The 141,664-nt window shown below is 39.5% G+C and overlaps 1 protein-coding gene across 3 annotated transcripts; it reads right to left on the bottom strand.

Annotated features, from left to right (window-relative positions):
- Positions 1-22,868: 22,868 nt before the first annotated feature.
- On the bottom strand, positions 22,869-136,420 carry GNG2 (G protein subunit gamma 2). Of its 3 annotated transcripts, none has more exons than XM_025442899.3 (4): positions 136,200-136,420; positions 119,617-119,658; positions 49,475-49,590; positions 22,869-26,107 (listed from the first exon to the last, which is right to left on the bottom strand). In XM_025442899.3, exons 3-4 carry the CDS (start codon positions 49,559-49,561, stop codon positions 25,979-25,981), a joined length of 216 nt encoding a protein of 71 aa, XP_025298684.1. In that variant the 5' UTR covers positions 49,562-49,590; positions 119,617-119,658; positions 136,200-136,420; the 3' UTR covers positions 22,869-25,978. The 3 variants fall into 3 exon arrangements, with proteins under 3 accessions (XP_025298684.1, XP_025298682.1, XP_025298685.1); XM_025442897.3 differs by lacking the exon at positions 136,200-136,420 and adding an exon at positions 135,763-136,036; XM_025442900.3 differs by lacking the exon at positions 136,200-136,420 and adding an exon at positions 135,167-135,251.
- Positions 136,421-141,664: the final 5,244 nt, after the last annotated feature.

Raw genomic sequence — 141,664 nt, 5'->3', positions numbered from 1 at the left:
GTGATGTGTGCTGTACGCATAAATACAGGCATATCTTGAAGATATTGCAGGTTCAATTCCAGACTACCTCAATAAAGCAAATACAAAATAAAGTGAATATTACAATAAGGTGAGTCAAATGAATTTTTTATTTCCAGTGCATGTAAAATTTTGTTTATACTGTAGTCTATTGAGTATGCAATAGCATTATGTCTAAAGAATGTATAATCTTAATTTAAAAATACCTTATTCGAAACCACCAACTGAGTTTTCATCAAATCACACTTTTTTTGGGGGGGGGTTTGTTTGTTTGGTTTGGTTTGGTTTTGCACTGATGGAGGGTCTTGCTTCAGCATTAATGGCTGCTGACTGATCAGGGTGCTGGTTGCTAAAGGTTGGGGTGGCTGTGGCAATTTCTTAAAATAAGACAGGTTGAAGTTTGCTGCATTGACTAACTCTTCTTTCACGAATGATTTTCTCTGTAACATGCTTGCTGTTTGATAGCACTTTATCCACATTAGAACCCCTTTCAAAATTGGAGAGTCATCTCAAACCCTGCTGCTGCTTTATCAACAAAGTCTATGTCGGATTCTAAATCCTTTGTTATCATTTCAACAATCTTCACAACTTTTTCACCAGAAGTAGATTACAGTCAACATCTGCAAGGTTCAAACATTTCTTCTGTAGCTTCCTCACCTCTCTCAGCCTTCACAGAAGTGAAGAGAGTCAGGGCCTTGCTCTGGATTAGGCTTTGGTTTAGGGAAATGCTGTGGCTGATTTGATCTTCTCTCCAGGTCACTAAAACTTTCTCCATATCGGCAACAAAGCTGTTTGGCTTTCTTATCGTTTGTGTGTTCACTGGAGAGGCCCTTTTATTTATTTTTTACTTAATTTTTTAAAAAGATTTTATTTATTCATGAGAGACACCCAGAGAGAGGCAGAGACACAGGCAGAGGGAGAAGCAGGCTCCATGCAAGGAACCCAATGTGGGACTCAATCCCGGGACTCCAGGATCACACCCTGGGCCAAAGGCAGGTGCTAAACTGCTGAACCACCCAGGGATCCCCTGGAGAGGGAGTTTTAATTTCCTTTCAAGAACTATTGCTTCGCATTTGCAACCTAGGTAACTGGTGCCAGAGGCCTAGCTTTCGGCCCAGCTCTGCTTTCCACATGCCTTCCTTACTAAGCTTAACCATTTTTAGCTTTTGGTTTAAAGTGAGAGACATGCAACTCTTCCTTTCACTTGAGCACTTAGGGGGCATTGTGGGGTGATTATTGGTCTAATTTCAATATTGTTATTTCTCAGGGAATAGGGAGACCTGAGGAGGAATATCAATGATCACGGACCACAGATCACAATAACAAATATAGTAATAAATAAGCTTGAAATAATGTGAGAATGACCAAACTGTGGCACAGAGACCTGAGGTGAGCAAATGCAGTTGGAAAAATGGTGCTGATAGACTTACTTGATGCAGGGTTGCCACAAATCTTCACTTTGTAAAAACAAAACAACACAGTATCTGCAAAGTGCAATAACGTGAAGCTCAATAACACAAGGTAGTCCTGTGAACTGTTTTTCACTTGTTAATCTTTTTGTTACCAGGGTCTCAGCCAAGAACTCGGAGGGTAGAGGGAACACATAGATCTTCTCTCATACACCCATAAACACTCCTCAGACTCAGGACTGAGCTTGAGTGAGTGGTCCAACTAGAGAGGTCAGTGGGGGAACCATCCACATCAAATTGTGGTTGAAATTACTAGGATGAACTCCCTGAGAAGCCACATGGAAAGAAAAGAGGGGCAATGACTGCATCTCAGGAAAACCCAATATTCCCATCTGAATGGGTAGAAGAGTCATGGAAAAGTTTTCATGAGAAAGCAGTTGGAAGGATAAATGATACAAGAAATACATGGAATCCCAAAAAGCAGAGAGGAGAGGGTTTGGAGAGACAGGGCAGGGACTAAGGGAGAGATTATGATCTCATATATTAACTAACATTCAGTCAAATTTAGATCATCTGTTTCATAGACTCTCATTGATACTCCTCATTCCTCTCTCCATCACCCCAGTGAGCCCTCATGTAGATTGACTAATTCTCAGAAGTAGCCACAAAGGCTCTTTTTTTTTTTTTTTTTTTTTAATTTCTGAGAACTGCTCTTTCTCCAGGATGCTGGGAGTTGCCCCGAGGCTAACTACTGCAGGGATCCTGCTAGTGCTAGAAAGTCAGGTTTCTTGGAGGATCATGAACTTGTAAAAGGCACTGTCCTATTGAGTAGACTCTGAATTCAGGCTTCACTTTGGGACCAGACTTCTCAAGTACCTCCCTGCAAACTGCAGCACTGGAGCTCAGCCTGCAAACTGTAAAGAAGGCGGGGGATGGTGAACGCCTCCAGATCTGCCCTGATCTCACACTGGCTCTCAGATATGAGGACATTTTAGGTAAAATTCTATTTTGATGCAGGAACACAAGATTCTCTCCTTTTTGCTTCAACATGTCAGAATTATTCTGTGCTCAAAAGATATTCAGATACATAAGCCAATACATTCCCTTTGGTGCCTACGCCAGGTTGGGTTGGATTTTGTTAAATTAGGGCAATTTAGGAGGAAGTCAGACCTGAGAGAGGGTTGAGAACATTCATTCATTCTTTCAGCAGATATTTATTGAATACCTGTTAAGTACTATGCTAGACATTTAAGATATAATGATGAAGACAAACCTGATCTGCACTTTCATGGTGTCTACAGTCCAACAGGGAGACAGAAAACAATAGGTACAGGCAAAAGAGATGGAGATGGACATAATGAGACCTACTTTAGATAGGGTAGTCAGAGGAGACCTCTTGTAAGAGGTGTCATTTAGGCTAAGACATAAGATATAAGCTATAATTAGATATAAAAACGAGCAGAAAAAAACAGAAACCAGTGTGAGCACAAAGGCCATTTAGTAGGAAGGGTGTGACACTGTGGAATTGAAGGTATGTATGTCAGAGTAGTAGGGGAGGCAAGGAGCAAGGTGGGTAGGTGGCCCGGTGTTCAGAGAGGAGGGAGTGATGACAGAGGAAGGGCAAATGGCAAAGACCCTCTCTGTGGCCAAACTCTAACCAGGGTCCTCCAAGCCCACTTCTTGACTAGCCTTCAACCTTGGTCTAGGGACGCCTGGATGGCTCAGCAGTTGAGCATCTGCCTTCGGCTAAGGACGTGATCCTGAGGTTCCAGGATCGAGTCCCTCATTGGGCTCCCTGCAAGGAGCCTGCTTCTCCCTCTGCCTATGTCTCTGCCTCTCTCTCAGTGTCTCTCATGAATAAATAAATAAAATCTTTAACAACAACAGCAACAACAACAACAAAACCTTGGTCTATAAAGACAAATAAACACTAACCTAGCTTCTAACAGCTCACAGCCACATCCCCAGGATGATTCCAGGACCCCACCCCCTGCCTTTAAGATCTTCCTACCTTAAAGTACCTGCCTGAGAAAACTCAAGATTGTCAAAAACCTTTACTATTTACTGTTTGGTCTGGAGCCATCATCTGGAGATAGGGCCCTGCCTCTTAGTTCCATGAGAGGATACAATCCAAACCTGGCTAGTTGCCAGCTAGCAGACATAGCTGGCCTAACTGCATTGATACTGACTAGCTCTTTGTAATTTTTCATTTCCTGCACTGTATTACGACCCGACCCGTTAGCCCCCTCTCCCTCCTCTCTCATTGACCCATTCACCTCTACAAATGGGGGTTGAGTTCAGTTCAAGATGGACTCCTTTTTCCTATTGAAGTAGTTATTACAGATTAAAATCTGTCCTTACCAATTTAACTAGTGTTCATCTCTGTTTATCTTTGACTCAGGCCAGCAGGGCCTTGGAGGCCATGGTGAAGAATCTGGGTTTTATTTTAAGTGCAACAGAAAGCCATTGAAGGTTTTAAACAGGGGTGATGAGCTGTGACTTGGGTTTTAAGATCCCTCTGGCTGCTGCGTGCAGAACAGAATGTAGCTGGGAAAGAATAAGAGTCAGAGGCCAGTTAGGAGGTCGCTCCCATGGTTGGGTGAATATCCATGCTATGCACAGTATCCAGTACATCATAATCTATCAAGAGAGGATTAGCTGTTGCAAATTACCCTTTACTCTCTTTCAGCCATCACTGTGATTGAGTGAGAGTCATTCCCATGAACTGTTCACCTCCATGCCTCCCATTTGTTACTCAGCATTGCTGGAAGAGCCAGATAGCCATTTGGGTAATTTTTCAAATGTAGAAGAATAAATTCTAAGGCTGAGAGAAAGAGAATATTAGAAAGAAAGGGAGAAATATAGCTGTGATCAGTCAGGGCACACACTCCCCAGCTCTCCCACTGTGACTCTTAATTCAAACAGATTTTCCTATTTTCTAGTGAGATGCTGGTCCCAATTCCTCTCCTAGGCTTAGGAAGAGCACAGTGATTTCTGTATATGTTTTTCCTTTTACAAAGTCCCTGGAAAATATTGCAAACGTGTTACGACATTGAATATCAAGAGCAAATTTTTTCCTCTAACACGTGAACATGGTATTTCCTTATTTTTCATGTTTGCTGGGTCATTTCTGCTTTAGTTTTGGCAAATGAGAACAGCAAGCAGCCTCCTGGGAAGTTAGCATTCAGTACCTAATATTCCATGCTGGGCATCGGTGCTAGCAAGTATAGGGGAAAGGTAGTCTCTCCCATCCTCTCCTCTCCAGCTGAAATCAGGCAGGCTCTTGGATGACACGGCTGGAACCTGAGACCTGACCTCAATGGTCCCACTAATGACTACAGAGGAATAAATAATTGAGACTATTAATGAGATTTTGAGTTATTTCCCCAATGAGCCCAACTTTCTGGCAGCTGCTGTCATTTTCACACCCTTGTTTCAGAGTCAGGAAATATTTGCAATTTGTTTTTTGGTTTTGTTTTGTTTTGATATGGGCCTCTTTGAGAGTGCCACTAGGAGACAAAGTAGGTCCCAGCCTGTCCACTCCAGGCATCGCTGGAGAAAGTGAAATAAAAACAGTCCACAAATGTGAACCTATTTCCTGCTTTGAACCTCCTTTCTATACATGGTAAAAGCTAAGTCCCAAGTGTGATCTCTTTCTCTATGGGTTGCACCTAAATTTGGGGGGAACTTCTCTAAGGCCAAGGAGTGAGTGGCAGGAGTTAGATGGGTTCAGTGTCCTCATTGACCTCTGCTGGGATGTTCTCATTTTGTCCAGTCTTGGTTGGTTGGTGTACAAGTCCCTGCTATGCCTGGCTTATGGCCACTATTGGGTCTCTAGATTCTCCTCTGCGTTGTGTTACCTTCAGTTGTTCTGGAACATCTCATGGCTCCTGTACCATTTAAGTGACAGGAACTCCATTTCCATGGCCTCTGGGACCCTGGGATTACAGAATTGATCCTCTGCCACAGCCTATGAAACAAAGCAACCCAGCCCTGTCTGCCCACATTGAAGATCCCAACTGGTAGCCCACATGTGGCCATCAGATATGTTTTGTTTGACATGTACTAATTGATGAAAAAAATTAAAAATTATAGCCATCACATAAATCAGAAGATTACACATATTTCAGATCCTGCTCTTACCTTTTTCTGTCACTTTGCTTTCTCTGAACCCACAAATAGACTTATATCACCTTAAAAAAAATCATTGCCCACAACATGCCTCAATCAACCATTTCAAGCTTTTGTTTCCAGTTCTGTTTTATGTGTAACACTGTATGGTGCTAAAGACTTGACTTTCCCGAGACCTCGTGTTTCTCAAACTCTTTGTGGCAAAGGACCAATTTTCAAATTTCCAGTCTATCACAGATCAATACTTTTATAAAAAAAAAAAAGAAAGAAAATAAAAAAAGAAATGTAACACCAGAAAAATGAAATTAAAGAGATACACACAAATACAAGCTCAATTTATTATTATTCTTAGTTTGAACCAAAGTAAAATTACTCTATAAAATTGCTGTATAAGCTTTTTAAATGCTTACTCACAGTTTCTGTACTTTCCTGACTGTGGATCAATAATAGTTGTAAGCTTGTCCTAAACAATTCCCAGACTTCTCTGCTTTTGTGGCTTAGCTTATGCTGTTCCCTCTCACAGGATGCTGTGCATGCTATCCACCTTCCCTTACTTCTCTCCCCCTCAATGTGCTCACCTTCCAAAGACCTCCTGATCCTTCAAGACCCTTTCAAATGCAACCTCTGGTAGGAGACATCTTATCTGCTCTGTAAGCCCCCATGGGGCACAGATTGACTGTCATCCCCTTGACATCGCATAATGATCATTGTATGTGATGTCATCATACCCCTACTTGATGTTAAACTTCCTTAACTCAAGCACTTTCTCATGGTACTAACCCAGAGCCTAGTATATGGTAAGCTTTCAACACACAGTGGCTGGGTTGAAATACTGCAATTAAGAAAAAAAAAAAAAAAAAAAAAAGCAAGGATGCCATTGGATTGGTCATAGTGTTACAGGCAAAGTGGGAACAAAATTCAGTGCTTTGGGCTTTTAGTTAATTACCATGAGTTCTCACAGATTTAGCCTTAAAAGTGAGGTAAGTCAGAAAAAGAAAGACAAATACTGTATGACATCACTTACACGTGGAATCTAAAAAAACTCCTATGTATGGAAATTAGAATGGTAGTTACTAGAGATTGGGGTGGGGAAATCAGGAAGATGTTGTTTAAAGGTACAAACTTGCAGCTAATGGATAAATTAGTTCTGGAGATCTAATTCACAGAATAGTGAACACAATCAATAATACTGTATCATAAACTCCAAAGTTGCTAAGAGACTAGATCTTATTTGTTCTCACCACAAAAAAGAAGTGATAGTTATGTGACATGATAGAGGTGTTAACTAATCATATTGCAACATATAAATGCACCAAACCAATATGTCCTGTACACCTGAAGCTGGTGTCCATCTTGCCCCTTCAGATGGAAGAATGAACACTAGATGTCATGTCATCCCCAGGCACAGCCCAACTGACCAAGGAACCTATATGAATTGCAACCCCACTAGCTTATAAGTAGTTAACTAGCACCACTTTAGAGATGTAACCACAAAGTATACCGATTGAATTCTCTAACAAAGAATAAAGAAATCTTTTCAGATTCCAAGTCTCTTGAGATGGAAAAGATCTTGAGGGACTAGAAAAAGCAATACCAGATTGCTAGCATGATATCATGGGCATCCAGTCAGCAGCATCCATCTTCTCAAAAGGCACCCGCCCAAATTTTGCCCTTGAAATCCCTCAATTTGTAAGCCATCAGGGATTTCAGGACTTTGAGCATTAGCTCCCTGTTCTTCTGGGTGATCTCACACCAGCAAATAGGCTCTCTTTCTTCTCTGCAAAAGCTTGGTATCAGTTTTTATGGCTTGCTGCACATCAGGTAGACAAACTCTCATTTGGTTCAGCTATATACTTTAAACCTATACGATGTTTTCTTTCATATTTCAATTTTAGAAGCAAAAATAAAAACAAAAACCCTTGAGCTTTCTATTAAAGAGAATCACAGAAAAATCTGATTAAAGAAAGAAAACCACAGCTCTATTTATTGTTGCCAAGTGAAATTTGGCAGTCTGAGTATCTTACCTGAATTATAATGAAGGCTCAGACATCTTGAAGAAGTTCATGTGAAAGCCCCAGAATTAGAATTTGCATGCTTTGACCTTGGTACATTTTCACCCAAGAATTGAAATTCCCTCTTGTTTTTCAGTATTAATAAAGGGAGTGGGGAGAGGAACTCAAGAGAATCAAGAGATCCAAAAGGGGTATTACTCAGGTGGGTGCTAGAGGGAGATCACCCAGCCTCGAGGAGACTGTTCTAAGAAAGGATCACCTGTCAGGGCTGCAGCAGTGAAGGAACCAGCCAGCTAGGGAGGGATACTGAGGACACCTGTAAAATCCTGACTTCCCATTCAGGGCCTCCCTGAGGTTGAAGGAGGTCAGACCATTTCTGATTTTTGAGGTTTTAGGTTTATTTTGAAAATTAAGGAACTCAAAGCCTTGTCAAAATTGTGGTATAAATTAAGTGTTTATTACATACCAAATTAATACTTCTCTCCTTCCCCCACTCTCTCTCTCTCACACACACAGTGCATACATGGAAATTAAAAGCCTGTCTGTGAGGCTGTTTGGGATTCAGCCAAGATATTGGGGGTTCAGGTTACTTGTGGCTGATGTTCCATTCTTTCTGCCCCCCAAATTTTGAATATTTGCCTCTGAGTCTGTCTTGGGAACCATTTGCAGCCATTACTCCCTGCATAGTCAAACATTCCCCAACATTCTTATCCATTCCTCTGGTTTTAATTGCCATACACGTCTGCTTATTCTCAAGCCATATCCTCAGGTCTGGAGAAATTATTAAACATTCTATGCCTCAGTTTCCAGATCTGTAAAATGAGAATAATAATGGTGCTTATCTGGTAGGTTTATGAAGGTTAAAACTTTAATTAATATGGGCACCAATGTATATTATACATATATCACACACATACATGTACATATATGTACACATAGCACACATGAACTTGTATGCAGTTACATACCATAGACATGTTTTATGTATATGTATACATATGTATAGGTTTACCTCTATGTTAATTCACATGTGTATACATGAATACATGTATACATGAATATACAAGGAATGTGTGTTTATGTGGATATAAAGTACTTGCAACATAGTACACATTGTATTATTCTGCTCAGTGCTAGAATCACACTGAATTAACAGTGGTTTCCTCTGTTCTCTGCTCCTTTGCACCTGCTCCTCTCTTAGCCCAGAATAGCCTCCTATCTTCCCTCTGTTTGGCTGTCTTTCTGACTTAGATCAGGTCATGACCTTCAGGAGGCCTTAGATCACCTTCTCTCCAGTTATGTGTGCTTTCCACATGTGCAGCTTCCCTCAGCATATCACCACTCTATGTAATTATTTCTTATCTGTCTCCATCACTGGACCATGAACTCCTTGAGGTTACCATTTGTGTCTTACTGCTTTTGTATCCTCATTGTCTAGCACAGTGCCTGGGCACAGACAGGGTTCACAAAATACTTGTTGAACAAGTGCTCAGATATACACATATAAGTGTGGGTCAGTGACACCTGCGGGGAACCTAGGGGATCTACAGGAGAGGAAGGAGGCCCAGCATATGTACAATGGGAGAAGCCTCTCTATTTCCTGGTGGTGGAGGAAGGGGACAGCGTTAGCAGGAACATGGCAGCTTTCCAGGTGAATGCCCTGGGAATATTTTGCTGTTCTTATCCCTGTAATTCCGTAAATTCTAGTCATAGCTTTGCCCCTAATTTGTGATCTTGGAAAACAACTTCTTGTAACTTCAGCTTCCTAATCCCCAATTAAGTAAGTGACCTGGGCTGACATATAGCTGGACAGACCTCTGCAGCAGAGCCTATTTGTTGACTTCCAACATCCACACTTGCCCCTAGCTACATGCTAGGTATAAATGTAAAGTTGCTTTCTTTTTACTCTCCTATTTAGTAAACAGTAGTCATTTGCATACCACTTTCTGATTTTTCCTATATTCACATTTTTACCTACACTACTTTTTTGCTTAACAATTTTATTTAAATTCATCACTTTTTAATTATGACCACTTCAGCCTTGTTCCAAACAAAAATATTCTTAAATTCATGAATTTGATATGCAAGTGACACTTTTGAAGACGCGGGAAAACATACATATAACTGTCACAACGTATAACATTCATCTGTGTGCTTTCTAAAATCATCTTGGGTGATGGCAGGCCCATTAGCATTTGAGGAATCTCATACACTGTGCTTCTCAAAGGGGGAATCCCTGGGTTAACAGCATTAACATCACCTGGGAACTTGTTAAGAATGCAACTCTCCAGCCCCACCCCAGAGTTACTGACTCTGAGACGAGGGCGGGGGGCAACAACCTGTGTTCTAACCAGCACTCTCCCCCGCCCCCCACCCCAGGTGATGCACTCAAGATTAAGAACAGCTGTCAGAGAAGTTGGTGCACTCTGGTGAGTTGACCTCCTTTACCCAGGAGTTTCTAGCTCAGATCCTTTCCCCAGCTTTGGCTCAGCCCTGCCTCCCTTCAGGACCATTCATCATTCTGTTTCAACCACTGAGACCTAAGCAACAGCACAGAGGCACCTGCTTTTCCTACAGCTGGCACAGCCTTCATTTGAACAATTTCCTTCCCACTTTATTGTTTCCCAATCTTTCAGGCATTGAGTTGATTAAATTCAGAGGAAGAAATAGGTCAAATCCTCTGTTCCATAAAAACTAATTACCTTCTCTGTCCTCCTCATTCTGACCTGTGAGGTGGGGTTGTCTTTTTCCTTCCTTTTTCTCAGCACAGTTTTCTATGTTGTCAAGGCCCTCTCCATAGGGCAGGGTGGCACAAGGCCCTCAGGTGTGTGTAGGTGTTCTAACAGGCATCTCTGGTCCTCTGAGAAGAACCACTATCCCTGAAAGGAGGAGCATAGGAGCTTGTAAGCCATCTTGTTTTGCTCAGCCATTGATACAGCAGCATACATACGGATGCCAGCAGTACAAGTTCAAGGACCCAGAGGAGTGGTCCCATAGAACCAGCCAAGAGGGTCCTTGGCTTCGTGCAGTATGCAAATCAAATGTGAGTCAGCAGGAGGTGAAAGCAGAGTTTACTGAAGAGATATGCAGAGAAAGATATAGACAGAGCATCTGGGACACTTGAAGAGGAAAAGAGGGAGTCTCATCTTTGCTTGGGTTCTGGGGTTTTTATTGATGATTATCTGGTGCACTTGTCCTCTGAGGCATCCAGAAACCTGTCAGAATGAAGACAAGGTCCGGGTGTCCATCATAAGTCACTTATTCCCTGAAGCCAGAGGTCTTGGAGTCAAGATGTCTAGCACCAGTGGTCTGGAATAATGCATGATAACTTCCTTCCTCTGGTCTTTTTCAGCTCAGCTAGTCCTTCCTTAGATGTTATCTATTCAAGAGAAATCATCAACCCCTTGTCCCTTAAAAGGAGGATATATGCTTATCGGCATTACAAGGCATGTGTAGAGTGGGGTGGGGGGTTGGGGGGTGCAGATCCTGGCAAGAAGAGAAGCCAGAAAGGAAGCAAAGGGGAAAAAAACCAGTTTTTTCTCTCCTAGGGTCCCTTCAGTTTCTCTGTCTCGGTATCACTGTTTCCTGCAGGGGACTTCTTCATCTCTTTTCTGCCTATGCTGTCAATGATGCTGATTTCAGCTATTTCATGCTTCAGCTTCCCACCTGCCAGGGAAGCCTATGTACCTATCTATTCCACCCCCATCTCTCAGAGAAGCTCTACTGTTGTATTTCCTGGGCTAGCCCCATCCTCTGAAACTCCCAGCCAGCAGGCTCAAAGCTGAACATATCATCTTTGAGAGGAGGAGAAAAACAATTTCCCCTCTACCCTTCTAAATTCTTGGCTGGAGCCCCTGTTACAAAAGACAGGTTGGGATCCCTGGGTGGCACAGCTGTTTGGCGCCTGCCTTTGGCCCAGGGTGCGATCCTGGAGACCCGGGATCGAATCCCACGTCAGGCTCCCGGTGCATGAAGCCTGCTTCTCCCTCTGCCTATGTCTCTGCCTCTCTCTCTCTCTCTCTCTCTGTGTGACTATCATAAATAATAATAATAAAAAAACAGCTTTAAAAACAACAACAACAACAACAAAAAAAGACAGGTTAACAAACAAGTTTATTAGCACATATATCTCATGTATATATGGGACACACCCAGGGAAATGTGAGAAACTCTCCAAGAGGTGGCTTAGAATTCAGGCGGAAATGCCATCTTCAGCTAGAAGCAACAAAAGGTAAGGGGAAGGCCAGTTGTAAGGGGATAACCAGGGGGAGTTTGGTCAATCAGAATTTTAAGTCGGTGGTTTCTCCATTGATGAGAGTTTCTTAAAATTCACTCATCTCTCTCTTTGAGGTATAGAAAGGAGAAACCCTCACAAATGCAGATTTCTTTTATAAATATAACTTTCCCTTGTGAAAGGGTAACTTCTCCTCTGTCTGCTGTTTCTTAAAATAATCAACTCAAAATAATCTTTGTGCCAACAGGGCATATATGCGGATAGCAAATTCTCACCTTTCACCATAAGCCACCTGTTTTCTTGCACCCTGGAAGCCATGTTCTTAGCCAAGGCCCTCAGTCTGCTGCGACAACAGCTCCCAGGCTGGTCCGTCCTTTCTACACCTGCCCAGTACTCACCAGCTGAAGCAGATTTTACTTTTATTTATTTATTTTTAGATTATTTATTCATGAGAGACACAGAGAGAGAGGCAGAGACACAGGCAGAGGGAGAAGCAGGCTCCATGCAGGGAGCCCGACGAGGGACTCGATCCCAGGTCTCCAGGATCACATCCTGGGCTGAAGGCAGTGCTACACCGCTGAACCACCCGGGTTGCCCTGAAGCAGATTTTATTTTATTTATTTTTATTTTTTATTGTTTTTGTCTTTCATGTTCTGTTACCCTCTCTGATATTTCCCACTCATTTTCTCTCCTTTCCCCTTTATTCCCTTTCACTATTCTTATATTCCTGAATGAATGAGACCATATAATGTTTGTCCTTCTCGGACTGACTTACTTCACTCAGCATAATACCCTCCAGTTCCATCCACATTGAAGCAAATGGTGGGTATTTGTCATTTCTAATGGCTGAGTAATATTCCATTGTATACATAGACCACAGCTTCTTTATCCATTCATCTTTCGATGGACACCGAGGCTCCTTTCACAGTTTGCTATTGCTGTTGAGGGAGAGAGAGAATTTCAAGCAGACTCCCTGCTGAGTGAGGAGCCAACGCAGGCCTCAATCTCTCAACCCTGAGCCAAAATCAAGAGTCGGAGGCTTAGCCAACTGAGCCACCCAGGTGCCCTCAAAATAACTTTTATGTCAAAGAGACGTATTTTTGGGTGACATATTCTGGTTTCCTTCATGGGCTATCTCATAGCCAGTCCCATATCTAAACATGAAGAGCTGTAAACACAGTTCCAACTCCTAACCAATCTGGAAGCCTGGAGCAGGCCAAACATTTTGCCTCAAGTCATCAGGGCACTGGCTATGCTGATATCCCATCCACACTGGGTTTCTCAGACAACATTCACCATCTTAAGAAGCTGAGAACCCAAACCATCCATCCCAAACCCCACAGCCTACTGTCTACCTTTATGCATCCTCACTGTTCTATCACCTTCATTAGCATCACTTTACTAGTCCAGAGACTCTGGGAAAAGCAAAGTTGCAAAACTTTTATCATTGTAGAAATTCTGGAAAGCCTTCTCAAATCATCAGCAGATAGTTTGCATTCCTAGATTTGCCTTACTTTGCTGTGTCCTCCAGTCATAGACTCTTATACCATAATCCTTACCCAATCCTGACCAAACCTTCTCCCTACATCAAAAGATCTACCGTAGGGACACGTGGCTGGCTCAGTCAGTAGATAATGTCACTCTTGATCTCGGAGGTCATAAGTTCCAGCCCCACATTGGGTGTAGAGATTACTTAAACACATCAAAATCTTAAAGAAAAAAAAAAAAACCTACCTTAAACCATACCTCAAAGTCTTAATTAGACCTTCCCCTTTTCCTATCAACACACTATCAGACTTGCTTATGGTGATTAGCAATAAACTCAGCTTTGCCTTATTAACAGGTTGTTTGGGAACAGTTAACAGTTCCCAAACAGTTGTTAGCAGTTAACAAGGCTTTGTGTTCTCCAGGCTTCTACCTACGTAGGAGATCGCTAGATTGTATTCAAAGGGAGTTTTGTTCTCTCACCAAGTTTGACAATGAAATTCCCTACCTTTAGGTGTTCATGCCCATGTGCTGTGAAAAACCAGACCATGACACTGAGACAATGCTTCTAGTCTCTAGACTAAAATCTGCCCTTGGCTTCTGCCTGGCCACAAAACCCACCTACAGATGAAAACGCGATGACGGTGCCTTCTGAGAATTTACCAGCAGAGGGTGCTCTTGAAAAAGAATTATTTGGAAGCTTCTTTTCAGGGACTGAAAATTCCCACACAGGAGGCACCACTTAATTTTAACTATTGTAATTAATGGTAAATGCAAGTGGAGCTTCCACAGGACATAAACCAGAACAGGCATAGAGTGATAGAGGTGCCAATGGCGGGAAACCCAGTGGAGAACCTTCCCAAAGTGTTGCTCAGATGAGGATATAAAGCCTCTAGTGGGGGTTGCCTCCTTACCAAGACTCCTGCAAGAACAGAATTTCCCCCTAAGTAATTCTGAAACCTGTCACGTTTAGCTCCTGCCGCGTTGCAGTCAGAACTACTTACTTTGGGGTTCCTGAGAAATTATTCCCAACATTCATGCAGAAAGTCACTCGAAGCCAGGAGTTGGCAAACTTCTGGTAATAATAGGTATTTCCACTTTTGCAGGCATGCAGTTTCTGTCATAACTTCCCAAATCTGTTATTGTAGCTCCAAAGCAGGCACAAAAAATACACAATGAATGGGTGTGGCTGTTTTCTAATGGAACTTAATTTACGGACCCTGAAATTTTGAATTTTGTATAATTTTCACAGGTCACACATCTCATTCTTCTTTTGGTTTCTTCCAACCATTTTAAAATAGAAAAGTGTGTTTAATTTGTAGGCCATACAAAGACTAGATTTGGCTCATAGCCTGTGGTTTGCCAAACTCTTGCTTACCTAAGCCATCCCATCAGCCCAAACTTTCAACTCCATCTGTAAATGCTACACCTCTCTGAGAGAATATCTTTGTAAATGTTTCTCCCTGAGACCAACTAGAAACATCCTCCAAAAATGATGAAGGAAACAAAACATTTAAGATCCTACTATTAGTGAGCAGAGAGTTGTTGAAAATTTTGCACTGGGTTAAGGGGTTAATAAAAACATATGATATTCCAGGGTCAAACAACTAACCGCTTTTTCTGGTGTGATTATTTACTGCCAAATGCACGTTTTGCCAGGGAGGCTCTGCTGGATCAGCACTGAACTAGCAGAGAGAGTGCAAGTGAAGCCAGATACACATAGTCTTACTGATCAAGGTCTCAGACATGTATGTGACTGAACTTCTTTAGTTGCTCTTTCCTAATCTATAAAATGACAGGACAATATTCTTTATCTGAAAGGTCTTTAAGGGGGATGTCAAGAACCTGAAACACAGTAGGTGCTAAACGGATGACAGCTTTTATTACCTAGAAGATAGAAATGAACCCTAAGAAATACTACATCAGTGTATGAGAACCAACATATGCTCCAACATTAGTAGTGGCTTATATAGTATCTTAGTCCATCTGGGCTGCTATGATCACAGAATATAGTAGTCCACGGGGGCTGGATACCATAGACAGAGTAGATTATTAACAACAGAAATTTATTGCTCACCGTTCTACAGGCTGGGAAGTCCAAAACGGAGGTGCTGGGAGATTCAGTGTCTGGTGAGGACTTGCTTCCTGGTTCAGACAGTTGTCTTTTCTCTGTGTCCTCACATGGTGGCAGGAAGGAGGGATTGCTCTGGAGTCTCTTTTCTAAGGGCACTAATCCCATTCGTGAGGAGTACCCTCATGACTTAATCACCTTTTATATTTAGTTAAAAAATTTTTTTAGATTTTTATTTATTTATTCATGAGAGACTGAGAAAGAGGCAGAGACATAGTCCTGCAGGGATCCTGATACAGAACTTGATCCCAGGACCCTGGGATCATGGCCTGAGCTGAAGGCAAACACTCAACCACTGAGCCACCCAGATACCTGCTCCCCCCAGTCACCATTTAAAGCCCCCCCCTCCAAATACCATCCCCTTGGGAGGTTAAGATTTCAACATATGAATCCTAGAGGACACATTCACATTCAGGGTATAGAATATGGTAATACGAATGGATTGTAAGATCCTTGAGAGCAGGGCACACACAAAGTTTCTCTTTTTCTGACTTATTCAGTCAGTACCTGGCACCTGAAGAGGGCCTCAGTTGTTGGGAAACACCACTGGGGGTGAATGGGTGACGGGCACTGAGGGGGGTACTTGATGGGATGAGCACTGGGTGTTATTCTGTATGTTGGCAAATTGAACATCAATAAAAATAAATTTATTATTAAAAAAAAAACACTACTGCCTTGATGGCTTGATGGAAAGCTTGCGTGGCTCAGAGCACGCTCTTCTCAGAGATCTGGTTCTGAGGTCAAGGGGGCTCTGCACCTTTTCTTGCTATTTTATAACTTTGTGAGTTACAGACAACTGATAGGCATGTGAAATGTATCTCACTTTAGATATGCAACTAAATTCTGTCCAGGGGAAGTTCAAGTGATTTCTCTCTTCTTTTGTACAAGAAGATAGTTTTGTACCACTTGCAAATTCACTTCAGGATTCCTGATCTGTGTCTCTGCTTTTTGACTTTTGCTTTGAACCAGTTGTAACCTCTACCTGTGTCCTTATCAATAATGAGATCAATAAAATCTTTGGTGTATTTATTTTACATCTGTGTGAAAGTCATGATTTTTTAACTTTTCTGTGAAAAATTATCTCCTAATACACTGTTTAATTGTGAAACTGAATTCAGGAATGTCTTTTTAGAAAACACTTGAACAGCCTCCTAGGGGACAACCTGACACATTTCTGGCTTGTCCTTTTGAGTCATCTTCTTTTACGTTCTCCTCAGGACTCTGACACTAAATAGCTATAAGACTTTGAATAAAACATTTCCCCATCTGCAAAATAGGGGTTGAAGGAGAAACTGTTCATGAAGTGGCAGTTTTCAAACTTTATGGTCTAAGGACCCCTTTCCTCTTTTAAAATTATTGAGAACACCCTCAAATTATTAAGGATTTGGCTTATGTGGGTTATATCTATTGACATTTATCACATTGGAAATTAAAACTGAGAATTTTTTAAAAGATTTTATTTATTTATTCATGAGAGACACAGAGAAAGAGAGGCAGAGACACAGGAAGAGGGAGAAGCAGCCTCCATGCAGGGAGCCGGACGTGGGATCCCAGGGCTGGGATCATGCCCTGAGCCAAAGGCAGATGCTCAACTACTGAGCCACCCAGGCACCCCCAAACTGAGAAATTTTTATTTTATTATTTTTTTATTTTTTTTCACAAACTGAGAAATTTTTAAATGCACTTATTAATTCATTGAAGTAGCAATAACAAACCCATTACATGTTAATATAAATAACATATTTTTATGAAATATAACTGTTCTAAAACAAAAAATACAGCAAGACAAATGGCATTCTTTTACATTTTTGCAAATCCTTTTATTGCTTGGCTTAATAAAAGAGTCTTGGATTCTCACATGTGCATTTACTATTCACTTACTATGAACTACATACATAGAACTTACTGACGTCAATTTTACATATGCTCTAGAAGCTCCATAATACTTATAAGAAAATGCGAATAGAAAAGGTAAATAATATCATATCATTATAATTTTGAGCTATCAGAACCTCAGAAAGGATCTTAGGATCCTCCAGAGTTCTGGAATATTTTTTGAGACCTGCTGTTGTAAAGTAAGCCAAGATGTCGCACAGGTGGAAGCGGTAATTTTTTGCTGATGGGATGTACCAGAGCATCATGCTGACCCCTTTCTTAAAGCGACAGTTTTCTTTTGCAAACAGTCTGGAACAGCAAGCTTTTCATCATGTGTGTGCTTATGCAAATACAGGAGCATCTGTTGCTCTGTGCTGGGATCCTGTGTGACAAGCTCCTGTGGGATATTGCATATTCCTGGAGCAGGGACAGGAAATGGGGTGACGGTGGGGAGAGGAAAGGGAATGAGCACTATTCTTATCTCTTTCCAAGAGGCTCTGGGTGAATTCTTGAAGCTGCATTTGCAAGGGCCCCTGTCCTGTGTTCTTCCTCTTCTCAAATCAGGGCTTTTGGAGGGAAGCCTCCCCCCCCCCCCCCCCCCCCCCCCCGGCCAAGCCTCCACTGCCACCCAGACCCTGCTTCTGACCCTTGGAGGGTCACTGGGCTCTGAGATTACAGGGAAGCAGTTGTTAGAACAGCAGTTGGAAAGGGAAGGGATTTTCTCCTCCTGAAAGTCCTGGAAAAAAAAAAAAAAAGACAGACGGACTTCGGACCTTCGCTGTGAGGCTCCTCTTTCATGGTTTTCCATACACAGGCTCCTCCATACCAGGAAATACTTCTTGTGCAAGTGACCCTTTCTAGGTACCAAATGACCACAGTGGAGAAAAGGTAAGTATCAACATGAAAGAGTTCCCTGATTTCTTCCTTCCTGAAAAACAATCTGGAAAAAAGGTTGGACGTTTACAAACAATCTACTTATTCTACAAATGAGAACAGATTCAGAACTTTCTAATAACCTACTTCTCAAGTACTTGCATTACAATTTCCATGATAAGATAGTAGTTAAGGGTTAAGTATTTGGAATCAAGACAGGTAGAGGTTCTTCTTGATCTCTACTCAACAGCAATGGGAACTTGGGAGAAACGTCGACCTTTCAGATCTCAGATTCCTCAGGTGTAAAACGGAGGGGAATTAGTTTGAGTGTCCCCTGAAACAGAGCCTGGATCTAGACGTAGGGGGTGAACATAATTTAATGGTGGTGAGGGTAAGCTCAGAAAAGAGAAATGTAGGAAGAAAAAAAAAATGAGATAAGATGGAAAAAGTAGGGTGTGTTCCTGGGCTGGGTACTATTCTGGACAATTGAGCCTCCTTCCTGCTGGTGACCCTCTGAGAAACCATATGAAATCTATCCCAGAATTATCCTCTGAAGGGTGGGTGCCTGAGACATTAATCTCATCCCTCATTGGTTGAAGATTGCCCTGGTGGGGAGTGAACTTCCCCCGGGGAAAAATGAATCTCCACAGCAACTGTGGCTGAAATCAAAGTGGGTCACCAGATGTGACATGAGGCACCTAAGATATTTACTATAGGAGAAAGATGATATTCATGTCCATAGAGTCACTGTGAGCATGAAACACAATGGTGTCTTAACATATTGAGCATTGTGCCTAACACATGGCCAAGTGCTTAACAAGCATTCACTTGATTGTTGCCACTGCTGTTCTGGCGGTTATCATCATGACCATGATCATTGCCTTTTCTTGAATGAGAGACATGGGGGTAACTTCATGGCTTGGAGACTCTGGGAATGATACATAACTCACAATATATCTCTTCTGTACCAAGCCTGTATGATTTACTGTGACATATGGCCAATTGTTGTGATTATCACAGTACTTTTATTTTCTCCTTGTGTGTGTGTGTGTGTGTGTGTGTGTGTGTGTGTGTGTGTGTTGCCAAAATTTGGGCACAAAGACAAGGCACATTCTGTCAGTTGTATGAGGTAGAAAAAAGGCTGCCAACCATTGCTCTGGAGCAACGCTAATAGTACTTCCTGCAACAATGGAAATGTTCTAGATCTCTGCTATCCCAAACAGTAGCTACTAGCTGCACATGGCTCTTGGACACTTAAAATATGGCTAGTGTGACTGAGTCACTGAATTTTTAATTATATTCAATTCTAGTTCATTTATGTCTCAGTTTAGACACAGGTAGACACAGTGGAGAGCGCTTGAAGAGAGTGTTCCCAGGGCATAGTGGAAATGACCCCACCACTCGGGCTAGAATTAAGGCAGTACAGCCAGTGGTGCAATTCATCTGGCCCTTGGGCCCCCCAGTGCCCACGAGACCTCACTTCTGGCCTGGAGAGTGGTGGTATCTTGGGGACCAAAGGGCTGCTGACTGAAGAGAATGAAGTCACAGGAACACTGGCTGGCTCTGGTTGGGAGAAGAGAGGCCGTAAGCCTAGTGCAGTGTGGTTCACTGTTGCGAGCACAGAGCCAATTGCTGACCATCACGGGGCAGGGAGCTGAATTCTTAGTTGTCTCTGGCAAGCTCTCAAGACCAGCTTTTACAGTTGTGCCTCTGTGTGGCTCCATTTCTCTCTGCAGGCATGTGGGCTGTGCTGAATCCATTAACAATCATTGCTGAGTACTTACTATGTTCTCAAGTGTTGTGCTAGACCAAGGCCTGTTCACTCGGTGTTTTCTACTCCCAAGGAAATTATAGGTTACCCAGAAAGACAAGATATTCATATAATAAGCCAAGGGTTTAGGCATCACTTCCTCTTTCCTCATCCCTACAGTGTTTTGTACTTTACAACTTCTCATTCAGATTGGTAATTGACTATTTTCTGGTCTCCTTCTTCCACTAAACCACAAAGTCCATGAAGGCAGAGAGGTAGTGTCTATCCCAGCACAATGTCTCAAATGCAGTGAAATGCTAAATTATTTGAGACTGATGACAAGAGCAATAGGAGTTGAGAGGAAAGAGATAAGTATTCCTGAAGTCATTCACTGTCAATATGGAATTCAGACTAGGTTTGAAAAATGAGCAAGATATACTTGTTTGAGGAGTAATGGATTCCAGGGCAGTAATATCCTAAACAAAGACATGGAGGTAGGATTGAAAATATTACATTTATGGGAGACAGGATCAACCACAAGAAAGTTTAGGAAACAAGGTGAAATTAGTAGGGTGGGGCTTGACTCCCCAGGCGCCAGAGTGTGGCTCTACTGGGTTGGTAAGAGCACAAGGCAGTGCACCCTGCGTGTCTGAGTATGCTGAAACTGGAGGATGCCTCTGTGAGTCTGGCAAGATGGGATTGGCATCAGTTGTTTTTGCCTTTAACCTTCAATCTCTCTTCCTTGAGTGGCAGTACTTCAATTTCCTTAGATTCGCTGTTCTGTCCCTGGGGTACAGTGACCCCACCTCCATGCCCAGGTTCAGGGATGGCTGGGATCTCAAACCAGATCCAGCCGAGGAGAGTCTCAGGAAGTGTTGCAGGGATACAGCCGGGGACTTGTGCTGGAGCTGTTATTATCTTTCTTCTGTGATTACTAAACTGGTGAGAGGAAGTCTGCAACTGCTGACACTATACTGATGCTGCTGGGGAGAGTCTGTCTGAGTCTTAAACCAGTGTAGGGGAAAGCAGGACCAAAGAACATGAAAGACATCTGATGACATCATCTCAGCATCTGGATCCAGCTGAGCCTGAAGTGGGACATATTTCTGAGCTCTTCAGTTCTTAGCCAGTTTCATTTAGGTTCCTGCCACTTGCAACCAAAGACATCCTGCTTAATGAATATCCAGGGTAAGCGGGATGGCTCAAAATGGGAGATGAGCTGGAGTGGTCACACCAGTAGACACGGCAGGGATTGAGATGTGTGGTACCGAGGGTCTGAACTGGCGGGGGCGAGGGGGGAGGGATGTGAGGGCCAAGAGGACAGGAGGTAGGTCAAGCAATGAGAAAAGGCACTATCTAGATTTTTCTTCCCTTCAAAAGTTGTGCAAGCAGTGTCTAATGATTCTTTATCACCTCTTCCTTCATGATGCCTCTGTACCTTCTCTTTCATTTGGTTTTGAAAACTTAGTGAAGCAAATGAAGCAGGTATTCTTGTCCCCATTTTATAGCGTTGGAGAAGTTCAAGGACTTGCCCGAGGTCATGTGGGAACTCTGGGGGCTGGTTCTGATTCTCTAGCGCACACTAGATGGCCTCTTGCATGGGTCCTGTGTGAAGCCACCAGGCACACCGTCTTTCAGTCACCTTAGGACGGAGGTGCATCCCCACCCCCAGGACATGGAGAAACAGTAGGAGCTCTTACCGAGGAAAGGCCCGGGAGCCCATGACCCTTTCATTAAAAATAAATCCTGCCTGAGTCTCCTGGTTCTAAATAGAAGAAAATGTAGATTTGGGGCAGAACCGAAGGGAAAGGGATTTCCCTTGGCAAATTATTTGCAATTTGTGGATTGGAGCTGACCCAGCTCCAATTCCCACGTCATTGTGAGTACTGTCTAAAATGTGACCAGCTTATTAAAGAACCAGAGCTGGAGGCAATCCTTTCACATGGGCTCAAAGAAAACAGGAGCAGAGTTAGAGCCCACCAGCTTCCTACTCACCGTGTCTCATGTGTAGGATCCATCTAGATTTTCACCCACAGGTTATAGGTCTACTCCTGGTCAGGCACTTCCCATGGCTGTGGGAATAAGAGTGAGCATACACACGATTGGTCTTAGGCGGTATGAAAAGCTACCTGTCATAAGTAAGCGGTCAGCGGTCCTCAGACTATCGCATGCAGTGGAGTGCCTGTATTTAAGTGCCACTGCCAGAAATTCTGAGTTGGTTGGGACCCCTTATCTGCCTTTTTAATAGGTGATTCTGAAGCAGATGGTTGAGGAACCATTGTCTGAGAAACAGTGCTCTTAAGTGTACAAGCGCACCAACTCCTAGTGGCCCCTTTATCAGGGGCTGTCACTGCTGTGATGCTGCTGTCACTGACACAACCCTGGGAGAGACAGCACTTTCTTGACTAACAGAGTCTAGTCCTCACTGGCATAATTTGCGGGACATAAAGGTTTTGTTGACTAAGGATACCTCTGAGGAGCTGCTGAATCCAGAATTCTAAGCATTTCATCTTCTCCAGTACTCCTTTTCAATCGTGAACAACTTATGGAGAACAGCATTCTCTGTGTTCTTTTAATTAATTAATTAATTAATTAAATTTTGGTGAAGGAAAAATCCTAGTGTGGCACACTCACAGCATGTTCGAGCATGATCAGAGCTCATCTGTCCTCATCGTCCAGTCTGCTGGAGCCCTGGGCTCTTCCCCCTCACCTTTCTCTGTCCTCAGGCATGGGTCTCTGAGATGTAGAGCCCCAGGGAGAAAGGCTTTTAAAGTTTCCTGTGAGTCTTTCCTTCCTTAGGGCACTTCTATTAACAAAATTCTAAGGAAAATCAATGGGTTCCTATTTCCCCACCCATCCTGTTATGTCATCATCCTTCTCATGTTAACCATGAAATCAATGGGTGACGTGCCCCTATAGGCCCTTGCAATGAAATTGACTGCATATGAAATGAATTTGAAAATTCCATTTATTAAAACAAATACATTGTATGGGATGAAAATGTGCACATCACATTCAGCTTTTCCCGCTTTCACATTTCTGTATTTTCCTCTCTTTGAAAGACACACTCCATAGATATTGTATAGGAAAAATGTGAACAATCCTTGGGTTGGGAAAACATTAATGATACGTAATAATTTACCATTGCCAGAAGCAGCTTGAAGCAAATATTAAAAAAAAAAACTACAAAAATCTAAGACAACATGCTTAATTTCCCCAAATCCCATTTGTGAATAGGAGCATGTGGAGAAATGGTTTTTAATTTTTTCCTTGGTAAGCAATCTCTTTCAAATATTATTATCAAAATTAGTCTCAGGTCATAGTACTATTTTGCAATTTCTAATTTAAATGAAATAATACTTGATTTGAAACTGAAAAAAAAAAAGAAAAAAGAAATCAGAGTTAATATTGCAGATGTGCAAGATTTTTTTTCCTAACATGAGGGTTATTGTTATAGTTTAACTGCATGGCAGATTTTCATTACTATCCAATACATTATACACAGAAATTAGGGCCTTGAATAATTAAGTTAAAATTTTCTATTAGATAAAGTTATGCTGGTGGAAATGATTGTTGGATTTCTAACAGCTCTTTCTATACAGAATTAAAGCTCTTTAGAGGTATAAGTCATCAAAAGATTTCTTTCCCCCTTAACAAGTAAAAATACCAATAAGCAAAAACTCATATAGACACTCTGGAATTATAATACCATACTACAGGACATGAATATGAAAAAGCTGAAACATTTTCCTTAAACTTAAATTCAGAGGGGCTGTGTATTTTCTGCTTTTTCTCTTCTTTTGTAAACAAGGTCACATGCAGTTTGGAACTTCCTTAACTTTTAATTACCAGAGCCATATTATTACGGTGCTTCCTTCAAGTTTTAATTCCATTTTAATTGCTCCAAAGATCTAGATTTACATAAAGATATAAAACATCCCTCTAAGGAAAATAAATGGTGTGGATTATGAAAATCCGTACAATGACGCCTTAATCACCATCAAAAGGTGCTTTATTCAAGGTTTGGTTTTTTTTTTTTTATGTGACCACATATTCAATTCATGTTTTGGCTAATTTTAAAAATGTGATACAGTTTTAGCTGATTCCACAGTATTACTAAGCTAATGGTACAATACGGCATATAGTTTAATAAATACTCTGCCAAGGTCTTCCTACTAAATCTTCATTAGTGTCTCACCGACTATTACAACATCCCAAGGTTTGAACAGAAGTATCTGGTTATAGAAGTACATTCATACATTTTGCAAGCATCTCAGCATTCCTTTGTTCCCTGCCCTAGGTGTGAGCTTTAATTGGATGTATTTATTCTTTTACCATCATGCCCATAAAAGGAGCTAACGAAAATATTTACTAACCCCTTCAAAAATCTGTCCTTGGCATATTAAGCTTTTATATCTTCTCTTTTTCTTCCTTTCCATCTTTTTTTTTTTTAAACAGAAGAGAATGAAAAGAAAATAGAATTTGGAAAAATAGAATTTGGAAATGGTCTTTTGCAATTTTAAAGTTAACAGTGAGTTGTAAGAGCAGTCCTCTTTTGCCTAAGAATGGCACAGAAAAAAGTGACACAGGTTTCCAGGACCTTCCATTACTGAAGAAGGCTAGAGCTGTAATGAAAAATCACTTTCAATATTATCTCTTGGGGAGAGAGAGCTCTAGCTGCAAGCAAGTTATAAATAAAGACTGAGAGACTCTAACAAACAAGATGGAGAACAAAACTAGAAATGGTTCTATTGAAAAATTTTGTGAGTGAAAAGCGAAGACCATCTCAGAGGCAAAAAGAGCCAGAACCCCTTCTGGTGTTGCTGGCTTTGGGGTGAAAGGGGGTCATATCTGCCCCTCTCCCTGGCAGGTGAACAGCCAGGATTCTGAGAATGGGTCTTCTCTGGAGCCATTGATTTATTTCTCCAGGTACTTGAACAAATAGAACGTGTTCTTTCAATCTAGAATTTCCACGATTCAGGGAAAGATGAGATTTGCTCTTACACTATGACAAGAATGCCTCCCAACTGATGGTGAATTCTTCCCTTCTCCTGCTTGCTGTTTCTGGGACTGCTCTGGATCCTAGATACAACCAAAATGCTTCAGATTCTGGAAAATGCATGGAAGAGGTGTCTACGTCACTGTGAACTCAGAGGTATTCTGGGCATGGCTAAGGCTCTGAGGTAATCTCAGTTTTCAAGACACTGAGTTTTTTTTCTTTTTTAGCTTCTTTTCTCTCTCATTTTGGTTCCAAACTTTAGTTAAAACCACAAACCTTCTGAATGGATGTAACATAGGGACATTTTCATGCAGTATTACTCAAAAATTGTCACAAATATATGAAAGCACCAGTCACAACACATGATTTACTTTTACTTGCAGAATCAAAGCTATCATGTACAAATGTTAAGAAGTGTGATAGGAGAACACAGACAACTGGCATTTTTTTGTTATTACCATGAGGGTCAACCACGGGGAACATCTCCCTAAATATTTGGGTGCTCATCCTTGGAGTTCAGTCTTATAGACAAATCCAGTCTTATCTCTGTACTACTCTAATGGGAAGGGGTGGAAGGAGAGGGATGAGAGAAGAACAAAAGAAAAAGGCACAAAGACTAAACATCAATGCCATTAAACCAAACTGCGGCTACACTGGACAATTCAGCTTATCAAAGGGTATTCTAAAGGCAATATTCATTCCAAGAAGGTCATACATATCTGAGCTCAGTACAGCTGTCTGTTTTATTTTTATTTTTTAAATATGAAGCAGAAACATAAGGTTTGGGGAGGGATAGCAGAAAAGAAATGAGGCGGATTTTATCTTTACATATTCCCCTCCTCCAGGCGGTTCTGCAGTGATCAGATCTCTTAACTCGGGATGTGGTTTGGCTTTCATTGTCATCAAGGGGACCAGTTCTTTAAACATGCATAGCCTGGAGTTTCCAGGATGGTTCTCCTCCCTCTCTTTAAATGCTGTGGACTAGAAAGGCGCCCACTTTGCTAAAAACTCGACATCAGTGTCCCAGGAGCCCTGAGGCTCTTCAGGCTCCTCGTGAAGACTTAAAGGATGGCGCAGAAGAACTTCTTCTCCCTAAATGGGTTTTCTGAGGCCGGGACGGGGGTCAGCAGGGGGTCTTCCTTGGCATGTGCCTCGCAGTAGGCCATCAAGTCTGCAGCCGCCTTGGATACCTGGAGAGGAGGACAAGAACAACGGGACCTTTAGAGGAGCATTTGGGGAAGCATCCACGCAGGTGCATGCAGCCAGGGCCCGGACTTCCAAGTCTACCTACACGCCCCCCTCCCCCAGGACTTCGGCTCAACTCCCAGGGGCACGCATCACTAGCTCACGGGAAAATGAGGCTGCGCCCTCAACCTCCTTAGGGCCCCCATTTGCTCGTCTGCAAAGAAGGAGTTTGGTGATCTCGATCTCATGGGGTTGTCTCCAGCAGGTCCGGGACTTGGGCGAGGTGAGTGAGGCACAAACAGAATGGAGTGCTGCTCACTGTTCGGGTCTTGTGAGGATCAACCTGGCATTGGTATAGCCCTGGTAAGGGGGGGGGGGGGTTTCTACTTAAATTTTGTGCCTCCTTACTCACCTCATTCTAGTTACTCCCAGCCCTGGCTGCAAGGGTTAAATGAGATCATCCAGGCAAATGGCTTAGTGCCTGGCACATAGTAGGCTTTCCACATGGCCTAGCCATGATTACTATTCCATAGTTGTACCTCCTTGCTTCTGGAATTGTTAGGATGCATGAAGCCATGTTGGTTAACTTTTTATTTTTATTTATTAAAAGATTTTATTTATCTATCTATGAGAGAGAGAGAGAGAGAAAGAAAGAGAGAGAGAGCACACGAGAGCGCGCACACAAGCAGGAAAATAGGGAGAGGGAGAAGCAGACTCCTGCTGAGTAGGGAGCTCCATGTGGGGCTTAATCCCAGGACTCTGGGATCACCACCTGAGCTGAAGGCAGACACTTAACACCCTGGAGCCACCAGGTGCCCCTGATTTCCTTTTTAAACCAACACGTTAGAATATATATGTGTTATATATAAAACAAAAAACGCACATATATAAAATACATAACTTCATGTATTTTCATATATTACAATATATACATATATATCATTATATATAATTTATTATACATCTGATAAATATATTACTTCAATCCAATACTGTATCCCTTAGGGAATCCCATTGTGAGGTTGGTCAGTGATTTCACTAATGCAGTTTCTCACATTTCTGTAGCTTCTTCTTGAGAATTGTCTGGAATACCTTCTTTCAACCAGCCTTGACAATGGCAAATTTTTACTACTTGAGGGTGGACTTAATTTGGGAAAATAAACTAAAGGTCAATTATGACCACATCTGGGAACTAGGTGGGTGATCTACCTGAGGAATGTCATTTGGGCTCAAAAACCCTAAATGGAGTTTAGGAGTCTGTTTCTTACCTGACATAATATACTTGCACTGGAGATCATTCCAAAAGATTTTTTAACATCACTGTACTACTATGATAGTCTTTTAAAGTGACCACTGAAAGGATAATCCTCTGTGAGAGCAGGATTGATTATATTATTGCTAAAAAAAATTCACTGCCCCACCCTACAGGTGGATTATACATACCCACACAATGACATCAGAGTTGCTCTGGCCAATGAGGTATGAGAGAAATGATATGGGTCACTTTGGGGCAGAAGTATCAAGAACCAATACATAGTTTGCCATGCTCTTCTCTCTGCCAATTTTTCCAGCTGAAATTATTTGCTGAGAATCACCTTAATTGATTCAGAGGTTTTAACAAAAGGCACAGTGGCTATATCCTTGATTTGTGCCTTGCCTTATGGCTGAGTTGATTACAGCTTTGTCACTTAAAGGCCTTTCAATTTTATAGTTTACTGCTTTCATCTTCTAATCCCATAAGTCTTTGAATTTTTGGACTCTCTGTTCCTTTCATCACAGGCCAGACAGAGGCAATATTCTGAATAGAGGCTGCTGCATCTGCCAGGGTCCATGATCAAAGTGACATGGTGTGGTGTGGCAGCTGATCTGTAAAGGACATGTGGTGGGAATAAGAAGTATATCTTTGTTGTTGTAAGCCCCTAAGAATGGGACGAGAGGACCTTTTGTTACTACGACAAAACCTCATCTACCCTGATTGATACAAAGAGATATAGGTATTATTAGATGTGTATTGGTTTCTTCAGTCTGCCTTAACAAATTGCCACAAACTGGTGACTTAAAACAACAGAAATTTATTTCCTGTCAGTGCTAGAGACTGGAAGTTCAGAATCAAGGTTCCCACTGGAGGCCTAAGGAGAATCTGCTCCATGCTTCTTAGCTAGTGCCTGGTGGTTTCCAGCAATCCTTGGTGTCCCTTGGCTTATAAATGCATCACTCCAATCTCTGCCCGTATCCTCACATAGCCTTCTGTTCTGTATGTCTCTGTCCTCACGTGGCATTCTCTTCTTTGTCTATCTTCAAATTTCCTACCTACCAATCATTGGATTAGGGCCCACCCTAATTCAGTATGAGCTCGATGACTCATACTTGATGACATCTACAAATATTCTACTTCCAAATAAGATCACATTCTCAGGTTCCAGGTAGGTTTAGGGGCACTATTCAAGGCAGTACAATATAGTTACGTAAAAGTCAGTCTCACCTTTTTTTTTTTGCATTTAAAATGACCTCTTATTTACCTTTTTTCCAGCTTTGAGATATAATTGATATATAATAGTGTGTGTGACTTTAAGGTGTACATTGTAATGATTTGATACACTACTATATAGTGAAATGATAACTACAGTAGGTTAATTAACAGCTCTCATAATTACCTTTCTTTTGTATGTATGTGGTGAGAACATTTAAGATCTGCTCTTTTAGCAACTTTCAAATGTATAATACAGTATTGTTAACTGTGGTCATCATGTTGTCCATTCTATCCCCAGAATTTACTCATCTTATAACTGGAAGTTTATAGCCTTTGACTAACATCTCCCCACTTTCCTCACCATCCAGCCCCTGGCAACCACTATTCTACTCTGTTTCTGTGAGTCAGATTTTTTAGATTTCACATGTGAGTGTCTTTCTCTGTTTTATCTCACTTAGCATAGTGCTGTCAAGGTCCATCATATATCACAAATGGCCACGTTTCCTTTTTCATGGTGGAATAATATTCCATTAGTATGTATATAATACAGCTTCTTAATCCATTCACCCAAAGATGGACACCTAGGTTGTTTCCATATCTTGACTATTGTGAATAAAGCTGCAATGAATATGAGGGCACAGATATCTCTTTGAAATCCTGATTTCATTTCCCTTGAATATATATCCAGAACTGGAACTGCTGGATCATATGGTAATTCCACTTTTGATTTTTTGAGGACCCTCCATAGTGTTTTCCATACTGACTACACCATTATACATTCCCACCAACAGCAGATAAGGGTTCCCTTTTCTCTGCATCTTCACCAACACTTGTTATCACTTGTCTTTTTTGGTAATAACCGTTCTAACAGGTGTGAAGTGATACCTCATTGTGTTTTTGATTTGCATTCCCCTAATTGGTGATATTGAACAGCTTTTCACATACATGTTGGCCATTTATGTGACTTCTTGGAAAAATGTCTACTCAGTTCCTCTGCCCATTTTTAATCAGATTTTTTTCCTTGTGTGAATTCTTTATATATTTTAAATATTAATCCATTACCATATATATGGTTTGCAAGTATTTTCTCCTTTTCCATAGGTTGCCTTTTCATTTTGTTGTCTTTTGTTGTGTAGAACCTTTTTAGTCTCACGTAGACCTTCTTAATTAGTTTTGCTTTTGTTGCATGTACTTTTGGTGTCATATTCAAGAAATCATGGCGAAGACCAATGTCAAGGAGCTTATCCCCTATGTCTTCTTCTAGGAGTGAAGTTTCAGGTCTCACATTTAAGCCTTTGATCCATTCTGAGTTAATTTTTGTGGTGGTGTAAGATATGGATCCAGTTTCATCCTTTTGCATATGATTATCCAATTTTTCCAATACCATTTATTGAAGAGATGATCTTTTCCTATTAAGTATTCTTGTCAAATATTAATTGATGGTATATACTAGGGTTTATTTCTTGGCTCTTTATTTTTTTTCTATTGGTTTTTGTGTCTATTTTTTATGCCATACTATTTTGATTACTATAGCTTTGTAATAGAGTTTGAAATCAGGAGTGTGATGCTTCCACTTTTGTGCTTCTCAGGACTGCTTTGGCTATTCAGGTTCTTTTGTGGTTCCATACGAATTTTATTATTATTTTTCTATTTCTGTGAAAGATGCCATTGGAACTTTAATATGGATTGCACTGAATCTATAGACGGTTTTGGGTAGTATGGACATCTTAACAATACTAATTCTTCTAATCTATGAACACAGACTATTTTTTCCTTTTGTGTCTTCAATTTCTTTCATTAAAGTCCTAGTTTTCAGTGTACAGCCCTTTCACATTCTTGGGTAAATTTATTAATAAGTATTTTATTGTTTTGGTGCTATTATGATTGAGAGTTTATTTCTTTTTCTATTTAATTCTTTTTATTTAAAAACATAATGGATGTCTGATGCTGATTTTGTATCCTGCTACTTTACTGCTTAGCTTACTTTGTTGATTAGTTCTAAGTTATTTTGTGTGTGGGATCTTTAGAATTTTCTATATATAAGATCATGTCATCTTCCAACAGAGACAATTTTACTTCTTCCTTTCTAATTTGGACGCCTCTTATTTCTATTTCTTACCTGACTTCTCTGGCTAGAGCTTTCAGTACTATGTTGGATAGGAGTGGTGAAAGTAGGAGCCTTTGTCTTGTTCCTGATCTTAAAAGAAAAGCTTTCAATTTTTCATCATTGAAGATAATGTTAGCTGTGGGCTTGCCATATATGGCCTTATTATGTTGAGGCACATTACTTCTATGCCCAATTTATTGAGTTATCATGAAAGAATGTTGTATTTTGTTAAATGCTTGTTCCGCCTCTATTGAGATGATCATATGATTTTTATCTTTCATTCTATTAATGTGATATGTCACATTTTGTTGATTTGTTGCACCATCTTTGCCTCCCAGGGATAAATCCCACTTAACTGTAGTGTATGATACTTTAAATGAACTGTTGAATTTGGCTTGCCAATATTTTGTGGAGATTTTTTGCATCTATTCACTAGGGATATTGGCCTATAGTTTTCTTATCTTGTAGCATCTTTATCTGGCTTTGATATCAGGGTAATTCTGGCGTTTTATAATTCCTTTGGGAGTATTCCCTCCTCTTCAATTTTGGAAGAGTTTAAGAAGGATTAGCATACATTCTTTTTAAAATATCTGGTAGATTTCACCAGGGAAACCATCTGGTCTTGGGCTTTTCCTTGTTTGGAGGTTTTGATTACTGATTCAATCCCTTAACTTTTTATTGGTCTGTTCAGATTTTCTATGTCTTTATGACCTAGTCTTGGAAGGTGTTATGCTTCTAGGAATTTATCCATTTCTTCTAGGTTGTTATCCAATTTATTGGCATATCATTTTTCACAGTAGTCTCATGATCCTTTGTGCTTCTGTGGTATCAACTGTAATGTCTTTTTCATTTTTTATTTTGAGTTTTCTTTTTTTCCCCTCAGCCTAGCTAAAGATTTGTCAGTTTTGTTCATCTTTTCAAAAATCAGCTCTTAGTTTCATTGATCTATTCTATTATTTTTCTGATATCTATTTCATTTATTTCTGCTCTTATCTTTATTTCTTTATGTAACTGCTAACTTCAGGCTCAATTTTCTTCCTTCCTTCCTTCCTTCCTTCCTTCCTTCCTTCCTTCCTTCCTTCCTTCCTTCCTTCCTTTCATAGTTTATTTATTTATTCATGAAGGACACAGAGAGAGAGAGGCAGAGACACAGGTAGAGACACAGGCAGAAGGAGAAGCAGTCTCCATGCAGGGAGCCTGACATGGGACTTGATCCCGGGACTCCAGGATCACGCCCCGGGCCAAAGGCAGATGCTCAAACACTGAGCCACCCAGGTGTTCCAATTTGTTCTTTTTTAAGTTCCTGAGGTTTAAAGTTAGGTTATTTAGGATCTTTAATTATTTATTTTTTAATGCTGGTGACTATTGCTATAAACTTCCCTCTTGGAACTGCTTTTGCTGTTTCTCATAAGTTTAGGGATGTTGTGTTTCCACTTTTTTGTCTCCAGGTATTTTTTTATTTGCCTTCTAATTTCCTCTTGATCTATTGGTTTGCTGTTCAGGAATGTGCTGTTTAATTTCCATATATGTGTGAATTATCCAATTTTCCTCCTGTTATTGATTTGTAGTTTCATACCACTGTGGTTGGAAAAGATTCTTGGTAAAATTTCAGTCTTCTTAAATTAGTGAAGACTTATTTTGTGGCCTATTATTTGTCCTACCCGGAGAACTTAATGTGTATATTTGAGAAAAATGTGTATTCTGCTGCTATTGGATGGAATGGTCTGTATATGTCTTTTAGATCCATTTGTTTTAATATATGTTCAAGTACAATGTTTCCTTATAAATATTCTGTCTGGGTGATCTATCCATTGTTAAAAGTGGGCTATTCCCTACCATTATTTCATTGCTGTCTATTTCTCTTGTCAGGTCTGGTGATATTTGCTTAATATATTTAGGTATTTTTGTGTTCATGTATATTTATTTATGATGGCTATATCCTCTTGATGAACTGACCCCTTTAACATTATATAATGACTTTGTCTGTTGCTACAGCTTTTGGCTTAAAGTGTTGCTCTTTAATTGACATTATATTGCTTGTAAAAATATTTTTATTTTGCTCCTATTATGTTTCAGACATTGAGTTTTCTCTTTTGATCTACACAATAATCCTGAGGTTGGAATTGTTAAATTCCTTTCATAGGTGAAAATTAAGGCTCAACAGATTGCTTGAATTGTTGAATGTCATACAGCAAAGTACATGGCAGGAAAAAAAAACTGAACCCTAATGTTTTGCCAGTAAGCCACAGTTATCTACATATGAGCTACTCAAATGCAGGGCTAGTTCTAAAGGTTGAATTTGAAATTCTTTGTGCATCTTTATGAAATGCTACTATGATAGAATGAAAGGAAACAGCCTGTTCTTGTCTTAGCTCCTCCAAATGAAAGCAAAGGACAGACTTTCAGACTGAATCTCAATTACTTTTTTTTTTTTTATGTGTGTGCCTTTTACTTGTTTGAGCCATAGTCATTATTATCCCAAACAGGAGCTCAGCTGTAAGCAGCAAAGACCAGGCAACAGTAATATCTAAAATTCACTTATTAAGCAGAAATCCAGCACCATCCCTACTCTTCTGCAATGCTCACACAAACACAGCCCTACCTTAGAAATATTGCAGGTTCAGTTCCAGACCACTGCATTAAAGTGAATACCACAATAAAATGAGTCAAATGAATTTTTTGGTTCCCCAGGGCATATACAAGTTATGTTTACACTATACTGTAGTCTATTAAGTGTACGATAGCATTATACCTAAGAAAACAATGTATATGCTTTAATTAAAAAATACTTCATAATTTAAAAATGCTAACCATCATCTAAGCTTTCAGCAAGTCACAATCACTAGTCACAGATCACCAAAACAAATAATGAAAAAGTGTAAAATATTGCAAGGATTACCAAAATGTGACATAGGGTCACCAAGTGAGGAAATGCTATGGGAAAAATGACACAAATAGACTTGCTCAATGCAGGGTTGCCAAAAACCCTTCAATTTGTAGAAACCGCAGTAGCTAAGAAATGCAATAAAGCAAAGCAAAATAAAACAAGGTATGCCTGTATGTGGCAGAAATGTTCAAAATCTTTTTATGATACAGTAAGTGCTATATTGGGCAAAATTAATAGCTTAAGAGTTGCTTATATCTTATATTTGAACACTTGATTCTGAATGGTTTCTTTCTCAAAATATTGTATGACTTTTATCTTGTTTCCTTAACTAGATTGCAATTCTGTGTGAGAGTCCAACACATTGTCAGAATCCTAGCAGTAATGAGAATAATTACTAATATTTATCTGCCCTTGCCACATGTCAGAACTGTGCTAACCACTGTACATACAGTATCTTATTTAATCCTTACAACAATATTATGGGTCACAAGCTATTATTCTCATCTTAAATATGTGAATTTGAGGCTTCATTAGGAAGGTGTTTACCATAGGTCTCATAGCTCACAAGTGGCTGAGCAGTGAGTCTTAGTGTTCCTGACTTAATCCTATGGCTACTCTTCCTTTCTAACCCATAGTGTCATCCTTGTCCCCTACCTTAAACGAGTCAAGCAGTAGTCTGCCTGGCAAGTCTCTTTCTGACTATCTCTACTATAACATTTTGCACACAGTGCCTTTTACATTATATAGCCCTAGGCCTACTTCCATTAAGGTTTCCCCAGTAACTCTAGGCAATCTCTCTCTTTTATGTCCTGTTGATTATTCCTCCAAAAATATCTCAAATTTGTCTCCTTATTGTCATGGCTGTTGTGACTACCCAAGTTTAAGCCTCCATCTTCTTGCTCCATGTTTACAGAAATAACTCATTAAATAAAAAGTGATTAATTTGGGTTTCCAAAGGAGTCTGCTAAAAAATTAATGTCTGTGCCCTCCAAAATGTATATGTTGAAACTTAAGTCCCAATGTGATGGAATTTGGAGTTTCTCATGAATGGAATTAGTGCCATAAGAGAGTATAAGAGAGATCACAGAGCTCCCTCGCCCCTTCTGCCATGTGAGAACATAGTATGAAGTCAGCCATCTACTAATCAGGAAGCATACTCTCATTACACATGGAATCTGCCAGTGCCTTGATTGTGGACTTCTCAGTCTCCAGAACTGTGAGAAAAAATGTCTGTAGTTTAAAAAGCACCCAGTCTATGGTATTCTGTTATAGCAGCTCAAATGGACTAACACAGAGTCAACAGATAGAATTCAAGGGGGTGGTTTATGAACATTGATGATAAAAATTACATCTCTATCTTCACTAACGTCAAGCATCTCTGTCCATTACATTCCCAGATGTAGACAATACACAACACTAACATTAGCAGTCCCTCTGACTTGATTAGCTATAGAAATCAGATATTTCCCATCACATTAAAAGTTATTACAAATATCTCAACATTTCATTTATGTTCACCTACTTTATAATTACAGACCCACTATAAGATCTTATACAGTTAATAAAGGAGTACATATATAACTCTATCACAAATGTTTTTCTAAAAAATATTCTGATAAATTGTATTCCCATATGATTAGTTTCCTTTATAATCAAAAACATTACTCTGAGAAGGAGACCATATGCTTCAGTAGGCTGCCAAACAGGTCTAGGGCAGAAAAAAAGTTTAAGAATCTCAGTTGTAAACGAATTCCCTGCTTTGACTACCGTGCCAAGAGTAGTATTTTCCATATTGCAGCTAGAAAGTTAATTTAAAAATATAAATTGGCTCATACCACTCTCTTACTCAAAACCTCTAATAGTTTCCCATTGTACTTCATAGAGAACCAAAACATCTTAAAACAGCCCGTGGGTCTTGCACGCTTTGGGCCTGCCTATCTTTCCAATTTCATGTGTGGCATTCTTCCCTCCTCACACACGCCTCCGCTAATGTTATAGAAGCTCCAAACTCTTTTCTGTCTCAGAGCTTCACACATACAATTCCCTGGAACATTCTTTTCCCTATTTTCTCAACAGCCTGACTCCTTCTTCTCTTCCTTTAGGAGTCAGCTGAAATACTGCCTCTTTGCAGAGTCTTTAATGACCACTTCATCCAATAATGACTTTCCTCATTATGTTCTTTCATCCCATTCTTTTCCTTTATAGGAAAGCATTTCTCACAATTTATAATGACAACCATTGTTTATTTGCTGTTTGATATTTGTCTTTCACTTTAGGCAGTATAGTCTATGAAGGCAGAAACTATATCTGCTTTATCTACCACTGTATGATCAATGCCAGACATGTGATAGATAACCGCTGAAGAAGTTCTCAAAGATAATCTTATTCAACAAATATTCTGTTCAACTAATATTTACTGAGTACCTAATAAGCCAGGCATAGGTCTGGATACTTGGAATAATAAAGGAACAAAATACCCAAAGATTTCTGTTCTTGTGGAACTTATGTAATTTTCTAGACTTTTAAATTCAGACTATAATGAAAAAAATACACCAATTACACTGGGAAAATATAGGAACAAGTAGTTTTTAAAGGTTAGGCAACAGGCAGCACAAGACAGTGATCAGTGAGAGAAGGGAGATAACATAAGCCGCATGATTGTCCCAGCTTACTGTATAAAAAGGGTTTTTAGGCCATGGCACAGGGAGGGATCACCAAAACAGAATTAAGGAAACTCTTTGAGTTGAGGGGAGAGTAAATAGAGAAGAAAGAGCTACACAGACACAAAAAGAGAGGAAGAGAGAAAGAACGTGTGAGCTCTGGAGGCCTCCGAAGGATTTCTTTTGAGTCTTTAGCTGAATACTGATTAGCACCATATGTGAGAGAACCTGCTTGAGGCTTTGCAAAAAAAAAAAAAAAAAAAAATCAGAAAGGATCAAATAAAACAATCTCTGGCGATCACACAGGGCTAGAATAGTTTGTACCTGCCTTGATGAAGTAAAAACATCTCATAACACTGAGGGGTTGAGTAGAGTCCTAGAAAGGGTAGTGCTTTAAGTGTAGTATCAAACTGGCCTAGCTTAAAGGCTGATATGGATTACCAATGTTTAGTAGTAAGCCTTGATTAGATCAAATGTTTCCAAGTAACTTAACTGTACCATAAAACAAAACCCCAGAATATTAAAAGGAACACAAAAAATTTCAGTATGCCACAATGTCTAGAATCCAATAAAAAAATCAGGCATATAATTAAGTAGGAAAAAATCTCTCCCATATAAGGAGAAAAATTAATACAAAGAAGACCCAGAAGTGACACAGGATAATAAAATTGATAAGGGTATTGTTAAGATAGCTTTTGTAAAATACATACATACATACATACATACATACGATAGCTTTTGTAAACAGTGCCCATAACATCAAAAAGGTAAAAAAAAAAAAAAAAAAAAAAAAGCAAAACATGATAAAAAGAGGAAAGAAAAAAGGAAAGATATTTAAAAGACTCAAATCAAATCTCCAGAGATAGGGGGATCCCTGGGTGGCGCAGCGGTTTGGCGCCTGCCTTTGGCCCAGGGCACGATCCTGGAGACCCGGGATCGAGTCCCACGTCAGGCTCCCGGTGCATGGAGCCTGCTTCTCCCTCTGCCTATGTCTCTACTTCTCTCTCTCTCTCTGACTATCATAAATAAAAAAAAAAAAAAAAATCTCCGGAGATAAATAATACATTGGATAGAATTAGCAGCAGACTTAGACACTGCAGAAGAAAAGATGAGTGAACTTGACGACAATAATAGGAACTCTCCAAAATGAAGTATAGAGAAAATAGACAGAAAAAATATGAACAGAGCACCTAGCTAGAAGATAACATAAGGACCTGAATACACATATAATTGGGGTCTCTGAAGGACAGAAAGAAAATTATACACATATAACTGTGGGTGCAGAAGGAACAATATCTGAAGACAGTGGCTGAAAAAGACATAATAGTTGATGCAAACAAACCTAGAGATTCAAGTAACTCAGCAAACCCCAAATGAAGAAACATGAATCAAACTATATCAATGTACAGTATAATCAAATTGCCTATATAGTATTTAAATGGGAGAATGGAGAGAACAGAAAAGAAAGCATAATTGTTAGAGAATGTTAGAAGTTAGTAAGTTTTAATTAATTAGTAAATTCAGAGAGGAAGAGAGGGGGTGGGAGGGGCAGAGAGGGAGAGAGAATCTCAAACAGGCTCCACGCCCAGCAAGGAGCTCAACACAGGGCTCAATCTCACAATTCTGAGATCATGACCTGAGTGGAGATCAAGAGTCAGATATTAACCGACTGAGCCACCCAGGTGCCCCAAAAGGTAGTAAGTTTTATAAGGAAATGAAAAGTAGACCAGGGTAAAAGGGATTAAGAATGTGTATGTGTAGGGGGCGTGGGGAACAGATTGCAATAGTTGGGATTAATTGAGAAGATATTTAATCTTTTGATAAAAACCTACAGAATGAAGGGAAGGCACTGCCTTGCATTGTAAAGGAGCACTCTAAATGCTGTGTGGAAAACAGTGAGTACTTTGTGGGAATCAAGCGTCAAAGTAGAGACTGCCCTGGAGACTATTGCTGTAATTTAAGAGAGAGGTGGCAGTAGTTCAGAGGTGGTGTGAAATGGTATAATTCAGGATAAACAGTATTTGAATATAGAATCACCAGGAATTTATGATGTACTAGAGAAAGGGTATGAATACAAAAGAACTATTAAGGATAACTCTTATCAAAGTTTTTGGATTGAGCAAATGGATGAAACTGTTCTCATTTCAGCTGGTGAAAGCTGCAGGGAAGAATTTTGGGGTGAGATCAGGAATATAATTTTGTTTGAAATTAAAATATCTGTTAGTGAGATATACAATGCTGGAGTTTGAGAGAGATACTGACTAGATCTATAAATTTGGGAATCAAGGCCATATAGAAGGTACGTAAAGCCTTGGGAATGAACAAGATCCTCAAGAGAGTAAGTACATTTAGGTAGGAAAGAGAGGGACAAATACTGAACCCTGGAACACTTCAATGTAAGAAGCTGGGGAGCCTAAGGGGAGCCAGATAAGGAAATTTAGACACAGTAGCCTGTGAGAATGGGGACAGAGGAGAGCCAAATGCTGGGGGAAATGCTTCAGGAAATAAGGAATCATCAACCATGACAAATGCTGCCAGTAGGTCAAGTACGATGAAACTGAGAATTAACTGTTAGGTTTAGCCATCTGCAGTCATCAGCAACCTTGGTGAGAGAAGGTTCAAGAGAATGGTGGGAGTGAAAATCTCACATGGTTTACAAACAAATGGGGCATCCTCCTCCTCCTTCTTCATGAATAATTCAGCCTATAAGGGATTGGGTGGGACTAAGCTAAAAGGACTCCATAGGTTAGGAGGTTAGGAACCCATGGTGGGATGTCAGAGCTTGAGGAGGGTGAGGAGAGCATCTATACAGAAAATAGCCAGGTGAAGAGTATAGGAGCCTGAGGGGGATGTGAATGCATCCACGTTGGGAGGAGATGTTGTGGAATGGGACCTCAGTTCCCTACAGGATTGTTGTCCAAATAAAGACAAGGGGATCAAGGATCCTCATGGTCAGTGAAGGGAGTTATAAATATGGGAAGTAGAAAGACAGAATATACTCTGTGGTGTAGGGCAGGACCTGAGAGTGTTGGTATGAACTCATGGTTATGTATACACAGATACAAAGATAAAGAAATAAATGCAGATGTAAAAGTGTGTGTATATAGTATTCCCTAACTCTGTCCACTGAGAGGAACCTGGAAGAGCAACACTTCAAAACACTTCAGGAATGAGAACATCTAGCATCCAGATTTTCATTTCTAAATAAAAATATCAAAGGAACTAGTACTCTTGGAGAAAAGGGTGATTCCAGGGTTGGGGCAGGGAAATAACAAGAGGACCCTACATCATCTTTTTTGTGCCAGACACTAAGGAAGCACTCATAGAATGATGGAGTCATGTCAAAAGCACACGGTACCTAGTTTTTTAGTCTGTGCCAATTAAAACATCAAAATATATGATTGTAAATCATGGAATAAAAGAGGAAACCATGTGTCCATATCAATATAATTAAATAAACTTTAAAAAACAGAATGTTTAATGAGGAGTGGGATAGTTAATACAGCCTCAAGGTCTCTCTCCAAAAATCTAAATATTTATTAACTATGAAAAACAAACGAACAACTTTACATGAAGAAACTGGAAGTTAACACCTTAATTAAGTAGTCAAAGTTAACATCACCAGTAAGTGACAATTTGAAATCATATGCCAATGATAAAATGTAATGAGACAAATAACCCCATCAATTCTGTATTACTGTCCCAGTTTTGTTACCTGAATTTAATCATAAGGAAATATCAGACAAATCCAAATTGAGTGCTATTCAACAAAATGGATAGCCCATAATCTTCAAAAGTGTCAAGGTCACAAAAGCCAAGGAAGTCTATGGTCAGAACAACTAAATGTAACATATCATGCTGAGTTGGGTCCTTTAGCTAAAAGGGATACTACGAGGGTGATTTGCATGACTTAAATGGGCTCTGAGGATTAGAAATCAGTAACATATCAATGTTAACCTCCCAATTCTGATGACTATATTATGATTATGTAGAAGAATGTTTTTATTTATAGGTACCACACACTAAAGTATTTGGTAGTGATAGGGTAACTGTTGGCAAATTCTTTTCTTTTCTTTCTTTTTTTTTTTTTTTTAAAGATTTTATTTATTTACTCATGAGAAACAGAGAGAGAGGCAGAGACACAGGCAAAGGGAGAAGCAGGCTCCATGCAGGGAGCCCGATGTGGGACTCGATCCTGGGTCTCCAGGATCAGGCCCTGGGCTGAAGGTGGTGCTAAACCGCTGAGCCACCCGGGCTGCCAGGCAACTTATTTTCAAATGGTTCAGGGGAAGATAAAAACCTTTATTTTTTAAAAAAGATTTTATTTATTTATTTGAGAGATTGAGAGCACAAGCTGGCGAGAGAGGCAGAGGGAGAAGCAGACTCCCCACTGAGCAGGGAGCCAGACACAGCCTGATGCCGGGACCCTGGGCTCATGACCTGAACTGAAGGCAGACACCCAATGGGTTGAGCCACCCAGCTGCCCGGAAGACAAAGTTCTTGGTACTGCATTTGCAATCCTATTGTACCTTTGAGATTATTTCCAGAGTAAAAATAATTTTTCAAAAGAAAGGGAAAAGAGAAATTAGAGATAGTGAATATAGATAACTTTTTCAGGAAGTTCTACAAAGCATAGCAAACAAATGAGGCAGTTGCTGGAAGAGGAAGTGGGTGATTCAGAGAAAAAAATTAAAATTTTATTTAAGATGGAGAAATAATACTGTGTTTGTACACTGATGGAAATGATGAAATAGAGAACCAAAACTGATGATTCAGGATGGACAGGTGGTGGAGCATGACCTTGGTTAGAGTGATGAGATCTGATGTACAAGTGAAAGAATTACATTTGATAAGAGTATGGGTCTCTTCAGATTGACCATTACTGAAACCCAGTTCTCCAGCAACCTCTCTAAATTACACTGGAAGTAAAGAAATGATGATCCTAGACAGTCCCAATGAAGGCCACCAAACTATGATTTTGCATCTGAAAATGTAGGAGCCCACTCTAGGAAGTCATCCTGACGTCTCTGAGAAGCAGCTGTTGGTAAGGATAAAAATCAAACCTAAGAATTTACAGCATGTAGGATATAGTTCTGTCTTCATTACATTCTGAAATTAAGACACATTTTAAAATTGATGTTGCAGAATGCTTTTCTCATCAGGCAAAGAAGTAAGCACTGACAGGTGGTCACTGCCTATATGTGGAAAGTCACATGTGTGTTAAGGAAATCAATTATTCAGCCAAGTCCTTCAGTTGAGTTGCCTGCATTAAAGGCACCACCCAGGGTTGACTTAACTTTAATTTGTTGCTTCAAAGGACCTCAAAGACTGTGCTGCAATGGAGGCCTGAAATGGGAAGTTTATCATTGTCATAGACCTGGCAATATACCTTAAGCCAAAAGAAACTGCCAAACCTCTGGGAAGAGATAGAATTTCCAAAGTAGGGGCACCTGGCTGGGTCAATGGTTGAGTGTCTGCCTTTGGTTCAGGTTGTGATCCCAGAGTTGTCCTGGGATTGAGTCCCACGTGAGGCTCCCTATGGGGAGCCTGATTCTCCCCCTGCCTATGTCTCTGCCTCTCTCTCAGTGTCTCTCATGACTAAATAGATAAAACCTTTTCTTTTCTTTTTTTTTTTTTAATAATTTTCAAACTAGGAGAGATTGGTCTGACATTTGTCTAGAAAGATCTTTTGCTCAGGTCAAAAGCAACTGGCCACTTTAAAGTCTTCATTTTTCTTTGAATCATTAATACATAATTTAAGTAAGAAAAAATTAAAATATTCAACTTAAACACTGGTGAATGCAGAGGAAACCTTAGTATTCTTTGACATGCTTTGGAACTATACTGAAAATATGAGAGGCATTGTGGGCAGTAAGATTATTAAAGTCAGGAATGAAAGGCAGCAAGTCACCTATCATCTCACATCATCATCATGCCTGCATCACTGCTGGTGGCCAAAATGGAGTCTAAAGGGTCTTTCTTGGGTGTGAAGAGCACCTAGGCTCAAACTTTGATTGTTATACTAGAGGAAGTAAAATTGCATGGAGAGATATTGACTATTTTTTATTTATAAAATAATGAGTGAATATTCTAAGTAGTCCTCCCCTCCCTCTCCTCCATGGGGGTATTAAACTAATGGTACTAAGGATTTTTTTGAAAAAAAAAGAAATAGAATAATATTTTTGAAATTAATAACTTCAAAAGAATTATCAAAAAAGTACATTATACTTCATTTACTCTATTTAATAATAAAAAAAAGATATTCAAAGTGTCATCCAAAATAGTTAGATTTTTAAGAAAAGAGACTTCAGCTTGCCTGAAAACTGGGCTATTCAGAAAAATTCATTTCTTACAAATTTCAAATTATCAAGGTTTAACAGTACTACTGTAGCTCCTAGACACAATGCATAAGGCTAAGCATGTACATGATGCTTAATAAATTATCTATTGAATTTTTAAAAGTTATTTCAACTCTCATCAAAATGAAATGTCAAGCTCAATTATTAACATATGTGTGAATTCAATTTTAAAGTTTTTGCTTCATTTTTAGCAAATTGAATGAGTTAGGATTGGCCAAGTATGAACACACAACCCTTTCCTCTTTAAGTCCTTTGACATATTATACTGATTTTATTATCTCTGAAAATACTATCAACTGGCCTATGAGGAAGATAGTATCTCATTCTCCCTAATAAATCCAATGCAAGCATTTAAAAAAAAATATTGATTGATTTATGATATATAAATAAATAAATAAATATATATATATATATATATAGAGAGAGAGAGAGAGAGAGAGAGAGAGAGAAAGGAGCAGAGAGAGAACCTTCAAGCAGCCTCCCCACTGAGGACAGAGCTGGATGCAGGGCTCCTATGAGATCATGACCTGAGCTGAAACCAAGAGTCAGACACTAAACTGACTGAGCCACCCAGGTGCTCCTCAAATGCAAGCATTTTAGGGGAGTAGTGTTAAAACTTTCATTTCAAATGCTAGAAAAAGATTTCAAAAGTCCCAAACCTAGGATATATGTCTCCTCTTTACTACCAAGCATAATGTTTTAACTGGTCCATTTCTCAGTACCATTTTCTGTGAAGTTCAATTCTAATCTTTTACGAGTGAATATCAGAAAGATGATTTAATCATTATAAAATTTGGTTTAATAATTTATACATATTTGTCAGTTATGAAAATCAGTCTATTTTTATGTTGACCTGTTTTAAAGAGAAGATATATGATAAATTCTGGCTACTTATAATCAAACACAAGACATGAAGCTCTTCACCTGTCTTCTCTTCATTTTTGTATTTCTTTTTTTTTTTTAAATTTTTTAAATTTATTTATGATAGTCACAGAGAGAGGGAGAGAAAGAGAGACAGGCAGAGGGAGAAGCAGGCTCCATGCACCGGGAGCCCGATGTGGGATTCGATCCCGGGTCTCCAGGATCGCGCCCTGGGCCAAAGGCAGGCGCCAAACCGCTGCGCCACCCAGGGATCCCCATTTTTGTATTTCAATGAATTTTCCCCTATGACTATAGGTTTCTTTTTTAAAGATTTATTTATTTCATGGGGGGAGAGAGAGACAGACAGACAGACAGAAAGCGCAAGTGAGCACAAATAGGAAGGGCAGGGGGAGAGGAAGAGACAATCCTCAAGCAGACACAGGGCTCAGTCCCAGGACCCTGAGATCATGACCTGAGCCAAAATCAAGAGTTGGACACTTAACTGATTGAGTCACCCAGGTGCCCCTATGACCACAGCTTTATTTGGCCAATTATACTCATGCTTGCAATTTCCTAAACCATAAATGTCACTGGAAATGTCATGTGAATTACAGCTCCTGATGTCCTGTTATATGACATTCTTAGTACATGAACTTAAAGCTATTCACTAAAAAAAAAAGTTTCTTGAATCCCTGTAGCCCAGCACCCTGAAGAATACAGAGAAGTAAATGACATAGTCTTTGTCTTTGAGGACTGTGGTCTAATTAGAAAATTTTATTTGATGAAAATGAAACCAATTAATAAATATAGGCAGAATGGCAAGAGATTCATGGACAAATGGGGACTGGAGCTGACCCCTAATGGGAAAGTAAGATTTAGACAGGGTCTTAGTGGGTTCAAATTCCTGTAACAAAATATTGTAGAATGGATGGATTATAAACTACAGAAATTCACTTCTCACAGTTCTGGAGACTGAAAGTCTGAGATCAAGGTGCTGTCAGATTGAGAGTCTACTTTCTGGTTCACAGATGTCTTCTTACTATTACCTCGCATGGTAGAAGGGTGAGGGATCCCCCTGGGGTCTCTTTTATAAAAGGGGCGCTAACCCTATTCATGAGGGCTAACCATCTTCCAAAGGCCCCACCTCCAAATATTATGATACTGGGGGCTGGGATTTCAACATATGAATTTTTTGGAGGGGGGGTTACAAACATTCATTCTGTAGTGGATAGGAAAAGAATGAGGGAAAGGGCATTCTCATTGAGGGACCCAGAGTAACCAGAGAGATGGGACTTTACATAGTATATTCTTGAGATAATAGAGCAAGTTGGAAAGCTCTATTAGGAATATTTGGGAGAAAAAAGAAATAAATGACATTCTTATATGGGGTCAATTGATGGAATATACAAGTAGTTAAGAAGCAATCATTTCACACACGCTCCTAGCCTTGGCTTTCTTTTCTTACATCTATGTCATTTTTCATGATGCTGATGATGCCCACTGTCAAGGAGCATCTTTCCAGCTTACAGTGATTCTCACTCCTCCTTAACTATCTAACCCTTTCCCATTCATATGGGTGGGTTAGCTCCTAGGAGCAATGTTTGTGCAATGTGGTTTGATTCTAATGTCTGTTATTGGGGCTGTAGATGGTTCACTCTTGCTAGAACAGACATGCCATTCCAGGAATATGCACTTGAGACTAAAAGGAATTGAATCAACCAATCTCTTTCTTCATGGAGCTGGAAGAGACATGGGATCCTGGGAGCAGTGAGCAGCCATCATATCTGCCACATGGAATAGGCAGCTGAGAAATCTATTCTTCCCAGGAAAAGAAAGAGGCAGACACACAGAGGCAGAGACATGTAACAGAGCTCTCCAGTTTCCAGCTCTTATTCCTACTGCTTACCCAGCTATATTTCTGCTCTTGGAATCTGAGACACACTGTATCTTTTATTATCAATCCCCTCTTCCTGCTTAAGTGAACTTGGGCTAGGTTTCTATTATTAGAAACCCAATGAGCCCTAATACAGTGGCGAACAAATAGATTTACTGAAGTCCTGCTGTCCTTTACTTTTGGACATGCTTCCTCAACTTGTGCTCTAAGGACAAGCTTCCTTTTATCCATCTTCACTCGACATCAGTGTGACTATATTGCTGTCTCATACATCTGAGTGTCACAGTCTCTATGCCCCTCTCTCTCCTTGTCCCCAGATCCCTTCCCAGCAGCTTCCTTTGATTCTCTTTACTTTCTGTCCTTGAATGAAATGCTAACAAAGAAACACAGAAAGGCTGGGAGTGTAATTTATATATGCCTGAGGCTTATGAACAGATAATGGGTTCATTAGCTCAATTCTCTCGGGATGTGTGATGCAAAGGGATAGGACACAAGAAGGTTTAAAAATGAATATGCTATGCAGATCCTCCTACAGTACAGCTTCTCTCTGCAGCCGCCCCTGCTGATGGGACTCTCAAAGCTCTAATGCCAGCTGTGTTCCCTGCCCCCTGCTCCTCATGGCCTCAGCCACAGTGGGCTCCGCCGGATGTACATAACACACTGCTGCCCAAGCTTGAAGAGGTCACTATCTGACTGCAGAATCACAGACGTAGGATCTTGAGAGAGAAGCCCTTTCTTGCTGACAGGATCACGCAGGCAAAGTAGGTGGAGAAGCCCAAGGGCTCAGAAGCCTTTGAAGGGATTCCTAAAGGCAGAATAACCAAGCCCTAAACCAGCTAGCTGACAACTCTGTCAACAGTCGCAGTTTAGCCAACGGCCGAACTAAAAATAATCTGACACTTTGCCACAGCATGCCTGCCTCGCTCTGATGTGCAGGAGAAGTGCTGAAACACTAGCTGCTGCTGTATCTCCAACAACGCGAGGTCTAATGATGTAGCAAGGGTCCAGAGGTTTGGATGTGAAGATGGCCTAGGAAGATCAGCACCTAGCGCTCAGTTTGTTAGATGAACACTTCTTCTCTCTTATAGTGGCGATTCCTTTGGTGTCTTCAGTAGTAGTATATGAAGGGAGTCAGGGTGTGGTGCTGGCTTCTTCCTGTTGATATTTGATGATTATGCTTTTTGGATATCTTATTTCTATCAGTGATAGGTCTCATTCATATTTTTTTTGTAACTTCCTCCTAGACTAGGAGATCTTTGAGGGCAAGAGCCATGTCTTCGTCTTTCTCCATCTCTATATCTCTAGGATCTAACAAGGTTTGGCCATTTAAAAAGCTATCAATAAAATATTTATTAGACAAAAGAATAAAAGAACAACTGAAAATCAGTAAAATTCCAATCTTATGATGAGATGAGGGTCTGGGAAACCTTCACAAAGGATGTCATGACTGGTCTGAGTCTTCACGGAGTTGCCAGAGTTAATAAAGGATAGAAAGGAGAGTGAATGTTCCAGGCATTTGAAATTTCCATCAAGAGCACCAGAAGTGGCTCAGTAAGGCAGGTGGGCAAAAAGAGGGGATGAAGCTGAGAAGAGCAGAGGCCAGAAGGACCTTGCATACTCTGCTAAAGAGTTTGAATTTTATTTTACAGGTGATGGGAAGCACAAAAAGATTTTCTGTAGGAGAGGAATGTAATACGATTTTCTTAGAGAAAATGGTCTTTGGCAGCAATGTGGAGGGTAATTGATGGCAGGCGTGGAAACAGGGCTGAGATGGGATTTCAGGGATCAACTAGGAGCCCCTGCAGTCAGTAATTCGAGTGAGGGATGAAGGAGGTCTGACTTATGGCTGAACAGACCTATTTCTGTCCTCTTTCTCCCACTGCCAGCTTTTCATCACCTCTAATACCATCACCTCCTCCTTCAGGAGATAAATCTGAGGATGCTGAGGAGTAACAGAAAAAGCCAACCACAATGATGCTTCACAACTACTTTTATCTTAGTTGGGCCACCCTAAAAGGCAAAGTGACATTTTCCAGAAGGTCCATGGGCAAAAGACTCCTCTCTCCCCACCATTCCCAAGGAAGGACTAAATGATACTTTTGGATGCCATGGTCCTTGAGCCACCTTACTTCCTGCAGCACATTCTGTGCCCACCTTCCACACTGTACTTTTTTCAGCAAGGGAATGAAAAAGAAGAGGCAAAGGGAAAAGAGAAAGGTGGTAAAGGAGCAAGGCAGATAGTGAGGACCTCTCACTTATCTCATTCATGAATAATAAGAGTTAGAGCTGCTGAGAGAAGAGAAGCTGTTTATATGGCCCCATTATCAGAACTCAAAAAAGAAGATTAGGACAGATGCCCATGGTTATTTACTCAGCTTATTTCTGAAGGAAGATCATCTTTCTCTTCACTTTCTAAACGATAGCTGATGGGAGTTAGAAGGAGCAAACCCTGGGTGACTGGCTGACTCATTTAGTAGAGTATATGACTCGTGATTTCAGGATCATGAATTCAAGCCTTACATCAGGTGTAAAGCCTACACCTGATTTTATTTTAAGATTTCATTTATTTATTTGAGAGAGAGAGAGAGAGAGAAAGTGTGAGTAGGGGGGAAGGCAAGAGGGAGAAGCAGATTTCCTGCTGAGCAGAGGGCCTGATGCAGGAATTGATTCCAGGGTCTTGGGATTATGACCTGAGCCAAAGACAGACAGTTAACTCATTGAGCCACTCAGGGACCCCTTCCCTAGGTTCTTAACCTTGGCTATACATTGAAACTAACTTATAATTAAAAACAAAATGCAAAAATAAATAAATAAATAAACAAACAAACAAACAAACTAAGCCTGATGCCTGAATCATACCCCAAGAGATTCTAATTTAATTGGTATAGAGGGTGGTCTTGGAATTGGTCTTTCCACAGAGTTTCTGGGGTAATCTGAATGTATACAGGTGGGCTGAGAATCATTGTTCTAGAGCAGGGGTCAACAAAGTTTTCTGTAAAAGGCCAGAGAGAAATATTTTGTTTTATGGGCTACATGGTTTCTCCTGTAACTACCCTGCTCTGCTGTTATAGTGGGAAAGTATCCATAGACAATGTGTAAATGAATGGCTATGTTCTAATAAAACCTTATTTATAAAAACAGGCAATGGGCTGGATCTGGCTCATGAGCCTTAGTTTATTGACCTTTGCTCTAGAAGCATACTCCAAAGGTTGGGTGGGTTGTTCAGGTTGCTAACTCTGGCATGGAGAAAATAGGAGAAATGTTCTAGTTTTAAAAAAGAATTTTGGGGCAGCCCCGGTGGCACAGCGGTTTAGTGCTGCCTGCAGCCCAGGGCATGATCCTGGAGTCCTGGGATTGAATCCCACGTCAGGCTCCCTGCATGGAGCCTGTTTCTCCCTCTGCCTGTGTCTCTGCCTCTCTGTCTCTCTCTCTCTCTCTGTGTCTCTATGAATAAATAAATAAAAATATTTTTTAAAAAATAAATAAATAAACAAGAATTTGGCATTTGGAAGAATGTTCTAGCTTTATTTTAATAAAATGAGATATGTTTCTGAGTTCCATTTGATAAAATACTTTCATTAACCCACTACACTGTTTGACTTCTTAGGGAGACCATGTGTGATTTTTGTGTTTTGAAGAAAAAAAAATCCAATGAGATATTAAAAAGAAGATAATTACAACCCGAAGTGGTGACTAGAAAGATTAACCATGTCAGAGAGACACTTAACTGAGAACCTAAACCAAGACAGAAAATCTAAAATCCAAATGAAAAAACAGTCAGTACAGAGTCAGGGAGGTCAGCTGGTGACCTGGTAAGTTTTGCGTGTTCTCCAAGTTCCTTGGCTAGAACTCAACCAAGAGCCTGTTTCTCATTTGTTTGTTTTGCTGTTATTGTTTTGCTTTGAATTCTATGTGGAGAACCTGTTTTAATTTATGCTGTTTTTTTATTTTGGAGAAATCTGGAGAAGGCAAAGACACATTGGAAAATTAACTTTTACCCAATTATTAAGTTTCTCTCATGCTCTCACTGCTTTTTATCACTCTTTTTAGAAGGGGTGTCAAGTGATAGATGGCTGCAAATCATGTTACTTATAGTCAAGGCTCTAAGATCCATGTGGGTTATGTGGTCCTCACCTTTATCCTATCAATGTTGGCTTCCATCTTCAGCTGTTCTACCAGCTTCCTGGCTTGTGCTATGCTGGCGGTGTTGTTGCTGGCCATTGGAATGCTGGGTGGGTTTTTCGGATACACTAGGAAAGAAAACAGGAAGAAAGAATGCATCAGGGAATTCAGGAGCTGCCAAAAGAGCAGGTTCATCATGATGGGGGAAATTTAAAAGAGTGGCTGTGGTCAGGCCTGGCTCTCCCAGCTCTCTACATCACCAATCCAGGACCAAGCCTGATTACAGCAGACCAGGAGATGAGGTGTGGTTTTCCAAACACCCCACGCACAGCCCCAACACACACACACACACACACACACACACACACACACACACCTCTGTACTTCCATCCCTTCTTCAGGGAAAAACAATGAAGCATCAGTTAGAAAAAGACATGCTGCTGAATTAAGAAAGCAAGTCATTAAAACTATCTTAATTTGTGAAATGAGTTTGAAATGGGAAGGGTGGCAGGATGCATTATTACTGTTGCTATTTTTCAGGTACTACTATTGTCAGATACTTTGTTTAAGTGCCCTCAGAGGATGAAGAATGAAAGGCAAGCAGAAAGGAATGGTAAATTATATAATCCTTTAGGACTAAAAACACCAAGTTTACAATGTTCTCCTGATGTGTTCCAATACCAGCTTTCTAGTTAACTGTAACCACTTCAGTCTATTATACTGCAGAGACCCTGCAAAGGATGTGTGGCTTTTCAGTGTTGTTTATCCAGCATTTAAAAAAATAGTCTTTTCTCTCTATTCTATTTGAAATATGGCTAGACACAACTATTTACTTAACTCACAATTCTTCATCTGTAATGTCAAAGGGGGAAGGACTGCCATGTCTAAATTGTTAATTGCATCAATGAGTTCACCAGCAGAATTCTGTATTTAGTATAATGGACTTACTACTCTTATAAATATGGAAATGGAACACAAATGTTTAGAGAGTGGAATTCATACTTACGTAAATTATGAGATGGTTTCTTTGCCTCTGGCTTTGCCAGATCACCTCCCCATCCTTTCTTCCACCTGCTTCAAGTTCTATCCCAATTTCATTCCTCTTCTAATTCTTTCTTGACCCACCATCTCAATTTATTTTTGTTGTTCATCTTGGAAAGTACCCTATTTTATTTTTGGTGCCCATTTCCTCCACATTCTGATCAGGTCTCGCTCTATGTCAAGGTGTCATATGCTATTTCAGGACTGTCTGTGTAAATGTGCCCTTTGAGGTCACTGGCACCCCACAGTGAAGCAATGTCTGAGAGCAGCAATTTAGCTAGAGTGCATGACCCAAGAAATGAGAGGCATTAAAGCCTTACTTCAGTCAACAGTCGAATCTTGTTCTGAAGACATATTAAATAAAACCATGACTTATAGCTTTGGGGGAATATTTTTATCCAGGGATAAAGTAAAAAATCAGGCTACTATCTCAGAAAGGAAAGAAGATACATAGAAAACCCAGGGAAGGAGGTATAACCCACAGTAAGTTCAATACAAGACTGTTACTTATTCAGGAAAAAAAAATTGTTAATTACCAAAAAAAGCATAAATATGGAAATTATCTTTTTTGGTTCTTATATCTCAATATCTTGTTCTTCGAGGCAATAGAAGAAATTACATATAACACTGTAAACAAAGAGGTCCCTTCATAGTGAGTGTTATTTTATAAAGAATACTGCAAAATCAGCCACCCCAACAGCATTTACAGTATAATTGGAAGATAATTAACTATTCCCTCAAAAAAAAAAAAAACCTATTCCCTTAACTTATTTTCAAAGGCATCAGAGAATAAAATGGAAAGGAAGACTGAAGGGATTCTGAAGCCACAAAGATCTCTGAACTGTATTCATATCCTTGAAGAACAAGAGGAGGGATCTTTATGTAAGAACAAAAAAAACAGAAAGAGACTTTAACAACTCTGATTTGGGACCCCATCATTTCAAGCAGACTTCGTGTCGAGCACAGAGCCAGACACAGGGCTCAACCCTAGGACCCTAAGATCATGACCTGAGCCAAAACCAAGAGTGGAATGCCCAACTGACTATGCCACCCAGACGCCCTAAACTTTTAGAATTACTTTGGGCATTGTCTTATTTTTCACATCCAGCTGCTTTCCTACAAAATTCTCCTCCTGAAGACTGAAAGCACTATAGAATCCTAAGCCAGTGTTCCAAAGAAATATGCGTTTTCCTAAAAAGTATCTATGGTAAATAAGAAAAGTTAGTCTGTCTCCTAAGCTTGAGGTATTTGGACAATGCATCACACACACAGACACACACATGCACACACTAAGAACCCTTTTCATCTTATAAAACTGAAACTCTGTACCCAATAACTGTAAGTCCCATTCTTTCCTCCCCTCAGCACTAGAAATCACCTTCTACTTTTTTGTTTCTATGATTTTGGCTACTCTGGGAACCTTGTAGAAGTGGAATCATACAGCATTTATCTTTTTTTGACTGGCTTATTTCATGAGCATAATGTCCTCAAGATTCATCTGTATTGTAGCGTGTGTCAGAATCTCTTTCCTTTTTAAGGCTGAATAATATTCCACTGCGTGTATATACATTTTGCTTATCCATTCATCTGATGAGAGACACTTTCATTGTTTCCAGGTTTTAGCTACTGTGAATAATACTGCTATGAACATGGGTGGACAAATATCTCTTCAAGCCCCTACTTTTAGTTCTTTTGGGTATATACCCAGAAGTAGAATTGCTGGATCATATGGTAAATCTATTTTTAATTTTTTGCAGAACAGCCACACTGATTTCCATAGCAGATATACCATTTTACATTCCCACCAAAAGTGCATAAGGAATCCAATTTCTCATCTTCCCAGCACTCATTATTTTCCATTTTTGTTTTTCTGTTGTTTATTTGGTCGTAGTCACTTTAATGGATGTGAGGTGGTATCTCATTGTGGTTTTGATTTACATTCCCTGATGATTAGTGACATTGAGCATCTTTTCACATACTTGTTGACCATCTGCATATCTCCTTTGGAGAAATATCTATTCAAGTCCTTTGCCCTTTTTTAAAAAATGTTTTATTATTTTTAAGTAATCTCTACACCCAATGTGGGTCTCAAATCCACAACTCTGAGATCAAGAGTTGTACACTCCACTGACCAGGACATCCAGGTCCCCCAACTTTGCCTTTTTTTGAACCAAGTTTTTTGTTGTTGAGTTTTAGGAGTTCTGTACATATTCTGTATGTTAATCTATTCTCAGATATATGGGGTTTGCAGACATTTTCTCTCATTCCATAAATGGCCTTTACACTCTGCTAATAGTGCGCTTTGATGCACAAGAGTTTTTAATTTTCATAAAATGCAATTTTCTTTTGTTGCCCATTCATCTGGTGTAATGTTCAAGGAATCATTGCCAAATCCAATGCTGTGAAGTTTCTGCCCTATGTTTTCTTCTGAGAGTTTCATAGTTTTAGCTTTTATGTTTAGGTCTTTGATGTACTTTGAGTTAATTTTTGTAAATGGTGTTGGGTAAGGGTTCAACTCCATTCTTTTGCATGTGGATATCCAGTTTTCCCAGCACCACTTGTTGAAAGGATTTCCTTTTCCAAATTGAATGGTCTTGTCACCCTTATTGAAAGTCATTTAACCACATAGGTGAGGATTTATTTCTGGGCTCTCTGTTCCTAAGTTAATTCTAAGTCCCTATATATTTTATTATTTTTGACATTATTGTCAAATGGAATTGTTTCCTTAATATCCTTCCCATATTGTTCATTGTTGGTGTATAAGTGCTACATCATAGATTTCCAACGGGGAAGACAAAAACTTTTGTCTTTTGTCCCTACCTAAGTTGACAGCAATTGCATGCAATGGGAAATGTTGTTGAGAAAAGGGTGTTGCATCTTGCGAGCATATCAGGCCAAGAGAAAGTGTTGACAGAGTCCTGTTAGGTGCTTAGCAGAAGCATAGATGCATATCAGATATCCTTTGCTAATGTTCCTGTTTCACTTTACATCTGACAGAGATTGGGCAGATATTATTTTAAGAGGGAAGGAAATGGTTTGACTATACCAACCACTGAAATAGCTAAAAGAAAAAAAATTCTGCTGAAAAGATCACGTACACAAAGCTTTAACACACATACACACACACACACCCCCAAAAAAACCCTTTAGTTAAAAAGAGAGGGTGATTAATTTCTATACACCACTCCCCCCTCACCTCATCAGCTAGTTTTTGGATTGCCTTGTGATGCACCATATTTTACCTTTGCAGGGGCCCAGCGTGGCCCTGGAACCAGAGGCCCACCTCAAAGATGCACCTAGCTGTAGACCCTAACTCTTCTAGAAATCAGTGGGGCAGAGGGAAATAGAGTCAGAGTCTGGCTGTCATGGGGAGATTCTAGATTCCAGAGCTTGCTTCCAGAATCGCAAAACATGTCTGGGAATCAACTGGGGGTAATGATCAAATGCTGGTAGTGCTGGAGTGACACACTCTTCAGCCCAGCAATCAGTAGCCCACCCTTCTCAAGTACTGAAATGGGTGGTTACACATCTCTGAATTTGAATCAGAGAATATAATACTGCAGATTAATTCTTTCAGAATTCTACAGCCAAGATCTCTTTTCAAGATTCTAACAATCAATCCTCTGGAAATTCCAAGTGGGATTTAACTTATTCTCTAAGCCTCACTGACAATGGTTCTCAATGAGAGGAAGTGCCACCCTTTGAAGTATTTGGAAATATATGGGAGTGACCTGGGTTATGACAGTATTGAGGGGTATTGCACTTAGAGAGCAGAGGCAGAAATTCTAATGTCCTGTAGAGTGCCAGGCAACAATGAATTGGACTGCTCCTGGTCCCTCAGTGAGAAGGGACACTGGAAAAAAAAATAGCCATAGATCCATGCATGAGGAATCTGCTCAAAGAAAGTAACTCCACAAGGAAAGATTCAACTAAATTGCTTTTATATTATGTCTTAGGATCCCTATTACCTTCCCAGGGATGAATAAGTATTAAGTGCTCATAATTCTCATTAGCATTATTATGCTTTATGGATATTTAGTCCCTGCTTATTTAAAAGAGAGCACAATCTCTTGCAATGTGCTGGTGGAATGAGATCATGCTGGGTCATATCTGCCAGTGAACAAAAAGAATACAAACAACCAAAGCTCCTAGAACAATTATAGAGCTTATGTGAGAGCGATTGGTAGGACTCTGGGAGAATGTCCTAATTATCCCACCTGAATTCCAAACCCAAGAATAATACAGAAGGCATTTTATTCTTTTCACTGATGAGAGGAGCATCCCTCCCCCTGAACATGAGATATAGGCTTGTTATAGAATAATAAGCATTAGATGAGTTTTCTTTTTCTAAAAATACATCCAGTATTTTAATTTCTTTCAGGAGGAACTTTTCTGTTAAGAAACCATACATTTTCTTGTCATTTAGGCTGGAGAGTAAACACACAACTCTTTATTTCTGTGGCACAAAGATAAATAAATGTTTTGATAATGAGATCTTTGCCTTAGAGAGTATAGGTTAATTGTGGAGGCTCCCATTCTTTTCAGGTTCTAGTGGTGCTTTTTAAGCATGGCATTCAGGCACGCTTTCTTATGGTCTTTGATTTTAATTACCACTGTGTGTTTCTCAGAAAACACTGTATGTTTCGATATTTGCAGTTGGTGCAAAGAGGGTTGATTTACTTGTTTTATATATTTACAAGTTAGGATGATATGGGCAATAAAACAAACAATTCTGGTCTACAAAACAAATCAGAGGTTTACAGTCTCTGGTCTCCCAGTCACTTGATATCTTTATTATTCTCATTTGTCAGTAAGCCATATCATTGGTGAGTTGTTGTTAGCTGCTTTTGAATGAGAGGACCAATTTCTAACAATTTCAATTTATAGTTCTTTAGAGCCCCTATAATTAGTCACCTGGGTACATGTCTTTGTTAATTGCTCATACCTCTACACAAGTTTAGCTTGGTCATTTTGCCAAACTCATTCTTTGTTGTTGTTTTTGTTTTTTGGATCCCTACTCTATATGATTCTGTAGCAAGTAAGAACCCCATCATCAAATTGATTAGAGTATATATCCAAAGAGTCCAGGGAAGGGCTTTCACAGTCAGAACACAAGTGAATTTCTGAGTTGTTGCTGCAATGTGAATAAAACAATAATTGTAGAAACAGCCTGCCAGGTTTCAGGGTACTTTTTCTGTGAGAGATCTCTTCCTATTACCAGTTGGCTACTTTGATCTGAAAACCCCCAAATAGCACATCTCAGTCTCTACTAATCAGCAAACACTAATTTCTTTTTGGTTATCCCACCACTAGGAATATTTTAAATCAATAGAGGATTTATTTGTGAAACTTCTTACTTCCCCCTCAACACTTTCAAGCCCCAGGGTGTCAGGGCTGGAATCCACCTCACATGTTCACTCTTTCCCAATCATGTGTTTCAACAACTGGAGCTGACACAAAGATATCTTCTGGGTGTCATAATGTCCTGGTTTCCTCACTTGCCTTTGCTCATTTTTGAGCAGCAGTGTGGAGGTTGGAGGTGGCAAATGAAAAAGATGAGAATGGGAAGGGGGGTGTCAGGGAGCGGGTAGAATAAAGTATGTCCGCACAGACTTTGGCATGGGGATAGAAGGTATGAAATGATACCGGACACCAGAGGATGCTAGTTGGTATCTGAATAGGGGAGGAGAGCCTGGGGGAGGGAGAAAAGGCACAGAAAGATAACTTCCCCTGTGAAGACCCAGGTTGTTCATGAGCACCCAGAATGTAGAGAGCTAGACCCCACAGTGCTGGCTAAGGATGGCTTTGTAAATAAAACAAAACAGTAATCTTCTAAGTACCTTCCCCCACTTCCTCTCTCCCCTCCCCATGTTTCAGTGCTTCTCATTTCCGGGAATTTGATTTTACAGGCCAAAAGCTCTGTTCTTTTACCAGAGGACCAGGAACTCATACTAAAAATGAGTATTAGCTTATAAACCAAGGGCTTGCCTCGTGACAGGCCCTGGGCCAAGTTCCTGTTTGATCCTTACATCTCCGGGGAAGTAAGCACTGCATCCCTAGCTGGAGGAAACAAAGGCATGGATTCAGTCAGAACGTTAGAGAGAGGGGTGTTTCTAAAGCAAGCCCCCACCAGGGAAAGATGTTCTTTCAGCCCTTCTCAATTCACATTTTTAGATGCTACAGACTGATCCTAATCTGGGGACTGTGGTATATGTTTGGCCATTTCACAAACATAATAGAAATTTTTACAGTCTTTGTAGTTACAGAGAGAACTAATGAGAATGAGATGTGGTACAGAAGTTGTACCAAACAAAAATGCTACAGGGCCAATGGGGAAGAACATGAACCAAGGGAGCAACATATCAACTTAAACTCTACTCTGGACTATTTCCATGTGGTTTTGTTGGGACGTTGCCACTTACCAAATGGGAGAAAGACAACATTGCATCTAATTTCGCTCTACTCAGCATGGGAGCCGTTGATGCTGTGTAGGTGGAGAGTAAGACACAACACAGCTTCCCTGACTTACTTGGGTGCCAGAAACCATTATTTGAAATGACAGCGCTCTGCTTTCCAGTAAACTGCTGTTTTTGAAACAACATCTCTGTGAGATGTAGCCTTCTGCTTGGAAAGAGCATCACTGGTTAGCTGCTTTTAATGACTTTGACAAAAACACAGTCCTTGAAAAATGCTGGCTTAAAGTCATGAATTTCACAGATTTTATAAAATGAAACAGCAATGAATAGACCATGTTGCAACTTAAAAATTACATGTGAGTTTTAGTTTTTACCTGAGCCTTGGATAATGCAAATGGCTATATCCACAAATGGGAGCTGGCATTCTTAAATGTTAGATGGGCTTTGTTCACTCAGAGGCAAAAAGACTCATATTTTGTATGGTATATGTTGGGTTTTCTTTAGGGAAAAAAAAAAGGAAGCCTCTACCATGAACCAGTAGGGTTCCAACAAAAGAGAAATAACGAGCTTGTTTCCATAGAAATGGCTCTGTTAACCTACTGATGTCTAATGCTCTACAACAGCAGGCAAGGGATATCTGACAGGCAGTGGCCTTCTGCCTCTTTGTAGGAAATTATTTATTGGTTAATTAATTTCTCTAAAAAAACAAAACAAAACACTGCTTCAATTCTAAATCCTCAGTGGATCTCAGACCTTAGGCAACCCCTGGAGTTCAGAGAGACTAGGCTGCCTGAGTTACCTTGCCTCTGCTCAAATAGACCTTGGGCTCCCAAAATGGTAACACTCAAAGTCCTTTGGTCAAGATCCTCAATGCAGTTCCCCCAGTAATAACTGGACCCCATCCATTCAAGTCTGTTATCACCGTATTGTCTAGGAATATTCTCTGTAATGTAACTGACAGGTGGTACAAGAGTAGAAAAACAGGTACTAGGCACTAGAAGACACTAGACCTGAATCCTGTCCATTCTGATATTCCTAGCTGTTTGTTAAGTGGGAAAATCATTTAATCTTTCTGGGCCTCAGTAGCTCAGCTGGGTTGCAGGATCGCACAAGTGTGCCTAATGTTTGTGACAACACATTATAAAGTACGGAGTGCTATAGAAGGAACAGGCTCGAACAGGAAATGACCACCACCATTTATTGAGCAACTACTGAGCCCTGTAACCTAGAAGTATTACATACATGATCCCCAGTCCTCACAAGGAACATGGAAAAGGAATCAGAGACTATGAAAGACAAAGGGAAAAGTCTAGGATTATGACCAACTGTGCCTCTATTAACTGGGAACTTATGGGGAGGAAAGTGGGTAAATCACATCCAATTTTGAAATTTCTAATTTGCACTGATGGCTTCTTAAGGAGGCAATAATTATTTGAAAATCAATTGTGATTTAAAATTCATGATCAAGGATTTATTAAATGTTTAATGTGTGTGACTCAGAAGCATGTGCATGTGTTAGAAAGTTTCTACGGAAACCAGCCACTAAGTGGATGTGAGAACCCTACAGGCTCCTTCAATAATTCTAAGAAGGCGCTGCTCTTTCACTGGTATCTTCTGGAGGGAAAGGTTCACGTCCACCTATAGCATTTGTAAGGGTTTCCTGTGTGCACAGAATAAACTTGCAAGCCAACCACCTGAGGCTAATTGTCTCCTGTTTCCTCCTCGGGTCTATTTCCTGTATGTAATGGCCGGCAGAGTGTCTGAGCACACATAGCAGCTTTTCCATCAAAATCTACAGTGCCTGCCTCTGCCGCACATCATTAGCTCTAACTTCTAGCCAAAAAAAGCCTGTTCTCTGTTCTCCCAATACAGCAGATGCCCAAGGCAGCCATGATTTCATCATACCACGTATTCCCTCACATGCACCTATATCTTGCAGCCAGGACCTAGCCTCTCTTCCTCGGAGAACCCTTCTTAGCAACTACCTACCACAGTGACCTCCTCACTCCCTCAAACTCACACCAACCCAGGAGCCTATGATAGTAGAAACCAAGCCATTTCCCTGGCCTTTTTAAAAATTGTATGCTGAGTGCTATAATTAATTATTAGTATTTTGTGCAGACTTTCTCCCATAAATATTTATTAAACCTACCTTTCTATCTCCAAAGTTGCCCTGTTTGTCTGTCTTCACTGATTGAACAGGCCAAGCCAGGTTTCACCTCAGGACCCTTGTACTTGCTATTTCCCCTGTCTGCTGAGCTGTATTGCTCTGGCTGGTACTTTCCATGGCTGCTGCTTTCTTTGAGCCTGTGTTCAAATGCCAGGTCTCCTGATGACACTATCTAATGAAGTGCCCCATCTAGCCTGTCATTCTTCCAGCATAGCACCCTGTTTATTTTTTTTCCCAATGCATTATAATAATCTGAAGCTACTGAATTAAGTTTTATAGCATCCATCTTTCTCCTCTTCCAAATGTAAACTAAGAGCAAATTCTGTTCACAGTAGATGCTCAATAAACATTTGTTAAATAAATGAAAGTCCCCCAGCTGGCACCCCCAGCACCCAGCCTTATGGATATTAGATGCATCAGTAAATGTTTGCTACTTGTGAAGATGGGGACCTGGAGCACAGAATCATCCATGCTCCTCATTGCAGCCCCACCAAACATTGATCCTCAAGATGGGCTGCTAATGGCAGCTTTTGTTTGGTAGCAAATGGGCTTATAAAGCATATTCCCAGAAAGGACACCTCTCAGACTATTATCTCATCAGATCTTTAAGTGTCCTCACATAGTTGGGGCAAAAGATAACCTTGGACTCGTGTCTTCTTCCCTCTCACCATTTCTTGGCTACGGCCAAGAAAGGGACAGATCCTCAGGTAACCACATGCAATCTGGGTTGTTCTTGGCAACATATAAATCACCTATAATTTTCCCCAGTTGCAAAGTTACACAAACACACTGTTTGAAAGGGTAAATCTGATGCTGAAAGCTCCTTTGTAGCGTTGGCCTCACATCCCCCACCTCCACCCCTCGGTGGCCACTGACTCAGGCAGAAACCCAGTGTGAGGCCACAGCCCTGGAAACGGCAGCACAGAGGACTTGGCTCCTTTTTATTAGTTTAGTGTCAGGGACAGCAAGGAGCACATTTGTCTCAAACTGACTTTTTAAAAATATTGTTAAAATATTAAAAATGAATATTAAAAATTTTTTAACTTTAAAACTATTTAAATATTTTTAAAAATACACACCCATTATTGAGAAACTGAAAAACACAGAGATTCAGAAAGCAAAAAACTCCCTACAATCTACCATCAAGAGACAACCAAATGGAACCTTGAGAGTCATTTCTCAAGTGCCTTTCCTCAACTTGGAATGCTTATTTTTGGGGGTCTGTAGTATCATATTTAGAAGATAATATTAACTAATATACATAATCATTTTCTGGGCCTTGCATCAATGCTGATCTTCTGAGATGTTTTCGCATTGTGCACACTGTAAGATTTATCCATCCCTCTCCTCCGCTCCCGACATCCGTAAGAGAATGAAGTTATTTTAATGTTTCCCCATTACTCAACTGTCACATTTTATATCCTCTTTTAAATCTATTAAACATCTCTGACATGGAGTCCAGAGCCATTTTTTATTCTTCTAAACAATATTGTTTTTACAATGACTTCTCTAAGTGCATAAAATAAATTGCCCTGACAATATCCTTTGATTATAAGGACTGAGTAGAGAAAAAATGTAAGAAGTTAAAGACGAACGGATAGGTAACTCACTTTTTTTCTTTCTTTCTTTCTTTCTTTCTTTCTTTCTTTCTTTCTTTCTTTCTTTCTTTCTGATATTATTTATTCATGAGAGGCACAGAGGCAGAGGCAGAGACAGAGGCAGAAACATAGGCAGAGGGAGAAGCAGGTTCCCCACAAGGAGCCTGATGTGGGACTAGAACCCAGGACCTCAGGATCACAACCTGAGCCAAAGGCAGACGCTCAACCACTGAGTTACCCAGGTAACCGTTTCTTTTACGTTATCACTAAGTAAGGACACAGACAATTCTTGCCCACGCTGATTACCCTGCAAGTACCCTTGATTGGAGGGGAGGAGAACGAAGAAGCAAGAAAGGGACCCTTCTCCACAGCACAGCTGTTTACTTGCCATCTTCAAAAGGTAAAGGGATTTTGTCTGAAATGTTGACCTGGGGACCAGGAGACCATCTTACAGATACTTTTTTTTTTTTTTAAAGATTTTATTTACTTATTCATGAGAGACATGGGGCGGGGCAGAGACACATGCAGAGGGAGAAGCAGGCTCCAAGCCTGGCACGGGACTCGATCCCAGGTCTCCAGGATCATGCCCTGGGCTGAAGGCGGCGCTAAACCACTGAGCCACCCGGGCTGCCCCAGATACTTTTTTTTAAAGGCAGGTTTATCAGGATATAATTCATATACATTAAAACTCACCTGTTTTTAGCATGCCAATGAAGGGGTTTGATAACTGTATATGTGTAGTCTTGAAACCACCTCAAAACTGCACATACTATTTTCAGGATCTTCTTAACCATTTTGTCTGCTCTCTTTCCTCCGTTCTTAGTCTGGCCTCACAGAAGGCACACCTGAGAGATCAGTCCCCAGGTACCAAGAACAGTTCCAAGAAAGCAGAGGCTGTGAAACTGACTGACCTTCCTCGACACGGAGTATGAAATCTCAGAGCTTAGCAGGACCCAGAAGTTATCTTGCAGGGCCATTTATCCAAAACAAATATTTTTTATAATCACTGATTTAATGCACTTTAATCACTTGTGATACAGGTTTCAAAAATATCTGAATGTATGGAGCCTGCGGTGGCACTGTGTTTTATTTAACAAGTTTGGTTCTGTTTTGGTATTCCCCCGGGGCTCATGGCAGGAAGGCCTCTCCAAGGTGAGGGGTGAGGATTTTTCTAGGAATGAGCAAGTTAAAAAAATGGCTCCAAGATGGCTCCTGTGCAAATATATGCCACTAACCCATAAAGAAAGGCTAAATACGAGGCATTTGAAACTCACTGAAACAAGATCTTACTTCACAACAACAACAAAATTTAAAGGCCACAGTGATAAAATGAACTGCCTTCAAAACATATCTATAACCTAGTGTGAGAACCAGGGACTGGTTCCTAAGTATGTCTAATATCAGAAGCATTATTAAGGCTCAAATTTTTTTTAAGCTTTTATTTGTTTATTCATGAGAGAAACATAGAGAGAGTACAGACATAGGCAGAGGGAGAAGCAGGCTCCCTGTGGGGAGTTTTCCAAATCCAATGACCACTTCTCAGTCCTCACCTTACTTGATCTCTGTCTCAGTCCAGAAAGAACTGTGGCTGTGAAACCAACTACCACAAACTCGACGGCTTAAAGCAACAATTTATTTTTTCACAGTTCTGGAAGATAGCAATTCAAAATCAGTTCCATTGAGGGGAGATCAAGGTGCCAGCAGGGCCATGATCCCTCCTGGACTCTGGAAGGAAGAATCTATTTCTAGCCTCTTCTAGCTTCTCATGGCTGCTTGAGATCCCTGACTTGTGGCACCATTGCTTGGGCTCTGCCTCTGTGGTCACATTGCCTTCTTCTCTTCTATGTGTCATCTCCCTCTGCCTCTCTCTTGTAAGGATACTTCTCATTGGATTTGGAGCTCACCAAGATAATCTAGGATATAGATTTCACGTTAAGGACTTAATCACATCTGCAAGGACTCTTTACCCATATAAGTTATATTTAAGTTTCCACGGATTAAGACCTGAGATCTTTGGTGGCCATTATTCAGATATGACCACCTTCTGGCATTTAATACAATGGACTGCTCCCTTCTCCTTATATACCTTCTTCACTTGACTCCAGGGATGCTGCTTTTTCTTGACTGACTGACTGACTGACTGCTTGATTCATTCATTCATAATTGTGGTAAAAGACACATAAAATTTATTATCTTAACCATCTTTTTAAGTGTACAGTACAGTAGTGTTAACTATATTCTCATTGCTGTACAGATCTCCAGAACTTTTTCATCTTGCAAAACTGAAACTCTATGCCCACTGAACATCTCCTTTCCCTGTCCCCAGCCCCTGGCAACCACAATTTTATTTTCTGTTTCTATGAGTTTGACTACTTCAGACACCTCATGTAAGTGAAATTACACAGTACTTGTCTTTTTGCAACTGATTTATTTTATCTACACTATAATATGTGACAGGATTTCCTTCTTTTTTTTAAGGCTAGTATTCCATCAAATATGTATACATATACATATATATATGCCACATTTTATTTATCTCTTTATCCACTGAAGGACACTGGGTTGTTTCCACCCCCTTGGCTTTTGGAAATGATGATGCTATGAACATGGATGGACAAGATCCTACTTCCAATTCTGCCAGATATACAGCCAGAAGTAAGATTGCTAGATCATAGGGTAGTTCTGTTTTTAATTTTTTGAGGAAACCCCATACCATTTTTCATAATAGTTGCATCATTTTATAGTCCCACCAACAGTGAAGTGCGCAAGGGTTTCAATTTCTCCACCTCCTTACAACACTTGTTATTTTCTTGATTCTTGTCTTACTTTCCTGTCAGGTCCTTCTCAGTCTACCTTCTTGGTTTTATTCATCTTCTCAATCCCCAGATCTCAGTGAGTTTGCACTTTTCTATATTTACCCTCAAACCAGGTGATCTCATTCAGGCCCATGGCTGAATTACCAGCCGTTGGCTTACATCTATTAAACTTCTATCTCCATTACTAGTCTTGCCTTTGAACTCTAGACTCAACTCCCTATTTAACCTCTCCATAAGAGTGGGCATCTCAGACTCGATATATCCTAAACCAAATATTTAATTTTCTCCCCTAAACCTGCTCTTCCTACAGTCTTCCTAATGGCAGTCAATGGCAGCTCCATTATTCTGGGTGCTCAGATTAAAAACTTGAGGACATTCTTGCTTCTTTGTCTCATAGCTCATCTCCAATCTCCCAGCAACTTTCTGAATACTTCCTTCAAAATATACCCAGAATCCAACCCCTTTTCCTCCCTTCCACTGATAATAGTCTGAACTTTACCACTTTTATTTCCTGCTTGAACATTTCAATATCACCCTGTCTTCCCTGATTTTGCCATTTCCCCTTTCAGTGTGTTCTTCATATAGCAACTAGAGGGTGCATTAATAAAGTGTATGTCAGAATGATGTCAGTCCTCTGTTTATAACTCTCTAATGGCTTCCCACCTCACTCAGAGTAAAAGCTCAGGCTTTTACATGGTCTGCAAGAGCTGAATGATAAAGTCCATAGGTATCTCTCTAATTTCATCTTCCACCAGTGTCTTGTTCACTCTAATAGAGCGATAGTGTTTCCTTGCTGTTGTTTGAACATGGCAGGCATATGCCTGTCCAGTGCCTTTGCATCTCCTGATCCCCCTGTTTGGAATGTACTTCTTATATTCCCCCTCACTATATTTATTCAGGTGTCTGTTCAAACATCAACTTATCAGAGCCTTTCCCTGGCTTCCCCTCTCTAAAAATGTACCTCCTCTTCTTATAATGCTCATGCTCCTTACCCAACTCTATGTTCTTTTTTGGTACTTGGAACCACCTGACATATTTTATCTTTATTTATTTTTATTTTTATTGCCTGTATTGCCTGCATTTATTTAGTATAGCTTACTAAAATATAAGCTCCATGAGCATAGCAAATTAGTCTGTTTTGATCACTGTTGAATTACTAGTGCCTAAAACAGGGTCTGGTTCATGGTAGGCTTTCAGTAACTATTTATAGAATGAATGAGGTGCCTAATGTCTTGTCAAAAGAGTCATTTCCCAGAAGGAGGTTTGCTTCTATTGATTATTTGTAGTTGGGCCTTGAGAGCATAGGCACTTTGGAACTTTTAAAAAGGCCTTACAGGAAGTTAGCTTTAAAACAAATTTCCTCTAAACATTGCCTTTACCTGTAGGGGATTTGATGCTAACTTGTCAGAGATATTCCTAAGGCTTATTTTGTTCTATTTAATTTTAGGCCATCAATATAAAGTATAATAGTGGAAGGTTACTTTCAAGAACTTGTATTGTATTTTCCACTGTTTGGGGGAAATACCTCTGAGACAAACTTGCAGATGAAGAAACAATAGCAAGATCAGGTGACCTGACCAAGGTCACAGATGGTGAATATAAAAGTCAATTCTTTTGTCTCTGACAACTAATACTTTCACTTACCCTAGAAAATAGAATCAATTCCTTATGAGGTCTTTCCTGTGAAAATGACTAGTCTCCTGCATAAAGTAGGGTTAAGGACAAAACTGACATCCAGAATCACTTTGCTTATGGTAGTAATGGATTAGTCAGCCTCATGACTACTATGTCCCCTATCACCAAGGGACATGACAGGGTAGGATTTAAAGAGCACTTCTGTGGTCTTGCAACAAAACAAAGCTGACCCTGCTGAAGAGGAATGAGAGTGTTCCAACCATATTTGTACAGTGTGCTAACAAAGGAAGGACACATACAAGTCAGAAGAGCAACTCGTGCCTGGTTGGATCATTATTTGGATGGGGGTTCTTCAGAGTCTATAGGTTGAGACTAGGATGAATGGGATACTTCACAGACAGGGGTGGTGATTAGTCATCTGCATAGAAACATATTGTGGAATCTCTAGAGATAGATGCTTTCATTACTGGTGAGTTTAAAAGTAGGATGATACATTTTCTTTTGGCTGATGAGGACAGATAATATCATCCTGGCAAATAGTTTTCCAGAGGCACTGAACTGTCTATAAAAATGTTCATTTACCTGCCAAACTGGCATCAGAATAACCTCTATCTTCTCTTCTTTCAATGCCAGTTCCCCAGCTTTCTTATGTTTCCTGCCCTACCAAGCACAGAAGAATCAAGGGAGTCCCTGTGGCCAGTAGATTCTATCTTTTCTCATCCTAAAGAATATTTCCATGAAAATCAAAAGAATAATGAGTAGGAAAGAGAGGTGGACAGACTTTTAGTTTCAACACTCGGATATTCATTAACCTCACCCACACCCAATTCCTTTGGGTCTAGGCACATAAAGCTTATATTCATAACTAATACCTTGTATTCTTTCTTTATGTTTTGTCTCTCTTGGAGAAGCAAATTCTGCTGGAACTGCTAGAAAACTCTGTGGTTTATGGATACTCGTTTTCAGAAATGCTGTATGTCTTGAAAGGCTGCTTCATGAGTGACTGGATTCCCAGCACCCTTGCAGCTGTCCCCATCTTCAGCTAATGTTAGATGGGTCATGCAGATAGGAACTGCAACCACCACTGGGGGTAGGTAGGAATGGGATGAACAGAAACAGTTGTCCCTTTACGGCAGCTATGTAAAATAGCTGGAAAGAGAAACAACCCACAACCCAGTATCTAAGCCAGCTTACTCGCTAGGTCTGTCATTCAGGTGACTCCTGATTAAGAAAATAAGCCCAATTCATTTTAAAGAGATCTAATTAATACTCTGACATTACTGAGTCATTTGAAGTTCCTAGGATTTGGTCCTAAAACCCCTAATGTCAGTAGTCCCACTTGCTTGTGAAATGCTTCTATTCCTAAGAGCTTCACATATATACAAATGACAGAACAGGATATTTAATAGAAGTCTTTTAAAATTACTAAAGCTATGATTTGATGAGAACAAAGAATACATGATTTATATGAGTCAATGGTTCAGTTCATACCAGCTACTGTGATAGTACAAGGTTGAAAGAAGGCAAACACCCAACAGGGGCTTCAGAAAAGACTTGGTTTCCATGAAGTATTGTGGTGTCATGGCAAACACTTAGGATTCTACTGACACAAAGGGATCAGTTCATCTTTCTTACTATCATTTGCAAAGAACACTGGAATACTTGGTTTCAAAAACTTTCAGTTTTCCTTTACATAACAGATCATTCTTCCTTAACATCTGGGTGGCCTTATTTAATCTAACTGAGCTATTTAACAGAAATCTTGCCAGCCCTCTGGCACTACTTTTCTATCAAATATCAATGCAGTCTAGAGACTTGTGTGCCAGGCAGTGCTGGAGGCCAGGGAACTAGACATGAGCTCAGTGTTCAAGGAGCTTATTCTCTAAAGGTAAAGACTGACCCATAAATAGGCAATTGCAACATGGTGTCTTATGTGTTAAAATAGGAGAAAGCTCATGGTATGATGGAAGCTCCTAGGAGGGGCATCTAAACCATTTTTTTTTCCAGAAAAAGAAAAAAAATAGTTTATAGTACTTCTGTGAAATATAGTGATCAATTAGGTTAAATAAGATATTTCTCTATAAGTAGAATGGTGGTTGCCAGGGGCTGGGGTAAGGGAAGTAGGGAGATGTTGGTCAAAGGGTACAGCATTCAGTTATAAGATGAATATGTTCTGGAGATCTAACGTACAGCATGGTAACTATAGTTAACGATACTGTATTATGCACTTGAAAGTTGCTGAGATGTATTATGAGCCACTAAATGCCAACAAATTAGGCAATCTGGAAGAAATGGATGCATTCCTGGAAACCTATAAATTACGAAAACTGAAACAGAAAGAAATAAAAAACCTGAACAGATGAATAACCAGCAAGGAAATAGAAGCAGTCATCAAAAACCTCCCAAAAAAATAGAGTCCAGGGCCAGATGGCTTCCCAGGGGAATTCTACCAAATATTTAAAGAAGAAATAATACCTATTCTACTGAAGCTGTTTCAAAAGATAGAAATGGAAAGAAAACTTTCAAACTCATTCTAAGAGGACAGCATTACCTTGCTCCCCAAACCAAAGACCTCATCAAAAAGGAGAATTACAGACCAATATCCCTGATGAACATGCATGTTAAAAATACTTACCAAGATACTAGTCAATAGGATCCAACAGTATGTTAAAATGATTATTCACCACAACCAAGTGGGATTTATTCCAGGATGCAAGGGTGGTTCAATGTTCATAAACCAATCAATGCAATAGATCATATAATAAAGAAAAAACCATATGATTCTTTCAATGGGATGCAGAAAAAACATTTGACAAAATATGGAATCCTTTCTTGATTAAAACTCTTCAAAGTATAGGGATAGAGGGAACATATCTCAATATCATAAAAGCCATCTACAGAAAGCCCACAGAGAATATCATTCTCAATGGGGAAAAACTGAGAGCTTTTCCCCTAAAGTCAAGAACACAACAGGGATGTCCACTCTCACCACTGTTGTTCTACATAGTACTAGAAGTCCTAGTCTCACAATCAGACAACAAAAAGAAATAAAAGGCATTCAATCTAGCAAAGAAGAAGTCAAACTCTCACTGTTCACAGATGACATGATATTGTGTATGGAGAACCCAAAAGGATCCACCTCCAAATTGCTAGAAGTCATATAGCAATTCAACGATGTGGCAAGATACAAAATCAATGCATAGAAATCAGTTGCATTTCTATATACTAACAATGAGCTGATGAAAGAAATTAAGGAATCAATCCCATTTATAATTGCACCAAAAACCATAAGATACCTAGGAATAAACCTATCCAAAGAGGTAAAGGATCTGTACTCTAAAAACTACACAACCCTGATGAAAGAAACTGAGGAAGACACAAAGAGATGGGAAAACATCCCATGCTCATGGACTGGAAGAATAAATATTGGGAAAATGTGCTACACAGAGCAATTTACACATTCTATGCAATCTCTACCAAATTACCATGGACTTTCTTGACAGCATTGGAACAAATAATCTTAAGATTTGTATGGAACCAGAAAAGACTCCAAATAGCCAGAGAAATGCTGAAAAAGAAAACTAAAGCTGAGGGCACCATAATGCCTGACTTCAAGCTGTATTATAAAGCTGTGGTCATCAAGACAGCATGGTACTGGCACAAAAGAAGAATAGAGAACCCAGAAATGTACCCTCAACTCTATGTTCAACTCATCTTTGACAAATCAGGAAAGAATAGCCAATGGAAAAAAGACAGTCTCTTCAACAATTAGTGTTGGGAAAATTGACAGCCAAATGCAGAAGAATTAAACTGGCACCATTCTCTTACACCATACACAAAGATAAACTCAAAAGGGATGAAAGATCTAAATGTGAGACAGGAATCCATCAAAATCCTAGAGGAGAATGCAGGCAGCAACCTTTCTGAATTTGGCCACAGCAACTTCTTACAAGATACATCTATAAAGCCAAGGGAAATAAAAGCAATAATGAACTATTGGGACTTCATCAAGATAAAAATCTTCTGCACAGCAAAGGAAACAGTCAACAAAACTCAAAGGCAACCTACAGAATGGAAGAAGGTATTTGCAAATGACATATCCTATAAAGGGCTAATATCCAAGATATATAAAGAACTTATCAAACTCAATACCCAAAAAAACAAATAATGCAGTCAAGAAATGGGCAGAAGACATGAACAGACATTTCTCCAAAGAGGACCTACACATGGCCAACAGGCACACGAAAAAATGCTCCACATCACTTGGCATCAGTTTGTATTTGAAATACAAATCAAACCCACAATGAGATACCACTTTATACCGGTAAGAATGGCTAAAATTAACAAGACAGAAAAACAACAAATGTTGGCGAGGATGTGGAGAAAGGGGAACCTTCTTATATTGTTGGTGAGAATACAGCTGGTACAGCCACTCTGGAAAACAGTGTGGAGGTTCCTCAAGAACTTAAAAATAGAGCTGCCCTGTGACCCAGAAATCACACTACTGGGTATTTACAACCCAAAGATACAGATGTAGTGAAAAAATGGGACATCTGTACCCCAATGTTCATAGCAGTAATGTCTACAATAGCCAAACTGTGGAAGGAGCCATGATGTCCTTCGACAGATGAATGGATAAAGATGTGGATATGGAATATTATTCAGCGATCAGAAAAGATGAATATCCTGTCATTTACATTGACATGGATGGAACTAGAGGGTATTATGCTGAGTGAAATAAGGCAATTGGAGAAAGACAATTATCATATGGTTTCACTCATATGGGGAATATAAGAAATAGTGAAAGGGAACATAAAAGAAGGAGGGAACTGAGTGGGGAAATATTAGAGAGGAAGACAAACCATGAGAGACTCCTGACTCTAGGAAACAAACAAAGGATTGTGGAAGGGGAGGTGGGTGGGGGGGATGGGGTAACTGGGTGACAGCATTAAGGAAGGAAGGCATGTAATGGGATGAGCACTGGGTGTTATATGTTGGCAAGTTGAATTTAAATTAAAAAAAAAAGAAATAAGAAACAATAAAGATATTTTTTTAAAAAGAAAGAGAGATCTTAAATGCTCTTAAATGCTCTCACCACATACACACACACACACAGGTAATTATGTAAGGTGATGGAAGTGTTAACTAACCTTATTGTGGTAATTATTTTGCACTATGTACATGAGTCAAAACATCGTATTGTACACCTTACACTTACACAATGTCACATGCTAATTGTATCTCAATAAAGCTGGAGGGGAAAAAAGAAGAATCTGGTGCATATACAGTCCCTGTAGAAAACAAAATAAGCACTACTATGAACATGCTTTGCAATTCCTGTGTAAGGAACACTGTGGAATCACAATTTGAGCCAATGACATAAAGAATCTGACCTGACTGATTCAGAGGTCTGATGTTATTTTGTTATTCATCTAATGGCAGCTGGGTCTTAATCGAACTGGAGACTCTGAATTATAAAAGAAAAATCTGAGTTTGAATAATTTTAATGCTATTAAACTGAGAAAGGGGAATAGAGAAGAGAAGTATAGTGATTGTAATTCAAAATGACATCAGTTCCAGATAAACAGGAGACATCTGATTCCAGACAAAATTATTTACCATGTTGCCGGACTGCCGATGCACTCAGATGGAATTACCTGACCAAATGGAACTGCTAATGGTCAGGGGAGACAAAAAATGAGAAGACCAGCAAGCCCAGGAGTGAGGAAAGACTTTTCTAATTAATGGCCCAAAGAAAGGAACTGGTTGAGGTGTGTTTGGCAACTTCCCTCAATTTAGACACTCCCATCTGCCTCCCAGAACTGCCTCTTTCTGATTGATGAAGAGCTTAGGAAAGGTATCCACCCACTCCAGTTATTATTGATCAGGCCATAAGTAAAAAGTTGTTTTAACATGAATGAGTTCTGAAAATAGAGAAATGCAAATATCTGGCACCATACCCAAGTATTTTCTGAAAAAGACTATTATTATCTTTTGGTGACTTTGATACCTAGACTATAAATGTTAGTCTATTTTCTATGGACTTAAGAAAATTTGGTTAAGGATCACAAAATAATAATCTAATACAGCATAGGGAACAGAGTCAATGATATTATAATCGCGTTGTATAGTGACAGATGGTAGCTCTGCTTATGGTGTAGTACAGTGTAATACATAGACTTGTTCAATCACTATGTTGTACACCTGAAACTAATGTAACATTGTATGTCAACTATAACCAAATATTAAAAAATAGAAATCTATGGCAGAGGACCATGTTGGAGACACCCCTCTGTGGCAGCAGTAATTTGGGGTCTGTCACGGGGTGCTGAAACTTTGGCCTTCATTTCTGCCCACTGAATCAGAGCAAATTAGTCTAGAGTTCATATTTGAGTCAGATGTAAAGCCTAAGCCTTTGCCTTTCCCTTTACATGTGAATCTACTTTTGCCTTTAATTTCTATGACTTGTTTAGAAGGGAAGAGAGCATACTTTTAGAAGTTAAGGCTTAAATTCCACTATTTTTCTTTGCTCTTCATGACTTCTCTGTAAATAAATTTAGATGTACATGTCTTGGTGAAGCCTGGAGGTAGAAGCAAACACAATGTCAAATTGATGATTTCAGAAGATTTGCAAGACAGCAAAACAACTCAGTGTAACTTATCATGGCTAACAAGCAGATCTGAGAATTCACTTATTTAACAAAAGGGGATGCTTCTTTAAAAAAATGGACACTTTAGGGCAGCCTGGGTGGCTCAGCAGTTTAGCGCCTGCCTTCAGCCCAGGGCATGATCCTGGAGACCCAGGATCGAGTCCCACATCAGGCTCCCTGCTTGGAGCCTGCTTCTCCCTCTGCCTGTGTCTCTGTCTCTGTGTGTCTCTCATGAATAAATAAATAAAACCTTTAAAAAAAATGATCACTTTACATTTTCAATGTCCCTAGACTTCTGTTCTTCCCAAATTTTTATTTAGCTTTAAAAAACAAAACAAAAAGGCAACTAACTACATTCTTGGAGTCTCTTCCTTTTTGGCCCTGCTCCACCCACCCTCACCTCTCCAAGTATACATAAGGCTTCAAGTCAAGTCCTGTATAAGAGAATTTGAGCACCAGGTCCCAAAGAAGAGAGTGTCCTTTGATTTTCATAGAAGCAGATTTCATAGAAATGCTTCTTGTCTTCTGAAGGTTTTAATGCCATTGATTGGGAGGAAGAAGACACGGAATCTGTCTAGTTCTATAGTCAGCACTACCTGATTTCAGTTGGATCTTCTCCATACACTAACTGGTCAAGTTACTTACATACTCAGCCTCAGTTTTGTCACTTGTAAACTGGGGGTATTATCATACCTAGTTCTTAGTGCTAGAATAGTGCCTCATTCATAGCACATGCTTAGTGCATGTACACAGTACATACACAGGACATGGTATAGGGTTGCTGCCATTATTAGACGATGCACACCAAACATGAGACAATGGGCAGGATTATCAGAGGTAGACAAGAGCATTATATATTTTGAAAGCTAAGCAGGACCGGTGTTTACCTTAAATTATGTACAATTTTGGCAGATCCTTATTTTGAGAAACATTACACTCAGAACCGCATAGTCTGTGTGTTGGGGGTTGCCTAACAATTGAAGATGAATCTCTACTATTGACGTTTTCCTTGATAGCAGCTGGGGCCATCAGGGTGTAAGTAAGTCCTTGTCTACTCCAAGGGCTCCTGTGCTGAACTGCAGAACAGAACTCTATTCTGGCATTTTCTCACCTCTTTTCTCTTCCTTCTCTCCTCTGATTCGTAGTACTTTCAAATACCAAAGTCCATCACTGAGGTAACGCTGTGGGCCTGATCTTCCCAAATGTATTCTATTTTAAAATTACTTCTCCCTGTGCCACTCTTCTTCATCTGTTAACTAATCTCAATGAAAATGTGTTAATAACCATGATGACGTACCTCTAATCTCAACTAAAAGTACTGAGTGGTGACAGATATTTAAATAGTACTCTATAACTTAATAGAGGTTATCCATGTAAATGATGTCACTTTGATCTCATAGCTGTTCTTTGATGGCAAAGCAGATGCTAGCATTAGCATTCCTATTTTCAGATTAGGAAACTGGGGCTCAAATGAATGAACTTGCTTTCTCTAGTCCACAAAAGTTGTGACCCTAAATTAGGAATTCACAGTTTCTTTTTTTTCTTTTTAGAGATTTTATTTATTTGTGGACAGAGAGAAAGAGAGAGACAGAGAGGGCACAACAGCTTGCGAACAAGTAGGTAGAGCAGCAGGGAGAGGGAGAGAGAGAGAAGCAGGCTCTCTGCTCAGCAGGTAGCCCGATGTGGGGCTAGATCCCAGGACGCTGGGATCATACCTGAGCCAAAGGCAGATGCTTAACTGACTGAGCTAACCAGGCACTCCAGGAACTCACAGTTTCTGATTTGGTCTGTGAAACCAGTCAAAACAGAAAGCTAGTTAGGTAATTAATTAGATAAAGCTAATAGGGTAATTCATACTAAAATGTGAATGACCAATAGCTTAAACTTACCAGGAGACATGTTTTTAAAAAGAAAAACCTGAAAGGCTAATAAATTTGTAATTATAGAACAAAAGTAAGGGTGGGGAATTTAAGTATCTTTGGGCAGAGAATCTTTTTGATTTTTGTTGTCCATTCTTGTTGACCTGTACGATCATCTATATAAGTTGAGATGCCTCAGAGTATTTGCTAAAGCTGAGAGAAGAGAGTAAACTTATGCTACTCAGGAATCTGTGGGCCTTTCCAGTCACAAGCAAAGTCTACATCCCATTTTTATCTTAAATCTGTACCTACTTTGCATTTTATTCCATGTTTACTTTACTATAAAATAATTTTTAAATAAGGTGACATTTTTACCATATTAATCCTGGTATGTGGTTGCATTCTCCCAGTTTAAGAAGGCACTATGAGGGGCACCTAGATGGCTTAGTGGTTGAACATCTGCCTTTGGCTCAGGTCATGATCCTAGGGTCCTGGGATCGAGTCCTGCATCAGGCTCCCTGCAAGGAGCTTCTCCCTCTGCCTATGTCTCTGCCTGTCTCTCAGTGTCTCTCATGAATGAATAAATAATTTTTTTTAAAAAAGGAAGGCACTATGAAATCCATTTAGAGTCTCACAAGCAAATGTCTTTTCACTTAAATCTAAATCACACACACATACACATACGAGTACAGAATGGAAAAATGTAAATGTGTTTGCATACATATTCTTGTGTGTATGGGGAAAACAGAAAGTCACCGTTTGATTTAACAGTTTCAAAAATGTTGTGAATCACTAAGCCAACCCTCTCCATCCTTCTACAGTTCTTGATTTTCTCCAGGCTTGATGACCTCTACGTAATTCTAACTTATGACCCAAGACCAAGAGGAACTCTTTGCCGACGAGCTCCGCCTGACTCTGGGCACCATCCTGATGGCTTCCACAGGAAATGCAACACTCTGGCTTCCCTGGCAGTGCTCTGCTGGCCTGCAATGGAAAGAACCCTTGGGTTCCAACCGTTTCCTACTTAATGCCTGTTATTTTCTCTGCCCCGTTGTTATTTTTAAATAAGGATATTTTGTGAAAAAGAAAACCACCCTGTACATGGGAAAGCATAAAGCAAGTTATTTGGCAGGAAGAACTGCTCTGCTACCGTCTGTTGGCCTGTTGAAGGCTGAGCTCCCGGGGCCCCTCTGAGTGACTCTTGCGGGTAGCACCTCCCCTGCCCCGCCACCCCCACGGCAGCTTGGAAGTGAGCAGTTGCAGACTCTGACTGGGCTCCATTGAGCCGTCCCACCCGCGGCTGCTCAGGAAGCACATACCAGCAAACAGAATGAAAGGGGCCTTTATAAACAGGAGTCGGTTATTTCTTAAACAGACTCCCACATAAAGACTTTTTTGTTTCTTACTCTTTAGGAAAAACTGAGCTCCTTCAGAGCAGTCTTTGGAGAGGGAGGAGAAACTGAAGATGAGGAGGAGGCTCCATGGGGGTATGCTCCTCGGCCAGGGACAAAGGAGGGGCAGTGCCAAGTGTCAGACTTCTGGTAAAACCTCCAGTGTCTCTGGCTGACAGGGAGTGGGGTCAGGGCTAAGAGGCATTGGCTGCTCACAACCCTTTTGGCTCTTCTCCCCCAGAATGGGAGCTACCCACACAAGGACCATTTAGGAGAGATTCTAGTGCGCTGGCCTCCAGAAAAATGCCTGGGAACGAGGTTTTTCCTGAATAGACTCCATTTCTTGTCTTTTTCTTCTACTTTCCTTTTTATCTAAAAAGCTACATTTTCTATTTCATGAGTTCATAAGCAATTTCCTTCCCGTCGTACTCTCCTGGTTTCTCTCTCTCCTGCTAAAGAAGCATCATCTCCTAAACTATTTCAGACATCCCCAAATCTGAGGGGTATGGAGGAAAAAGATCGAGGTTACAACTTGCGTGTTTGTCACATGATTATGCACACACATACACAGAAAAGAAGGGGATATGATGTCTCATTGATTTATTGTTTAAATATTTAATAAGAATTTATCATAATGTAGCTGAATCCAGGTGGTACCTCTACGGGAAAAGCCAAGGAACACAGTACAAAGGAAGGTTCATTTTGTGCTTAAGTAACCAATATGCTTTAGTTCCTATTCCATAGCCAGCTCCAAGTAAAAGCTGTCTTATTTTTGTGCGATATATGTTAGTGTATTTATTTATTTACTTACTGATTTTGAGAAGAGTCTGCAAAACACGAAGTAAATAAGCACTCTCTTGGGGACCACGCCAGACATGAACAACTGCTCTTTTATTTTTAGAAAAGACTTTTGTGTAAGTTGGTATGGATAGATATTTTTTCAAATTGGAGTTCAACCTTAGGCTCATCTTATAAAGATGAAACTACAACATCTGCTCTTTTCTTGGAATGAAGGAGATAAAAGTCAACATTGTATTTATAAGTGCTCTCCATTGGGACTTAACATCTACATAAGAGCAACCAAGAAGCAGAGTTAACAGAAAGCTGCTCTCTGCAGGGTGGAGAAAGTGTAGCTCTTTGCCAACATGCATGATTATATCTTGGTCATATGGCCAAATCTTAGGGCATAGCTTCGGCAGGTGTCTTTGGCACTGTTAAGTAAGAATGCTTTAGGCATCACTTCTATGCCACTGTTCCCCCTGTCCCTCTGGCTCTTTACCCCGTAGCTTTGGTCTCTTCCTTTTTGGGAGAGAGGTGGGGCTTGTTTTGTTAGTTTTAAAAATAATACAGTATTTCTGATAAGAAAGTGATAAAAATTTGATTTGCTTTTATGATTGAGATAATCATCGCAAAATAGCCCAATGTATGGTTAAAAACAAACAAGCCTGACTTTTCCTCTCACAGATCAAAAAGCTCCCTTGATTAATCCTAAATACCTTTAATCAGAGGAAATTCAGTGTGTGCAGGATTTATACCATTTTCTTGATGTTAAGTACTAAAAAAGACATGGTTCTAATAAACCCGGCACTGGGCTACGGTTCTGGCTCTAATCTCCTAGAGGATGTTACATCTTATAGGAAGATTTCAGAGGAGATTGGAAGAAACCAGTCATGTCATTACCGTCTGACAAATGGGATGCAATTTTCCTGTGCTTTATTCCTGGGGCTGCGCAAGAACCTCTATGGAAAAATTGCTCCTTCTCCATCCCTCTTCCCAGCAGTGGCTGGGGTTCACTGGGCATTGTGGTGACCGTGTATTTTTGACTTGAGGGCATTTGGGGACTGCTTCTACTTTGATGGAAGAAATTTCAGAACAGAGATATCATTTTGAAGAGGAAGGGGGAGGAGATGGAGATATGCTTCCTTGCCAAAGGGCTACCAAAGGTTTAGGTCAAGTCCATTAGGCAGGTATTTCCTAGCCACCATCTCATCCTTTCTAGTGACAGCTGTATTTTCAGCAGGCTCTGCTCACCTGGTAACCAACCCAGCCCTGAACAAGCCGGGCTCTATATATAAAATCAGAACTCCAGCAATGGGTGAGGTTTGAGCCTTATAGCCAGAGAACTGAAGAACACCTAGGCATCCAGGTAATGTTTCCTGCATTCTACCTATGTGGCTGGGCCTTCTGCCAGGCCAGAACTTCCTCCTTGAATCTTAATAAACACTATTAAATAGGAGGCAGCTTTCAGCTGGCACATGACCCTGGAACCTTACGCTATTCTCTCCCTGACACCCCCTGTCCATCATACTGCACACCTGGTGTATCTATACCAACCTGGGTATGGTTCAAGGTGGCCCTGTACTGATCCCACCACATTGCATGCAGCTAGGTCTCCCTGGGCCCCACTCTTCTGCTCCTGGCTTCCTCCTCTCGCTTTGGCCATCAATGAAGATGCAGTAGCTACAAATCCAGTTTTCCCAAGAGAGTGTGTTTAATTTGATTAATTTCCATTTCTTTCTTTCAGAATTATTTTGGTGGTGAAATGTTAACACTCTAAGATGTTATAACGTCAGCATCCTAGTGATTGAAACATGAAATAACAGCACAGAACAGGTCCTTGTGGGAAGCCAATGTGCAAATTTTCCCACCATGTTCTGCCAACGGTACACTGTTCTCAACTACTCCATTTATCTCCAGGGGGCAAATAATGGATATGTTCCAGCACCCACTCAATTTCTGTGTTTTCTTCTGGCTAAAATAATAATAGATCTAAAATATGACTTTCCATCTAAAATTAGCCCTTGGTTAGACACTATCAGCTACCATTAGACACAAAGAATTTTCCACAGAAATGAAATGATTATGTAGATGGAATGATGCATAATTTCAACTGCCAAGTCAATCATTTTTTATGCATTTGATGCCTTCCCTATATAGTACGCTGTACAATAGGGAATAAAGAAATAAACAAAAAGAGATTCCTGTTCTTAGGGAATTTATCTTTGAGGCTGACTTTTATACTCCTTTATAGTCCCATTGTATCCTTTGTATTTCTAATGCCTCTCTCTCTAAAAATGATAGTAATTATAGATTTACCTTACAACAAATATTGTTGCATCTTTTACCTCCTGCCATACTCCCAGGAGAACAAAAAAGCCAGGGTGTGGTGCTCTTTGGTGTGTTTCTGCCTGAGAAAAGAGTATAGCAACTATTTCCAAAGTTCTCAGCACATACTCTTAATTCACATAGATAGGCAGAAAAGAACATCTCATGGTAAGTATGTGCTTTTTCAAAGAACTAATTTAAAGCAATGCCACTTTTTTTTTTCAAATGACATTTTGTTACAAAACATTTTAGAAAATTATCCATTTTCTGTTGCAGAGCAAATCTTTTAAGAACCTAAAATTTATAGAGGAAGGGTTGTTTTGTTTTGCTTTTAATGAAAAGTCACATTAGCTCTGGCTAGAGGGGAAGACATCAGTGAGCGTTGGGGTTTGCTTGAAAGGTAGTGTGAGCCAGACCCCATATTGAGAAGTCTTCTGTGGGAGAGAACTGGTAGCTTCTAGTATATTATATTTATATCCATTTTCCCTCTAATTTTCTATTTCTCCCAAGTTCAATCTTTTCATGCGGCCTCTCTAAATCTATCCTATATCCTGAGAGCAGTTTAGGTATCTTTGGTGCATTTGTTTACATTCTTTATTCTATTTATGTTATTTGAGGCAATAATACCTTATAAGGAAGAAAACACATTATAAGTCAGGCATAATTATTGATTCAAATGTGTCTTTTCCCCTCAGAGCAGAGACGCAAGATGATTAAATACAAATTTCTCAAAATTGCATTCTTTTTTTTTTTTTTTTTAAAAAGATTGTATTTATTTATTCATGAGAGACAGAGAGAGAGAGAGGCAGAGACACAGGCAGAGGGAGAAGCAGGCTCCATGCAGGGAGCCCGACGTGGGACTCAATCCCAGGTCTCCAGGATCACGCCCTGAGCTGAAAGCAGACACACAACCGCTGAGCCAGCCACCCAGGCATCCCCACAAATTGCATTCTTATCCATGAGCCTGTTAACTGCCTTTATAATGCTCTTCTCCTTTAAGGACAATGTCCTTATTCTAAGAAAAGAACAAAGAAGATGAAAGGGAGCATAGGGAACAGATAATTAAACTGATGAATACATTTGATCTCTAAACATGGCTAACATGTCTTACTAGCTGAGGCAAAATGGTCAACACTTTGGGTTACGTACTTTTCTGGCAGGGTAAAGGCAAAGTAAATTTTTAAGTAGAAAGAAATGCCCCTGAAATCAAGTCCAAGGAAGAAGTCATGAAGGGACAGGCCCTTTGGCCCTTTCTGATGGCAGCATGCAGGGCAGTAAGGCATGATACCAGTTCATGCATATCTTTTGTCCATTTCCCTTGCTTTATCATGAGATCCCAACCACATTATCTTCAGGTTTCTCCCAAAGCTGAGAATGTGTGAGTGACTCTGGTCAGCATTAAATACCAGTTCAAACCTACACTATCTATACTTAAAACACATACACGCACACAAAAACACTTCAAACAAAATCTGATCAAGTTAACTAGCCCATGGGAATCTGTCCAACAAGTTTCACCAACTAAAATCCCTCTCTGTCAGTGGGCCTACCACATCAGGGCCACGAAGGAGCTCCCTTAGACTGCTTTAATTAGGTATTTCACTTACAAATGAATTAATTAGTGATAAGCACCTGAAACACATTACTCATGTGGTCTATTTAAAGCTTTAAATAGATAAAGATTGCTGACATCTTCTTACTATCAGATAATGTTACACAGGGGCTTAGCATACAAGATGATTTACCAAACCTTTTCCTAAAATCATCAGCATTTATTCTAACCCCTCCTCCACCCTGGGTTCCCTAAACAGGGAGAATCCTTTAGAAAGATTCAGGGAGAAAGGAAGAAAGCATGATTTCTGTGGACTTAATGAAGCTGCCCAAGATAGAGGTCTTCTTCCGTTTTCCCTTGGTCTGATGTCTAGTTCATGTTGCCTAATGTACCTTGTGTGATGGCGCCACCATGTATGGCAACCTGTCACTGGAATAAAAATAGTGACAGACCCACACAAGAGCCAAGAAAAGGACTACAAAGTGCTTAAGTACCTCCTGCAAAAGTAAATAAAAAAACAGCAGACAAGCAAAAACCCTTGAACCTTGTACAGTGACTCCCAGTATTAAGCATACAAGTAGAAATTCCTACCCAAACCCAGCTCAAAGAGGTTTACTAAATATGGCAGATTGGGGAATACAAAACAAAATACACACACATATATATATATAATGTTTGTGATGACTTTGTATCACAAGGTATCCTTTGTGGATACATCCTTTGTATCACAAAGGATGACTTTGTATATTCTTTATAAAACTGACTCATGCAAATTAAAAAAAATCATTTGGTTATTTGTGGAGAGAATATGGGCCTAAGGATAAAAATATGTCAAGAAATGAAATGAATTATTGGCATTGATCTTTACTGAGGAAGCCACTGGAGAGATTCCAATTGAAAATAATCTTGCGACAGAGAAATGTCTGAACAATGAAATCAAACAATGGTAAATGTGTACCATATTCTTGACCAGACCGACTGACTAACTGCATCGAAATAAATTACCAGACCAGGATAGTTCTACTCAAGAGTTTAAAAATAAAAGTGAAATTGTGGAAGTATTGGCCAAAGCACTGTTAAAAATCAGTAAATGTGTAAAACTCCTCAAAAGTAGGCAAATTTTAAAGGTGGTCAAAATTTATAAAATCAGAAGTAGGAATAAAGCCATCAAAGGTTTTTCATTATCTCCTGTTAAGACACAGGACATACTCTCTGGAAATCTCTAATTTTAATTTCCAGATTAAAGGAATACATTTCCATTTGATGCCATGGTTAATAGTGGGAAATACAGAAAACAAGTTATGTGGAGATACGACATATATAACATTTATTTTTCATATAATAATGACTTTTTCCTGATTATAAAATAATCTGTCACTTGAAAAAAATCTATAAAATTTAGAGGTAATATAGGTAATATAATTTGTAATCCTACTATCTAAAGATTTTAGTGCTATTCTTTCATATATATATATAAATACATAAATGAAAAAATTGTCTGGATATGTGTGCATATATGCAACATTTCTGTTATTGTTGAATCAGTTTCAAGGAAGTATATGTAGTACCTTGATCCTAATATTAGATTTATGAGTGCAATTTAAAGGTTGCAACCTTCACTCCCACAGTAACTTTGATTTCTGTGACAGTAGAACAGCCAGGACATTTCTTCATCTGGAGCATCTTTTTCCATTTGTTCACTCCTCCCTACAGCCCTTCCATGTCTCGGCTGCTCCCACTGGTGCTATGGATGATGATGGGGAGGCAAACACCACTAACCCTGTACCCTCCCATCAGTAGCAATTGTATTTTTTTACTCCTTTCCCATAAACCTTATTTTTAATGCTTTTATTTCCCCCAATTTATTTTTTAAAATTGCGAATGCACAGAAAAGTTAAAATAAAACAATGAACACCCATATACCATCGACCTAGATGTGACCATCATCACTTCTGATTTCTGCCTCCCAACCACCATTTGAAACGAGGTAGCAGATGTGATTAGACTCCATCCCTGAACATTTTAGCGACAGCATCACTCTGAGAGCAGAACTACGCGATCACAGGTTAAGATAACTCCCAGCAGAAGTTAGTGAGCTTCAGCAGTTTTACCTAAATATTTATTTTAGCTTTTCCTAGGCAATCTCCCACCTCAAGGAAACAAAACCAAACCAAGCCAGGTAACTTAAATGTGGATTGCAGTATTTAAGATATGGATGACACTTTGTCTGGTGTAAGGTTTTTGTAAAGGACTGCCCACATGATGTTGTTCCCCAGTGTGATGACTTTGGCCTTATATTAGAATCATTGACATATTAGAAGAAAGAATCTAGGCTGGTAACCCTGCAGGGAATAACTTCTCTAGAATGTCAGAGTTGGTCAATCATGCAATTTTCTTTTGAGATTTTCACTCAGGGATTTCTGGTTTGTCCAAAAAAGCCAGGCAGTAATGAAAGTGGACAGGACTCAGCCCACAAGAGGGGCTTTGCCCTTGGCATGGTGGCAAGTACCCCTGGACAGACCCCTGGCCAACCTTCACTAATCAGAGCAGCTGTAGCCACAGCAGAAAGTGACAGTCTATCTCTCATGTAAGTGGGGTCAAGCAGTTTCGGTATGGGGTTTAACATTCAGGCCAGACCCTGTGTCTCAGTCTGAGACACTGGAATTGAGGGATTTGAGAGTGGGGGTGAGGGGGTAGCGGTGGTAGGTGGATGGCGGAGAGGCTCACAGTCCAGTCCAAGGTCCAAAGGAATCTTAGTGTTCTCATCCCCCCCTTTTCTGGCCATTATCTACTGTATTTCTCTCATTCTTTCCTCCCTCCCCAAGAATAGCGACAGCTGACATTTGTATAGGATTGATAGACAGTGTAGCAATGCAGTGAAGAGCCTGGACTCAGAGCGCAACTGTCCAAGTTTGGGTTTCAGTTCTGTCCTCTCCTAGCCAGGTGATCTGGGGCATCTGGAAAGGGGGGCAGGGATGATGAGAATAATCACACATACCTCCTGGGATCTTGGAAGATTAAACATGTTAATACATTCAAGGCACTTAGAACGGTGCCTGGCACTGTAAGCTGTATTTTTAATCTACTAAATAATCATGTTAAACAGAGGCCTTTTCATGCCTCAACTCTTTTAATCCTCACAAAACCTCCACAAGAGGAGGCTACCATTATTCCCATTTTACAGATGAAGAAAATGAAACTCAGTTAAGGTCATTAAATCTACAAGTTTTCCCAGATAGCAAGTGGGGGGGGGGGGGCAGGATGTGAGTTGAGACAGGGCTTCTCCTAGGCCACATGCTTAGTCACGTGGCTCTGTGGTCCCCCAGATCAGGATACAGGAACACGAAGCTATGCTAAGGGACTATCTCATTCTCACAGGGCTAGATGAGCATTCCCTTCCCCACTGCAAAGCAGAACTCACTCATTTTCCTCATCCCAAACATACACACATGCAGTTTTTATAAAGCTTGACATTAAAAGCATGACGTCAAGCCATGTTATATTTTACACAATTGCGAAAGCTGAAGCTGACCAGGATGGAGAGCATCACTGACAGGTCCTTGGCCCAGTTCCCAAGGCCCTAGCCACATTTTCTTCTTACCCCCAACTGCATCGCTAGACAAATGCTGGTGCCAGAAGCACAGCTCTCCACTCTACCCCTCTTTATTAAATAATGGCTCAAAACCGACTTGAGCAGCAGTGACGCATTTCAGAAGTTCAAAAACTAAAGGCAAAAGGGAGGAAAAGTAGGTTGTTCTGGAAGCTCTGCCAGCTAATTCCATGTAGACAGATGACCCATATTATGTCAATTATGTGCTGCTTTAGAGGCATGCTGCAGTGGGCTTTTAAAACATTGAACATTGTAAGGTAACGTGGAGATGGATTAAGGTTTGATGAATGCACTAGGGCCTTTCCTCTGTAATTCAATTAATAGAACCGGGCATGGACTTTCACTGGAATCCTCCCAGGCAGCCTCCAGGCAAAGTGGGGCACAGACTTGAAAGTCTATGAGGGGAAGAAAGGTAGGTCCTGGCAAGGCTGCTCAGCCCCTGAGCATATGCCATGTGTATGACAGGTCCCAGCCCAACAGCACTGTGCCTATGAAAACCAGGTAGACACTGAGGTACAGGAGGTGTATGGCTAATGGAGCAGAAGAGTTTCTTATCCAGCTGACACTTCTCCCTTCCAGCCCCATGTCCATCACTTTCCCCATTCTCCTCTATATCTGCCTGTACAGCATTTCCATATGCTGAATTCCTTTTTCAAACCGCCTCTTCTAACAAAATGTATAGGACCTGCATGATCTAGCTCTGGGCCCTTTCTTCAGCTTCATCTCTTGCCCGTGACTCCCTCTGGCCACACAGACCTTTACAGTTTATCAAACAACTTAGCTACTTCCCTCAAGTCCTTTGCAAGCATGCTACCTGTTACTTTGTCTTCTGCCCAGTGTGATTCTCCCAGGGTCTCTCCTACTGACCTCAAGCTCATCCTTTATTTTTTATTTTTTTAATTTAAATCCATCTAATATATTATTGGTTTCAGAGGTAGAGTTCAGTGGTTCATCAGTTGTATATAACACCCACTGCTCATTCTATCATGTGCCCTCCTGAATGCCTGTCACCAGGTACCCCACCCCACCCCTACCCCTGTCCCCTCCAGCAACCCTCAAACTCATCCTTTAGATTGCCACTTTTAGGACATCTGGGTGGCTCAGTGGTTGAGGTCTGCCTTTGGCTCAGGGCATGATCCCAGGGTCCTAGGATCGAGTCCTGCATTGGGCTCCTTGCAGGAAGCCTGCTTCTCCCTCTGTCTGTGTCTCTGCCTCTCTATCTGTGTCTCTCATGAATGAATAAATATAATCTTTAAAAAATAAAATAAAGTAAAATAAAATAAAATAAAATAAAATAAATAAAATAAAAGGTTGTCACTTTCCTGGCTCCCTGAAATATTGCTCACCCCTAGATATAATTACAGTTGGTAAATACATATCATAAACCACATGCGCGCGCGCGCGCACACACACACACACACACACACACACACACACACACACATATATAATCACAAAATTATTTGAATATTGTCTACCTTCTCCACTGACTGGCAGCTCCATGTTGGTGCTTATTTTGGCTCCTGATTCTATAACCAGGGTCTAGGATAGCTTCTGGTCTACAGTGGGTACTCAATCATTTCTATTTGTTGAATGGGCTCATGAATGAATGAATTCCATTCTTTCAGAGTTTCAGTCTCTTCAACTAATATTACCTTTGCTTGCACATGAGTGACTGATGTCAACATTACTTTTCTAAGGCAATTTGTGTGCAATTTAAAGAATCTTGAATCCAAGGTGTCAGGCAAAGCAATGGTGAGATTCTCAGGTGGGAGGCTGTTGAGAAGAACTGGGGAACCTGGATTTTTCTGATCTATGTCTGGTCTGTTCTATTCCTTCCTTCACTGATGCATGGTCAGACATCTGAAGACATCAGAGTCATCTTATTAAGAGATAAACAGGGCAAATATCCCCAATGTTCATACTCAAGGCAGAGAAGCCACACTGGGGGGTCTAGTGCTGTGTGAGCTCTGGTGGGGCTGCTGCCACCTAGGAATCGACCACTCACAGGATCCTCTTCATTCTCCTGATGACTGCCTGATCTCACAGTAGCCTTCCTCCCCACCACCACCTTTTTTGACTCTGAGGTTTCTCTGCCAAGTACACCACCATTGCCTTCCTCAAAACCACATCAAGGTGTAGCAAAGTAAAAATAATGCTGACAGTAGATGGCAGGTGTTTGGTATACTTTTGTCACAAAATATTGTAAATACAATATTTTTAGTAGACAATTCAGTCATATCTAGTTGATTTTTAATGCCCATCCTTTTTCACTCAAGAATATACTTTGAAAATTTGTTCTGAAGGATTTTCATACAGCATGCAAAGATATATGTACAAATATGATTTTTATTTTGCCCAAAAATGGGGTAAAAACTCAACATCCAACAGTAGGAATTGGTTAGATAATTCCAGAACACTTATTCTATTTGCTACAATCATTTAATAGAATATTATGCAGTTTATACAAAATGAATGTATATTCTGACTTCAATATCCTGTTAAGTTAAAAAAGATTCAGAATATAATTTTTAAAAATAAATATATTTCATAGTGATATATAAATGCATGTTATAAATAGTGGTTCTAAGGAGTTCACGTAAAACTTTAAATTTCTGTATCATACACTAGTGTCTATTATTTACAGTCTTTATAACTACATTTTACTTGAAAAGAATAATAGTCAAGTTTATGTTTTCAAACAAAGATATGAAAATTATTTCAAAGTATGACAGGTCATTATTATTAACTTGATCAAGAGACTGTCCTTAGACTTACAAAGAAGGCAACTATTCAATCCATGATTTCTAGGAAAGCTAGTCATTTGAACCTGTGGTAGGCAGCCTCCAGGATGACCCACAATAATTCCTGCCCCCTGGTACTCATATTCTGTGTGATCAAGAGAATGTGGCAGAACTGATGGGATGTTACTTCTAAAATTAGGTTATAAAAGACTAAGGCTTTGGTCTTGCTTTCTCTTCTTCCTGGATCACTCACTCCAGGGGAAGCCATGTCATGAACAGCTGCATGGAGAGGCCCCTGTGGTGATGAAGTGAGGCTTCCTGCCAACAGCCATATGAATGAGCTTGGAACTAATCCTTCAGACCCCGTCAAGTCTCAGATGACAGCAGCCCTGGCTGACACCTTAGTGGCTGCCTCATGAGAGCACCTGAGCCAGACTCCCCAGCTAAGCCAGTTCAGGATTCCTGACCTACAGAAACCATTACATAATAAATGTTTGTTGTTTGAAGACACCTGTTTGGATTAATTTTTATGTAGCCATAGATCACTAATACAGGACCTGATCTACTATATAATTTTTAGCGCCTGTCTTCTAATCTACACAAACAGCCTTTTATTTATTTTTTGTAAAGATTTATTCATTTATTCATGAGACACAGAGAGAGAGAGAGAGAGAGAGACAAGAGACATAGGCAGAGGGAGAAGCAGGTTCCTGGCAGGGAGCCCTATGTGGGACTCGATGCCAGATTCTGGGATCACCCCTGAATGGAAGGCAGATGCTCAACAACTGAGCTACCCAGGCGTCCCCACAAACAGCTTTAAAAAAAAGGATTTTATTTATTTATTCATGAAAGACACAGAGAGAAAGGCAGAGACACAGGCAGAGGGAGAAGTTGGCTCCATGCAAGGAGCCCGATGTGGGACTTGATCCCAGGACCCTGGGATCACACCCTGAGTCAAAGTCAGACGCTCAATCGTTGAGCCACCCAGGTATCCCCAAACAGCCTTTTAAAGATACCATCTTTGTGCTCTAAACTTAGTTTCGCATTGGTAAGGACCAGCAACTAAAGTTAGTATAGGGCATATTGTCCTGTACTCAAGAGGGTATCACTAATAATGAGGAGTGGGGACTGAATCCAAGGGAGGTCACCAGAGACACAGGACGCTGGAACTGATAGGGCTTCAAACCTTCAAATTAAATTCCTGTGTTTTACTTCTGCCTTTTTCTCTTTTAATCCGGTCCAATCAAACCATTACGTCATTGACCCAGGCAATGGTTCATATTAAATGTCACAAGAGATCACCGTAATTAAGAGAAAAGGACAGCAACTGAAAAGCTGCCCATTATTTCCTTGCTAAGTGGGGTCTCTGATAAAAGAAGAAATGGACCCTTTCACAAGTAGGTTTAATTCTTCATGCCAAGCACAGAGAAGGAAATGAGCTTTCATTGTCGTAGGAGACTTTTCTGCTATACTGTTGGTGAGTTTTCACTCAAGACCCTTGGTTTTTAATCGAGCCATGAACATCTGTTTAAATTCTAGGAATGGCTTTTATTTGCTATTTTAAAATGGCTTGCACATGAATTGTACATTTTTGTGTAACTGGAAAAAAAAATGTGTGCTTTGGACCACCACCTCGAAATCAATGAGAGATCAGGGAGGCACAGCCAGCATGTCCAAGGAGAACCAGTCTCTCCCAAGGCACCACTGATTCCCTGCCAGCTTGGTCCAAGGAGACTTGGCAGTGACCACCAACCTGAATAAACTCTGAGCTGGTGTGCCTCTATCTCCATAAAGCCATGGAGTCCTTACAAGGAGCTCTCAAACAGGGAGCATGTAAGATACATTCTACACATACGTGTTTTTCTATTTTCACAAATATAAGGAGATGCCAGTGTGATCATCAAATGCAAATTCATTTAAAAGCACTCTTCAAGTAATAGCTTTCTTAACCAATGGATATATTTTTTTAAATTTTTATTTATTTATCATAGTCACACAGAGAGAGAGAGAGAGGGGCAGAGACACAGGCAGAGGAAGAAGCAGGCTCCGTGCACCGGGACCCCGATGTGGGACTTGATCCCGGGTCTCCAGGATCGCGCCCTGGGCCAAAGGCAGGCGCTAAACCGCTGCGCCACCCAGGGATCCCAACCAATGGATATTAAAAGTACAACTTATACACTGAGATTTGTAAAATTTTACTTAAAAAAAAAAAGACTTTTCCAATTGACATGTGGAGAGCCATTGTTCTGGAGATGCTACAGGGAGACCAGGGACATAAAAAATTTCTCATTATCCACTGAGATGTAACTGCATTCTAATTTCATTTCACCTACTCCCCAAATGTGAAGATGAATCATACATTGATTAAACAAATCATGCTTTATGTACAGATTTACATTTATAGAAAATACATTTTAAGCAAAAAGAAGTCTCCTTATACAGTAAGAATGGCATATAAAATATGTCATTATTTCCAGTAGGTCAAAAACTTTAATATGAAATGATAAAATTTGGAAGAGGAAAGAAGTAATAGAGCAAAGCCCTTGAGGCCAGGTGGTGGGAAAGGCAGGGCGTAGAAACCTCTGCCCCATGTGGAATATTCTAGAAACTTCAGTAAACAAGTAACAGCAATAGTCCCCTCTGAGTTTCCTGGCTTAGAAGAGTGAGTGAAGAGGAACGTTGTCTGCCTTAGGTCTCTCTCATACTTAACGGCACTGCCAAAGAACACCCCCTCTGTCAGTAAGAGTGACCCTTTTGTATGGCATATTTGGCCTCCATTGCTCCTGAGTCTGTCTACAGTTCAAAGTGAAAAAGCAAAGGTAACTAAAATGAATTCAATTTCTCTAAATTTATTTTTATCTTAATTTTTCATTTATAATCTAAAGATGTGTTCAGAAAAACTCAGCTAAAGCATGTAGGGGAGGTACTTAGGGTGAAATTTTCATTGCAATGTTAACCTAAATAACTAGCATTTTTATTTTAAAGCTATCTACCCAATATCACTTTTAGTTATGTGGTTAATAGTCAGAGATGACAAACCCCACAAAGAGAAAAAACCTTAGCTACCTCACATTGCTATCTCAGAATTTAAAATAGTTAAAAATTGTTTTTATAAGCAAAACTTTTCCTTCCTTCCTTCCTTCCTTCCTTCCTTCCTTCCTTCCTTCCTTCCTTCCTTCCTTCCTCCCTCCCTCCCTCCCTCCCTCCCTCCCTCCCTCCCTCCCTCCCTCCCTCCCTCCCTTCCCTTCTTTCGGTTTTACTTACCTATTCATGAGAGACACAGAGAGAGAGGCAGGGACATAGGCAGGGGGAGAAGCAGGCTCCTTGCAGGGAGTGCTGCGCAGGACTTGATCCCTGGATCAAGTTGAGCAGACGCTTAACTGCTGAGCTACCCAGGTGTCCTAGCAAAACTCTTTCAAATGAAATATTACTAAATCCCAAGTCTCTGCCGAAAACAATAACAAAGTTTTCTAAAAACTGGGGATACAGGAAGAGGAAAATAATTATTCTGGACTAACTACTTCCATAATGGATGATGGAGTGATTTAGGAGCATGGCTGCAGTGAGCCCTGCCAGGAATTGCAGAAAGCATACCATCTGCCCCTCACTTCTTCCCGCTCCCATAACAAGGAATTTACAGTGAGAATAATAAACAAGATGGTAAAAGAAAAGCATTTTTTAATGCAAATGTCTTCACTGTCAAGTTCCATCAAAATCCATCATATCCAAATCATTGTGTTGTATTGTATGTGTCCCCAGACAGTTGTGCAGTCAGGCACTCATTGAAACCGTGTGAAGATGTCTTATATTATCAATGGGCATAAAGTGCTTTCTGAAGAATAATGTTTTTAAGAAATGAAATTGATCAAAAATGTTCTAAGACATAAACATGGCCCTGAAAATCGTATTTGCCTTTCACAATTGATGTGGAGGCAGATGACTTTGAGAGCCTAGGTTTGGGGCACGTCTTAGGAACATGCAGAAGTCAAAAAGATTGAAGTCTGTTTGGTATTTCTTTAAAAATGTTTTTTGGTGTGCGTGTTTCCTAATCACTGTATATAGCTTTTTTCTCTCTCCTAGCAGCAGAGTGAAAGAGGGATGTGCTCTGAGCAGCTACAGTGTGGGAGGCCCAGGCTCCCGTATGGATTGTGCTCCAGCAGCCAGGACAGGATGGTGAGTCTTTCCAACAACATACCTTGTGGTGGCCTGAGTCACAAGTGAACTCCTCTCACATAGGCTGTGCAAGATGGTAAAGCGCTTTTATCATTCTTTTCTCCTCCTTTTTCTGCCTTTCTTCCTACATTTTGAGGCAAAAGCTAAAATTCATTTCCCTGCCTTTCTTGCAGCAAAAGTACATCACTCAAGTAGCTGCCTGGATTCCATAATGGAAGCTTGAAACATGGAGAACTGGGGATGGTGGATGTGGGTGGTGGTGGCAGCTGCTCCGAGCTTTCAGAGACAGCTGTGGTAGCGGTTCCAGCAGCAGCATCCAAGTGCCCACCATCTGGGTGGCAGCTGTGTGAGCTACAGTGCTTACTCCCAGTAAAAGCAATAGTGACATCTTCTCTGGACCAGCTCTGTGGTATGATTTGGGTATTATTTCTGACTATCAATCCTCCACATATAAAGAACCCCCACCTCTCCCAGAGATTCTATGATCATTGCGTATCTTTCTGATAAAGTCCTTCTGTGGTAAAATTCACCCTAGTTATTACTGCTTATAATTAAGAATACCCACAGTGCATAGAGCTGAGGAACAGAGCACAGCTCTCTGTGCTCTGAGGTTTGAGTCTTTTTACATCCAGCACAGGCTATCCAATTAGGATTTAGGTCACAGGCACCCTGTCACCATCTGAGTTCTTCCCAAACCAAAGAATTCGTAGTTGTCGGTTTTTGATCTTGTGGAGTCTTAAGGAATACAGGATACATCTACTAAGGTTCCGCCATCTTCTTAGGATTTATTATGCAGGTCTACACTACTCAAATGATAATATTCATGTTGATCTTGGAGGAAAAAAGGGATTGAAAGTAATCAAGGTCTAGAACTATGTGTGTTCACTACCGAAGTAAAACAATTTACCATAATCTAAAAACAGATGTCTTTTTCTGCCTTGCCCAAGTTTTTGTTTGATGATATTGGACCAGATGTGAACACATAAGTTTATGCTCCCACTAAAACCACAGTCAATTCTCATTATTCATAGTAGTTGTGTTCTATAAAGTTACTACAAACAATGAATTTGCAAATGCTGATTAGCATTGCATCTAAGGAAAATACAGGGCTAGGTTCCTGGGAGCCTGTGGTCACGATACTCGGTCAATTGATAATATATAATCTTATTTTATGTGTATTTCTGTTTAAAGACACCTTATTGAAGATATTTTTAAGACACGTTAGGGGCACCTGGGTTGCTCAGTCGGTTAAGTGTCCAACTCTTGACCTCAGCTCAGGTCTTGATCTCAGGGTCATGACTTCAAGCCCCATGTTGGGCTCCACACTGGGCGTGGAGCCTACTTAAAAGAAAAAAGACACTTTATTATTGATTCACTAACACTGAACACTGGGCTGACAGCACTATAACTCATGCCTAAACAAAGCTTACCTAGCACATATATTTTCTCCAAAAGGCACCTCACACACAGCCTTTTGACACTTGCAAATGCTAGACAGCATGTTAACACTATGCATTGGGGGCTATTCTAAACAGTAAAATCACCATTAACAACAAAAAAAGGGCACAATTATATGAAAAACATGGTACTAAGTGGACCATGGAAAGAACACTTATTTATAGTATGAGAGCTAAAACAAAAAGGCAGAATGTTGCTTTGGTTTGACTTCAGCTGGGTGTATGTATGTTGAGCAACTCAGTATTTTTCACTCTGTTTATGCCTGAAAATTATCATGGAAGTATCATGAGGACTGACTTAGGGATTACAAATAAATTTTAGTGAGTAGGCAAATTCACAAATATGGAACCCATGAATAATGAGGATTGACTGTACTTTGTTCACAAAAATCTTTCTGGATACCATGAACTGCCTTTGAATATTGTTACTGCACACCATCACTTTGAAGTTCATCAATAAATCTTTGAAGTTCATCATAAATCTTTGAGGAGCAATGTAAATTGCAGAGAGAAAGCAATCTTCAGAAAATATATTTGGGCTTAAATATTAATGTGCTAATGATGATTTTTAGTGACATCCTAAATTGGTAACCTGTAAGAGTGGTAAATTTTTCTTTAGGCTATCTTGTTCATTCATAAGCAAAAGCAGCTTAATAAAATTATACCCTGATAGTTTTTCATCTAGATATTCTCCATTGCCTCTTACACTTTGATTCTGCAGGTAGATGTTGTGTGGTTTTCAAACATGGCTGCAAACACAAAGTGTGTATTAGTTAACATTTTTTCTAAGCCTCTCTATGTAAAGCTCACGTGTATCATTTCAAATGAGTACATACTATTTTACCTAGCTGTTGGATATTCTGATTGGTTCCAATTTTTGCTATTATAAACAGCTCTACTATAAATGTTTTCAAAGAAAGTTTTCATTTCCTTTAACATTGTGTCCTAGGATAAATCCCCAAAATGGGTGAGGAAATTAATTTATTACTGATTGCTAGTAATAAATTAATTAGGTCCTTTCAGAATGTGGTGACAAGTTTTCCTGTTTCCCTAGTGGTTCTCTGCCATTGGTCTTATTTCTTTAATTTGTTAAATTAATAGGTGTGAAATTATATCTCATGAATGTTTTAGTTGCATTTACTTAATTACTGGTGAGGATGAAGAGCTTTATCATATATTGATTCAGTCATTTGCTTAGTCAATTTACATTTATCAGATCCCTACCAGGAGACCAGGTCCATGTCAGACACCGTCCCTGCCCTTAGGGAATCTCTCTCCTGCCTGCTAACATTCAACTATCTGCCTATTGGAGACTTATGCCATCCTTTTAGCTTTGAATAGGCACCTTATTTATTTAAAGTTAGACAATAAATCATTATCTACTATGTCTTTCCATTTTTTTCCTTAGTTTTGATGGTTTTATTGAATAATTTTAATTTTTATATAGCCAGAAATAAAAGTCATACTCAAAATACTTACCTGGCAAGAGAAAATATTAATATGCAATATAATAAACCAAAATATATTTAACATTCCTTTATTTGCTAAATTAACTATATCCTTAAATATTTACAAATAATACATTGTGGAGAAAATAATTCACCAAAACATCCTAGAAATTTCTGAATCATTTGTTGATTTTTACAAACTGCTGCAATCTTAGTTGATGTAGCCATCACCTAGCTAAGCAATGCCCCTGTTCAAACCACATAAGAACCACATCAATGATTTCAACATTATATTAGCAGTCATTAAATCTCCAGTATCTTTGCTGCAGGTGAACATCTGAAGGCTTTTCATCACTGGTATATACCTGGATGCCAGTGCCCCTCAGAGGGCCCATGCCCACGTTGCCACTCCTACCAACTCTGGGCAGCCAGAGGTCTGAGGCAGAGTGCTGTGCACCACTCCACCATGGCCTCCCAGACACTCAGTGGCTGCTGGGGCCATGAGCACCTGTGTCATGCTTCTCCCAGACCTGTTACTACCTCCACAGCCACTGATGGGAAACATCATTAGATACTTTATAATCTCAGTGGAGAGATCATTTCTCACCAACCAGTATGAAAACGTTTCAGTATTTTAACACCCAATGCAGCTCTATTACTATGTACCAGCTGATTATTAGGCCTAGCTAACCCCAAATCAGTGTTTATATGAAATGATTATTCAGAAATATAATTCCTACAGATTTGACATCTGCTTAGATAACAGATCCCAAGCATTCTCAAACACTTTAAGATGATCAACCTTCCAGGAACATGGGAACACACTAGAATCATCCTTCAATGTTCCACATTTGAAATTTGTATGCACTGGCTGAATATCTAACCTAAATAAACAAACCTACAGTCAAGCTGATGAGAGTATTTAAATATCTCTGGGTAAATTTACACCATCACTTTTATCCAGTTATGGATACTGAGCTACTCTTTCTGGCAATTAAACAACCAGTAGATGCAAATTCCAGCCAAGTCATTCTGGCTGGAAGGATCTCAAAAAGGTGACAATTAACTGAAAAGCTTCCCTCTGCTCTGCCCTCAGACCACCTTATTCTCTTCCACAGCACATGGGAACAAGGAAACTGATTGTTCTCTAAGAGTAAAACTATTAAGTCTGCTACAAAAACTTTTTTCCAAAACTCAGAAATAAGGAAAAAAGGTTCATGTGCCCTTTCAATGTGATATAAGAGCATGGTCTAACAAGCTCACCCAGCTTCATCTGACTGTGAGGAGGATAGTTTTTTAATTTACTGCTGATTAGGGTCCAGACTCTATAAAGCTAGATGTTCACTGGTAAAAGACTGATAAATTACAGAGGATTTTTTTTTCTGTTAGAAACACAAATTACTTAATTGGAAAACTAACTCCCAAACTTACGCCTTTATTGCCAAATAGAGTATTAGCCAGTTTGATATGGAACTTGGTGATATTCAGCATTCTTTCTTCCATTGACACTTTCTGTATTCTTCAAATCAGGTTTTTCATCTGTTGTTTCCTTTCATGAATTAATTAAATACTGGACATGGACTCACTATGTATGTGTATGAGATTTATGTTCTCAACTTTTTCAAAATTGACTTTGACATTCATAACCTAAATGGGTTGTGGTGAAGATGTGCAAAGGCTTATCAAAAAGACAGAATTACTTCCAGATACGGCTGGGTAGGTTGACGGCAGTAGCTTGACTGAATTAATTTCATCACCTGTCAGTTAGGAAGGGGAAGTTGGTAGATCAGCAATGGAAGCTTCATAAGTAAACATCCATCCAACTAAGCACCGACTATGGGGATGTGGGGTCCCCTTGGCAGGTGTATCCCGATGTCTTCAGTAGGCAACCAGTCTGATGTCACCAACACACAAACCATTTATCTAGCCCTTTTTTTGCCATGTTCATGCTCACTGAGTAACCTCTGGATTATAAGTTGGTTTCTTAGGCAGGGAAATGATTCACTGGTCAGGCCAATATGAGCAACCCATCCAGTTGGCAGTTTCTGTAGATTAATAGCTGCCATTGGCATGTGGTTTTCCATTCCAGTTCCTTGTGGAACTGACAGCATGTGTCTGTGTTGTGACTTAAGTCAACTGTGGTTCTTCTACTAGATCAAGTTTCTGGCCTACAGGCTGTGGCCTAGCCCAGATCATGTGATTCAATCAAGGGAAAAGCCAGCTGGTCAGAACTCTGGTGACAGTGCTTCTCAGGCAACCTGTGGCTATGGACATGCTATTTGTTCACTTGTTGGTTTTTAAGTTTCCAATTCCTGTGAACCAATGCTTTTATAAAATTCAATAAAAATATATTTCCAGAAAAATAAAATTTAAAAAGTCACAGAAAATATAGGCCTGTATTTTATTACTAGAGTCAATAAAATCCAAATTACTCTGTAATACAGAATTCCTTTTAAAAGTATAAAAGTCTCTAAATGCTTAATTCCAATTTATGCGCTTATCTCAAGTCCAGGGGCTACACTTTATGTGGGGACTTGTTAGAAATGAAAATTCTTAGGCCTTATCCCAAGCCTACTAAATCAGAAACTCTGGGGCTATGGCCCAGTAATCTGTGTTTTAACAAGACTCCATGTAATTCTGATGCTTGATCAATTTTATGATGTAAAACACTCACCTAGAATGAGTATACATCATTAGTCATAAGCTTAAATGGCAAAGGGGCCTGGTAGGCACAGAAATGTAATTGTGACAAGATAAGAATTATAAGGAATGGTAAATTCCTTGGCAAACTGGCCTAGATGTTCAACATGGGAACCTTCAAATCCGGATACACATACACACACATACCTCTGGATAAACAAAATTTCTACTAGCTAGTGTGGGACCCCAGTCTATTACTTTTTCTAAAAGTGAACTTATAGTAATCTCAGCCTTAAGAAAAAGAAAAAAGAAAATCTCAGCCTTTATTTGCTCTTTCCTGATAACTGTTTAAGCTCAGAGTATTATATATTAAACCCTGAGTATATGAAGCCTTATTCTTGAGGTCTCTGTCACAATAATCTATTTCTAATTTCATATCACACTATTTTGAATTATGAGACATTATAATACATAGTGAATCATCCTATTTCTTTTTCTTTGTATGGTATGAAAGTTAATTCTTACCAATTGGTTTTAGAATAATTTTGTTATATTCCATCAAGCGTCCTATTAACATTTCAGCTGAAATTGTTAACTATTAGTTAATAATTAGTTAACAATTAGTTCACTTGGTGATGGATAAGAAAAAATAGGCTTTTGATTCCCATCTCAGCTCTGCTGTGGGTTGGGGCCCTACCCTGTGAACTGGCAATACCAACACCTCCCTTGCAGGCTTGCTGTGAGAAATCAGTAAAACACTATATGCTAATCACCTATTTGCATTTTCTCCAAAATGTCACTACCTTTTTGCTTCTTCCAATCCTAAACACTGTAGACCTCTTCTCTTTTCTATCCAGGTAGCAGTTTTCTTTATTCAAGGGATGAAATAAATGAAGAATAAAATAATCCTGAAAGCAATACATTTCTTCCTTTGTACTGCTGACCTATGACTTAATTATTTTATATATAGTACTTTCACTATAACTGTTTTGGGGTGAGGTATACTATCGTCATAAAACGTGATATCTGATATGATTTCTGATTTCCTCGTTCTTATTGAAACTTTCCATGTGTTCAAGTAAAGAATACATTTTTATAACTTCCTATGCATCTGAGAAAAAAATGTTTATTTTTCACAGGCAATAGAAGAAAAAAAATAGGTAAGCTAGACTACACTAAAGATAAAAATGTGCAAACAAGAACACAATTAACAGAATGAAAAGACAACCCATGGAATGGGAGAAAATATTTGCAAATCACATAATGGGTTTATATGCAGAAGATATTAAAAAAAAACAACTTAATAATAATTTAAAAAATCCTATTAAAAAATAGGCAAAGACTTGAACAGACTTTTCTCCAAAGAAGACAAATGGTCAATAGGCATATGAAAAGATGCTCAATAATCAGAAAAATGCAAATCAAAACCAGGAGATATCACCTCACATCTGTCAGAATGGCTATTACCAAAAAGACAAGAGATATTAAGTGTTGGTGAGGATGTGGGGAAAAGAGAACCTTTCTGTACTGTTGGTGGGAATATAAAATGGTTCAGCTGCTGTGGAAAACAGTATGGAGGCTCCTCAATAATAAAGAATTGAACTACCATATGATCCAGCAATTCCACTTCTGGGTATATAGCCAAAAGAATTGAAAGCAGGGTTTTGAAGAGATATTTCTACGTTCATGTTCATAGCAGCATTATTCCCAGGAGCCAAGAGGAGGAAGCAAACTAAGTACCCATCAGTAGAAGAGATAAACAAAATGTGGTATGTACACACAGTATACATATTATTATTCAGCCTTCAAAAGGAGGGAAATGCTGACACACAAATGAAACTTGAAGATGTTAAGCTAAGTGAAGTGTTAAGTGATGTGAAGCTAAGTGTTAAGCCAGTCAAAAAAGACAAGTACTGTATATCAATAGTTAATATGAGGCACCTAGAGTAGTCAAATTCATAGAGCCGTAGAATGGTGATTGCCAGGGACTGGGGAGAGGGAGGAATGAGGCATTGTTGTTTAATAGGTACAGAGTTTCAGTTTTGCAGGATTAAAAGAGTTTTGGAGATGGATAGTGGTGATGGTAGCAAGATGAGAATGTGCTTAATACCACTGAACTGTATACTTTAAAATGGTCAATTTTATGTTATGGGTATTTTACCACAATTTCAAAAGACAAAACCTCAAAAAAACCCAAGATGTTTATTTTCTTTTTTCTACCCTTACTTTTGATGTAAATCACAATTCTGCCTTATTGTTGGTACCATTCTTGCTTCAGTTCCAACTAAGATCTGGGCTGGGGATGGCCGGAGCCCCAGGGAAGGAGCTCATTCAGAGTCTGTGGGCTCCACTCAAGAATGGTTGGATCTTGGCAGAGGCAAGGCCAGGCAGGAGCGGATGGACAGAGATGGTCTGGGACAAGGAAAAAACACTGAGTTCCCCAAAGAGCACAGAAGCAAACTCTTATTTGTCAGCAAAGGTGTCAGAACCAGAGGTATGCTGCAGAGACAGGGGAGAGTCTCAAACAAGCTGGGGCACAAGTTCTTGACTTTTCAATTCCAGAATAGAGATAGGTTTCTAGGAATCTAACAGAGCACTATCAGAGATGGAGATTTTACCACAAACAGCCTTCCTTCCATTTCTTCACCATCTTTCACTGATGCTGAAGGAAAAATATATCCAAACCTTAGGTCTTTAATTAAATACTGGTCTGGACCACCCTACCTATTTTATTTCCATCAAATCTTTATGGTTTAGGGGCAGAAATCTTGAAGGCAGGACTGACAATGTTCAGGTACTATAATGTACTGTCTAAGAAGGCAGGGACAGTGACTTGGTAGCACTTGTCTGGGGAGTTGCTCCGTAAGGTAGCAAAGGCACCCCTAACTCAGATCTCAGGGTCTGCACAGTTACAGAGCTGACGGGCTCTGCAGTGAAACCCACATTTATATTCAATGCATATCCTACCATTTTTAGTTATTTTTAATTCAGACGAAGAACTTTCCTTTGTCTTCTGTGGCTATTTTGTTTGTTCCATTGGGCTTTTGCTGGCACTATTATTTTGACAATTTTCTTTTCTTTTTTTTTTTTAATGAGTGATCTTTTTAGCTTTGTTTCATGTTCCTTTATTGCATTTTTTGTCACTTTTATTAAGTGGGGATAAGGGAGGAAGGGAAAACTATGAAGGCAACCTTTTCTTCTGGCCAAGTCTGTGGTGTTTCTTTCTATATATCTATGCCTACTTCATATATCTACAATGGGAGACCCAGCAAAACCTAAATGCAGGAGCTATTTCTCCCCTTGAAATTCACTATGCAAGTCATTCAAAACAACCACTAAGAAAAAAAAAATTCTCTGTCCTTTCCTGTATAATTTAAATATTTCACAATCATTTGTAAGCAATAATATTAGCTTCAAAGGCAGCTTGGGGGAAATGGTTGGAATTACACCATTCCAAAATTTTCAGAATATGAGATCTGAAAACTAAAATCTGTGGTCTCTAACATATGTAACCACAGGACAGAGACAATTTTCTGGAGAAGCCCAAGCCATGGATGGAAAATAGGATAAATGTAAAACAATACCCAGAGAGCAGTAACCTTGTAGAGAAGAGCTGAAAAGTGTTAAATCCACAGTCAGAGGGTCTCTCTGCTGATAGAGCCCCTTTCATACTGGCCTGCCTCCTAAGAGCTTCATTTCAAAGTGGAACTTGAAAAGAATGTTGCTATTATGCAGATGTTTCCCATGACCTTCCTTTACACTATTCCTTCAACACATTGTGGGACATGCAGCTGCTATAACCTTATGGGACTCTGGCCTCAAACATGGTGAGGCCAATAACATGCTCTGTCTACATGGCCATGTTCTCTTCCAACTACCTTTTTACCAAAGGAGGAGTTCCCTGTTGTCTCAGAACCAGGTGAGAAGGGATCCCAAACTATCTGGTAGTCTACTCAGGGAAAGACAGACGACATGACAGATAGACTTATATCCCTAGGAAGCAAAGTTGATCATTAATTTCCCTACCTAAGATCTTTTTAAATCAACCTTCCCAAACTATCTCTCCTTGAAGTTACTGTTAGAGTGTAGATTTGACCAGAAACTTGGTTGCAACTGTATAATCTGCTCATCTTACATCACTTAATTCTAATATCACCATTTTCACATCAGAGTTGTTCTCCATGGAGCTGTGCAATGCGGCAACCTTGCCTTTGAATCTAGTCCATTCTCCTTAGCCATAGGAGCAATCTCTTTTACAGCTGGCTGACCTTAGGAAGTGTCTTTCTCTATAAGATGATTAAACCAAGGAAACTCATATGTTTCCTAACTGTAAGGGAATTAATGATTTATCTCAGTCCAGATAAAGCCTGACTGTCTAACTCTACTCTGTATTAGTAAACCAGGAGGCATACAATATTCATTCCTAAATATCAAGAGGCCAAAGTTGTTCCTTGGTTCTCAGGGCTCTTGGAATATACCCCACGATAAGTTAACCTTCACTCCTGGAACGATGCCACCCAAAGCAGACCCCCAACTTAATACCACCATTTGTGCATGCCAACATTATTTGCTTGTTCCTTTTCCCCTTTAGTCATTTTGTTGTGATATTAGTCCTCAGATATCACTATTCTCAGTTTCCCTATTATTTAATTAATGTATCATATTTCTACCTTATATTTTAATATATGACCTTTGTTGTAAGTGCATCTTTTTCACATGGGATAATTAATTTATATGTTATAATTGTTATATTTGGACCATCATCTATCATTATTTCCTCTTATTTTTGCTTAATATATGCCACTGGAATTAATTAAACACTGTATAAATACTCTCATCTCTTTTGAAATATCTTCGGAAGAAAGCATTGAATAAAACTACTTCTACGTAAATCAGATTTGTACACCAACACACATGTACCCAATCATGACAATCATCAAATTCATTTTTCTGTTGATTTCTGGTTATAGCCATAATAAAACCCAGAATTCTTAGGCTTCTTTTAATGAGTAGAAAAGAACATTTGAGCTATGGGCTGCAGCCCTTCTCCATCTTATTTCAGTCTGTGTTCTGTTATTCTGAAACTTCTACTTTTCTTGGAGGTCAGAAAGACATGTATTCAAATTCTGACTATTACTTAACAAAGCAAGGTATGTAGCCTGAGACCATTTTCTCATCTGGAACAAGGAGATCATTCTACCAGGGGTATGAAGATTAAACGAGATGATGTACTGTAAAGAACCTGATACATAGCAGATGCTCTCTAAATATTAGTATCCTTCAAATTTCACAGTCTTATTCTGCAATGAGCCTTATTCTGCAGTCAGAGGCATTAATCCTTCCTACTAAGGGTTTTTAGTCTGTCATACTGAGAGTTAATAAGGCAGCCACAATATGAAGAAATCCCTGCTTGGGACCCAAAGTGTAAGGTCAGTGACTATTTAGGGGGGTGGGATATGTGAAAATCTTTCTTTAGCTTTCCCAAATGAATGACATCTTGCCTGGATAATTTTTTCCATTAAGGGAACTGCAGATGTTTCAATTCCCTGGGGAGTTTATGGTCTCAATTGCAGCTGCATCTGAAACCAGTATTTTGAATATTATCTGGCCCTTCTTCCAGATGTTTTAGGATTTCTTCCTCACTGAAGTTTGAAAATGTTATAAAAGTAATTTCTTGATATTTTTCTCTAGATGTTAACATCCATGTATAGGCTAAGCCTTTGATCAGTTCTGGAAACACTTCCTACCTTCAACTATTGATTCTGTAAAACATATTTCTTCTATTAGCTTAAGTACTCACTCTATTATTTTTAAGTTAAAACACTGCTCAATTCTAGAAATGAGTCATTGTGGTCTGCCATTATTTATACATACTTATGTAAGCCATCTAATGTCGGATTTGAATCTATAGTTAATAAGCATACTTCCCTAATTAAGTATTTGGAAGTTCTCTATGTAAACTCTTTATTACTTCTAGAAATGTTCTTGTGATATTGCAGTTTTTATTACATGGCCTTTGTTTCATGGCTTTCTATCCTCTTTATTATTTAGAGTATACGTAAGTCATTTCTTGAATTCCTACACTGAGACTTTTCGGTCATTCTATATCAATTTTAAAGTTTATATTTTTTTCTGTTCTTTTATAATTTTGTTCTTTGGCCTTCCAACATTTAAAAATTAGTTGGGTTATTTTGAAAATTCTTTTTCAATTGTTTTTAATTTTTTTTTTACTGATAACTCTGAGGTTATTTTTTTTTTGAATATTTTTGAGACATTTTCATTGGCATTCTAATAGATTTACCATGAAGGCTGTTTATACTGCTACCTAAGCCATTGGTTTCTAAGAGGTAAAAAATTTCTACTTGTAAATTCTACTCTTTAAAAGTAAATACAAGAGTACTGTAGTCATTTTTTAAAACTGATGATAAAATTCTTCCAAAAAGTAATATTCCTCATCTACTTTATACCTTAAGATTTTGTCTTTATGAGCCTTTGTTCAACAAAGTTATGTTTCAAAGAAAATTGAAATGTAAATAATTAGTTTCCTCTCTTAAGATCTTACTTTTAAGGGGATGTCTGGGTGGCGCAGTGGTTGAGCATATGCCTTTGGCTCAGGGTGTGATCCCCGGGTCCTGGGATCGAGTCTCTCAACAAGCTCCCAATAGGGAGCCTGCTTCTCCCTCTGCCTATGTGTCTGCCTCTCTCACTGTCTCTCTCATGAATAAATAATAAATACAATCTCTTAAAAAAATCTTACTTTTAAGAATGTCTTGGATAATCCTGAACCAAATGAAGAAACAACATGCTTAACCACACAAAGTTCAGAGTGCTGCTTTCATCTGCAAGAGGGTTGTCCCACTGTAGCCAAGTTGGAATGATATCAAGTAGCACAAAGCTCCTCTTTAATATTCTTTAAATCAATTTATCACGTCTATCCCTGGGGACTGGAACTAGGGACTTCTCTGAATTTTAGTCTAAGAACAAGTTTTAGCACTAAGAGAAGAAAAGCTATGTATTTTTATATTTATCTTACATCTAGCCATTTAACCAAATTACCAGTTCTAAAAGAAACAAAATCACTTATACACCAAAGAACACATTTTTTTAAAAAAAGCTCAGTATCTATTTGAAAACCATTATAAAATATTTTTGAAAGATATAAAACAAGTTTGGAACAGAGAAACATGTTTCCTGGCTGGAAAAAAAAAGAATATAAAAAAAGTTTATCCCTTCCAAATTAGTATAGGATTTTATTGCAGTTTTAATCAATGGTTGCTAACCTCTTTTTAGACTGTAACTAAATGAACTTAAAGTCTATATGGGGAAAAAAGGAGGAAAAAAGCCAAGTAACACCAAAAAATATTGAAAAAGAAGAGTGAAATGGGACTTGGTGCTTTTCTATATATTACAACCTAAAACAAAACTACTGGAATCAAGAGAGTGTCATATTGACACAGGAATAGAAGATTGACTCTGGAACCATAATGCAACGTACAGAAATATATGAAACAGTAAAGAATTATGGTAGTGTTGAAATTCAGTAGAGAAAAGAGGGTTTTTAAAAATAAATGGTCTCATCAGACTGGATGTGCATTTAAAAGAACATAAAGTTATATTCCTGATACCATATGTAAAATATATTCCAGACAGATTATATATATATCAATATAATATATAATTATATATTATATATAATATATATTATTATATAAAATATATATTATTAATATGTATTGATATATATATCAATAAAAGTATCAGAAGAAGAGTTAGGAGAATATTTATATTATCTTAGATAAAGGAAACCTTCCTAAGCAAGGTAAGAAACCATAAAGAAAAAGATACACTAAATATAAAAAATATTTTTTGGTATGGCAAAAGAGACTATAAACAAAAAGGCAAATGAAAGACCAGGAAATAAGTAACTGTAACACATAGAGCAAAGTATTACTATAACTAATAAGCTAAAAGCCCCCTACAAATTGAGGAGTCAAATAACTTTTTTTTTTTTTTTGAGGAGTCAAATAACTTTATGGAAACATGGGCAAAAGAAATGAAAATTCAGAGAAGAAATGCAAAAGAGCAACAAAAGCATATGAAAATATGCTTAACCTCACCAAAATTCAAGGGATATCAATTAAAATAGAATACCATTCTTCACCCAGTAGAGTAATAATACCCAGTGATCACCAGAATATAGAAAACAAGCAGTTTCGTACTTGCTAGTGGGAACCTGAACTGGTATGACTCTTTTGGAAAGAAATCTGGTAGCATACTTTAAAATTTGAGATATATGTGCTCTTTGACTTAACAACACCCCACCCCATGCCCTACTTCCACCTTGGGACTCAACAAGAATGAAGCACTTGGTGAATAAAGACATACTAGTTAAGGGAAATACGACTACAACCAAGGGAAACAATGTTAATTTCTCTCCATGGGTGACAGTGCCGTGAACGCTATGCACTCATTAACATGAGTGAGTCAGATCCATACCAATGAGCTAGGTGAATGCCTGTGACATTTATCATGTAAAACATAGTTAATGGTAATAATTATATTGGAAAATCTTCAAAAGCACAATACGCACGTGTGTGTTATTTAACTATAGGAAACTGCTGATATGTGTGTGTGATTGAGCCATACAAAATCGCTGATATTCAACTGCTTTGACCTAATAAAATGGCAATTTCATAAGTCACAGCCTAACATACATTTATTATATATGCCTGAGCATGAAAAAAAATGTGAAATGATAACAGCCAGGGCACTGACCCTGATTATCTGCAGAATGGAGAAGATAAGGAAGGAAAGAGTAAATAAACAGCCTTTTACCATTCTACCTTTGCACCATTCTACCTGTCAAACTTGCAAATTAAAGATAGCTAATAAAGAAAAAATTTAAAGAAAAAATAGCAAAGAAGATGCTCAGGCTGGATATTACTGGAACACCTATATCTAGGGGAAAAATCTACAGTAATGGTCTTTAATTTTCTTGAGAGAGAGAGAGAGAAAGTGAGAGCATGAGCCAGGCACCCTACGTGGGCTTGATGCCCAGACCCTGGGATCATGACCTGAGCCAAAGGCAGATGCTCAAACTGAGCCACCCAGGTGCCCCATAGCAGTGATCTCTTTAACGCTGTCAAATGTAGCAAACAAATAACTATTTATTTCCTTGTCTCTTTCACCAAGCTAGTTCAAAATGAAAACCTCAGCCAATTCTTTGCTACTTAAAAAAAAAAAAAAAAAGAATTTCAGAATACATTTGCAACAAGAGTAGTAAAAACAAAAAATCAGAAAACATTAAGAATTGACAAGGGGAGCAACAAAAACACTTTTCCACTACTATTGAAGAATAAATTGATGTACCCATTTTAAAACAGTATGGCATTACCTAATAAAGTTGAATGTTGCATATTCTATGACCTGGGAACTGAACTCCAAAGCTCATGTCCTAGAAAACTCCTGGACAAAAACAACCAGGACATATGTACAGAGTGTACAGTACAGCAGTTTCATGAGAGCAAGAAGCTGGAAGCAACCGAAATGGATAGAATGTATAATGTGTAGTATATGTCATACAGTGGAAGAATAATATTGATATACTAATTAATACTAGATAGAGGTGAAAATAAGTGAACTGTAACTACACATATCTATTTGCATGCATCTCAACACATAATATTGAGTAAATCCCAAATGAGAGAAAAGGCATGATTCCATTTCAGAAACAGACAACACTAAACAATTAAACAAACAAACAAAAAAAGAGTAGGAGAATGACAAATCAAAAGTCCAGATTACAGCTTTCTAGGAATGGGGAGAAAGGAGAAAAGGGTCAACAATAAGAAAACAGGAGTCTTTAAAAGTGATTCTTATCAATAAAGCTAGTGGGGGAAAATATGGGGACATGTATATGTGCTTGTTTTATTAGTAGTCTTTTTTTTAAAGATTTTATTTATTTATTCATGAGAGACACAGAGAGTAGAGAGAGAGAGGCAGAGACACAGGCAGAGGGAGAAGCAGGCTCCATGCAGGGTGCCTGACGTGGGACTCGATCTCAGGTCTCCAGGATCAGGCCCTGGGCTGAAGGCAGCGCTAGACCGCTAAGCCACCCGGGCTGCCCCTATTAGTAGTCTTTAGTGTGAGTGTGTGTGTACATGCATGTATTCTTATAGTATGGTATGTCTCATTCATGGACATGTGTACGCACACACAAAGAATCTAGGTCAATGTCTGCTTATGCCTACAAAGTTTGTCCAGTTACTGGAGAAGTCACTTAAAAATCTTACAGGCATATTTTGCATTATAGATGCTTAATACATAAATGGATTATTTGTAGAATGAATAGTTACAATATATCGGTATCTATATCTAGAATGGATGGATATAATATATCCCTATATATATTTCTAGAATGGATGGATATACCGCATAAATGAATGGACATCCCTGGGGGGCTATTTTCTTCCAGGGCCAAGGTAAAAACAGAATTTCTCTTATGCAATTTTTTGTAGTACACCAGAAGCTGGACAGAATATCACAGAAAAATCCAAGATAAACACCATGTCACCTTGGGAAGACTTCATTTGGTAAGTTACAGCAAAAAACAAAGGTAGCATTCCTGAGTAGAGTTCCATGGGTTTTATTTTCACCTTGGCTTAATACCTTTCATTCACATTATGATTTAAACTAAATGACACCAAAACTCAAACCATGGCTATTAAGATTGCTAATAGGAGGGGGGGGGGGTGAATTTTATTGAGTACAAATTGCAAGTACCCAGGAAACCCTGATTTATTGGGAATAGACCACATGGAGCTCTATTTCCAGACATTACAATGTTAGTCCTGAATCACAGCAGGGGGCAGCTAAGCGTATTCTAAATAAGGAGGTGTTTTACCAGGTGAAGGAAGGCAATTAGAAAGGAAGGAAATCTGTCTCGATTCCCATCCTCTACAGCTGCTTGAAATCAAGGTTATACCTCTGACTGAATCACTACTAACTCTGAGCTTCTGGCTTCTTTTCCTTTCCAAGGATTATTTTGAATATTTGGACTCCTACTTTACTCACTCTGTTCTATCTACTGTTATTAGGAGTTTGGTAAATACTCTGATTTAGCTAAGATGCTTTACTGACAGGATATCCTCCATCTAGTTAACTGAGGCCAGAGGAAAGGGTGATTAGACAAACTGAATACATGTTATTTTTAAAAGGAAAGGAAAAGACAAAAAAAAAAAAAAGTGTCGCTATAGGCCCTTTATCATCTCAAGTAAACCAAAACAATATGATACTGAATTACCTCCAAAATACGACTTACTTACAGACGTGACATTTTTTACTTCCTAATGCTAGAAATTTCCATGCTGTGCTCAAAACCTGGAAATGCAGGTGCAGCACGATCAATAAGGAAAATAGCTTTAAGTTCTCCTTTAGCAAATTAAAAAAAGGGAAAGTAAATCAGTTGCTGCTGTTGAACTTTTTTTCCCCAGTTTTACAGATTGCTTTTTAAAATAACAGCTTTATTGAAATATAACACACATACTATAAAATTTACTCTTTGGAAGTGTATGGTGCAGTAACTTTTAGAATATTCACAGTTACGCATCTATCACTAGTATCATGCCAGAACATTTTTATCACCTTCCCAAAAAAACCCGTACCCATCAGCAGTCACTCTGCATTTTCCCCTCCACCACCCCAGCTCCTGCAACCACTAATCTACCTTTTATCTCTATTGATTTGACTATTCTGGACATTTCAGTAAATGGAACCCTATAACATGGGGCCTGTTGTGTCTGGCTTCTTTTACTTAGCATAATGTTTTCAAGGTTTACCCATATTGTAAGCACGAATCTGTATTCATTCTTTTTTTATGCAAATAATATTCCATTGTATAGATGTATCATAATTTCATCCAGAGATCAGTTGAGGACATCTGTATCCTCCAGGTTGCTTATTTCTGTTAAAGAGCAAAAGAAAGCCAAAGAAGCAGAAAGAACTGAGCTTCAGGTCAGAATCAACCTAAGCCAGGGCTTAATGAACACAATTACTGTTACATCTGCTTTTCTACCCAATTGTAAGCCACACTACCCCCAGAGGATATTAATGGAAATGTCAACTGTGGTAACATGGAAGATGTGAGAAGTTTTTCTTACACTGTTAATGAAGAAAGAAGAAGGGAGAAGGAAATAAAACATAATTGAGTAATATCCTCTAACGAGTGAGCAAACTGCAGTATACCAATCCAATAGAATACTACTCTATAATAATAGAAACAAACTACTGATCCTTACAATATGGATGTGTCTCCTGTAATTATGCTAAGTAAAAGTCAGAAAAAAATACATAATATGATTGCATTTATGTAAAATGCTAGAAAATGCAAACTCTTCTAGAGTGACAGAAGGCAGATCAGTGACTGCCTAAATATGGGGATGGGAAGGAAAGACAGTTACTAGGCTTGAGGAAACTCAGAGATGGAAATGTTCATTATCTTGATTGTGGTGATGGTTTCATGGGTGTATCCAGTCAAAACTCATCAACTTTAAATATGTATCATTTACCATATGTCAATTATATCTCAATAAAGCTGTTAAGAAACTTTTTTTAAAAAGTGAGTGTACCTCCCAAAAAAAGTATTTGACTGATTACCATGTGAAAAACACTGCCTTTGTTTTAAATAATTCTGTAACAAGTGAAATTATTCTCATTTTATACACAATGAAACTTAAGATTGAGAGAGTTCAATAATTTGCCAAGGTGGCCACTGTCAGTACTGAACTGAGAGATCTCTTATTCTTAACCCCAAAACCCATGTTCTTTTCTCTATACCACACTTCTGCTCACTGTTCCTCTTACAGACCCAGCTTTTTTTTTTTTTTTTTTTTCCTGGAATCCCTGTGTCCCAGCATTTCCTGAATCAGAGAATTTTCTGGCCCACAGAAAAGGTTTATGCTTTACAGTGGTATTCCAAATTTGTTTTCTTTTTGCCTATCATGGTATGCTCCCACAAATACCTCTCCAATTATGGGGATTAGTCTGAGTCAGTTGATTTATTCATTTTCAGTGGATCAGAAGAGTTAATCTGGATTAGATCAAGGCAAGTAATCCTGGTCCCTGGATCAAAGAAGTGAAAATAATTCAACTGAGATTAAAAGCAAGCTGAACAAAACAAAACTAGCCATTCAGCTCACTAGCTGAGCATTGTACTTCATCAGACAATAGGTCCCTCTTTTGAATATGAGAGATCCAAGAACGTGGACTACTTCAAATTGCTCTGAAATGTCTATCTACCTTTGGCCATGCCTACCACTAAACTTGAGCTTTAGGTTGAAGATGCCATCCCCTCTCTATATGGGACAAGCATGAGGGTAGCTTCCTCACCTCTGTATGGCCTCCAGATCATCTTACCACATACACAGCTAAATTTTGTCCAAATGCTATCATCATGCTTGGGCCCATTTGAACATGGGCTATAACCTGGGTTAAGCAAAATTAATGAAAAAAATGCAAGTTGGTCAAAACATTTGTTTTTGTAAGATAGCTGAATTTGGGCGAGGAAGAAATGCCATTTCTTCCATGCAAGACTTTCATGAGGAAGGCTCTCTATGCTAGATATCTTCCATTAGCCCCTTTGGAACCATTCTCCATCCCATTCCACCAAGCTCTACGCCCCAGGAAACTAAACCATATGGACTCAGCAGCAGAATTCCTTGCTCTTTGTCTTCAGTCAGGTTTGGCCAATGGCTAGCACAAGCAGCTCAGAGGGAAAAAGAATCATTTCAATGTATAGGTTTCTAGGGATCTCTGCCTCCAGGGATGTTATAATCTGGCTCCACCCCTTTCCTGGGGGCTAAAGCACCACTCAGGAGGGCTCTCCTCCTAGTCCTCATCCCTTCAAGCCTATAGATAGGAAAGGAGCTCTGTAGAAGTGCACTTTCCCTAAACTCTGCCCACATCCTTGTAAATATTCTCTTTATTAAGCTCTCCTAAAATTAACTGACTTGAGGATGCCAACTGTTTCCAGTACAGAGGACATTTCTGAGGGCTAAGAGTATGCCTTATTCAGAAAATTAACTTATTCCAACTCCTTGATTTATATGAAAATGCTGACATTTGTGGGGTTAATGTCAAACCCAGGCAAAGATAAACAATGGCTAGGTGAGGTGTGGAATGGAGAGCTCAAAACAGCACTGGCTCAAACTCATTGCATTGGCGATCATGTAACACAAAGACATATTCACAAGATTTATGATCAAGGTGGTGGATGCAATCCTCAGATTTTAAAATGTGAGATATGTAAAACATTTTCAGGTTGCTATATCATCCTTCTTCATGCTTACAAATCATATTTCTATGGTACCTTCAACATTTCTGCATATATTGCTTAGATTGAGACATTAAACTATTTTTGGGGGAGTCTAACGATCAATATGAAGAGATGTTTGCTACAATAAAAACTGCCTAAATGGCAAATCTAAGAAAGACAGATTTCAGAGGTACCATCTGTTTTCCTTCATTGAGAGGTATTATCATATATAGTAAAAAAAAAAAAAAGCTATAAAAGTGAAGTGATGCTTCCTGTGTCAGACATAAATTATAATCTCAAACAGATTTTGATTACTGAGAGCTTATATCTTTGATATAAGGAAAAAATGGATAAGGAAAAAGATGGATATTGATCCTATCTAAGCCCAAAACTAACCTCCCATCTCTAGAATTAACCCAACTATATTATTCCCAAACGAAGAAAATTCTATAACTAGAATAATTATTTTAAGGCTGATTTTCTTTGATGATTTTTCTCTAATAAAGGCAAAATGTCATGTAGCACAAATCTGCAAAGCTCTTTTAAGTAAAAAAGCTAAAATGTTGAAATATTAATATGATACTTTATTTTTGTTTGGTTTAACTGTGCATGTTTGCCATAGATTACAGCCACAGATCGAAAAGAGAACTCATTGAATTAAACTTGAGCCAGCAAGGTAAGCTTTATCCTTGTATTCATTATGAACATCTATAAGAACTTAAAAAGTATTTGAAAAGGATATAAAAAAAATCTGGAGGACGCTGGCAGCTTCCATTTTATTTTGCATAACACCAGATGGCTCTTACAAAGTTCTCACTTCTTATTTTCCAAATGAGTGGTAAATTCATGCATTTGATTTTTCCTAAGTCAATGCAACTTATCAATGAATAATACCACTTTGTATTTGTACAGCATTTTACAATTTACAGAATGTTTTCCAATTCATTATCTCAACTGATCTTTACAGCAGTTGTGATATAGTCAGGGCAAATATTATCATCCCCATTTTATGGATGAGAAAACAGACCTGGAGATATCATTCAGAACTCTTTGTAGCAACTTAAATTAGCTTAAGTAAAAAAATGGCAATGGAAATGTATTGACTCTCATCCACTGAATTCATGTTCTCTCATTGTTAGTAAGCTCTCTCTCCTTTCCCTTTCTCTCTCTTTTGCTTCCCTTCTGGGCATCAGACTTCATTCTCTCAGCAGACTGAAATATGGCCTTATGTGACTCTTACTGCCTTGAGATGAGAAAGGATGGGACCTCATCCCCAACTTGAGTTTGCATATTCTAGGGGAAGAACCTACTGGCCCCTGTTGGGTCACATGTCCACCCTTTGAACCCACTCCTGCAGTCTGGTGATGAAATACTGTGGTTTCCCAGCTTGGGTCAAGTCCCCACCCCTGTGGCCAGTATTATTCAAACAAACAAAGAAAACAGGGATAGACCGAGCCAGTGAGGAAACTGTGAGGAGAGAGCCAGCCACCCTAATCTGTATGTACAGCATTAAATCAATTGCCCTGGGGCAGAAGCAAATGACTTCATAACCAGATCTTCAGAGTGTAACTCCAGCACCCGAGTCTCCTGGATGGCTCAGTGGTCTGCCTTTGGCTCAAGTCGTGATCCCAGGGTCCTGAGATCCAGTCCTGCATCAGGCTCCCCACAGGAAGCCTGCCTCTCTCTGCCTCTCTCTCTCTCTCTCTCTCTCTCTCTCTCTCTTTCTCTGTGTCTCTCATGAATTTAAAAAAAGGGGGGGTGGCAGTAAGGTGAGCTCTCTTCCGCTTTCCAGCACAGCCCATCATGCAGGAGCACCAAGGTGTTATGGATCTCTTTGTTGCTCACAGTTACCAGCATCATTTGGCTCAAGAATAAAACTTGGAATAGACTCAGGTTCTAGTCTTGGTCCTGTCCCTTGTCAGCTTCATGGGCAACTTACTTAACCTTGGAGAACCACAGCTCCTTCCATCGTAAAATGAGTAATTCCTGTGTCACAGGGTCATCAACAGGATCAAGGGAGATAATGTATTCCAGATGACTTTGAAAATTATGAAGAACTACCTTAAAGTTTATTACTTAAGTTCTATATGTAAATTTGAGCTAGGCTAAAATTACACAGGAACATTCCTCAGCGTAGTCCTCCCTCCCACTATGCTCTATTGGCATCACTTTGGTGCTGACATTTTTTTCAGTTTTCAAAAGGCACAGCTCAAAAAGAAGCATCAAGTAGTGTCTTCAGATTTAGTCCAGGGACGCCCGGATGGTTCAGTGGTTGAGTGTCTGCCTTTGGCTCAGGTTGTGATCCCAGGATCCTGGGATCTGGTCTCACACCGGGCTCCCTGCAGGGAGCCTGCTTCTCTACCTATGTCTCTGCCTCTCTCTGTGTGTGTCTCTCAGGAATAAATAAGTAAAATCTTTTTAAAAAAAATTTAGTTCAGAAGAGCAGCTTACTAAGATGGTTTAGTGGCACTTGTCATACTCACCTTTTCAATACAGATTAATCAAAAGATGAACACTTCTGGAAGACACAGAAGACACATCAGAAACTACTAACAGCGGTAACCTCCAGGGAGTGGGACCAGAAAATAACATTTGGGAAGAAACTTTTATTTTTCATTTAGGACTGCCTCAACTGCTTGAATTTTTAAAATCTTACACATCTATTCCTTTCATGAAACAAAAACTAATTAAATTAAAGGCACGGTTATCACAAAGAATACAGTACATACATAATATAGTTCTGACACATAAAAAGCTTTCAGTAAATTCTTGTTTACTGATCAAACTAGGTATATTTATATACCTTTCCAGCAAAGTAAAATCAACTTCATTAGAATAAAAGCCAGCTTTCATCTCAGTGACTGTATATGTTTTCCATTAATAATATTGTGAGGAATGCTCACTGCCACCTGCTGAGGATATGATTTTAAACTCTTACACCTTCATACACCAAAAATGAGAGCTACCTTCTTAATTCCCAATTATAAAGCACAGTGTACGCAGCTACCTCTCAACTCTGTTACTGCTGTTCTTGTAGGCACACTTCCCTATTAAGTTTGGAGGATACTGGGCTTCTAGGAACCACTTTATTTTACAGTTGGGGGTTTGCATGATATTTTCTAAGAAATTAAAGGTTACATGGCAGCATATGCCAGAGCTAAAAGACAGATTTAAATGGTATTTTTTTAAATGGTGCAATAGCTATGAAGTTTGGATGCTGTGCACTGGCTAAGTGCTGTTCCTGGTTGCCTAGTTACATCTCCGTAGAAAGGTCAAAATGGTTCCCTCTAAATCTAGAAGGAATTAAAAAATCTTAAAGCTTCATAATTAAACCACGGACTGTGTGAGCCCTTATGTAAGCATCCCTTACAACAAGTCCCCATCAGACTCTAATCACATGACAGCCCTTGGGGATGTCTAAGGAGATGTTTTAATAAAAGGCATTTCTGTATCTGAAATTTGTTACCTTGCTCACATTTCATTAAAGTTATCACATCTGGACTCTTTCCATTTTATCATATCCAACTGCAGTCTGCAACTACAGGATATTAAAAAAAAAAAAAAACATCCAACCTAGTTGACACAAATCCTATCCCACGAAAGACAGAATAATGTCCTGTGTTTAAAATTATTCAACTTAAAAAAACAAATTTTTATTGTGATCAGCTTTACAAGGTATAGGCCAGTCTATAATCTAGTAACAAAAACTATATATTTTAATGAAAAACTAGTGTCTTAACTCTCAAAGATGTTCCTCCTTCACCCTCTCGCAGACATTTTTATGTCTAAATATCTTCTCTGAGTAATGGGACAGGATAGAATAACAATTTTGGTCCAGAAATTTAACAGGAGCTTATTAAAATGGCTAAGACTTCTTTCAGAGTTTAAAGAGAAAGTCTTTCTTTTTCTTTTTTCCCCCCCACTCAAAATCCAGTCAAATTTTTTTTTAGGTGAAATTCATATAACATAAAATTAACCACTGATCATTTGAAAGTGTACAATTTAACAGCACATACTACATCCACAATGTTGTGAGGCCATCACCTCTCTCTAGTTTCAAGACATTTCTATTACCCCCAAAGGAACTCTGACCCAGAGTAGTCACTTGGACCTCTTATTTACATTTACTCTCTAATTTCTCTCTGGCAAAGAATAAAAGAATCTGGGTTTATATGGTAGCATAATGATTTGGGATGCTTTCATTTCTTCTGGAACTTGATTCCAAAAAAAAAAAAAAAAAAAAAACCCCAGCAGAGGTCTGAAGCTGAAATGATGCTAGTCTTAAAATGAAACCAGGATTGGTTGTCCTAGAAGGCAGGAACCAAAAAAAGGGGTTGAGGAATATATCAAAATAATTCACAGATCTATCCAAGACCTATCCTTGTCAGAAACCCAGATCCTACCTACCTCCATGACAGAAAGTATTCAATCTATTTTTTTGGGGGAAAAAAAGTATTAAAGGAGAATTCTTTGTACCTACCAACTAAGGCAGTTTGGAAGATGGAGAACAATTAAAAACATTAAAAAGAGAGAGAGAGAGAGAGAGTGCCAGCTCTGGAAAGTCAAATGTCTGTTCTGGGGAAGCTAACTTATTGTTCTTTCAAGTACGTTTGCAGTCCTTTTTGTCCCAATGGCTTAAAGAACAAAAATATCCAAATAAAGTTCACAGAAATGTAAAAAATGAGCCTCTAGGACCTTCAGTATTCCAGATTTCTCAACCTGGCTTGATGAGGCTAACACAGGGGAACGAATTAGGGAAGCAGGGAGGAAGGACCGAACAAGAGTCTTTACCCAAATGCACCTACTTAGATCAGGGCAAGTAGCTCAAGCTCTACAGCTCGAAGGTCAGGAAGCACCAAATTCTTGAGCTGGGTAAGATGCCAAGACATTATGCACTCCAATCCTTTCCCCTCAGGTTTTCAGGATCATCTCCCTCATATTTTCTGAACAGTCTTCTGTCTCTTAGGTGGGAAAGTTTAATTTTGTCACACAAAAGACAGGATTCAAACTAAGAGAGCTCTTTGCTGCTTTGGCAAACAGGTTTTATCATTTCCATACATGCCAATGTGCTGGAAAAGATGCAGTGAGGTACTGTGGTCACTTCAGTGATAAAGTTATTACAGATGGGTTCATGGAAGGCATCTTGTAGGAGGGTGCTAGTAACTAACACTGAGAAACTGAAAGGGTAGGGCCTGAAATGTACCACTTCCTAAATGTCACAGTTTCTTCTTAGTTCTCAATCTGAAGGTTTGGTTTTTTTGTTTTTTGTTTTTTTTTTAAGTTGGTTTGGGCAAACATGTATATGTGGATACAGATTTTCCAAGAGTTGGAGTCACTCTTATCTTCAGCCTAAGCCCTGGGGGTTGTTGTCATTATCTATGTCAATTAAAATTTCTATTTTGGGGCACCTAGCTGGCTCAGTAGGTTATTCTTGATATTTTTTAAGTAATCTCTACATCCAATGTGGGGCTCAAATTCATGACTCTGAGATCAAGAGTTGCATGCTCTTCCGACTGAGCCAACAAGGTGCTCCAAAACAAAATCTTTAAAAAAAATTCTATTTTTAACAATTCATTGATGTGACAGATACTTCCCACATAGCCATTTGTTAGACATCTGGTGGGGTGATCAATTGTCCTGATTTGTCCAGGACTGGTCCAGTTTTAGCAGCAAAATTTCTGTGTCCCAGGAAACCCCCGGTCTTGGACAAATTAGAATGATTTGTTATCCTATTACTAATTCTAGGTTTTGTCTTCAGATTTGCATTGTTGGAATGTCTAGAAGTGGATAGAAAAGGGACTTGCTACAAAAGTAGCTGAAAAAATTTAACATCTCCAACTAAAATTTCTAGCTACATTCTACTCCAGAGATGCTTTTCAAAAAATAACCCAGTGGTCTATTTCATTCCCTAGGCAAGAAATGGTTTCTTACTTTGTGGGGAGGACCTACCTGATATATGATGGAAATTAAACCATACTTTGAAATTAGCTATAATAAATGCCACTACAGTGAGGCTCTAAAATATTACGTTATGTTTTCCTCCAATTTCCACATTTTAGAGCCTAATAAATATAGCATAATATGACAGGCAGACGTAACAGCATAAAATAAAAATCTTACATTTCTTTGGTACTATTCAATGACTTTGGAACCTGCACACTGTGGGCAAACTCCCCAGAGTTACAGAAACTCCAAAAGCAGCACACTCTCCAGAGGCCACACCCATAGTACCAAAAGATCTGGCCAAGAAAGGAGCTGTGGAACTTCAACCTGTCCACTGGATCCAATGCTAAATACTCCAAGAAAACCTTCAGGGCCTGTATCTACAAAACAGGATTTGCAAAGTCAATAAAAGAACTTGCTTCAGAAACCTGGGAACCCGAAACCTGCTCAATAGTATGCAATGAAATGTTGGATACTTCTACCTCTACTAGCCTTTCTGCTTTTCTGAACAACTAATCTCTTTTACTTTGTAGTAGGCAGAATAATAACCCCCAAATAAGTCCATGTCCTACTCTCTGGAACCTGTGAATGTGTAACCTTTACAAGGGAAAAGGGACTTTGAATTAAGGACTTTCACATGAGGGAGAGTATCCTGGATTATTCAGGTGGGCCAAATCTTACCACATGGGACCTTAAAATCAAAAGTTTTTCTGGGTTCAGAGTTAAGAGATGTAGATAGAGTAGAAAGCATACAGAGGGGATCCCTGGGTGGCTCAGTGGTTTAGCACCTGCCTTTGGCCCAGGGCGTGATCCTGGAGACCCAGGATAGAGTCCCACGTCGGGCTCCCAGCATAGAGCCTGCATCTCCCTCTGCCTGTGTCTCTGCCTCTCTCTCTCTATGTCTATCATGAATAAATAAAAGTAAAATCTTAAAAAAAAAAAAAAAGAGAGAGAAAGCATACAGAGATGTAGTGTTTTAAAGATAGAGGGAGGTAAACTTTAGAATTCTCTCCTAGAGCCTCCAGAAGGGAACATAGTTCTGTTGATAGTGTGCTTTTAGCGCAGTGAGATCCCTAGAGAACTTAACCTGCAGAACTGTAATTTGTATTGCTTTAAGCCACTAAGTTTGTGATAATTTGCTATGGCAGCAAACATGAAATGAATACATCCTTCATCATTGCGGCTTTTTAATTTGCATAATACCTTAATAGTATTTTGCTCTTAACCTCAATATTTGACCATTTCTCACCCAGTGTTTAATTTGCTTCTCTGTATAGACTTAAAAGAAAACAGATTTGGTACTAGAGCAAATTTGCTCAAAATTCCTCCAATAGTGCAAACACCAGTTTTCTTTACATGTCTACTTCATTTAGTTTCTTTTAAAAATTTTCTTATTTAAATTCAATTTTCCAACATATTGTATAAAACCCAGTGAATTTCTTTCTTTAGTTAGCACAGTACCCCTTACATGAGGAACCATCGAGCATAACCGAAATCAGTAAATTTGTATGAAGCAAAAATGCTCACGAGAATGGAAAATGACAGAGAACCTTTCTAAAGCTGTGTGCAAAGACACAGTAGTTCTCCATGTCTCCTAAGGGTGCTCTGGATATCGCAATGATCAGAAGATGCCACTGGCCTTTTAAAAGCCCCAAAATAGGAATACCAAAGAGTACAATGAAGAATTGTCCCATTCCAACTGCCAGCAACTCCCATTGAGAAATGCTGCCTGGATTGATATGAAACATTTAAGTACATTCATTAGCATGAAAGAAATCAACATAAACATCAGAGAACATCAAATACTTGTATGACAGTCTTCATTATTAGCAATAGAGTAGTCCCCCCTCAACCGTGGTTTTGCTTTCTGCAGTTTCAGTGGCCCTTGGTCAACCGCAAGGAAGCAGGTGACCACAATGCCTAGGTCATTCACCTCAGTTCATCTCACATGTAGGCATTTTATCATCACATGTCACCACAAGAAGGGTGAGTACAGTACAATAACATATTTTGAGAAAAAGACCATAGTCACATAACTTTTATTACACTATATTGTTATAATTGTTCTACTTTATTATTGTTGTTAGTTCTTACTGTGCCTAATTTATAATCAAACTTTATTGTAGGTGTATATACATATAGGAAAAAGCATAGTATATATATGGTTCAGTACTAGTGCAGTTTCAGGCATCCACTGGGGGTTTTGGAACATATTCCCCACAAATAAGGGGGGATTACTGTATTTGGTAGAATGTAGGGATGGTTCTATACTCAATTGTAAAATATTAAGTACTTAAATCCTAAAGAACCTCATTATGAGATAGTAAAAGCTATATACATGGTCTTAAAAGCACACTCACACAGCCTTTCTTCTAATAAGCTCTAGACCAGAGATTTTTTTTTTAAGATTTATTTATTTACTTGAGACACACACACACACACACACACACACACACAGGGAATATGGGGGGAGGGGCCGAGGGAGAGAATCTTTAAGCAGTCTCCCCGCTAAGTGTGGAGCCTGACACAGGGCTCCATCTCACAACCTGTGAGATCATTACCTGAGCAGAAACCAAGAATTGGATGCTCAACTGACTGAGCCACCCAGGTAGCCTTCTAGACCAGAGATTCTAGGATTCTAATACTAGCAAGTACTAAATATTTGCTGAATAAATAAATGGATGAAAGACTAGCTGCAGTAAAGTAAATCAGGTCATAAGTAAGTTGTATTTTTTACTAGTACTTTTCTGTAACCACTAAATAGTTATGTAAATAAACAATTTAAAATCCAACACCCAAATTCAAGCCACTGACATACAATCCAATGGGGGAAAGAAGAGAAATAGGTGGTCAGATAAATGAAAAATATTGGCCATGAATTGATAGTTGTGGAAATTGAGTGATAGGGAAGTTCATTATATTATTCTATTTTGGAATATCCTTGAAATTTTTCCTGATGATGTTAAATTTTAAGATGGGGGGAAAAATCCAAGTTGCTGACTATAGGTCAGGGCAGGTAAATACATTATCACCTGTCTCAGCAATATGGTGACCTTTCAAGTCTACAACCAGATTCAAATGGCTTTAGCTACTTTCAAACGCCAAGTTAGCTTCTTTAAGAAGAAACCCCTACAGCATAAGATTGACCTTTTGTTATTATTGCTTTAGCTGCTGGAAAAGCCCTTACACTGTGTACAACCAATCTATTAAGAACTGGGCTTACCCTTCTCTAAACTAATCTACTGTGATGTCTGTCTTGCACAGGGAATGTCATCAATAGCTGCAACCAATTAACTGAGTATGGTGCCATAAGAAGACATTTTAAGGCTGTGACCTCAAGACTCTCCAACTTGTGTTTTTAGAAAAAAATGGGAAAATCTGAGTGAGAAATCTGATTTTAACTATCATCAAGGATAACTGCTTTTTTCCAAAATCCTGAAGTCCTGTTAATTTTGCTAAAGCTCCTATTAATATTTCTTATTGATAAACATCACATAATAAATGCATTCGTCTATAGGATCAGTTAAGATATTCTTTTCTCTTCAAGTTCTGGTTAGATTCAAGAATCTCCTAGGAGAAAATATTTAATTCTTACCTCTTCAGTTCCCAAAGCCTGAGGCTCACTGGCAGATCTGGGCTGTTGAGAAAGCAAAGAGGAAAATGAATGTTTTTTTATAAAGAGGAAAAATAACATGATACATAAGAGCTGAATAAGCAAATGAGTGTTTCTGTAAATAGGGTTTGGTGGTAATGGCTGAATAGCTCTAAGGCCAGAGAGTCTCACAGGTTTACATTTCTGAGCCAAGCAACAATTTGTTAATTCTTTTAAGAAGCAGATGTGAAAATAAGAGTCTGTTTCTTTATGGACTTCCCTGGCCTGCAAGAAAACATCAAAACATAAAGTCAACTTGGGAATCTAAGGGAAGAAGAGTTCTTGGTGTCATACATGACTAAGTGAGATGACTAAGAACAAGTTTTACTCTTGACCCAACCCAATTTGCTCCCAACAGAACCAAAAGGGCAGAGGTAGAACTCATCGATACTCCAGGTGTTATGAACAGAGGTGGATCTTCCATTTGTGTGTATCTAGCCCTTTAAGAGGGTATATTTGGACAATTTAGTAATTATATAAGCATCATTGGTATCTAACGTTTCTGTAGGCTGCTTAAAAGTAGAGACACCGATACCCCTGGCTACAATGACTTCTGAAGATTTTAATCAAATTCACATTGGGTCCTAGGACCAAAGGAACATCCTTGTCTATAAAGACCTCACATTGCTTAAGATTGGCAGGCATGCTACAATCTCAGCCCAACCTATTCCCAGATGACTAGAAAGGATTATATGTTTTAAATGAGCCAAAGTTATTAGGAATACATTATGTTATGATTAATGACAGCAAAGAAATAAAAAAAAAGCCAAGGGCCAAAACCAATCTATTTCAGAGAATGAACCCTGGGGATAACAATGATTAGTGGGGCTTGCAAAATAAGCCTGTCCAAGGGTGCTCTGAGTCCAGTACTCTCATGCATTTTTGGTGCTAGGAGCCTCTCAGGAAAATATTTTGGCACTATTCAAGATCCTCAAATATGTACCGTCTTAGTGATAATACTCCTTGACTTTATAAAAAAAAAAAGTATTTCCGGGTGTTAGAAATAGCCTAAATATCAGTAATATAATCTATTAAGTAAAACAAAAACTGTACATGATGGAACTTTGAAATGATAGTTACAAACAACATAAATGATGAGGAAAAATACACAACATAAAGTAATGTGAAAAAAATACAAAATTATATGTATATAGTTGTGACCTCAGTTAATTTTCTAATATATAGGTTTCAAATACATATTTTTCTAATATATTTTTATATTTTTAATATGTAATATTCTTCTAGTACATCACAAATAATCTTTTCTAGCAAATAGTATACATAATCTTTCTGATATAGATTCTACAAAATTATTGGAAGGAGATGCATCAAAATGTAAACAGCATATTGCATCTTCTATCCTATCATCTATAGGATAATTGAAATAGCAGGAATTGCTAGATATGACCAGTAACTGCTCTGCTCTTCTATGCTTATAATAGAATTTTAAGCTACAAATGTACACGTCAAGGGTAACTACTTTTCCCAGCCTCCATTGCCCCAAGGTGTGTGACTATGAGACATAGTTCAATAGGATGACTACAAAAGTGATATGTGCAACATCTGGGTCATGCCCTCTCATTTCCAACACTCTCCCTTCATAATGGTCATAGGTGGGATCCTTAGGGAAAGCTACATTAGATAATAAAGCAAGAGAAACATGCCTGAGTGATGGCCTAACATGACAGAAAAGGCTTAGGTCCTTGGATGATCTTACGGAGCTACCTTTCCAGCCCTGGACTACCCACCTCTGGATTATTATGTGAAAGAGAAATAACTTCTGTCACCCACTGTGAAATCAAGCCCCTGTTACATGCAGTTCAACCAACAATCTAATTAATAGAGAAGAGGTCATTTCTTTACAATTTAAGTATTTTCCAAATTTTCAGTAATCACCATGAATTACTTTACTAGAAAAAAAAATAAGTTAAACACTGTTTAGGAATTTTAAGAAAATTAAGATAGTACAGAATTGATTTCAAGCAACATGTGCCTTCTATCCATATATGAGAGAAAAAAATGAAATCTACAATTTCAAGAAGTAGTTATTATATCCTATCAAGGACATAAATCACATTCCAACTTCCTGAGTTTCTATGACCTTCTCATTATGCTTCATGGCACTTTATTTCAAACCTTTTGAAAAATAGTTTCAATACAGAAAAGTTTAGCTTTAAATAAAATCTGCTTTAGTATCTGCTTGAGGAATACTCTAAAAAAAATAAAACTCTAGTCAACATAGTATAATTATCCATTTAAGAGGATATCTAGACCCCTTAAAGTAAACTTAGAAACATTCTTAAAAACAGTTTTATATACACTAATTCATACCTTTAATTTAAGGATGTTGTTTGTTCCTCAGATAGAATCATAATGACTCACTCCTACTGTAAGTCCACTGGCCCAATAACTCTGTTGACTGTCCATCAAATAAGTGTTATATTTTGATTTTACTTTCCTCTGGAGTGGTGACAGATTTGTCAGAACTCACATAAACTTCCTAATCTCTGCGACCCATGGGCCTGTATTGTAAGATGTGTCCAAGATAAAGGAGTCATATCTACTCCATAAAATGGAGGAAAGATACCTCATCTACTTGGGGATCAGCTTTGAAACAATAGCCTGAAATCAATCTCTACCCATATTAGAATAATGCACTTTACAATGACGATCCTTTAATCTGCTATAACATTATGCAAGTGGTATTTGGTGCCTTTTAGAAGATCATTAAAGTTCTGTGCACCTGCACACGAGACACTTCCCCAGAGAGAACTTAGAGACTTATATATAATTATATATCAGATAAAGGACCTATTTCCCCCTCTTTTTCCCAAGAGAATGCCAAATGGTCCTTTTCTCTCCTGTGAATCACAACACCGGACACTAATATGGCTAACTTATATTCAATAACAAAGGCAGGATGCCAGAGTTTCCTCACTTCCCTCTTAGGATGACTATGCTAGTACATTTTCAAGAACCCCCTAACTCTCTCTTGCAATAGGCAAATAAAGCTGATTGTCCAAACTCTGAATTCTCAGTTTCTCTCCCCCTCTTCTCTTGACAGGAACATAAGCAAGCCAACTCGACAGGCCTAATTACCATGGTAACAACATGCACTGTGATTATGAGTGTGTTTGTTTTTTAAAATGACTCACAGATTGTTCTCCCAGAAGTCCCAGACACACCGGTTTCTGGGTGGTTTATAAAAGCTATTCAAAGTTTTCTTGCAAATTTCTTGCTCCTATTAGCATAACTGCTGTGATAGAGAAGATTCATCAAATCAAATATGCTCTTCTCCTTACAGATGAAAAAGAAAAACCCCACTTGGTTCCTTAACTCCAAGATTAATCAATTTAAAACTTGGGTTAATAATGAAATTAATTTGAGTTTGTACACTGGAGATAATTAATCTGTCCCTAATTTAAATAATTAAGGTATTTCATAATGTAGTTTTAGAGAACCAAATGAAATAATCAAGTGAAATAAAATCAGCAGTAAAAAATATCAAATAAAATAGCCTAAATCTGTGGGTACGTGGTCAGTCACATGTAAAGTGTTATGAAAGAATAAACATAAGTTTTAGTACCAAGATGTTTTTAAACCAATGTCCAAAATAAAGATATTTAATTTTAATGCAAACATGGCAGCCCCTGGGTGGTGCAGTCAGTTGGCTGTCCCACTCTTGGTTTCGGCTCAGGTCATGATTTCATGGGTTGTGACCTGGAGCCACAAGTTGGCCTCGTCCTGCTTAGCACAGTCTGTTTAGGATTCTCTCTTCTTCTCCCTCTACCCCTCCCCCCTGTATGCACACGCATTTGTGCTCCGTAATAAATCAATCTTTAAAATGTAAACATGAAAGAGCCCAGGCATATGGAAAAACTGTGGACCACTTCCAATCATTTATTTAATACACATTATTTAAGACCCTCTATGTAGCAAGTGTCATTGTTTATAACAGGAACAGTGCTATAGGGCTTAAAACTCTAAAACTATTTAACTTAAAACTATCTCCTGATACTTACATATAACACAATGTATAACACACACGCAAAATAGTCATTAGAAATTACAGTTTCCCAATAGCCACATATTTTATGTACTGTTACCAATAATATACTTTTCCTCTAGAGTTTGAAGGGATAATCAGAATGAATCTGTCAGGATAGACTAGGTTATACTATGTGTTAATGAATAACCCCAAAATCTTAGTGGTGTAGACAGCAAAGCTTATTTCTCACTTCCACTACATGTCCATTGCAGGTCAGTGGAGAGACCATCCTTATGGTGTCTTGACTCCAAGACCCAGGCCTAAGAGTGCAGCCCTCATTTCTATGCTTCTACCACTGCCAACTGCCAAGGACTTCACTCACAGCCTGGTTCTTAGAAGGTTCTTCCTGGAAGTGGTCAAGAGCACTACTGTTCACATTTCACTGGCTAATACAAGAGATGTGGCTATACCTAACTAAAGTGGACAGGGAAATGTAAAGCAACCATATCAAGAGTTGGGAAGGAAAACTGGAAATATTCCAAGTTCATAAATTACTGGACAAATAGTCCAAGGCTGAGTGGACACTTAAGTCAAAACATCGACATCTAGCTATCCCAGAAAAATAGGCCTCCTGCAATGATTCCTTAACTCCACCTTTTTTGTATCTGTGATTAATGCTGGGCCATAATAATCACTTCTGCCAGAATTTGGTAAAAATCCCATGGACAAAAGAAAAGTTCTATTCTACCTTTGTGGTAACAATAATACTTGAATAGCTATACTTCTAAATAGTTACTATATGTCACTCACTATGCTACATAAACATTTTAATATATTATATAATTTTCTCCTGACAATTTTATGAGGCAGATATTGTCATTATTTCCCATTTTATAGATGATGAAACTGGGGCATAGAAAGTAACTTGCTCAAGAGATTCTGATTCCAAACACCATTCCATAGTGTTCTTTAACTACTATGCTCTCCTGTGTACTAAGCCTTAGAATATTATTTTTTTATACCACAGTATTTGACGGTTATTTTAAGACTAATAGTAAAAAAATAAATAAATAAAAAATAAATAAAAAAAATTTTTTACCTAGAAATTTTTACCTTTTCTTATTTAACTTTTGTATTATCTCAATTAAAAGAAAATCTAGGGGCTGTTCAATCAAAAGTTTTTTTTTTCTTAGTGATACTACTTTTATGTCCATCCACAGCAATGTTCCCTAAGCACAACCATCATTTATGAGATTTTTTAAAAATGTTAAAGATAGCTCAGTTCTCCAAAAAGTCTCTCTAAAATGACAGATATTTTTCCTGTTAATTTTTTTTCACATTTGTGTACAGATCAGATAAATACCCTTCTTAAACAGAGCACTGTTGGCAAAGCCTCGAAATTAAGTGTACTTTCCTGTTAAAAATGCAGATATGAGTAGGAAGCACTCCATCATTTACTACAGAAAAAGTACTCCTACTATTAATCCTTAGTCTGCAATGATGAGGGTGCAACGAAAGCACACCTTGAGACAAGCAGTCAAAACACTGTCATGTCAGCAATTCCACTTTGAAATTCCCCCTCTTCACCAGGCTGCCTCACATATATGGAGCCTCTGAAATACAACAGCACCTTAGAAAGTGGAAACCACGAGAAAAGGCAACAGTCATGGAAGTGCATGTTGCCTCCAGAGTTGGAAAGTGAAAACCGATTTTTCAAAATAACTCATAATCAGAAATTGCAGAGATTAGTCATTCTTCTTACAGGTGCTGTAACCAACAAAACACACACCTCTCTAGAGAAAATAAGGCTTTCATTTAAGTCCAACAGGTGCCATACACAGAGCCCTTGGCCCTTCTAGCTCCTGTCTTGGCCTAGGGTGGATTTTATTTACATCAAATTGATTTAACTGACCAGTCAGGAAAACTTGATTTATATATATTTAATTTTATATATAATTTATATATATATATATGAATATGTGCTCATATGAATATCTGCACTGTAAAAAAAAACTACTTTAATGTCCATTAAAAACTTTTTACAATGCAGATAAATAATCCAAGACTAAATTCAATGCTGTCTAAATTAAATGACATTCTTCTTGCTTTATAGTACCTGATGGATTTTTCTTCTGGAATGATTTGTTTAAAAGGTTATTCTTCACTAAGTCTCGCATTAGCCATTTTGTATTTTCTTTGAGAATTCTTTCTCCAGTCTACCTAGATTACCACCAGTAACAAAAAACTCTTTGTGTCTGTGTGTGTTTTTCTAAGGGAAATGCATGGAAACACTGTTCAACTCCAAGTTGTGTGATCTTGATGTTACTGAACCTTTTTGAGCCTTGGTATTTTCACTTATAAAATGGGAAGACTCCATTGACTTCTTACCTGATGATTGTTAACTCCTTCCTTCCTAACAGAACCAGATCTTTTCTCTGGGGTCTGGTGATTGTGGTCTTCATAGAGGCAGGGCTGCTCCACGGCCTCAGGAGGAAACACTCACATGATCCAGTCACAGTGGTTCCATCTGCCTCGTCTCTACAGATAAGGCATGTGCACTGTGGGGGGAATTCAGCCAAAGACAGCTTTTCTGTCACACTAATAATAGGTGCATGAAAAGAAACCAGACCCTTCACTATGCTTCTAGATATTGAAATCTGGTTGTTAGTTTGAAAGCAGCCATCTCAGCATGGGGAGGGGAGCATTTTAAGAGGGTATGCCAACCTGCTGAGGAAGTCAGAACAGGAGGAAGGAAAGAATGCAGGTTGCTAAGAACAGTGCCCAGTTATGAATAACTCTGGAGCTACCCTTCTTTCAGGTGGTCCTGAAGCAAACTCCTTGCTGTTTAAGCCTTTTTGGTAGGGTGTTCCTTTACCAGTAGCCAAAAGTGTCCTAATAAAAAAACCTTCTTCTCATCAAACAGTAATGTATATAAAGTATCCAGCACACAGCAGCACAAACAACATGCCTGGCAAATGCTAATTCACATCATGATTGCTGAAATGTGTTGATCTTCACTCATTCAACCATGAGTGAGTGCTTGACTCTGTGTGGTTTGAAAGACTCCTCAGTGCGATTTTCCTTGGTTCCTCCAAACAGAATTAAGGGCAGAAATCATTGCTTTCTCTACTTTGTTCATCGAAGAGATAATACCAAGTTCCTAAGGTTGTTTTAAACAATAAAACTGGCACTTGATTCAGACAACAGCCCTGTAATGCTGATTGTACTGTAGAAAAATATAATTAAACACAGTAGTCTTCCTGACTGTGTAAATCAATTTAATCTAAAAAAAATTTAACCCAGACCAAGTACACAACAGAGCAGCCAAGTACACTGTGTTTAGAGTCGGCCTAGTTTAATGGAAAAAGGTGCTTTCTGGAGAGGAAAGACATATTTCTATAGATCATCATACACTTGGGTGAAAAGGACACATTTTCTTGGAACTTCACCCCATCCTTGCATCAGGAAGGTACCTGCACCTGCTTGGAAACCCTTGCTCCCCAGATCCTCACATGGAGTTCTCCTCACTACCAGTCCCAATTCAAATATCACTTCCTCAGAGAGGTTTTCAGGGATTACCCAACAAAAGTACATTGCCATCACCACCACCATCATATGCACAATCTACAATATTCAGTCTGTTTCTATTTTCATTCATTTTAGCACTTCTCACTACCTGATATTTTCTTGCATCACAATGTGTTTTTCTTGCTGGGGTCCAAACTTGATTGGCTGTGATCAAATCAGCCTGGCTGAGATTGGGACCTGGATATTTGCTTCAAAGTACTCCTCAGTGATATTGAATGTGCAGCCAGATCTAAAAGCCATTTGTTTATGTGTTTACTGGATCTCTCCCAACACTGGAATGTGAGTTCCAAGAAAACAAAGAACTGGACTGTTTTGTTCATCCAAGTCTCCTCAGCCTCTTGAAGGACACGTGGCACATTGCAGACATTCAGTTAAGACTTGTGGACAAGCTGACCAACTGGATTATAATTATGTCAGCATTTGCCTGCTTCCCCTGTAGTTTATGAGCTCCTAGAGAGCTTCTAGAGTATCTAGCCCAGTCTGCACCAAAAAATAAGCAACAAAAGTTCATTAAATGAATTATAGACAAACTGCATTTGTGAACTTAAATGTTCACACACACACAAATACCAGATATGCAAAGTGAGGGACGTGTTAATTAACTCAATAGAGGGGACCCTTTCACAATGTATAAGTGCATCAAATCATCACACTGTACATTTTAAATATCTTACCCTTTTGTCAGTTATGCCACAATAAAGCTGAAAATTAAAAACAAGTAAACCCAAAACCTCCCATAAAACTGTATTTGTGTGCTATAAGGAAGACAAAGATGGAATTGGGTGTGGCCATCACCCTCAAAGAGCTAGCCAAAGGGAAAAAAAATGCAGATTGCCATTATACACACTAGAATGTGCTTACTGCTGTGAAGAAAAAACAAAAGCTTTCAGGGGAAGTAAAGATTGTTTCTTACTGAGGAGGGGAGAGAAGTATCAAGGAAGGCTTTACAGAAGAGGTAGGAAGAGGTAGCATTTGAACTGAGCCTTACAGAACAGATGGAATTTGGCTATTCGGAGAAATAAGACTGGGATGAAGTGTGGAAGGGGAAGTAGAAAAGTTATTCTAGGAAGAAGCAAGAACACAAACAAACCAGCCCAGCTGGATGTTAGGAGGGCCTGAACTAAGACACCAGCTATCAACACGGAAAAGAGTAGATAGTGTCAAGATGTGTTTCCAATGACAATGCAAAAAGCTGTGGGACTGGCTACAACTTGGACTGTTCATTGAGAAAAAACTGAAATTGAGTTTTCATAAGTGAAAGACTGAGAGAATGAGGTGTCATTAATAGTCAGGAAATCAGGTAGGAGCTGGGTTTGAGTGGGGAAAGGCAATGATGGCACTGATTTAGACATGAGAGTTTCATTTCCAGTGGGTTGAATATTTGTAGGGTGCTTGATGTACACGTCTCGATAGCAGATGAGTGTTCAGGATGAAGGATGAGATTTGGAACTGACCTGCATGGTGACAATGACTGAAATCATAGTAAAGGATTTGATCAAGGGAGAGGGAGAGATTAAGTGGCAGAAAAATCAAGTCTTAAGAACAAACATCTTTAGGGAGCAGAATTTAGGAGTTAATAGGGAAGTTGGGAGCCTCTAGTGGCCTGTGATGGGTGGCACAATATACTGCCCCAACATATGCCTCTTTGACATAAGGATTATTTTGAGTAGGCTATTTTGGGAAACAACAGACACAGGAGAAATTCTGAAAACAGAGTAGAAGTTACTGTGTGTGTAAGGGAAATTTACATTTATAAAGGGAATCTCCATTTATAAGAGTGCCTCCCTCTCCTACCTGAAAGGGAAGGAGGACTAAATCACTAGAGACTCTCATCAGTAGACAGGTATGAACTTAAGTCTACACACCGAATCTTACTCTTACTTACCATGCTTTTCTTGGTCATCTTCCCATAACTGGCCTCCTCTACTCTTCCTCCTCTGTCTTTAGCTAAAGATAGTATTTCAGCCTGAATTCTAAGCCACCTTTGAGAGTTACTCACTTTTCCCTGGTTATGTCCCATGTATACAAGAAGTATACATGTTAATAAACATATTTGCTTTTTCTCTTATTAGTCTGCCTTTTGTTACAGGGTTCCCAGATGAGAACCTAGAACGGTAGTGGGAAAACTATTTTTCTGCCTCTACAGGTAGAAGGAGAACAGGTTAGTAGAGGTTATAAAAGTCAAGGAGAAGCTTTGTTGGCAGCAGGTTTAATTTTAAATTTATGTGTATGAATTTATGTGTATGAACATATGTGCAGGCAAAGAGAAAAGGGCCAATAAAGAGAAGAAACCAAATACATGGGAAAGAGATAGAATTATTGTCAGAACATAGTCCTCTACCAAGTAAAAGGAAATGGAATGCAGAGTCCAAGTAGAGAGTTTACTTCTGGCTTGAGCAAAAGGGTGTGTTAATTTGACCTAGGAAGACAGGGAAAGAGAATGAATGGAGGCACAGAGAAATTTTGAGGTGATAAGTAGTGAGGTTGAGAAAGCCTGTAATATATGCCTTCTAAGATAAATAGAAATGAGGCCATCTGTAATAAATAAAGGTAGGAGTTGGGTTTAATAGATTTATTGAAAATGCACAGGAGGCAGTAAAATATGAAATTAAAAAAAAAAAAAAAAAGAAGAAAAGGGTTTTCAAAGAAGAGACATGGCCCTGTGATGTTGCAGTCACTGTGGAGTAAAGCCAGTTCTTGACCCTTTTCCTTAGCTCAGAGTGCCAGGTGCCTGAGGAGAGGATTGTGGGAAGGTCTGACCCTGACTAGCAGGCTGGCAGGAAGGCAAGGAAAGGCCAAAGAACAAGGAGGAAGGGGTCAAGGGACTGGTTTTCCCAAGCCTGTCCACTAAGAGCTGGACTGTTTACATATATTTGCCAAGAGATAAAAGAGCTGATCCTGTCTTATCTCAAACCTTGGTATACAGTGGAACCATTTCTAAGAAATGTGTTATCACTAGAGTTTAAGATTGAGGTCCCTCTTTTTTAGTGTTTAATGAAGTCCCCTAGAGAGTGTCTGAACAATGACTCCCATTAAATATAACTCATTTTCTTTAACATAAAAGTTTGGGGAAATGTATAGATATCTCCAATGCTTTTACTTGAAAATCTGAATCTTAAATTCCACTGTGACATCTTTACATTTGAACAATTTTGAACACAGAAACTGCATACATACATAGGATGTTAAATCTTTAAAAAAAAAAGTAGACCATAATGTTTAAATTTATTTATTTATTCATGATAGACATAGAGAGAGAGAGAGACAGAGACACAGGCAGAGGGAGAAGCAGGCTCCATGGTGGGAGTCTGACATGGGACTCGTTCTTGGGTCTCCAGGATCACGCCCTGGGCCAAAGGCAGGCGCCAAACTGCTGAGCCACCCAGGGATCCCCAATATGGTCTACTTTTTAAACAAAATAATTTCATCTTATAATTTTAAAAGTGACAGAATATAAAGGCTGTCTTTTTTTTTTTAAGATTTTATTTATTTATTCATGTGAGACACAGAGAGAGAGAGAGAGGCAGAGACACAACGTGGAACTCCAGGATCACGCTCTGGGCCGAAGCCAGGCGCTAAACTAACGAGCCACTTAGACATCCCGAGTATAAAGGCTTTCTCTGTCCATTTGCCCTAATATGAAAGGAGGTGAAATGGAGATTGAATTGGGGGTAAGGTATCAATCATCTGTGCAGCTCTAAAAAGGTAACTTAAATTCTGGACCTCTTCTATTATCCATCATGGAGGGTTTGAAACACACCAGGCTCATCCCCAGGTCATTTTCAGTTGTACCATTCTAGAAGGCCACAAGCCAGGGACTAAGTCTTAACACAGTTGTAATTCCCTTCTCCACCTGGATCTGGAAAGCCAGTCATGGATCCTCCCACAAGTTGTAGAATAAATAGATTTGCAAATTAAATAAAGTGGGGTTTATTACTCAACCAACCAACACACACAAAGACTGCATTACAAGAAACTCACCTATGATCGGTCAGGAGCTCTTCAAATTATTCAAGGTCAACCTCCATACCCACACCATAAATCTCAGATATTGTTGCTCTTAACAGAGACCCTTCATCTTCCTGCACAACTCCCCTCAGCCCTGTTCACACCCTGCTTCATCAGTTTCAGAATCAAGGGTGAAATGTATAGTGGGAAATGAAACTAAGAAGGATTCTCTATTTTCAAAAGTGAAATTTAGATTAGAATCACATTTTGCTAGAAGCCTCTCTCAGAAATCTATTGTTGTTTAACTACTATAGCCCTTTCTCCATAGGTTAATCCTCTCCATTAGAATAAGCTGAAGAATAATTTAATACTTTAGATTCTCTCCCCTTTTTCCAACCCTGCCAAGTATTGGGGCATTCTTTCTCATCCATCTAATGAGTGGAGACTAGAAAGATGTGGGAACAGTCCCCCAGTGCCTCCTTTGCAGTAGCCTGGTCCACATTTGACCAGCAGGGTCATTGATGTGACTGTCTAGAATAAGAATTTGGATTCCACTATCAGATTCTTGATATCACCAATTATCAGGAGCTCTGCAGATTTTCTTACTTTCTCTTTTTAATTTTATTTTTAATATTTTATTTATTTATTCATGAGATACACACAGAGAGAGGCAGAGGCATAGGCAGAGGCAGAGGCAGGCTCCCTGCAGGGAGCCTGATACAGGACTCAATCCCAGGACCCCAGGATCACGACCTGAGCCAAAGACAGATGCTCAACCACTGAGCCACCCAGGTGCCTCTCTCCTTTTGATTTTAAAAGTTACTCCTGAGAGAAGTATTTTACTTGGGCAGGGATAATACTGGTATATGCAGGAGACCAATTTCAAATATTATAATCAGGATCTTTAGGACACTCTATGTCAAGAGATCTTGCCATTTAAAAATGTCTCCTTGAAAAATGATCCAATTAAAAAATGAGCAAAGGATTTGAATAAACATTTCTCTAAAGAAGATATACAGATGGCCAATAGGCCCAAGAAAAGATGCTCAACATCACTAATCCTTAGGGAAAATTGCAAACACAAAGAAATACCAATTCATACCCTAATTAGTATGGCTACTGTCAAGAACAAACCAACCCCCAAGAAACACAAGTGTTGGTGAGGATGAGGAGAAATTGGAACTCTGGTGCACTGTTATGGGATTGTAAAATGGTAGAGCTACCGGGGAGCAGTATGGCCATTCCTCAAAAAATTAAACAGAATTACAGTTTGATCCAGCAATTCAATTATGGGTGTGCCTCAAAAAAAAGTGAATGCAGGGACTCACACAGATAATTGTACAGCCATGTTCATAACAGCATTATTTACAATAGCTAAAACATGCAAGCAACCCCAGTGTCCAACAGATGAATGACTAAACAAAGCATGGCATATACACACAATGGGATATCACCCAGCCTAAAGAAAGAAGGAAATTCTGACACCTGCTACCACATGGATGAACTCTGAAGACATGATGTCAAGTGAATGAGGCCAGTCACAAAAAGACAGATACCATAGAAATCCATGTATATGAGGCACCTAGAGTAGTCCTACTCAGAGACAGAAAGAATAGTGGGTTGCTCGGGGCTGTGAGGAGGAGAAAATGGAGAGTCATTGTTTAATGGGAATAGTTTCAGTTTGAGAAAATGAAAAAGATCTGCTGATGGATAAGTAGTAATAGTCATACAACAACATCAACATACTTCATGCCACAGAAAATTTATCTAAAAATCGTTAAAATGGGAAATTTTATGTTATACATATTTTACTCCAGGGGGGGAAAAAAAAGTCTCCTGGAACCTTGGAGGTAGTGGTAAAGGTTGAGAATATGCTAACTTTTCCTTTCACCACCCAGGAAGAAAAACTGACATCTGAGTACCTACTCAGATGAGTACCTACTACTCATAGCAGGCACTCACACAGTCACACACAACAGCAAAAAAAACAAAACAAAACAAAATACAACAAAGAAAACCCCAAACCTTGATTATGTACTATTAACTTCTCTTTACAACAAAGAAACTAAGGTTTAAATGTTAACGTACCAGGTCAAGTAGTAAGAACCAGTGGTAGGATTCAAAGGCAGATCTGCCTGACTCTCAGAGCCGAAGCCAGTGTTCTTTTCATTCCATGATGTTCTTTTATTCTACCCCATAGTTGTCTTTTTGAACTGGCTTTCTGCTTTGATGATAGAGCTTTTATACTTAAAAGTTAGACCTGCCTTCTGAAGTAGGCTGAAAAAGTCAGTCAACCAAATACATTCACTGTGTGCCCACCATATGAGGCCCAGGGCTGGCCATGAAATAATGGAGTCATGTTTCCACTCAGCCATTGGCCATATGGCAGAAGAAAAAAAAAAAAAAAAAAAAAAGTACGATTAAAATTTCAGTGTAGGTCGACTCCCTCAAAAGCTCCTGAATACCCTGGGCAAAAGCATTATGTCTTTCAATATTCCATATGGCCAGAACAAGTGGAAACAGTCTCATTTTATAACACAGAAGCATTTTTATCTTTTTCCTAAACCTTCTACCATCACAGCTACTGATCAGCTGTTACTCACTCATGTTGTGCTTCAAGATGGAATTTAACAATTAAGGAAATGTTTTGTGCAGTACAGAAAACAGGCAGCTCTTAACCGTTTTGTGAAAGAGAATAGGGAGCCCTCTTGACTCTGCTGTGTCTAAGGGCCAAGGTTTCATTTTCTTACTCTTTGTGAAACACACACAGAGAACAACGCAGATTGTCTACACATTCCCAAACAAAGCAGGGTGTTGGCACAATCTAGTGAATACACAGCCTGTAGATAAGTAAGTACCAAGGGGTGAGCCCCATCCTCATACAGCCCAGCTTCCCAACTTTCCACTTCGTTTAATGATAGGTGGCTCAGTCAGGAACTCCAAGTAGCGGCATTTCAGATCCAAGATCAACCCCTATATCTCGTCTGTGGAAGATTATCTTTCCATATTTAATACTTTAGGAGGGAAATGGGAAGTGCAACTATGAAATACACAGAATGACTTATCTTGCCTACAGGTTTGATTAAATTCAATGAGTCCACAGGGAAACTCCATGGTTTCAACACCAGCAATCTTTTGCCCCTTAGACAGAGTGCAAGTTTAATTTAATAAGTAACCTCAGAAAAGTAGATATTTTTTCTTTAGTACCTAAAGATTCTTATCTCTCAAAATGTGCTGCTACATCACAAATTTTGAGACGCCAAATCAATTTCAGAAAGATGGCACTAAAAAACAGACCTTACAGCTCTTCCTGAGAATGGTGATAAAGGAGGAAGCATATACACTCTCAATGGCATATTTAGTGTTTAAAAAAACCTACATTTTGAGAATTTATGAGTGTCTAAATATGACCTTTTTACTCTTGTACTCCACTGTAAGCAGTTTTCTTTCCTTTGAAAATTTATCTCCTTTCATTCTAAAAATTCAAGAAAAAACCTTTTATCAATGACCATTTATTGCTCACCCACACTTTCTGTTGGAGACAAAGGTTAATTTCTTAAATCATTTCTTCACTTGGGTAGTAAACTCTTCCTGCTACGTAACCTGCCAAAGAAATCTTCCAATTTCATTTTCAATCTGTTAGAGCTCTTTATTGTACTTTCACATATCATTCATAAATATGAACAAGTCATGGTCATGGACTCTCATTAACAGGATCCATTGCTCAAGAGAACCAAAGAACAAAAATCACATTCTGATTTTACTACTTGGCTCTGTTTATGGGGTATAAAGGTAAGGAAACAACCCAGCTCCACTTGTACATTTTATCCCTCACTGAGGTTAATATGCATCTTGACCTATAGATGAATAAAATCTACATAAGCATCAAATCCATACATATCTGAATCTGGACAAGTTAAACCTCCCACGCTCCTTTGAGAAAGGATGCAACTTTAGGAGGAGACCTACCCGCAAATGGTAGCTTGCTTCTGAGGCTATCCTGAAAGCAGCTGCACAGAGCCGAAGGAGGAAGGCACCTTTTTTTAAAACGGTAACTACTGCCCCTCATATACGCAATTCCAGTCTTTGTTGGCAAATTCTGAGCACAAAAGGATTTAACCGCGTCCCCCCCCCCCGCAAAAAAAAAAAAAGCTAAATCACAGTCACTATACTGGCAGAACAGAGACACCTCAGTCCAATATGTAAGAAAGATAACGTTTTCCACCACTTACACCCTTAAAACCAGGAGACTGCAACGCTCAGATGATGAGCCCACAGCCTCAGCCCCAATTGATTTCAACTGATCCCTGCTTTTCTTTCAAGAGAACTATGCACCCGGCTTCTTCCATCGAGCGTGTTTCCCCCAAGAATCGCCAAAGCTAAGCGCTAATGAGCCTTCTTTTTAAGCAAACGTGCCGCACGTTTGGTCCTTCTCCAGAGCCCTTCTGCAAGAGCCCAGCCTGACCACTTCCCCAATCCCGAAGCGAAGTCCGGGTCTGCCCTTGGCCCCGCAGGCGTGGTGCTCCCGGCCGAGCAGGGAGCAAGCGGAGGAGCGGCGCCCTTACCTGGGGCCGGGGGCCGGCGGCCGGTGGCAGAGCGCGGGTGCGGGTGCGGGTGCGGGTGCGGGGTGCGGGAGCCTGGGAGCCTGGGAGCCGAGCGAGCAGCGAGCCCGGCGCCGCCCGCCCAGCGCAGCAGGAGCAGGAGCTGCCACCGAGCGGCCGCCGCTGCGCGCTGTGCGTGTGGAGCCGCGGCGCCTGCAGCCCAGGGACTAGTCCCCACCCAGCTTTGTCTTCAGTCATCGTGCTTTCCACAGGAAGCGGCGCATCTCCCACTTCCTCCCCTTCTTGGTAGCTCTTCGCTGCTTTCCTCTCCCCCTCTCCCTCAAGCTCACGCTTTCCTCCTCCCGCGCTGCTCACCCTACTGTGCCCAGCACCCCACTCCCCCTTTGTTCCAAGTCCCTCTGGGGCCTCTGGTTCCTTCCTTCCCCTTGTCACCCCCTCACCTCCACAGCAGCGTCCAGAGAGCCAGTGCTCAGTGGCCCCTTCCCCAGGCGCAGTCAGCGTCTTCGCCTGGCCCCGCCAGTCGGGGGTGGTGAGGCTGCTGCTCTTGGCTTTGGGGGTCCACAGCCCCTGGCCAGGTCCTGGCCCTGAAATCCAGCAGCAGCCTCAGTGGCTGCTCCTGATTTACTGTGGTCCCTTTCAAGACAGCTAGCTGGGAGCCTGCAGCTTGCAGCTTCTTGCTGCAGCATTTTGCTCTGTGGCCAACATTCCAGCAGCTTCATTTCTCCAAGGTCCCACTACCAGGGAGATCTTGCTTAACCCACATCCTCAGAAAGCAATGGCCCTGTTAAGTATCCTTGTGGGGCACGGGAGCTAAACCAAGTCTTGCACGGCTACCTGTAGCCTGGCAGTGAAGACATAGTCCCAAAAGATTCTCCGTGGTCTGAAGGAATGGGGTAGAGCTGAATGCTGTGTGTTCCTAGCCTACAAATAGATCTCTGCCCCCTTCCCCCCAACACACACACACACACACACACACACACACACTCACTCACACTGGTAGGGCTCTAAGGACCCTCATAATCCTCTAGTAGTCCTTTCCCCTCACTTTAGGATGTGGTGTGATGTTATGGGAAAGGGCGTCTGTCCACCAGGACTGGAACCCAAGCTGTCATTACTGACCATATGAACTTGGGTAAACTATTTAACTTGTGGGTTCCTTGATTTCCTCATCTGCAACATGGAGAGGATTATAGTCACGTCCCACAGCAGAATGTGAGGATTAAATGAGATGTACACAAAATGCTAATGGTTCTCTGAGATTTAGGAAGTGTTCAGTACATATTAGCTCTTATTATTCTTAGGGGATGTGGAAGCTCAGAGACAGCAGTGACTTTGACAGGCAGCAGTCACACCAGGACCTGTCCTTGGTTTCTGGATGCCCCACAGTTAGTATATTCATCACTAAGCCCCCAGTGCTCTCGGTGACAATTTATTCAGTTTGGGAGTCACTCTCCCCTCAATATGAACACAATGTGCTTTGGGGAAGCTACAGATTAAACATGGCCTGGGGGCAGGGTAAAATCTTTCCAGGATCCAGGCAGTGCTGTTAAACTTCTCTCTAGGCTTTAGTGCCTAGAAAGCTAATCCTCCCCAGGCAACAGAGTTAATTCCCCAACTCCACTTCTTTAAATCCATTCTTGCCTTAATCCTCTAGCAGGTCTTCCTAACCCACCTTGAGCACCTTCACCTGGAAGGTACAGAACTTAATTTCTATGAAATGTTCTGAGACCTTCCCAGAATACCCCGTGTTTTGATTGGATGTTCCATGAACAGAGTTTGCTTTTCTTTCTGGAAATCTTTTTATCAAAAAAGGACCCTAATATCGACTCATTAACATCAGAAAATTATAAAAAGAATTGTTTTAAGATTGTAAATAAGAAACTACTTTTGAACCACAAGCAAACAGAATTGTAGTAGGGGCAGAGAATGGACATAGATTCCCAGTGCGTCCTGCAACCCAATGAAAATCAGACATGAATTACCTCCAAATCAGGAATCTTCATGTCAAAGGTTACCAAAAACTTTTAGATAAAAATTTAAATACAATGCATGTGATACAAGGCCTAAAAGAAAATAGGCAGCACAATTACTAATGGTTGGAAAGATTATGGAAACAAATCTCTGGTTAATTTTAGACTAGTGGATTTTGGTGTTGACTCTGGATTCCAACAGGTCTCTTTATTTCCTTTTTTTTATCCTCTCTCTCTTTCTCTCTCTCCTTCTCACATACTCTCAACCAGTAGAGAGTGGTTGGTACTTACCTTTACATTTATACAGGAAAATCTCCTTCAGACAATGAAATCAGCCAGGAATTTGTCCTGTTGCCTTCTGATTAGCTCTTCCACCTCTGGCCCTAAGAAAACTCATAGTAGGTTCACTTGGCTGTTGTGAACTACCAACCAACCTGTCTTCACAGCTGAAAACTAGATTTTGAGATTGTCTCTTTCTGTCATGGCTTTCAACTGTTCCTAAAAGCCCCTTTTGCTGGAGAAGAAAGAAAATATAGGAGTGTGTGGCCTGGCCAAGATTAATCCAGTTCAGATCTCTTAACATAAGCATGGTAAGGACACCCAAGTGTTCATTTCTTAGGAGATATAATTACATCTCACCATTAACAGTTCATGCCATCAGTAACTAAATATGAGCCTGTCCTTGCTGCATTTTATCAATGCATAACACAAAAACCATTCATCAAGGGTCCTATTTATAGGCATTATATTTCTTACATTTCTTACCTTCTATTTCTTACATCTACCACGTAGAAGAGGTTGATGACCATAAAGAAGCTATCATTTTGGCCTGACATTTCTCTTGCATTACTGCACATTCTAGCTGAATGTCCTTTGAAGTTAACATTCCCCAAATTTTATATATTGCCTCAACCAAACCTATATTCTCCAGTCCATTTAATGAGGAATACAAACCAGTTGCCCACAGAAGGGATAGAAGAATGCTGTCAAAATCATTTGTCTTTGTTACGCAGTGTCTGAAAGTTCCTCAACCTTGCGCCCCCACCACCAAGCTATCCCCTTGAGCAAATCCCTCCCCTCTATTTCCTTGCCACAGTCTTATTACATAAACGCTTTGCTTTCCCCATGTGACCACATGACTCCTTACTTTGTCCTTCTACCGCCATCTTTCTCCTAAGCTATGCCCACTAGAAATACACTCCTAAAATGAGCAGTTGATACTGTCACTGTCCTATGGAGCTTTGTCACTATCTCCCCTCCCCATTGCCTACAAGACAGTAGTCTTAATTCCTTTGCCCGACACACACGGCCTTCCAGAATGTCACCTGACTACACTCTCATATTATACAAACTGCTGCCAGCCCACCTCCACCTCCATAGCAGGTGTCTAATGGGACCATGTTCTTTTCTTTGACCTGAAATGCCCTTATTCCTTCTTCCATCTTGCCTGCTGGCAACCCCTCCTCATCCCTTCAGACGCAGCCTCACTCAGAAGCCTCCCCAGACCACACAGGCAGTGCCCGGTGTTCCCATGTTTCTTGCTCGGGGAGGGCACGGTGCCTCGCCTCTAGCTCCATGTCAGTGTAAGCTGCATGACTTTCTTCATAAGTTGTCATATGTCCACCTCACCTGTTCCTATTTGAGCCCCTTAAAGTTAGGCCCATGTGCTCTTCATCTCTGCTTGTCACAGAGCAGGTAGGGAACTGCTGTTTGGATAATAAAAAGGCATCATTGGCAGAAATTCCAAATCTGCCTTTGTATTCCTCTGGGTGCAGGGGAGGGGAAGAAAAGGGAAGTCTCCCATATGAGAAGTTGGTCATGTGATAAGAGACAATAATCCCTTGATTTTTTTTTTTTTTTTTGCAAGTTGCAGAAAATCATGGTACCTGCATGCCAAATTCTGAATTTTTGTTATAGGTGAATCCCAGTTCTATGTCTGCACTGACTTGCTTATAAGGAAGCACAATCTGGCAACAAAAAGTGATTTTAAAAAATAAATTTTAAAAAGAAATAGAAAAAAAGGAAAGAAAGCTGTTCTTTACTTGCATTTCTGGATGAACTTTAAAGAGACTAATTTATAAGCCAAAAACACTTTTCACATTCCCTCCTGCACGCTCCAGTTTTTGCCAACTCGCAGCTGTCCCAGAGGCTCTCATATGCCAGATCCCCAAACTCTTTTCCACTCTCTTGACAATATTGTTCCTCTCTCTCCCCCGCCCTCGCCATGCCTACTAGTTCTTTACTAGATTGACTTGCACTCTCTGACAAGGCCCTCCCTACTTTTCTGTCCATGTCTCAGTTTGGATGCCTATCGTTTCTCATTCTATTGTACCGGACAGGAGCCATAAACCGTGCCAGAAAAGCCACTCCTGGAGTGCACATGTGGGCTGCCACAAAGGAAGGGAGAGTGAACCTGGCAGAAGGTTTAATGCAGATGTTAATAAATCTTGTCCCACTCAGATCTATGTGTCACAGGGTCCTTGCCTCTGCCCAGGGATCTGAGCCTACCCCTGGCTGTTAGGAGTCAAGAAGACTGAATCATGTTTGGTTTAAAGAGAGTCAGGGGATGAAGGAGACAGAGAGAGGAGCGTTTCTTGAAGAGAGAGTGGCTGCCCCTCACTAATGAGAAATGGCAGTCCCTGTTGCATGGTCCAGCAGAAAAGCTAGTAGGATGAGGGGTTTGCATAGTAGTGGCCAAGGGCTTCCCCTAGAGGATCAAATGTCCTCCTCTAGAGGCAAGAAGTCTACTTTCCCTTTAGCCTGAGCAGTGCTCATGAGCAGATTAAGTGGAATAGGATGATTTGCCCCAAATACTTCTCTGATATTGCTTGAAATTTCATATATACATTCATTAACCCATAGGTATATATGTGTATGTTTCAGGCATCCAGCCCTGGGGAGGTTGTCACTCATGAATGAGTTCTAGAAATTTGCTTTCCTAACATCTCATGAGAAAACAAACACAACTATTGATGGGAAGGATGGGGGTGGTTGGGAGGCCGATGGTTGCTGGAAGCTGGCAGTGGAGGAGGCCAACCCAGAAGCTAGAGAAGACTCCAGGTATGGGGGGATGCAGGAAGGAAGAAGCCTGGAGATGGAGAGGGAGGCAGAGCCAGAGCTGGAAGTAAGTCAGAGAGGCCTGGATGCGGAGCCCGACTCGGGGAGTCTGGCCAGGCTGAAGAAGGCTAGACACTCCCCAGGTGGACACTGCCTGCAATGTGTCTGCAGTTCTGGTCTTCCCAGAAGGTGAAAATGTTCCAGACCTTCCATCGGCAGAAGTGGGGGCTGGACCATTGACAGGGGTTGATGAAAGAGTTTAAACCAAATGCATTGTTACCCTAAAAACAGAAACAGCAGTTCTGCAAAATACAACCTGTTCCCTCTCCAAAGTCTCTGAAGATCCACACAGAAAATCAGGGACAACAGGAAGCCAGCAACAGGATCAAGAAGTGGGAGTCAGCAACAAAGTATGACAGAGGTTAGAGAACACGGTGCACCGCAAAGCCTTGGAAAAACGACTGTTGAAAGGAGTATGAGAATTAAAGGCTACGGATGGATGAGATTAACATCACACAAGTAGACTATTTTGAAGTGCCTTGAAAGAAAAGCGATACAGTAAGAACTCTCATCATTTGCAGGCAACGCAAAAAGGCAACACACTTGATTTTTCTGGGCCAGATATGTCAACCAGAGAGAGCGATGTATTTCAATAGTAAATAGGTTAACAAAGGCTGGAGAACAAAGGAAAACATTTGGAGGCCTCTGTCTTGGTGTCTTTGTTGATTTCCTGGCTGTAAAGAAGATTCACAGGTGGCTTATGACCTTGGTCCCCTCCTCCAGCTCTGTTTTTCTCCTGATTTTGCACTTTGAATTTTCCTACGGTAGAATTTCAGAAGCAGCAGCACAGGCATTGAGGAAGCCATTGGGGTGTTCAG

This window comes from Canis lupus, chromosome 8 (genome assembly GCF_003254725.2).
Source record: "Canis lupus dingo isolate Sandy chromosome 8, ASM325472v2, whole genome shotgun sequence".
NCBI lineage: Eukaryota > Metazoa > Chordata > Mammalia > Carnivora > Canidae > Canis > Canis lupus.
This window is presented reverse-complemented; position numbering and strand designations above follow the sequence as displayed.

Coding starts and splice junctions, on each gene's coding strand:
- GNG2 (XM_025442899.3), bottom strand. CDS start 49,561: ATGGCCAGCAACAACACCGCCAGCATAGCACAAGCCAGGAAGCTGGTA. Junction 26,108..49,474: donor CCAACATTGATAGGATAAAG/GTGAGGACCACA, acceptor CCTCCTCTCCAG/GTATCCAAGGCGGCTGCAGA.